This window comes from Tauraco erythrolophus, chromosome 3 (genome assembly GCF_009769465.1).
Source record: "Tauraco erythrolophus isolate bTauEry1 chromosome 3, bTauEry1.pri, whole genome shotgun sequence".
Taxonomy (NCBI): Eukaryota; Metazoa; Chordata; class Aves; order Musophagiformes; family Musophagidae; genus Tauraco; species Tauraco erythrolophus.
This window is the reverse complement of record NC_141467.1, coordinates 97,588,066-97,732,244: the sequence shown is the minus strand read 5'-3', so window position 1 is coordinate 97,732,244 and position 144,179 is coordinate 97,588,066. Positions and strand designations below refer to the sequence as shown.

The following is a 144,179-nucleotide window of genomic DNA, read 5'->3' as shown; positions in this document are numbered from 1 at the left end:
ATTTACATGTTAGAGCAAAAGGAGGTTGTGGAGAGTTTGTTCTCTCTAGGCAGGTGACATTGTAGTAACCTTCATTATTCCTTAAGAAGTAAGTGTTAAAGGAAAGCAGTGTCAGAAATGGTTCGTTGCAACTTAATGCTCAGCAGCTTAATTAGTGGAATACCATGTGCCTACCTCTGCATGAAATAGCCTATTTCTTTGCAATGTAAAATAGGAATTTTCAGTTTTGGAACAGCCTGAAGAGGCCTTTGTTGCAAATGACCACTGGCTTTTTAACTATTTATTCTCAAAAATAATGGGAGGTCAGCATGGTATCCATAGTGATTGCATGCAGCTTCCTCGTTAATCTTCATGCTGCTGTAATGATGCCGTTCACTTACTGCTAACAAGTTTTCACATTTCAGGAGAAGTTTATTTGAAAACTGGATGTGATTGGGTTTCTGTAACAGAAATCTTGATTATTGTAGTTTTTCTTCACTTTTAAACTCCTTGTCAGAGTTTCTTGAGTTATGGCCACCTGAACAGAACCCCTTAGAACAAGGAACCTTAAATTGCTGAAGTCTGCGTATAACCTGGCAGTAGAAATCTTTACTTGCAAAATTCTTTTCTTTCTGAAGGGATAGAGACTGCTAAATGGGAATATATCGGTCTGCCTCTAGGTTTGTTAGTAAAAGGAAGGCATTTCACTATAAACTACTAAATTAAGGTATATGAATATTACATTAATATGATCAAGCCAGAATTATATGGTTAAAAGAATAAAAAATTGCTGATAGCAGTTTCAGACCTTCCACATCTGTTGCGAAAACTTTCACAACAGCAGGAACACCACAGGAGTCCTTTGAATTTTGATTTTTGGATTACTTCTGTACTTCACAGTGTTAGGAGAACATGCAATGCACTTAAATTATTTTGGTTTAAATTAAATTATTTCCTCTTTAAGTGTTATGCATTGTAAATATTAATTTTCAATATTATAAAAGTTTTTCTAACTTAAAGGAAATTGATTGTTGCAGAACAGAATGCAGTCTTGTGAGAGTTCTGGTAATAACTTGTTGAAGATGGGAAGTAAAATAATTCCATCCTGAGGCTGTTACTGTTTTCCCTTCCACCATACCCTTCTCCTTTACTCAGTTGTAATAGAGCTTTAAACTGATCAGGTGGGATTCTGACACTGAAAGTAAATATGTTCAGAATCCTGTCAAGTTTCTGTTTCTGATATTTTCTTTATTATGAACATGACTTATTTTGCTTCTGTCTTTAATTTTGCATACAGCTTATTTAAAAATATAATTACAAAAGGATAGCTATTTTCAAAATTCATTGGATGCTCAAAGTGGAAGTCTCTACTTTTGAGAGCTCCAAGAATGAGGGTATAGACAAGTAAAGTCAATGATCTTTAAGAAAGAAATATGCTGTTTTATTTATATGTATTTTAAATATATAAATGAAGTATATATAAAAATAAATATAAAATAAAAATAAAAAAATACATTTTAACCTAAAGAAGTCTTAAATTGAGAATTTTTAATATATATTTTTTATTTTAATACATTGCATTTAGAAACTTTGTTAATTTAACGTAAGTTGAGAATCTGGAACTGTATTTTTGTTACTGAATGTGAAAATAAGGTTTTCTTCAGAATTAGTTGAACAGTAATTGGTTGGAATGTTATAGAAGCATGTCTTAAATCTTTTCTTTTTTTATTTCCCCTCTTCTAAAGGTGACCAGCTGCTTTGCTCTGTTGGACAGTTGTAGTGGTGTGTAGTAGTCTGTTGCTGTAAACATCCCCGACTGGAAGCTGTACCACTTCTAGCTTTCAGTCAGATGTTTGCTGCACCAGGCTATTCTTGGACAACATCAGAAGGAAAAGCTGTCACAAATACACGTGAGCGTGTGTGTGTCTCTAAGACTGTTTCTATAGACAGAGTTGAACTGCCTTCGAAAGGATTAACCTGATTGTTATGAATGGTGTAGGGTAGGATTTCCTGCAATCCAGTCTGAAATGGAGATACAAAGCTATTGCACATGCATCACTGGGAACAGAGTTTGTTGCTGCTTTGTGGTGCGAGCCACGGAATTATGCTTCGCTGGAACCTAGTGGCAAGCAGTGGTTAATTTCTTGTGCAATTATCCATAAACCAGACTTCCTGTATGAATTGTCTGGTTTAGCAACTTCTGTTACTTTTGACTTTTAGGAAAACTTATTATAAATGCTGCCAAATACTTAGCAGGCATTTTATCTGATGTGCCTTGCTTTTTGTTGTTTGTTTTCTGAAATTCCACATTCTGAGTCTCCTATGAGTGGGTGGTGGCTCTCATTGTTTGTAAGCTGGATATAACCCAAGGCCAAAATAAAGGTTAAAAAAATACAACAGAGGATGTATTTTTGTGCTAACAATGCATAGCATATACAGTTGTTTGTGGTATGGTCATCCTGGTTTGTGCTACTCCTCACCATGGCACTAAAAGTTTATTTTTCATGTAAATAACAGCTTTTGAAAGTACTTCTTCAGGATTAACTCTTCACGGATTCAGTTCTGAAACGACTTAACACAGCCATGTCAACAGGAACAGCTTCTGCTAAAAAGCTTCAGCGCTTCCCACTTTTCTCCGAGTGGGATCTGCACGTGCTGTTGCCTGGATCTTGTCTGGGATTTCTTTTGGCCTTTGTTTCTCCCTGGTCTTCGATTTTTAAAGGAGTGGCTTATGTGAGTAACTTCAGCTGCTAAAACAGAAAATATTCTTGCACTGCCTTAACTCTCCACTCTTCCCTATCCCAAAATGTAATCTTTTTACTCCCTGAACACTTAAAAGAAAGACTGTTCAATTTATTTGATAGTAAACCGAGGTCTGTCTTGTTCAACTTTGCTGTAGTGATTTTGTAAAAGAAGATTATGTCCACAGGTACAAATACTTCCAGAAGAGAAATATTTTCTCTTTAATTTATCAGAGCTAAAACTATTAGGATTTCTTCGTCCTGGGAAAGCTAGACTAATAAGCATTAGAAAGGAAATGATTTTTCAAGCAGGCAGTGAATGACTGAGCATGAACCAAGGACAGCCATTCTTCTGTGATGGTCCCGTGACCGTGACTGTTTTGTCCCTTACCCAAGTGTTCTGTCTGGTGACATAGGAACACGTGTGGTGATAGAGGGTAGTGAATTTACTGATCTAATTCATTACTAGCAGCTCTACAAAGATTTGTTTTTAAAACAACTTGTACACGTAGTAAAAATCATGTTTTTTAAATATTATCTGTTTTGCTTCAAAATTCATGTAGGTGTATTTGTAGAAAGGACTTTGGAGCAGAATCTACAGATCTTGATTTTTTTTTTTTTTTTTAAAAGTGCTGGTAGTGGTTTTCCAAGCTTTCTCTGCTGTAAATATTTAGCATTTCTTAGTTCTATATAGTATTTGGACTTACAAGAAAAGAAGTGTTCTCTGTTAACAAACTTCAGTGAATGATCAAAGTAAGCAGATTATCTCATAATTAATGTAGTAGACATTTTGCTTAGTGCTGTCTTGGCCTTTCCACGTGCCAGGTAACAGCAGTGCTTTTTTTAATAAGCTGTGTGTCATCCAGTCTTGTGGAATTTTACTCATGTGGACGTTTGTATTGTATCTGATGTGTGTACTCAGACACAGCTGTCGTATGTCTTCACGTGAAAACAAACCACAGTGGCTTGTAACTGCAGGAAATAAATATATTTTAAAAACCACACTGTGTTTTTGTTTGTTTGACCTTTTTTTTTTTGCCAAGTGTTTGAAATACGAGGATCTCCTTTTCCTATACATGAATTACAAAGTACTGAACATCTTAACATATCTCAGACATGGCTGTTGTTTGCAACTGAAGAAGGTGGAGTCTCTTAAAAGTGTCTGTATATTTATGCAGTCATTCCAGGTGAATTCACGGTACTGGGATTGCTGGGAAGGGACGATGGGAGTCGGGCATGCTAGCTGTGCAGTTCTGCTGGGAGGGAGGAGGAGCTGAAGCAAATTGTTGTGGAATTAGGTGGCACAGGATCACAACTGTAACAATGAATTTCAGGGAGGGAAGAGACAGATTTGACATGTTGGTCTGTTGGTCAACAAGCAAGATACCCCACCTTGTTAACGTGGAACCCGGGACTAGTGCTGATATTACAGGGAGTCATGGATCACCTTCTGATGTTTTGCAGTGTGCTAATTTTGAAATGGAGGAAAATACCTGAATGAAAACCAGGTTGGTGGTCCAGAGGCCAGCAGTGGAATTGTGGATACACAGCCAGTAATTCTGGGTGGCTGTCGTACACTATATATGCAGATGCAACATATGGTGGTTACCTTTGGAGATGGCAGCTGGGAGGAATACAAAGGTCCTTGCTTGCTGAGCAAGGGGAGTGCTTATGAAGACTCGTGTTTGGGGTTTGGATTAGTTGCCTCTGATTTTCCTCTGGGTGGTTTTTTGATTGCTTAAAAGCAATACATCAAAGTCCTTGGTGACTTTAGCCTGGCCTCCATGAAGCGCCGTCTTCCCTTGCTGTGAACTCACAGCTGCATTCAGCAGAAATGCTTGAGCTCATGGGTTTTTTCATACAAAGAATAACTGCTGAATATGTGGAGGGCTTCCCCTGCCTCCTCTATGTATGAAATAACCTGTATCTGTGATTCCTTCCCAATAAATCTGCAAAATATTTGTTTGGACAGGAGCTTTGAGAAAACTGAGGCTTGGCCTCTTGGCTAATTGAGTTTATTGAAGTATTCTTTTCCTAGACTGCTGAGATCTTTGAGACTGTAGACATTAAATTAAACATACCCGTAAAATGTAAGATAAGATGTTCAAGCTAAAATAAGAGCATTCTGCTATCTTGTTGTTACACTGACTTCTGAGTAACTAAATCCATGGGGAAGAAAATAAGAATGAAAAAGATTGAAGTAATAGGAGTACCTAATTAGTTTAAGGAAATACCATACAAACAGGAAGACGTACAAATGTAGTAACAAAAGCTGTAAAATTTAGGACACTAAGGAAACTGTTGAAATGTTCAACGCCACAAAGGTTTGTTTTTGCATAAACAGTTTGAAACAGATATCTTTGAGAACTGTTACCCAGTTTGTACCATCCTGTTAATCTCCCATATATGTATTTTGGTATTGAGTTTTGGTTTTGAAAATTATTTGAATTTGAGATTTCTGGAAGGTGTCTGCTCTGAGCATCAAGGGCCTTGGCAGGTGAGTGCAACAGATCTCCACAGGCTGTGAGAAACTTCTCTTTTCCTTCTTGTACTTCTACAGCATCAGGGACTGTACATGTATGTTACTGTGTTCTGATATTTAGAAGATTAAATGTTAAAAATAGGTGTTCCACCTTCATAATGTTAGTAAGGCTTAATAGGTGTCGTGTGTGCCTTAGGAGTTGCGCAAATCATAGCTCACACCATATATTGAAGTATGTCTGTGCAGATTAATTTCTTGGTATCTTGAAAGCCAGTGCTGTATTTATATTGTTAAGCTAATTTTTAGTTCCTGTAAACATCCTACACTCAGCTATAACAAGTGGTGGGGCTGGGAGGTGGATGTTTGCTTCAACTGACTTGGAAAGGCAGCTTTCCTCAATGATCAAGGGACGTATTGGCAAGAACAGAATACTATTTTTCAGTAGTATTCAAATAATTTTATTGTGTTGTAAATACTCTAATTTCTGTGGAAATAGTGTGTATTTCTATAAATATCGTGATACTCAAATTATGATTTATATTGACTGTGTAAAGGCATACGTGTTTATCGTGAAGCACCTTCTAATTGCTGAACTCTGTATCTTTTTCTAATTGCAAATAAACTGATTATTTATCTTTGTCTTGAAAAGTAACTTCTGATGTCCTTAGTTCAGCTAAGATACCTTGATGATAGAGAAATAATCTAAAATCTTATAGTGAATATTCAGTTCTCAATTGCATCAGTGATTTATTGCTTGTTACTTACTTGCTCATTGTCAGAGGAGAAATAGATATATTGGGTAATGCTAAAAAAAAAAAAACAACAAAACCCAACCCAAATAAAACAAAACAAAACAAAAACCCACAAGAACAACAAAAAAAAAAAACCAACAGATCCTACTAAGATTTAATCATTTCTGTTGCCCTTTAAGAAAATAAGAAACATCTCATTTTGACAAGGAAAATCTGGATAGGAGAACATGGAAGGAGATAAGCATCTTTTGCTTGCTGTATAATGCTTTTACATCATATCTTGCCTCCTGGAGTCCTATTCCTGCTCGTGATGGATGCATTGCTAAATGAAGTATGACTCCAGTGTTTGGAGAAAATATTAAGTACAAAATCTAACTGTTCAAAAGGAGCTCAAAGTTATTTTTATTCAAATGGAAGAATGAAAAACACAGGATTCATCATCATTGTGAAGCATAGCCTGGTTTCTTGAGGATCTTTTTTACGATTTTGTATCCCCATGAATATTTGAAAGGCTCAGGCTCTGAGATGTAACATTTCTTACACGTTACAAAAATTATCAGGAGGATTTTTCCTCATTTAAATTCGTGTACATGAGCATTTTTTTGGTATAGTTAAGCTTTTTGTCATGGTTTTTGCTTCCAAACTGAAGACGTTGTCTTAAGTTTGCGGAAGTGCTTTTGGACAAGTTATATGCAATATATGGCACTGGAAACAATTGCATGCAAGAAAACACATCAAATTCTGTATTTATGCATAATTCTAGTGTGTGAACACTGCAGTGCAACCATGTACTCACTGTGTGTACGTGTCTATGTATATAAAAAGTTGTAATGGATTTTGATTTAGTGCATCTGTTTAATGCCTTGACTTTTCCAGTTGGGGTGAACTAAGGAAGTATGAGGGATGTGGGTTGTTCTCTTCAGGAGAAACCATGTAATTAAAAAAAGCTTGCCTCCAGGAAAGAATCTGCACATCTTTCTATTCTGTTCCCCGGAGTTAGGTGCCTCATGGCATCCGTAACTATGTCTGAGGAACACTAGCAACTTGGAGTGATCTCTCCGTCCTGAAAAACTGTCCTGTCATGGGTTGCCATGCTCTGGGAACACCAGATTTTGACAGCAGGACAGAAGCACGGAGAAGGCAGTGGGAGGCAGGAGGATAGACCTGCGAAGCCGTTGTGTGTTGCAGCTTTGCTGACGCACGTTGTTAATGTTTCACTGATGATGTCCACCCTTGCTTGTATGAAGGAACGTGCAGCGTGTGTACATCTGTGTTACATCACTGAGCGGGCAGTGAAATGCACTTGCTGTTCTTTCTCAGTCTGGATCGGTGCCCTCACTGGGTGTATTGTGTGGGTGCCACACACTGGCGTAGCTGCAGGTCAGAAAAGGGTTTGATGGCAAGAAGGAATTTCAGACCAACATTACCACCAACCGAAAGGTGTGAACATTCATCTTCTCAGCGAGTGCCTCTATCTGGAATTAATGGGTAGCATGGATAATGAGAAAACACTCTGGGCAGATCAGATGTGGATGTATATCTGGTGTTTCAGGTGGTTTCTTTTAAATGCACTTGAAATCTAGAATTCACGTTGCAGAATATAAATATGACCCAAACTAGAGTCTTACTATTTGGTTGTTTGGGGTTTTTTTAATAGAGCAGTTGTGACTGTTTTTGGTGGGACACTTAAAAATTAAGTAGGAGTAAAATGTTGAAATGAGTAAAAACAAAGAGCCTATTGAAGCCTGAAATTTAATTAACATATTTTGAATAGTTGAGGTTTGCAGGAGTTTGAGTTCTAAAGTGGTTTCAGGTGTGAGGGGTTAAGTTTTGTTTAGCTACTCCTTCCATAAATGGGCAGTAGAGTAGGTTATAATGATACTCTTGTCAAAAAATTTCAAGCAGTTTGGCTTCTCTTAAGGGAGACAACACACACTGAAAAGTGTCAGGACTAGGATCTAGATGAAATTTCTAAAGATAAGCCAAACTGTTGGAGTTTTTTGTTTTGGTAGGGTGTTTGTGGTGTGGTTTTGGGTTGGGTTTTTTTGTTGTTTTTTTTTTTTCTGAGGATTTGATAGGAGAATGAGTATTTTGCCTGTGTGCTTCCTTCCGTGTGCTTGGCTGCACATGCAGGACTTGTAAAAGTGTAAACTGCTAACTTGCTCTACTTTCTGTGAAAATCTTTGAGAATTAAATAGACTGATTCTCATACTGTTTCTCCTCAGGCCGTCTTTACTGGGTAGTGTTTGTCATTCTAGTTTGTGCTAAAGTAAACCAAAAAGCTAAAACTTCTGACCTAGAATATGTTTCAAAGATTCCAAGCATAAAATAACACTGCAGAATTTGAAGCTCTGTTTTAAATCACATAGTTCACTTTTTTCTTCCATTGTGTTGGTGCTTTTTAAACAGATAAGTCATAATCCCATGGTGCCAGTGACAGCATAAAACAAAATTGGATAAATAGCTGGGAAAAGGATACAGTGTGAATGACTTATAAGGTTGTCTGGAAGTTTTACGTAGTTACTGCAGCAATGGTAAGTCACTTGACATTTGTCAAAAATTAAATTTCTCTTGAAAAACACATAGATACAGTTAATGTATTTTTTTCATGGCAATTTTGAAAATGTGTATTTACTTTTCTTTTTAATTCCTCCTGGTTTTATCTTACACTAAAAATCCAAATGCTTAAGGTACGTTGATACCCACCTTCCTTGTCTGTTGTGATGTTCACTAAGATTGTTCTTCCTGTAATTCAGTGCACTGCCTCTTAACCAGCTATGCCAGTTCTAACCAGCTTAGTTTCATGTTCTATAGGAGTTCTGGGTGCGTGTGGCAAGGAAGGGCATAGGTAGAACTACTTAAAACTTCCACATAATACTCTCGAATCACTACTGAATCCACATAATTCTATAGTAGTTGAGTATGAGTACTAAGAATCTTAACTGAGGCCCTGAGCAACCTGATCTAGTTGGAGATATCCCTGTTCCTTGCAGGGGGGTTGGACTAGATGACCTTTGAAGGTCCCTTCCAGCCCTAACCATTCTATGATTCTATGATTCTATGAACTAGGAGCTTTCCTGAAGCGTCTGAACAGACGTCAGCATCAAAGTTGTTGGTTTGGTTTTTTTTTCCTCTGTTAAGGAATAGCAGACTTCTAATGTGTGCATCTTTAAAAGAGGGGAAAGCCTAACCCAGGAAACAAGGCATGGGCCCTGTAAGCAGAAAGAAGGAAATGTAGTTTGTCAGTCTGGATCATTTGTTGTTTGATAACATCGCTTTCTCAGTAGAGAAATAATTTCCTGTAAACAATATGGCTTTATCTATCATCAAAATCTGCCATTTTAATAAAGTGATAGATTATTTTTCCAAACTTTACACAAGCCTTATCTTCGTCTGACAGGAAAAAAAGGGAGGTGGCAGGGGTGAAAGATGCTTTGTGAACTGAACTCTGTTTACTTAAGGTTATGGAAAACATGCTGAAAATGTATACATTAAATACATAGCTTAATTCATTTTTTTTTATAAACACATTTCCCCAAATATTAACAAATTAGTTGAATTTACTAGCTACCAAATAGTAAAAAACACGATCGATGCATAATCTTTTTTGGAGATGCTTTACACTCAAATGAATTTGTAAGCTAGAAAATTTCTCCTTAACCTGAATTCCAGTTTAGTATTAGCAGTCAACAGAAATGATAGCATGGTTTGGCTTGGAAAGGACCTGAAAGATCATCTAGTTCCACCAACGCCCTGCCACGGGCAGGGACACCTTCCACTACACCAGGTAGTGGTGTAGTGCTCAAGGCCCCATCCAACCTGGCCTTGTGGATGGGACATCCACACCTTCTCTGGGCAACCTGTTCCAGTATTTCACCACCCTCACTGCAAAAAATTCTTTCATTGCCTGTAATTGAAATCTCCCCTCTTTCAGTTTAAAGCCATTACCCCTTGTCCTATCACTACACGCCCTTGTAAAAAGTCCCTCTCCGGCTTTCTTGTAGGCCCCCTTTAGGTACTGGAAGCCTGCTAAAAGGTCTTCCCAGAGCCTTCTCCAGGCTGAACAGCCCCAACTCTCTCTGCCTATCTTCACAGGAGAACTGCTCCAGCCCTCGGACCATCTTTGTGACCCTCCTCTGGACCTACTTCAACAGGTCCGTGTCCTCCTTCTGTTCTTGGCCCCAGAGCTGGAAGTAGTATTCCAGGTGGGGTCTCGCGAGAGCAGAGTAGAGGGGCAGAGTCACCTCCCTCGACCTGAAATGTTACAGTTGAGTGTGATTTCATGAAATACGATCTCTTTTGAGCCCACTACACATGAAGTCTCATCTATCCTTTTAAACTGTCTGCTGTAGCTATTGCAGGTTGCTTCCTGCCTCCTGCTTGCAATGGAGACAGAACATACATCCTGTATTTTCACTTTCAGAGCTACTCTAGGTCTCCAGGTGTAGGCACTTCTCAGTTCAATCAGCTGCCGAGCGTGTTACTGGTGTAGCTCAGGCAGATGGAGACAGAAATTTCATGGAGACACCTCCTGAGATGCGTTAGTGAAATCTTTCTTCTGCTATTAAACAAAGAAACACCCCCTGCCCCTTCTTGCATAAATTACAGTCCTATAAAAAAACTGGTGTTACAGGATAGAGGCAGGAAAACAAGAAGCCAACTGGGTCTTATTAGGAGGAGGAATCTTCATGGGTGCTGGGAGGTGGGAAACGTACCTTAATGCAGAGTTTTCAGATCAGAGACACTAGTGTACGCGTGGTGTGGGTGCTGGAGGGCAAAGAACATCTGTTGGTTTCTGCTTCAAGACACTGAATTAAGTGAAGTGAAAGCTGCAGGTATGGCTGAGATATAAACTCTAAATCACTTCATAACTTTTCTTTGAAAAGATGAAAAAGGGAGAAAAACATCCAAAAAGGGCTCTTAACTGAAGTAACCTGTTCTCTTTCAGAGAATTGAGGTATTCTCCTTTGTGTCTTAAATTTACTGCTGCTTCCCATTTTTATTTGCTAAAGCTGATTAAAAATCAAAGAACACATAGAAACAAAGAAATCATAGAATTCTATGATTCTAACACCACACACAAAAAAAAACAGCCAACCAAACCTAAAAACAACCTTTCAATGTGTTGAGACTTGTTTTCTGGAAAAGTTACATCCAAATAAGAAACCTAGGGAAGGGCAGGAGAAGTGCTAAAAATTTGGAACTAAATTTTTTGAGAAGATTGTATATACGGTATCAGTTTCAATTCAGAGGACGCTTTCAGTCAACTGTTTAACTCTTTGAGTAATTTTTAAGACAGGTATTTGCAGAATATATACTCGTAGCAGAAGCCCTGCTTTGCATAAACTGTTTCATACGGGACTGTTTGCCACTGCACCTATGTAGTTAGACAGCATCATTTGGAAGTTCTAATGGTCAGTCCTTAAAATGCTGGATTTGCATTAGGGATGACAAAATTTTTATGCTCATTTTGGTGGGTGTTAATAAACTTCGAATATTTAATAACAAAATAGGTTGTTTATAATTCCAATCAAGGAGTGTTCAGAAGATCCTTAATTTTAGTTATTATATCTGCTCTGTATTTTCAATCATGTGAGAAATTCTTGTTTTCTACAAGGGAGTTTAGCATAAGTGGGATTTATACATACAATATTAATATATTACATATGTAAACCAAGCTGTTGAAGCCAGTTTAAACACCAGAGAGATCAGGGTTAGACTTCTGGTTTTATCTTAACTTCTTGGGATGACATTAAAATGCAGAGACGTCTTCAGTTTTGCTGGATTTTGCCACATAAACTTTCTTTTCCATTCTCAGTGCCTAAATACCACAGTATGTGCCATGTGTGCTGCTAGAGAATAAGTGGGCGGCAGAATGATAAGAATATTTTCCATTATTTTACATGTACATCATGCTTTATATTGAACTTTGGGTCCAAAAATTACTCCAGATTAATTTAATATGCATTTATGCCAGAACAAATGAAAGTGTTTTAAGCTAAATGGAAATAAGATGCTCATTTTCTCATGTGAAGTTAATCAGGAACAGCTAAGTTGTTGGTTTTTTTCAACTAATAGAATATACGCTTTCAGATGCTACTACTGATTTTCATGTTCTTGCATTATTTATTTGCAATGAACTGAATTTTTCAAACTCTGCTTCATATTCTGCTGCTTGGTATTGAATTTCTGGAAGTGTGGACTGGTTAGTTTTTGAGCTGCAGGGGAGTGGTGGTGCCATTAGTCCATCGCATCTGTTTGACCTCTTCTGGGCTGATGTCGTTACCTCTTGCCTTCACAACTCCGTCAGACTGGGCAGGGAGCTTCGGAGCAGCACCAAGCCTCTCAGTACCGGTTACCTCTTCAGCAGGGGACACAATGATTTCGTTCAACTGCTTGCCTGCATTGTAAAATACATCGTATTTTAAAGACATGTTTCAATTCAAATTGCAATGTTGAAGAGGAACTTCCACTTCCAAGGACCTGATTACATTTATCTAAGAAAGTGACAGTACTTACTGACATGTTCTGCATTTCAGTGAAGTGCTCCGTTGGAGTCTTCCTTTTTTCTGTCAAGTAGTCCAGGATCCTACAGAGCTTTGGGTCCAAAATTTAAATTCTAATGAGGAGACATATCTTCCCCTACCCTAAACTATTTTGATTCGGTTAATATAAATGCTATTTAAAGCAAGGTTACTTAAATGAAGGAACTGATTATAGAAGGGTGACTTCCTTCCTCCATTCTCATGGTAGGATGTTCTAGCAGCATTGTAGGGTCCTACCAGGCTGTTGTTGTGTTTGTCTCAGTTCACGCAGAACAATAAAGTCTGAAGCTTCACCCACTTGTACAAAAATACTCAATGTGTTGTCCAGAGTGTTGTTGGTGCTCAGGAATATACCAGGTAGCTGTGTGGTTGGAACAAAGAACTGCTTTGATGAAACCATCACTGATGTCCCTTCTTGAAGATTACCCCTGGAGCCACAAGGGCTAGTTGTTTTCTAAAGAACAATTAAAAAAAAAAAAAAACAAAAACAAACACCAAACACAAACAAACAAAAAACCAAACCAAAACACACCAAAAGGGGAGCAAGCGGAACACATTTTAGTGTGGTCCCAATCACAAAATCATGTTCCCCACAGCTTGAGATTACTGTGCAGTGAATTCACATGCAGGAATTTAGTATTGCTATTTCTGTCACAAAGTTTTATGGACTCTCATAAAGACTGATTAATAAAGCCTGCAGTGTCAAGCCATGTTATCAGAGAGACAGGCACGTATAGATCTGCCCATCTATCTGTACAGGAAATATTGGCACATCACTACTTCCAATGTGTTTTTTTCCTTTTTCTGAAGCATGTGGTCCCTACTGTGTGCACCTGAGTGTCAGAAAATGAAAATTACTAGGCTTTTGAATTTTTTGGTGGTGTTGGGGTGATGTAGGATTTTTAGATGGACCTTGTCAATTTTTGTTTGTTTGGTTTTTTTTTTCCCCTAGGAATAAAAACACTTTGGCACTTACAATGTTACAAACAAATGTTTTGGGAATTCTTAAATTGCAATGTTTAAAAGACACTTTTAAAGCAAGTAGAAAACATGTTCATGGGAAATTTATATTTATTTTGTTAGGTGTAGTATTGGTCCTCAAGATTTTATTTTTTTTTAATCTACTCACACAATTAACATTAAGAACTTTGTCCAAACTTAGAAATTATAGTGTTCCAGTTGGTTCTTTTCAGACAAAAAGAAAGAGAGAATTGCAATAAAGGAATTATTTGTCTTACACTCCTGTTTGTCTCCTCAGAAGTAAAGGAAGAGTTCTCCCTCCCAAGGAAAGAAGAGGGAAGCAAGTGCAGTAAGGCAAAATGAGAAGCAGTGTCTTTGGTGGCCTCAGTCTGAGAATACAGGAAAGGGAGGAGTGAATCCTCCAAGTTTAACAAAGACAGAGGTATGAAAGACCTTGTTTTGGGCAGAGATTTTCATAGGACAGAAACCTTATTTAAAGACAGTAAACAGAAGAAAGGATTATCCAGTGAACTGGGTCCAGAAATATTTACAAAGATCTCTCTTCTTTTTTTTTTATTTGTTTTATAGGAGGTGGCTTTTTGCTTTTTAGTTACATTTCTTAGATGCACCCATCTAACGAGGGAAGGTTGACGAGGGAAGGGCTGTGGATGTAGTTTTCCTTGACCTTAAAAAAGCCTTTGATACAGTCTCTCATGGTGTTCTGATTGCGAAACTGGTAACTGCTGGCCTGGATAGGCACACCCTCCTTTGGGTTAAAAACTGGCTGGATGGCCGGGCCCAAAGAGTGGTGGTAAATGGGACTAAATCCGGCTGGAGGCCGGTCACCAGTGGGGTTCCCCAGGGCTCAGTGCTGGGTCCGGTTCTGTTTAACATCTTTATCAATGACCTGGATGAGGGGATTGAATGGACCCTCAGTAAATTTGTGGACGACACCAAGCTGGGAGGCTGTGTCGATCTGCTCGAGGGTAGGGAGGCCCTTCAGAGGGATTTGAACAGACTGGATCGTTGGGCTGAGGCCAATGGCATGAGCTTTAATAAGGCCAAGTGCAGAGTCCTTCACTCGGGGTATAAAAACCCCAAGCATCGCTATAGGCTCGGGGAAGAGTGGCTGGAGAGCTGCCTGGCGGAGAAGGACTTGGGGGTCTTGGTTGAGTACCTGTCGGAGAAGTCTTCTGGCTGCTGTGCGGGTTGGATAGAAGACACCTGTGGCTTGTTGAAACAGGTGCTGTGAATTACGCTGGGAAGCCGGAAGCCACTTGACCCGTGGCTGGTTAAAGGTGGGGCACTCCCCCCTGGGAGTGGGGCATTTCCCTCCTGGATATTGGAGAGGTTAGAGCAGTGGCTGAAGCTCCCTTGTGTTATCCAAAAGCCTTCTGACTGAGTGAAATACGTCGTGATAGCATTATGCAGAACAAATTTCCTAGATTTCTTGATTTTTTCCTCCTTTCTGAACCCTTTTGAATTTTTTCTACTGAAGTTAAAAGCTCCTATTTTTAATTAGTGAATTCAGGAAATGGAAACTTTGGCCATTTCACATGTTTAGTAGCAGACAATAAATACATTTGAATAATCTTAGATGTTGTTTCATGGTATAAAGTAAAGTTTTGGACATAGTTTTTCATCCATTTTTTTAAGACTAGAAAAATTTATTGCGTGTCAAACAATAAGAAATCATTTTCATATAGACCTTCATCTTTTTTTCTTTATTTATTTTGACTGCTTAAAGGGCAAATTTAAGGTATTATACCATAAAGATATTGTACAATAACAACTGTATATATAGTAGTGGTAAGAAAAATCAAGATTTAGTGAAGTTTTTTCTAGGGCTATGCTGATAAGAACATTAACTTATCACTACCTCAGCAATGAAGCAGTAGTTAGTGTTGGATGCACAACAAAGCCTGCAATACCTTATTAAAACAGCCCCTTTTGATGTAGAAGCATTTTAATTAAACCACATACCTCTTTTTTTTTTTTTTATAAATACCTTTTTTATTTCACAAGCAGGCAAGTACATTCCATGCATCTGTGAACTATTGTGGTAGAGTACCGAACTTCCCTGAATTTTTGTTTGAGCTGCAGCATTTCTGCTAGAAAAACAGGCAAGTGAGGTCACACTAAACTAATGGCTTCCAGTACCTTGATCTCAGTAATAGCTCACATCTATTAATTAGATTTGATGATTGTTTTTACAGCAGAATAGTAGTGCTGACTTAAGAGCATTTAATCAATCTGTAATTGTGACCTAAGGCCAGATTCTGCCTCCATTAAATTCCATTACATGTGGGTGACTTCATTGACTTCTAAGGTATTTTTTTCTGGCTTTCATTAATATGAATGAAATTATAATTGGGCTTCACTTATAGTTCCAAATATATCTGGAGATGCTAAATATGAGCAAAAGTAAACCGTCATGTAAAGCACCTGAAGTGTACACAACACTTCAGTGGGTTTAATCACAAACACGTTTTGCACAATTGACAGCTGAGATATGACCGAGGTGACTCATTTATTAGCATAGCTTCCCTGTAGGAACATGAAAACTCAACTTGTGTATTTTTATTAGATGTTCAAGTGATGGAGTCTGTGTTACAAAAATAAAACCCAGAACCCTAAAACCCTTGACGTGATGTGCTAATGAAAGTAGGCTGAGCAGATGGTTTTTAGGGACTGTACTTCACATATTATGCAACCGTGCTGTTCTTTCAGAGAAAGACAAGTGAGGCAGAAAGAAATATAGCTAAAGCTTTATAGCTTAATTTTTCACTCGTTGTTAAAATAAAACAGAAAATGACCTGAAGAACACTCCAAAAATAGGGTAAATATTCAGGTGTGCAAGCTACAAAACTTATTTTCTTTTACCTTCCAATTTCAGCAGTTATGTCATTAGAGCACTGGAGTTGAAAACTTGTTGAATGTGTTTAATTTGTGTCAGAGAGGAAGGGGAAAAAAAAAAAATCATTCTTAGACCAGGAAAACCTGGTAGCACGGCCAAGAGAACAATCCCAGATAGAACATACAGTTGCTTAATTTTGAGATATTGCAGAATAAAACCTGAAGATACTAGCTTAAACTGAAGGAGTAATAAAAAAGGAAATTCAAACAGCTTATACCAGTTCAGGAGTTTAACTGGAGCCTCCGTCAGCCCTAGTAGGTGGGGTTTAGTGAAATGAAGTCATCTTCTCTTACGCGGACTTCCTGTAGACTATCCAATTCAGTGTTGTTATCATCACATTTTAGTAGCTGGAGTATTCAAACCATGAGCAATATTTGTGTTTTTAGGAAAACTGTAAAACTGCAAATTTTCCTTCAAAACATTTTGTGGTGTAATTTCTATACTACCTTCAAAATTTAGCTGTAAGACAGATGGAGGGTGTTTGGTTAAAATACCCATATATTCTCTGCAGTGCATGTGTTTTCCTCCTTGTAAGGAGCAAAGAATGAATAGATGGTGATAGGGCTTTTTGCCAGTCAAGCAATAAAAAGGACTTATTTGCAGCTTTTCCCTTCTTTAATTTCAGCATCTTGACTTAAAACGCTAGTGAAAGTGGGTTGGGAGTTGCCTGTGAGCTGAGGACACTGAAAGGTGCCATCTCCAGTCTCCAAGAATGGGAAATACTTCACTTAATTACCATCTTATGTAAAAATTATAGTTAAAAGAATAGGGATAGTGAATGTTACGCTTTCAGACTGCCTGAATTCTGTGGTGATTTTGTATGAGAAGGAGCAATGGACTTCTAGTTTTAAAACATTTTTGCATATATTTGATAGACAACCATCAGAGTTGGTAACAGTGGTATTTTTTTACCACATTTTTATAACTAACAGTGGTATTTTTAACCAGACAAAGAGAGCTTTCAGTAAACAGAAGAAACAAACTACCTTTTATTTGCTTGTAAGGAAATGCCCATTACTTTTCCTTTCTCCTTCTCTGGGTGAAAGTCCTAGGGATACAGTAATGTATGTGTACTGTCTCTTGTAATTTTAAAACATTTTTAGTAATGAAGCAATGAGTACTGAACGGACTTCTGGTTGCCTTACCCGTTGAGCTTGATGGATAGATGAAGATGTATCATATTCTATTTAAGCTTATTGGGGAAAAAAAAAATAATACCAGCAGTAAATAAAGCCTGAGACACGCATTTTAGTAGCACAAATAAAGTCTTTGTGGAAAACAGAACGTGGGTAATTGAGTGTACATGTAATATATATATATGTATTATTAAACTGGAGAAACTACAATTATTTAGATGAGTAGTGGTGGTGTTTCTCACTTTCCTAGGAGGGAACTTAAGGTATGAAGTATTTAATGACATGCTAATCTTGCAGAAAATTTATGAAGATTAAGAATAGAACAGTAATCTGCTGAAGCCAAACATACGATGCGGTGTCTAATCAAATCAAAATCATGCAAATCGTGTAGGAACTGTCAGATTTGTATAGTTTGCAGTTTGGGTATATCATGGTTGTCAACTTCCTACTGTAGAGTTAATAAATCAAAACCAGCATGATTGGGGCTGTTCTTCCTCTCTGCTCTACTGTCCTATAAATAGCTCACTGCTCAGTGAGAGCTGTGGCAACTTTCCCAGCAGGAATACGATAACAAAGATGTCTGTCTTCTACACCTGTCTTTGTGCCTCTTTCAACACCACTATCTCTTAGTGGCATTGAGGATGTGCTATTCATACCATGAATATACTTCATCTGTTTGAAGGCACATATATATTTCCTCTTTCCCTGAATTACAGGAAAGATGAAGAGAATGAAATCAGTGTGCTGTTTGGATGTTGCACTGTATTTTTTTATACATCATCACGAATATAAATAATCTTCTATTTTGACAGTGCTGCATTTTGAAAAGCTTCTGGCAAAGTTTGCTTTCTCACGTGCATTTCTATCTCAGTCCAGCTGTGTGGTGTTCCTTTTGTACTAGACTGAAGGAACAGCACATAATAACGTTTGTTCTTAACTTTCATTTCTTTAATATATTTCTTGTCTCATAGGAGCCTGTGTAAGAAAGCAACCTCCAATCAAAAAGTCCTTCAAAGAACAAGGAAAAACACTATTTAAATCTGCACAGTGTTCCAGCTGTGCTGCTGTCTCCAGATAGTCTGACATCACCTAGTAAAGGAAAAAACATGCTGTACAGTTGTAATAGGATTAAACAGTATAAACCTGCAAGCAGAAATGTGATTAATACGGGGTATTTCCAAGTCCTGCAGTGACTCTATTGCTACACTGAGAAAACTAGAATCTGTTTATTAGAAGCATTTTCAGTATGCATATATTGTTTTCTGAAGTTATTTATAATTGTTGCCTTTCTCTCAGGCCTGCAGGAGATAATTTTTAAATTAACTGTGCAGTGTAATCAGTATCAGTAGACTATACAACCCTGAGATGGCAAGAATTATGATAAGCCTCATGCTAAGCTCTGGAGAGATTTATAAATGTGCAGTTTGCACTGCCCCATTTTTATTAGCATTTTCATTATAAAGTTGTTACTGGATGCATAAAGTTAATGTTCTGTAACAAGAAAAGAGCAATTATGCAGTCCTAAACACAGAACTCCACATTAAACATAGCAGATAAAAAAAACAAGCATATACAGTTACTCCAGACAGAAACTGTGGAAAAAAATGAAGAATTTACATTAAAGCAATAACAACTTTTCTTTCCAAAGCATAAAACTAGTTGCAAAACAACCTCCTATAATTTCTGAGTATTCTTCTCCCTTGCATTTTCAAGTAGGACTTCCAAAAGTGCACAGTATCAGCTTGAGTTATTTTCCCTTTGAAATCAGTGGGGAAATAAAAGTGAGGTAAAAAAAAATATGTGTTGAATAGCTCTGAAAATTCCTCTTAAGCCTGTGTAGTGGTGGACTGACTTTGCCATATAGATGATCAAACCGATTGAATAGGGGTAAGAGGAAATATTATTCACAAAAAGGTGAAGGTAAATTCACTTTAAACACCTAATATTTTAGTTTAATATAGTGTTTTGAGCTTCTTTTTCGAAGAATCCCATGGTTTTATTCTGGGGCTTTTTTGGTGTTTTTTTTTTTTTTTTTAAAAAAAAAAAAAGAAAACAAATTATATACTTTATATATCCTAAATTATATATTTAAAATACTTTGAGAATGCTCTCCTTCATGTCTTCTCCCAGAATCTATCTTAAACAGACACAGTTGAATACCTCTACAGCTGAAAGTATGGCTAGAGTTTTCCCTTGGTAGAGAAACAGTTTACAAAACCCAGGAAAAACTACTTAATTACTTAACTTTAGTATTTGCTCTCATTAAACAATGTTGCTTTTATTTAAAAAAAAAGAAACGTATTCCCTATCTGGTAACACATGTTCGCCCAGGTGTCTGAGCCGGAGGTGGAGGTGGTGGACTCAGGTGTCGCTACAGGGTAAACCGAAAGCTGATAGTTTAACTGATGGGCTTAAAACCTGTTTAATTGACTAAAATTAAAGAAAAGAGGTTATGGATCATGGTGGCACAACTCCTGTCCTCACTCTCTCCTGTCTGCTCAGTTGCTTCAGAGCAGTCACCTGTGGTCTGCTTGAGAGAACTAATCCAGGTTACAAATAACTCTTTTAAAAGAAGTTTTCTACATCTAGATTGTTTTGCAAACTGAATATAGAGCACTCAGCTGCACAGAGTTTAATAGGTACAGTGACATAGAATCATAGAATCATAGAATGGTTTGGGTTGGAAGGGACCTCAAAGATCATCTAGTTCCTACCCCCCTGCCATGGGCAGAGGAATCCTCCACTACACCAGGTTGCCCAAAGCCTCATCCAACCTGGCCTTGAACACTTCCACAGATGGGCATCCACAACTTGTCTGGGCAACCTGTTCCAGTGCCTCACCACCCTCAATGTAAAGAATTTCTTTCTTACATCTAACCTAAATCTCCCCTCTTTCAGTTTAAATCCATTGCCCCTTGTCCTATCACTACACACCCTTGTAAAAAGTCCCTCTCCAGCTTGGGACATGGCACCAAATTTACTGACAAGGAGGGCTGGACAGCTCTGGGGAGACAGGAGTGGGAGGAGCATCAAACTGGGAAACTCTAACACCCTGCGCTAAAGAAGTTAAGCCTGGAATTAAGCATCCGTCTCTTACGTGGCTAGACTCGTGGCTGAGGAACTGGAATGTCCACTTTCAGGACTGTAAAGTGGGCATTAATCCAGGGTATGTTCCGAGGGTGTAGTTTGAAAACTCGCTTCAGTGGTGATGCCGCTGGTGCTGGACCATCGCAGGCTAAAGAGGTTCTCAGCCCCTTTCACCACGTGGCTACTGAGGCGTGTAATGGTGCAACTGCACGGGCCAAGCTCTGGCTGAATCTCCGCAGTATTATGTCCTCAAAATGACCCACGGGAAGTCTAGAAATATGAACTGCATTGACACGTGGGGAATACAAAAATATTAGAATTTATGGAATGGTACCACTGGCAAACGGGGAAATATTTTTGTAAATATTTGTATTTTTGGTTCCAAGCATTCAGTGCTAGAGATGAGGAAACTTTTGCTCTATCAATTAAAAAAAAAAAAAATTCTTGAAGTTTTTGGTTTTAAAGTTCAGCGTTAGTGCAAAGTGGGAACCTGTAAAGGGGGCTTCAAGTAGTAAATACTCTTAATTAGTATTAATGTATCAGCTTGAAAGAACAATTCTATCAAAGCTCAGTTATGTTAAATTGAAATATTTTTAACTACACAAAAAGATAACAATTTTGTATATCAATGTTTTATTATTTAAATAACATCCGATAAAATACTTATCCCTAGAAAAAAACAATCCTAGTTCCTGATGTGCTAATCAAAAGGAGGAAAAAAAAGAAAAGTATAAAAGTAGTGCTGTTCATAAGACTTTTTTTCTGAGTTATCTGATTTAGTTCACAACTGTCCCATGCTGCCATGCCCTTCGTCATGAAAGAAGGAGGAGAATCTCCACGTGAGTTTGTGAAGTGATCTCATCTGTTTTAAGAATATGCCTACCATGTTTATCAAAAGTGCTTTTTTGGTCAATCTGCTCTTCTAAAAATCACGAAGTCAGAGAACAACACTGTGAGTTTAGTGAGAATTTTGTGCTTCCCCAAAAAACTGTTTGCAAGCAAGTGCAGTAAAGTCACATGCAGTGAAGTGCACAGGTGCTGTAGGATTCCTTGTAACATTTAAGAACCACAACAGGCATTTTGGGTTAGTTTTTTCGCAAGCATACAAGTTGATTCCAAGATTATTATTTTTTTTTTTACAATATTCCTTACAATATTTAGTTTGTCATATGTCTGAGTTCTGCACTTCTGTTAGAACACTCTACGCGTTCTACCTCACAAAATGCTACAGGATTTTTGTCTTAAAAATACTAGTGTTATAATAAAAGCCAGTAAGGTTGGAAAGTGAAGCACTGGAAGTTCATTATTTTCAAAGCCACAACTGTCAGCATACTTCCCTTTTATCCTCTTGCTGATATTTTTAGTTGCAGATCCTTAGGTCTGTGATCACATAATTTAATGTTTTCTCTCACAGGACTACTGCTTCATTTAGGCAATTAAATATCTCTTGGTTTGTGTCCTATACAGAGCTTTGCGTCCTCCCTGTGGCTTAATTAATTTTCTCGTGGGTGCTTACAGGGCATTTTTATTGATTTGCTTCTTCAACAGAAAAAACTTTTCACAAAATGCTTGTGGGGAAAAAAGGGGAAAGTGATGCATTGAGGTTTAGGGTTAAAAGTCTCCCTAACTTTATATGTTCAATTTAAGACATCTAGGATGAGGGTTTTTAAAAGCAATTATCACATTCCAGCACAGATGCTAAAATTTTCAGCTGTAGAAATACATGATACTTTTCAAAGCACATTGCAAGATGCTGTGGTGTGCAACCAGAAAAGGAGGAAGGCATAATTAATGAATACTGTTTCTGTATCATAAAGGAACTCTTTGAGAAAAGTAGTATCCTCCAGAAAAATCTATTCCTAATTTCCCTTTTTAAAACCCCATGTTTACTTCTCAGTATTTTCCAGCTTCTGTAAGGAGTGAGGCAGCGTCTTGTTTTGCAAACCCCTTTTGCTGTGTAGCCCTAATTCGTATCTAGGTCAGGTCCATGAGTCAGGGATCCTGCACAATGCAGTATATGACTGTGATGTTAAAGATTCCCAGAAACAGCTTATGCAAAACCAAATGGAAATGAAAGCTGTTAAAGGCAGCACTAATTCTAACTTTTTATTAATTTGGCTACTTCGATTCTGTGGGACCACTCGTACTGAACAGCTGAGCAAAGTGCGTTCCGGTTCCACACCTGTGAAAACACACTTTCAGTGAAGTGCTTTTCCCATTGCTTGTGGCTAAAGCAAAACCACGTAACTGGGAAAGGGAGGAGTCGGTATCTGCTGTGCCCTCAGTAAGGACGTCGACCCTGTCTTCATGGATTCCAGCTCCAGAAGCAGGCTGAAGCCCTGTTCAACACTTGACTTGCTCTGTATGTGAACTTTGCATTCCCTAGTGCTCCGTAGGGGTTTTTGTTATGATTATAAGAGAACTGGTTAAGAAGTCAACCAATACTGGCGAGATGTGAAGGGTAGAACAAGGAACTATTCAGTGGGATGAAGAGAAGGACCCAGTAGCTGTATTTGATGAACACTTGTGTGTGCGGGAGCTTATCTGCGAGTGGCTAGACAGAAGTTGAGGTGAGAGAGTAACTGCAGGAAGCACCTGGAAAGAGTCTTCCTTAAAGGAAGATTGGAAAGATGCACCTGCAAATGAGAACTGGGACTGGGAGCTGAAAGGTAGTAAAAGAGGTCAGACAAGGAGATACGCAGGAGAGACGGGGAATACATGGGAGGAGTGGACCTTGAGTTTAGTCAATAAGGAAACTAGGATAGAATGAGGTGAATAAACAGACCAGGATGAGATTCCCTGGTGAGCTGAGGGCTGTTGTCTCTTTGAGAGGCCCCTCACAATTGATGCTGGTTATCCTCTTGGCTGGATCAGCGGTTGCGTGTGGTGCATCTGAACTCATGCTGGTGCTGAGTTACGTGGGGTTTAGCATGATGGCACATGGTGGAATTTCTGAAAGAACTTTATATTTTTTTTATTTTTGTTATATTTTCGTTTAAGCTGTGGAAATTGTACGTCAGAGTTGCAAAGATTTTGCTTTAATCTGGCTCTGTGACCTGGCTGGGCACCCCAGCAATGATGGCTTTTCTCTCCTGACATCTGACAGAGCTCCCAAAACATTTTAGTTAGGCCAGATACCAAAGCACAGAGATTCCAGCTCTGATTTTGCATCTTTGGTAAAGAACAAGCCTTTATTAATGTGGCTGGTGAGTGTGCAAAGCAGAACTGTACGAAATAACTGTATGTGAAAAGTAACAAACCATGTGTCACACGGATGCTCAACTAGTGGTTCTAGCTCTGCAAAAGGTTTGGGACAAGCACTTTGCTTGGCAGGAGAGTCCACCCTACTTGCTGTAGTGCAGCTTGGTTGCTCAAGGACCAGAGAATGTTCTTTCAATTCCAAGGTGAGGATGAATATTACTCATGTCCTAAAAAGAGCGCAATCCCTTCCTTTCGTGGGTGGTGAGTGCCTGAGCGTGCACGTGCTTTCATCTTCATTGCTCCTAGTAGAAAACGTTCTGCAGAAGATGGTACAGTAGTGAGCAGGAATGGGAAGAGGGGCAAAACGGGGCCCTAGAAGTAAGAGTCCAGAAGGTGAAGAGGGTGAGTGAAGGCAGCAAGCTAAAGACAAAGGCAGACTCCTAAATGCTGATTCTCATCAGGTCGGAATATCCATGCACGACTCTGCCATAATACTGCTCTGTCGTCCAGGTCAGCGGAGACAAATGGAGTAATCTGGCAGAGGAGTGTGACCACAGCCTCTGAAAAGCTCTGGTCCCCCTCCCCTACTGCCCTATGTTGGGGTCCCTGACATAAATTCTAAAGGACACGTTTCTGTGTGAGCTCTCTCATTCTGAGCAGGAGGAATACTGGTGTGGTGAACATTGCTGGGGTACAGCTGCTCAATCACAGTCTTTCTGCTCGGGCCCAAGACTCCGTTTGGGACTGTGGCCAAGACCTCCTGCATCTGTAGCCACTGAAGTAGCAAAACTCAACAGAAGACTGTTTAATGCTGCACGTAGTGTAACAGGACAGAACTTGACACCAGCTAGGAGAAGTGACTGTTTTATAGAATCATAGAATCACCAAGAATGGTTTGGGTTGGAAGGGACTTCAAAGATCATCTAGTTCCAACTCCCGTGCCATGGGCAGGGAAACCCTCCACTACACCAGGTTGCCCAAAGCCTCATCCAACCTGGCCTTGAGCACTTCCAGGGATGAGGCAGCCACAACTTCTCTGGGCAACCTGTTCCAGTGCCTCACCACCCTCAGAGTGAAAAATTTCTTCCTTATCTTTAATCTAAATCTGCCCTCTTTCAGTTTAAATCCATTGCCCCTTGTCCTATCACTACATGCCCTTGGAAAAAGTCCCTCTCCAGCTTTCCTGTAGGCCTCCTTTAAATACTGGAAGGCTGCAATAAGATCACCCCGGAGCCTTCTCTTGTCCAGGCTGAACAGCCCCAACTCTCTCAGCCTGTCTTCGTAGCATAGGTGCTCCAGCCCTCAGATCATCTTCGTGGCCTCCTCTGGACCTGCTCCAGTAGCTCCATGTCCTTCTTGTGTACTCATCCTAACGTTTCTGTTACAAATCTCCGCACTCCCACTCCTGCTAGACCCTTGGCCGCTGCTTCCCATGTGTTCCATGTCAGTTAAATAACACGGACCTTCCTTCCTTTTGGCTACAGGCCTGCAGTTTGTTCTCTGTTTTCTCTTGTATCTAATCCAAGGGCATTTGCTTCAATGAACACTACGTGATGGATTTTCCTGTCCAGGCCAAAAGACCCTTCCAAGAATAAAGCATGAAGTAAAACTGTGATGCTGGCTGTTAGGATAACAATCCTAATTATTTCAGCATCCGGGGGTGAAGGCTAGGAAAAACTAAAATATAGAAGAGGAAAATTGCAGACGTTATCCCCCACCATTTTTTGAAAAAGGGTGGTGGCAGAGACGCTGCTTCCACCACGGCAAGAGGATCATGGAGATTGCACTGAGGACGTTGCAGTTGGGACACAGCGGGAACGCTCAGAAAATGCCCGAGCGGTGGCAGAGATGGCTCTGTCCGAGCTGTGGTGAATCAGGTTTGGGCACAGGCGTCAGTATTTATGATGTGGATCATCATATAGGTATTTTCTAGGTCAGAAACACTTTTGTCAGACTAAGAAATATACAAGTTTTGTGGCCTTCTGCCTGTGGCTGAATTTTACTTGTCACAAGGAGATATAAGCAGCAATGTAGAAAAAATACTTGTGTAAGTTATTTCTCCATTAATATGCATGCATATTTCTCTTACAACAGGAATTTGTTTTTGTTTATTACTGTAATTAATACTGAAATGAATTCCTGTTTTCACAATTGTTAGTCTTTACATTTAATTGAGTACATCTGCAGTATGACAAAAAAATAATAAAATAGTGTTAATGTTTAGGAAGGATAATGAGATTCCAACTACACAGTCATTTGTACAGAAATTAACTACAGTAACAGACATTATGGAATTGCACACAAAATTCATTAATATTGAATACATACAGCATTTATGATGATTTAAGAGTGAAAGTGATAAAACTGGTGGTTATTGCAGAAAGAAAACAGAAAAGCAACAAAACAGAAAAACATGAGGCAGAAGTGGGTGTCTACGAGTATTCTAGTGGCATCAGTTGTGCTGCATAATGGAAGTACCTGTCTTCAAGCTCCCATTAAAAAAATAATCCTAAAGAAATAATTTAATAATAATGCATAACTTAGGAGCTGAATAAAAAAAATTAGGTTGATTCACCAGACTGTTGATGCACGTGGATAAATGGCTCGCTGAGGCAAATGTAAATTTCTGAAGTGTGCTCAGATAAAAATACACTTGCAGAACAGCCACGGTGTTGGGCATTAGGCTAAAAACCCATCTGAACTAAAAATCACACAACCGTTTGAGTTGGAAGGGACCTCAAAGATCATCCAGTTCCAACCCCCCTGCCATGGGCAGAGGAATCCTCCACTACACCAGGTTGCCCAAAGCCTCATCCAACCTGGCCTTGAGCACTCCCAGGGATGGGGCAGCCACAACTCCTCTGAATGTTTGTTCACAGACTTTCTAATACGGTGGAAATTGTATTTTCCTCCACGCTTGCCCAACTATCTCGCAGCAAATATGCAGCCATACCAAGTTCATGAAGACAGACGTTTGTAATCACTGATGGTAAATCAAACCGACCGATGGCAAATTAAACCGACTCTGGGATCGCAGGGCTGTGTCACCACGAACCGTACAGCTCCCCTCCCCTCAGGGCCCGGGGTCGGGACGCGGCGGCTCCGGGCCCGGGCGGTGCAGACGGGCCCGGGGCATTCACCCCGGGGAACGGAGCGGCGGCCAGCCCCGGCTGGGGCGGTGACCGGAGGCGCACCCCTTGTCTCCACGCACCGACACCTCGTACCCCGGACCCTCAGCCCCCAGCGGCCCGCGATGGCGGCGGCGGCCCGGCGGCGCGAGCCACTGCGCAGGCGCGGCCCCACGGCCGCGGCTCGGCCCTTGGGCGGCGCGTGCGCCCCCTCGCGCCCCGCCCCGCTCCCCCCTTCCCCCCCCTCCGCGCTCTCCGCGCCGCGGCTCCGAGGAAGGAGCCGCCGTGTCGGGCGCGGCAGATTCGCCATAATCCGCCGCCCGCCCCGCCTTGCCCCCGCCGCCCCCACCGATTAAATTTTTTTTTTATTTTTTTTTTTTTTTTTACCGAAAGGGGAGGCCCGCGTGGGCCCGGCCCGCTGGCGCGAAAGTGATTTCTGTTTTTCCCTCTCCCCCCCCCGCCCGCAACCTCTTTTCTTTTTAAACCAGGCCGCGCCGCTCGGCCTCCGACCCGCTCCCCCGCTGCCCCCCGCCCCTTCCCCGCCGCGGTTATGGAAGCTGCGGCTGCAGGTGAGCGAGGCCAGGCCGGGGCGGGCGGGGGAGGGCGTCCGGGCCCCCTCACAGCGGGGCCGCCGCGGACTCGGCGAATGGGGGGGGGGGGAAGAGGGAGAGAGAAAGTAGTTCCGGCGGGCGGCTGCGGCCGCGCTCCATCCGCGCGACAACGAGTTCCCTCATGGGCGGGCCGGCCGCTGCGCCCCCCGCCCCGCCCGGCACCGCGCCGGCCTTGTGGCGGCGGGAGAGCGGGCGCAGCGCTGCCAGCCGCCCCCGGCGGCTGTGGAGCCGCGTCAGCCGGGGGCGGGGGGAGCCGCACAGTGCGGTTGCGGAGGCCCGCGGGTGGCCGTGAGCGGGTGGGCGGGCGCCGGGGCCACCTCAGCGCGGCCTCGCGGTGGAGCAGGCCGCCGCGGTGCGGCGGACCGCGGTCGGAGGGCTCCGGGTGGTGCCTGCGGGGGGCCGCGGCAGCCCGAGCCGCGGAGTCCCGAGGAGCCCCGGCTGCCCCTCCCGTCGCTCCTGCGGAGGAGCGTGTCGGGGAACGCTCAGGAAAGAGCAGCTGCCGGGCTGCCTGCTGTTCGTGTGGATCTAGTGCACACCTGGATTTAAAACACTCGTGCTTCCCTTTGACAGCTTGTGTAAATAATCCTAGCTCGAGCCTGCGGCTCCGGCTGCAGAAGGGAGATCAAGTTCGGTGCTTCCCTGCGTTGTGGTTTCGGTCCTTCCCGTGTCTCCCGTTGGGCTGGCGCGCCCGGGGGTGGTGTGTGTAGGTGAAGTCACGCAGACGCGATGGCCATTGTGGTGTTACCTATGTGCTGTCTGCGTTTCACAATCCTCCTCAGTCTGTTGCAGTACGAGTTTGTGAAGTGATGTTGCAATAATTTAGCGCTAGTTAATTACCCTGCTGCATACTCAAATTCGGCTTTTGGTTGTAATTCGCTGAAATGACATGTTAATTTTTAGAATCCTAAGTTATTTCTAGCTGTCCTATGGAGCGTTTACAGATGATTCGTTTACAACTTAAACAGGATTTTATGCCAAAGAGAACAGTGCTATCAGGAGAAAGCTTGTATTTAAACAGCAAAATATCTGACACATGCTGTATTATTTAAATACTGTTGTAAAAGCATCTCGGGACTGCTTTAAATTCTCTGATCCAACTTTAGATGAGTAATTAATTCTCTTACTATTCGTACTACTACTGCCGCTAATAAATCTGTATTTATTCGAGCACGTTTATCTTAATAAAAAGTATTCTGAGGGTAGTTGGACCCAGAACTGTCGTAGGTGTCCAGTATGTTTGATGTTGCAGCTGCAGAACTGTATCTGACTAGGGATGCATTTCCGTTAAATGTGCTTCCAAAAATGAGGTTCAGAGCATTTCAGCCAGGGCATCCCCATGCCGATGGCCGATCGTGTAGTTCGTGCTTATTCTCTGAGAGGTGCCACATGTTTTCGGTGTGGATACTGGGCGGCGGTGTGTTTTAGTGGCCACTTCAGTATTGCATTTAGCCACCGGAGGGCGAGCTTAGAACATTAAAAAATCCTCAGTCTTACTGTAGGTGTATATTTTAAGGCGTGGTTTTTTTTTTTTTTTAATAATGGAAAGTTACTTTGTTTATATATTTGATAAACTGATTATTCTAAACTGCTGCAGATAAATTAATTTCGTACTTACTAGAACATCCTTTTTCATCCAGCTCTGAGTTTTATGTATTCTAGCTGAGATAAGGGTGTGTAGGAATTTTCTTCTTTTGAAGAATTTTATTTAACTTTTTCCAGGAACGTTTGTAAAGCTGATGTGTGTGAAAGAAAAAAAAAAACACAAAACATATGCTTTTATTTGCTTTCATTAACTAAATCTCAGTAGTTTTAAACTCAAGTTTCTTTTGACAAATCTAGTAACAGAGTAGTTAACTGCAGTATGCTTGATTATGATGAGAGGGTACTCTGCCTTTTCTCTACCCCTCAGCTCCATCCTTCCCAGGCAGAAAAATTTGTTTAACTGCTTTTCATTTGGAATTGTGCTGCGTTGCCGATTGTCCTTATCTTTGTACCTTTTGAGTGTTGTTTTAAAATAATAATAATAATAATATAGCTTTTCAGATTAGAGGGATGCTATCCAAAGATGCAAGCCCAGTATGGACTTCTGCAGCAGTAATCTAATTTTCTGGTTTTCATAGGTCTATATGTTACAGGACCATCTATTTTATAGGGCTGTCTGTTATAACTGTGAGGTTTTGGTTTTGAGCAGTGCAGGTCTTGGCTTCGTTTTGAGGCTGTCTTTAAAGTGTTTGCCAGAATTAAGAGATCTTTTATAGAAAACCTCTCCCCACCCTTATAGAGCAGCAGCAAATTGAAACACCAGTTTTGCTACAGGCTCAGTTTCTTTCAAGGGGCTTTTCATACCAGATTGCTTTTTATTGCATGGGCTCTCAGGCCTGTTTCTGTTGAGATATTTTAAAAAAAATGCTACATTCTGCTTTTTATTTTTCAAGTTGGTAACATTATCCTTATTGACCTGCCTTGCTGTGTTTTTACATTTAATTTGCCACAATTTCCAATCTTTTCTTTATTTTCCTCATTTGACAAAACTTTAACTTTTATAGGGATGTTTTCTTCTGCTAGAGCTTCCTTTCAGAGCTATTTAGCTGTGCCGGATTTTTTTCTTCCCCTTTCTAAAATCTTCTTTGATGATTAGCATCAAATATGAGGCTTTTAAATAGCCTTCATGCTGCTTTCAAGGATTTAACTCTTCTTGGAACCTTTTTAGTCCTTTTAGTGCTTTGTTTTTGTTTTGTTCAAGATGCTTTTTGTCTTTGTATAGTTCACATTGTTCAAGTTAAACACACATATTTGGCTCTTTACCACACTTTTAAAGGATTTTTGAGTACTTCTTTAATCGTGGTTACAGAGTAGCTCTCAAGTAGTGTCACTTGGAATTCGGTCCTCTGTTCTACATCTGATAAAGTCAAGAACCGTTTCTCCTCTTGTGGTTTCCTTGACTGCCCGGTGGGTGAAGCAGTCATTAAGGATGTCTAAGCATTTAATCTTGGCATCCTGTTCTGACCTGACATGTAATCAGTCTGCATAAGGGTAATCAAAGCCTGCAATGTACCGTTGTTTCTGTCTTTGTAACCTCTTTTATCCCCTCAGTGTGTCAGTCATTCTTACCATTGTGGTCAGGCTGTTACTTATGTAGACCTAACACTGTGCTTTTCTGTACAATGTGAGTATTTCAGTCCTCAGGGATTCTGCTACGTGTTAAAAAAGCCTATTAATCAGGTTTGACCCTCAGCTGCTTCAACAGATGGCATTGATTTGCACAAACAATACATCCTGCTTTCTGCCCGTGGTATTTTGAGGCAGTAGCAAGTGTCCCACTGGCATTACAACAGTATTTTTCAGAAACTTGTTTGAGTGCGTGTCTGCCAATAGTCCTGTCTACAGCTAGACATTCTGCTTTTGACACCTTGTTAGGCTTCGTGCATTATTGTGGTAGTATGTAGATTTATCTTTCTAGAAGCAACTACAAAGAAATGGAAAACAAACCCAGCAATTCGTTTCAACTGTTCTTTGTTGTTTGCTGTTAAAATTTGACTAACTTCGGTGTCATCCTTGGTTTGAAAATAGTCTTCATGAATCACCTTGATCTTTGTGGTCTTTTGCACTTGTCACCTACCCTTCAATCTCTAATTTAAAAATATTTTCATAATCTCTTAAACTTTAGGTTGGATGAAGCCTGTTGCTCCTCTACTTTTTCCCAACTTGTCGTGTTCCCTTGGCTATATATGAACCTGCCAACTTAGTTCTGCCCACAACAGCACTGTCACGCATTCGTGTCCCATGCACCTCAACTAATGCTTTTTTTTTCTGTTTTCGTTCTAGCACATTTGTATTGTATAGATTTTTAAATGCAGTTTGTTTCTTAATCAGAAACATTCACAAACTCCAGTGTAATTTAATCTTGCATACTGTGTGCCTCTCTGTAATGTCTGAGAGCCTCTACACGCGTGGTTTACCTTGTGAATGAAACTGTGGCCTCGTTAGAAAAAACAATGAATGTGCTTGATTAAGTTTTCCATAAAATCGTGTTAAGTGGTATTGATTTTAGTATCATCTTTGAGTGTTTGCAGGAATGCAGCCTATGTCAACATTGCCATAACTTTCTTTCTTAATGTTAAAATAAAAAAATGTTTGTGGCATTTAACTAATGATAATTAAATTGTCCTGATTTTAGTTAGCAGCCCAAAGTGAGAGCAGACATGGTCAGGTTCTCCTTGACCGTGCTTGAGTGTGTTCTGTATGGTGGGTTTTCTCTCAGTAGTAATCTTATGCTGGTGAATTAAAAAATAGTTGCTTGCTCTTCCTTCACCTGAATAGTTGAAATTCAGGTGAAGGAAGCTCTGAAATCTCTGGCCTTCTGCTTTTAGTGCAGTTAATTTGTTGATTTTGAAAATGGGATGCTTGTGATGAGGTTTTATATACTTTTTTAAAATGCTTAATGAGGATGATGCTTTTGATTTGGAGATATGTCATATAATCCTGCATATTAATTTCTTGATAAATCAAAACTACAGAAAATAGCAGGGAACAAAAATTTGTTTATTTCACTCTAGCAAATGAAGAGAAATAAAATTGGTTTGTACCAGCATCTTTATTAAAATGATAACTAGGATGTTATAAGGTCGAGGAAGGGGTCTAGGGAATAAATTCATGGCTAAATACAGCCTTCTGAAGTTAAAGTACATATAATCAAAACTTGCATTCATTTAAAGACCCTTTTTTGTAAGAGAGAAAAATGCAGCAGACAATTACTTACATTTTAATGAAATTATGAAATAGTACTCCTTACTCATGGGTATTAAAAACACGTAATCATACATTTAACAGTATTTTAAAAATATTTTGATTTATTTTTTAAACAGATTAAAGTAGATTTTAAGTAAAAAACCCAACAAAAAAGTGTCCCTCCAGTAAAGCAATAAAAATCAGCTATACATTATAACCTGTTTTTGAAAATTCCGTATATTTGAAATAAAATTGAAATCCAAAAGAATCTCTAACACGCACAGAGGAATAAGATCTGATGTTGAAGAAAAATATTTTTAATGTATTTGACATTAGTGCAGGATATCATAGTTCATTGTACTGTGTGTGCCGGTTCTTTCATGTTCAGCTCAGTCCATTTCTTACTGAGAAATAGTGTTGCTTGTATTAAATTATCAGCTTTTTACACGTTGCTCTCATATTAACTGTTGTCTCGTGATTTCAATACTTGGACCTGAAGAAGCTATCAAGGGAGTCTTGTTTATTGTTCTCAGACACTTGAGTATCTTACCTACTCAGCATTTGTGTGTGAAAAGTTCTTTAATAAAAACAGTACTGGAAGAATCGTGCCCACTTTTTATTGCACTTGAGATTTGAACAGAAACCCTTGTGTTTTCTCAGTAATTCTCACGTGAGTGTATTATTATCATGTTTGGTATTATAATGGAAAATTTAACTCCATTGAAGAAAGACAGCTTATATTTAATAGGGCTGTGATCTTATAGTTGGAGATTTCGAGATAACAGTGCAGGGGAGAGCAGTGGCAAGACAGTAAGGAAGTCAGGTGCTGAAGTAACATCATAATTTTTTTTCATTTTTATAAGCTTGTTGGACAGCAGTGCAGTCTTAGGCTTTGCTGGTAGATGAAACTGCAATTTATTTCTGATTGTACTGTAACATTTGTGTTAACTACTTATGGACATTGTTAAAGTGTTAGATACCTGGAGTTTTTATAAGAGTAATTATTTTGGGAATGTTTCGAAATTAGTGCTGGGTGTTAGGCAGTTATCTCTGAAAATAATACAATGCTGAGATGCATTTAGGTGGGACTGTAGGATTTGTTTTTCTTGATCCTCAACCATAGCTGTTTTTATAGGTGTGAGCTTGGAGATTTGAGAGTAGCACATCTTAAGGAAGTAAAACTTGGTGAAAGATCAGAGAAAACATTCTGGGAGGTGTCCTGGGGGAGTCCCTGTCGCAGGCTGATGGATGTGGCTGCTGCTTTCCCACTTGCAGGTTCAGCCAGCAGCAAAGCTGAGTATGTATCCCTGAGACACATCCTGCACACACCACGGGCACGAGACACCAACACGAGACTGAGACACGTCCTGCACACACCGCACACACGAGACACCAACACGAGACCGAGACATGTCCTGTGCACACCACAGACACAAGACACGTTCTGCACGCACCACACACACGAGACACCAACACGGGAGGCACTGCCTTCAGCAGCACCTATGTATAGGACTCACATAAAATCCAAATAGAGACAGCCAGGTCCTCCTCTTTGGCAGGTAGAGATTGGAAGTCACTAGTGGAACCACACACAGTACTTTCTAGATTCACAAGTATCTGCACATTCACGGATCCCCCAGGTAGTGGCGTGGCCCTTCTGTCCATTTGATACGACACCCACGCCCCAGGTTTGGGGAAGATGCAGACACTTGTCCCCCCTGCCCAGCAGCTGGTACCAGGCACACAGGTTGTGACCCGTGATCCTGCTCCAGCTGCTGTGCCCCTTACTCGCTTCGCTCACCCCAGTCCTCCCAGTATCTGCGCCTGGGACATGCAGCGGTCCCATATCAGTGCCTGGAGGTGGGGACAGTGAGTGGAGGTTGTGGTCAGCTCATAACGCTTTGTCTCTGCTGCTCCTTCCTCTTCACGCTTCTCACTTGCTCCAGCATGGGGTCCCTCCCACAGGAGACAGTTCTTCATGAACTGCTGCAGTGTGGGCCCTTTCCACAGAGAGCAGGTCCTTCAGGAATGGACTGTTCCAGTGTGGGTTCCCTCTGGGGCCACAGGTCCTGCCAGAAAACATGCTCCTGCATGGGCTCCCCTCCATGAGCCACAGCTCCTGCTGGGAGCCTGCTTCAGTGTGGGCTCCTCTCTGCATGTTGCAGCTTCCTTCAGGGCACATCTGCTTGTTCTGGCGTAGCGTCCTCCATGGGCTGCAGGTGGATATCTGCTCCACTGTGGACCTTCATGGGTTGCAGGAGGACATCCTGCATCACCATGGTCTTCACCACGAGCTGCAAGGGAATCTCTGCTCCAGTGCCTGGAGCACCTCCTGCCCCTCCTTCTTCACTGAGCTTGGTGTCTGCAGGGATGTTTCTCTCATATTCTCACTCCTCTCTCCTATCTGTCACACAACATTTCTTACCCTTTCTTAAATACGTTATCACAGGGACACTACCAGCACCACTGATGGGCTCAGCTTTGGGCAGTGCGGGGTCCATCTTGGAGCCGTCTGGAACTGGCTCTGTCTGACATGGGAGTAGCTCCTGGTGTCTTCTCACAGAAGCCACCCCTGCCCTCCCACCCCTCCTCACTACCAAAACGTTGTCATGTAAACCGAATACACGTAGTCCCACAGACACTCCTAAGGTATCCCAAATCTTCATGTTCCTTGTGTTTCCCTTTTCTCATGAGTTACAAAGTCCAGGTGGCCTTCTCCAAAGCTGTGCCTGCAAATTCTTGGTGTCATGTCGATTAGTAACTGGAGACTTTTGGTCCTTGGCATTGTCTGTTACCTCATCTGCCAGGTTTGTGTCTCTGTGTATTCTTGTTCATCGTTTATCCCATTAACTTACTGACCTCCTTTGCATTGAAAATATCCTTGATCAGACAGACTTAACGAAGCAGACAGTCGCCTTCTGCATACCCTTGTGAATGATAAGCCTAAAATCTTATTTAAGAAGTTGATGTTTCTCATCTCAGTCTTGGCTTGTTTCCTGGCTGTATCCTTGGATGCACAACTGAGGAAGGACTTTCATACAGTTGTTTTTAAGAGCTTTCATACTGAGAATGTTAAAAAAACAACACAAACTTTTCACCTAACAATTGAGTTTGCAACAAGTGGTGTGTGCTATGGCATGACTTACTCCAGGTTTGGCAAACAGTGGTTTTCCAGGTGGACCTGCACACGAGGTGAAGTGACGGAGCGTCCGGGCTGCTGTGTGCTCCCTGCTGTGCTGCTGCCTGTCGGCTCTCGCTGAGCTGCCCAGTGATCTGGAGCAGGCAGTGAAGTGACTCGCAGCAAATTGGAATTGCAGCCAGACACTGGGGAAGGAGCCGGTGTTGTGGAACTGAGAGAAGGAGGATAGACCTGAGGACGTGATTCTGAGCTCAAGCCATGTGTTCATGTGTCTAATAATTCTAGCAGGTTCTGTAAAGAAACAAACACCACCACAAGGCCTTTCTTTGCAAATGTTGATGTGCTTGTAAATAGGCAGATAGAAGCCAAGGGCGTTTAGGATCAAGTGTGTGAGGAACCGTGTCTATGGCTGAGTACATGGAGATCCTCTGTTTGCTGGGGTAAAATATGGCAAATTAGTGGTGTAAATTGTGTCTTTACTGGAAGAAGTACTGCTTCAAAAGAGACATGGTTTTCTCTGTGATCTAACTGGAGCGTTAACCCTGGAAATAAAGAAATAGTTTCTTAATTGGAGTTAAGAATACCTGAGTCTTCTGACAGGGTTCAGTAAGTGAGTTCAGAGGAGGGCCATGAAGATGAGCCGGGGGCTGGGGCATCTCTCCTACGAAGACAGGCTGAGAGAGTTGGGGCTGTTTGGCCTGGAGAAGAGAAGGCTCCGGGGAGACCTTTGAGAAGCCTTTCAGTTCATAAAGGGGGCCTTCAAGAAAGCTGGAGAGGGACTTTTTGCAAGGGCATGTAGTGATAGGACAAGAGTCAATGGATTTAAACTGAAAGAAGGTAGATTTCGATCGTATCTAAGGAAGAAATTCTTCCCTCTCAGGCTGGTGAGGCGCTGGAACAGGTTGCCCAGAGAAGTTGTGGATGCCCCATCCATGGAAGTGTTCAAGGCCAGGTTGAATGAGGCTTTGAGCAACCTGATCTAGTTGACAGCCTAGACAGCCTAGTTGACAGACACCTGAAGGTGTCTCTGCCCGTGGCAGAGGGATTGGAACTAGACGATCTTCAAGGTCCCTTCCAACCCAAACCATTCTGTGATTCTAAGCCAGTGTCTGGTAGCCATATGGTGTAATATGCTCGATGAAGACTGTAGTAGTTTCGATATGACCCGTCTACATCTCGCGAAACCTGGAAGCTGCGTTTACCTTTAAGGTTTTCAGCTAAGAGCGAGTACACTTGGATTCCAACCAGGCCTCAACAGAGCCAGGCAAAGTTATTGTATCTGCAAGAAGAAGGAAGGTTGGAAACAGAAGTACAGTTTAACGTGAGTAGTTATGTTGAAAGCTTGGAAGTGCATAGTGAGGAACAGGGAGAGAGAAGAAGGAGTCTGGTAGAGAGCATGGTGTAAGAGATGCAGGAGATGGAAAGGTTAAAACTGTGTGATATAAAGTGGGGAAAAAAAAAGAATTGGAACCAAACAGTAGTATAACTTGGAAGATAAAAGAGTTACTAAACTGAGAATAAAGATTATATTACATATGCTGAAGATGGGAGGAAATCTTGTAGATTTAATATACTTTTAATTTTTTTTCACTTACACCATTAACATAATTAATTGTCTGGAATACAATCACAAATACTTAATTGTCATTTAAAAAAAGAAAAACTAAGAGAAAAACCCAACAAAGCGAAGTCTTAGACTAAGAATGACATGTAAGATTTTTGATTGCAGAAAGTTCTTGTTAAGGATTTAATGGACGTGAGGCAGCAAGGCTTGTTTCAGCTCTGCTGTAAGTTTCGAAGGAAATAACTAGCCTTTCATATGCTGAAGTTTGTTGCTGTGTTTCGTGGGAAGATTGATCAGGTGCGTAAATATGTGTGCTATCAACTTTGTTATTCCACAGGCCAGTAGGTACCTGATGAATTTTTATTTTTGTATTTGACTCCGGAGTTCTCGTTCCTTTAAACTGTTGCAGAATTTCAAAGGCTATTACAGAAGCTTTTAACTATTGCCTGCATTGAAAAGGGTGGTGAAAAGTTTTGGATACATTAGAATGCTTTATGGCATATAAATACAGATTTGTTTCCTTGCTCTATGTTTCTTATGATAATAGTTATTTAAAAATAAAACTAAACAATACCCAACCTCTAGCCTACCTTTTATGCAAAATGGAAGTTTTTGGTTAGTTAAAATTAACTTTGGACTAGGTTTTGTCATACAATGATTGAAATTCTACATGATGATAATATATTACCTGATTCCCTTAAATACTGTTTATTTAAATTATTTTTTCTAAGTGCTTCCATCTTCTCCCTTCTCTCTTTCCCACTCCAACTTTAAAGCAAAACAGCACGGGTACTGTTTTATGCTCTATGAAGGGGATTGGGAATAAGAGAATTTGCTTCCTAGTCTGCAAGTTGCTGTTTGTCTTTAGTAGGCCATTGGTTAATCTCCCTTCGTTGTTCACATGCTCAATATAATGAAAAAAATTGGCTAATTAAGAGATATGCTGAGATCTTTGGAAGAATTAAAAAAATATTGAAATGGCTTCACTTACATTATAGCTTAATTTTCCACTTTTCCATTTAAGAAGAAAATAACTGGTATTATTTATTTCAATATACGCTTAGCACAGTTTATGCGGGCAAACTGATGATAATGAATTGACACAAAGCATGTTTAGCGAACGGAATGTTCCAATTTGGTTTTGGATGAAATTCCTGTTGTGTGTTTACCTGCACACTTGATTACTGTTCCTTTCTTTGCATATTTAATTGCTGTCTAATTAATTGCTCTGTTGATTTCCTACATAATTAATTATTCACTAATTAATCATTGGTTCCCTGCATAGTTAATTAACTTATTGCTTATTTGATTTTTACACTTAATTGACTATAATTCACTGCTCTATTGCTACACCACCTAATTAGCAACTGGTTAATCAATTATCATTTGTTTACTCCTAATCTAGTAGTTTAGGCCCATGATCAGCATAGTTTATCCACTGCTTTACGACCTCCTTTTCCAGTCATTCTTCCTAAAACAATTTCTTTTCTCAGTTTTGTTTCCGTCTCACCTCTGAGCAAAGCACATGGATCTTCTGCACAGTCCCCTGATGCTTTCTGCACCTTCATTGACACTCAAGCTCTTCTCTGCCACCTGCACTGTTCACTTCTGTTTGATGGTTTCACATGCTTTTATTACTTTGTGTGAATCCTGAAACTCCTCGGAAAAACCTTAAGCAAGAATTTTTGCAATCAGGCAATTTGAACAAGCAAACAGACTTTTGAGGACTCTTCTTGCTCTTCTGCCCCTGTCCAAGTCCTCACTGGGAGGAGTGGGAGACAAAGTGGTGTATGAATACTGGTTACAGCTGTTGAAGGAGGAGACAGGAGGCACAAAGCACTGAACCTGAACCTTTAGGGAAAACATGTAGCAGGTCAGGAAGCAGAAACAGTGGCAAATGAAACCTCAAACTGGAAGTGTGAGCTAAATCATGGAGTTTCAATGTTCAGTGTTAGTTAAACCTTCAGGTAAATGCTCACGTTTTGTAGTGTGGATCTTAAATGTGCATTTACCTTTAGAGAGAACAGTTGTCATCTGCTGGGTCAGTAACAGGCTTCATTCACCTTTTAAAAAAAACCTAAAAGAATAATACTAACTAGAGCAGAATTAGTTCAAAGGAACATTTCCATTATAAACATACTGCAGCCTAAATAGAAACTTGTGTGTGCTCAAGACGGCAGAATGCCTGAGAAGGAGCTCCTGATGCATTGTACATTTTGGATAGCTGCTTGTGTGTGTAACGTAGAGTATGTGTCCAACAACCAGAAAAGTGATTGAGTTGTTTTTCAGAGATGTTTTAAAAGAGATAAAAGCATGCTTTGCCTTTTAGTTTTAAGATAGTCGTATTATTCCTGAATACGAGGATGCTTTTATTATAATTTCAGGAGCAAATAAGCGTAAAAGAGAGCCAACTCTGCTGTTCTTAACATTCAGAACACCTTCAAGATGGATTTTTCCTGAGTGGGGTGAACCGTATAATTAATGTGTCATGAAGGGAGGGGGAATAATGTTGAATACGAGTAGCGATCTTTGCGTGACATTGTTTTGAAAAAGGTCCCAAAATACAGCTTTCCTGTTCTCTTACCCCCAGATTCATCCCAAAGTTCACAAAATATCACTTTATCTCTGTACTTATCCAGCTAATCTGTGGTTTGCTTTGTACCTCAAATAGCATTGGTTGTTCCAGTTTGATTTCGGTGAGTGTATGTCCCTAATTTTCCTTGAGGAGTTGAAATCAGTCTCTGGGCCAAGAGTTTATATGATATAAACGTTGAAGAACAAGCATTTGATAAAATTGGTTCCTAGTTGTTAGGTTTCATTGGACACTGAAGGGAGCAGGGACTGTTGAAAAATCAAACCATTAAAACAAGTGACAGCAGTTTTAGAAAGCAAAGTCCTCTGAATTAACTCCCTTCTAAAAGGTCGTGAGCTTTGTTTGAGCTGAATTTTTCTGAATTATTAACTTTTATTAACCCTTCTTTATTGCTATTTACTTTATTGCAGCTTTGCTTTCACATCACACCTCTAGTACCTGCAAATTAAAAAAAAACCCACGTGAAGTTTTGCGTATCAAATGCTGTAAAATTTCTGCTTAAAGAGTTGACCACAGAAAGTTTTAATGAAATTCTTCATTTACTGCTGCTTTGAAGGTTTTCAGTTTGCTGGTGGTTTTTCTGAATCAAGAGACATTTTTCGTAGAACTTGTATGTCAAAGCATATGAAATACTAGATGTTTTTCTCAATGTCAAATGTTCATGCTGCCTCTGAGGCCAATACGACATGTTTTATTTTGTGAGCAAAACCTTTTTTCTCCTCCTTAAATTTTCGTCATATTCCTGCCCGTTTTTGTCCATGTAGATGAGTCAAGATGAGGCCTGGTATTTTTGTCAAATATTGGGATAGAAGAGGAGGAAACTTTGTGCTTGTACAGCTCTGAAATGGATGGCCAGAAGGAGAAAGGAAGATGATGTACTGCATAGCTGTGGCTGTCATGTGATGCAACGTTTTGTGGTCTACAGCACTGCAGCTGTTTTGACCTTCCTCCTCATTCATTAGTGGCAGAGCCACATCCTGGGATAATGACCCCTGAAACCAAGCACTTAACGTTTTTAACTCACAGTGAAGGCTCTTGGTAACGTGCTGAGGCAAAAATGACACATGTTGTGGTTTAGCCCAGTCAGCAACTAAAGCTTCACCCTCCCCACCCCTGGGGAACGGGGAGGAGGATTAAAGAGGAGAAGGGAAGAAGGCCCGTGGGTTGAGAGAAGAACAATGTAATAATAATAATAATAAAAACAATAATAAACCCAATAATATATGAATGAATATATATATAAAAATAATATATCCAAAAAGTGATGCACAATATAATTGCTCACCACCCAGAGACCAATGTCTGCCCAGGTACACAATCTTGAAACAGATAAGTCCCGACACCACAGTCCAGACGAGTGAAAAATAGCACTGCAGGAGTGAGAGCCCCCAGAAAAAGAAAAGCCCTTCTTTCTGGTCAGCCCTCATCTATAGACTGGGCATGACATTGCATGGTATGGAGTACTTCGTTGGCCAATTTAACCCTCAATCTTAAGTCTAAGTTCAAATCATAAGAGGAGTTGGTGACCCTTTTTCCCAGCCATGCTCCTCCCCAGCCTGTTGTGCTCCTGAAAACTCCTTGATGTCTCAGTGCCAACTCTAAACATCAGTGCGCTGTCAACATGCTTCTCATAACGAGTCCCAGACTAAAACCAAAACACAGAGCTCTTCTAGCTGCTGAAAAGAACTAACTCTGTCCCAGCTGAAGCCAGGACAACACATCAAAGCATACATTTATTATAAAATATATTTATTTTCCAACAAATGTTACTATAGTGAAGGAACAGTTTCCTTTTATCTTTTGTGATATGTAATTCTTTCTGACCTTTTTTTGTTTTCAGCACTTAAACAGGTAGTTAGAGACTTAGACTTGCTTAGGTGAGGTAAGTAGAAGAGTTAAGTACACACAGAACAGCGAGGTCTGTGAACATAAATTAGGATTTGGAGTCCAGTTTCTCTGTCTTTCAGAGCTACTTTGTAAGGGATTGTACCAATGTGATACACAGCAAACCTGGACAATGACTTAATGTCTTATATCATTAGATGTTTGAAAAAAATATGAAATTGTAACATTATCTGAGGCTGGAAAGAAAAAAAAAAAAGATTTTAATCTATCCTGCTTCGTTGGGTCTTGTTATTTCTGAGGTTTGAGCCTGAGTAAATTTTTTCCCTTGCGAGGATCTGGGTAGAAGTTTAACCATTTCTTAAATGCATTCTTTTTGGGATTTATTATGAATGTATTCATTTAATGGTGTAACATTCTTTGTTTCAGCTTGTAACTATCTGTTAAGTTTAAGTTAACTCATAGTTACTGTGTTAGCTGAGCTGAGATCTCAGTAACCAGTGGTAATATAAATATACAGCTTAAATTTGGAAATATTAACTCCTCTTTTTGAACTTTTTTTCAGGGATCAATTCCATCTTCATGTGCAAGCTTTGTAACTTATTTTCACCGAATCAGTCCGAACTATTGTCTCATGTATCTGAGAAGCATACAGAAGAAGGGATAAGTGTGGATGACATCATTATTCCGCTCCAACCTCTAACAGTACCCACAAACATAAACAAAGACGGAGAAGGTACATTCATAAATTGAGAGGAATGTAATTTTCAAAGTAATTTAGTTTTTTAATAACACCTGTGGTGTGATGATTCTGCATTGTGTATAGAACAATTTACGTAGCTTATTTTTATAATGGTCGCTGTAGAACTGCCAGCCTGAATTTCATTCAGTGCAGAATAGATCAAAGGACAGATGTGGATAAACTCAGTGTGTGATAGGGGATGATGACATTGGTCTCTTACTTTTAAATGTCAAGTATAGCGAAGTCTGCTTCCTACAGCTTTAATTTGAGCTGTATAATAGCAGTGGGAAGGTTGTGTAATAGCAGTGGAAAGCAAGCAGGGCACCATGAATGGAGATCTTGAGGCTTAGGAATGGTGGGTGGTGTGCTTTGAATTGTCTAGCTTGTTGTGTTTCAGATAATATTAGTAGTTCGATTCCAAAAAGGAAATGGTGTGATTCATAATTTATAACTGTGCTTTGATATTGGCACTGGTAAATAAGGCAATCTGGTAGTAAAAGTTGAATTAGTTATACAGAACAATTTTACTCTGTAATGGAAGAAGTTACATTCATTCAACTTTAAACTGATTGTAGTTGGAATTCTTTGCAATGTTTGCAATGAGTTCTAAATAATTTGTAGTTGTATTTTCTTTTAGAACTTTAATAAGCAATGGTTTTATATTGTTGGCAATCCTCTTACTTAACACAACTACTAGGATTTTCCAATCATTTTGATTTCTGGATTTTAAAAAGTATGTGCTTATGAATAAAAACCACTCTAATATCATGCTAAAAGATTTTTTTTCTTTTTAACATATGCATGTGATATTTCTTCATCTCTCTACCAGCAGTAACTCAGCAGTTATATTAACTTCATCGACATACTAAGATATTTCTAATAATGGTCATACAGTATTCAACTGTAGCTGCTATCTCCTCAGATGGTTGGTGAGGAAAAATTGCACTGGATTATTATTTCACACAATAACTGAAATAAACAGGGCATCAGAAGAAGATGAATAAATATCAGATCTACGTCAAGTTTCAAAATGCAATCCTAATTCTGTTTTAATCGTACAGAGTGAATTTCTCTGACATGCAGAATGCATCTTCCTTTCTTAACTCTTTGTTATCCTGCATTTCTGAGCCCAGTGAGACTGGTACTACATGAGATTCTTATTCCTTTTGGTAAAGCGGCTCTTCTGTAAGAGAGTGTTGCACTTCCTGTGTTGTATGTTGTTGAGCATGCATTGTACATTTGTGATAACAGCGTGTAATTACCGCTGTGATCTGAAGCAGCAGAAATTAGACACATGCAGCTTTAAGGAAAATAACGTTGCAAATGTAATTATGTGAAATATAACAATCATAGGTTAAGTTACGTATTCATAAGTTACCTTTTTCATTATTCTTGGCGAATACTTTTCGTCATTTGGTTTGATCATATGGTGCCGCCGTTTTCAGATTATGTAGCCCAAACTCTTTGCCATCTGCTGTCAGTAAGAATGTCAAGGTAAATTACTTCCACGTAGATTTCAACTTGTATTACAGACATACTTTAATATTTCTTCTTTCCCATCACACAGATTGATTTTAGAAGAGAGTAGTCTGTTCTGAAGTCATATTCAATTATTTCCTGTGTTCTGTTTAAAAAAAAATAGGGTATTTCATAGTTGAATATAGGAATTTGAAAAGTTCTGCTTTCAAGGCATCAATTTTTTCCCTCCCATTATGGAATCTGCAGCAGATAAAACTTTAGAAGTTTATTATATATGATTTTTTCTCAGTGGGCCCTTCTTTGCAGTAATTCAGTATTGTCACTAAAAGGAGAGGTGATTGATGAATGACAGTCTTAGAAATTACAGCTTCCTTTTAGTACTCGTTGGCTGATAGATGAACATCTTTTTGTCCTTTGAAAGCATAGTTTTTCTTCCAAGTGCTGCTAAACACTGTAGGTTCTCCAGAATTGGTATAGACGAGTGAATGCTGAGTTGTTAATGGAGCTCTGTGTTTTGCCTGAGTAATAAATTAATGATTTTGTAGGTACTGCGAACAAGTAGAACACTAGGCAAGTAACACGTGTTTATTACTCTGATGCTGTTTTATTGGCAGTGCTCTCTGCTGAATTTTGTTTAGTCACGCTGCTTTCCTGTAGTTAGGTCACGATATATTTAAAGTTGAGTTGTCCTAACCATTTTGGTAGGATAATGTTGGAATTTTTTTAAAAAGTGGAACCAAGGGTACTGGACAGATGTCACTGTTACACAAATTATGCATAAGTCACGTTTTGTCCAGCGTTTGGGAAATGACAGTTTGCTGGTAAACCGTAGTGACTCGTACTCCACTTTTGCGTAGTTACACAGTAACAATAAAAGACTGTGGATGAGATTTGTGTGCATAAATTTGTATGGCACCTTGTGAAGAAGATTCTGAATACAGCCATATAAAATTGTAATTGGTAAATAAAATGTAATTAATGGGAACGATGACAGACTTCAGTAGAGTCTGATTGAGATGCATATATATATTGCTTAGCTAGACTTCAGGGGATTAATGAAATGCAATTCTGCTGTGCAATAACATAAAGGCCTCATAAATGGAAATATTCTGTGTTACTCATGTTCTAAGTATTTTTGAGACAACTGATTATTAAATGAACTGATTTGGAGAGACTTATGTGAACAATTCCTATGAAGGAACAGTATGAAAATGGACATATAGTTATTTCATTATTCTCTTTTTGAAGAGCCTTTTCCAGGTCTTTGAGTACATGATTATATAGCATGGCACAGAATGTCTTCCCTAAGTATTGCCATTGCGTATCCACTACCAGTCAATGTGAAGATTGGTTTCAGTGTGTCTGTGATGAGTGTGAAATCCCCCAAAACAACTAAGATGTTCTTGAGCGAAAAGGATCTTACTTTTAAAATCTTTTTAATGACCAGTTTAGAACTTCTACTTCTGACTAAGCATCCTTGAAAGAAGTGTTATGTTTGTTGTTTCTTTTTTTCCTATTTTTTTTAATATACTACTTTATTTTTATAAACAGTTGAGCGGATTCTTTTTTCCTAGCAAGTGATGATGTTTCTGATTGACACAAAGGAATGACAATGTACTACTACTATTCAATGACTATGTTTTCTTACTCCTAGGTGATGCTTTGAACTGTGGTTAGTACAATGAAGAGTGAATGGCTAGCTGGTGGCAAGCTGGGTAGAGAGAGATAGCTGGAATTTTATGATCACGTGCATTGTTAAAAACTGAATTCTAGCATTGCTCATTCAAAGCAGCTAGCAATATGTTCTTACCTAGAAAGAGGTAAACACGCAGCAAGGAAACGAAAGGACCATCTAAGCCTCGGAAGTTCTGGTGATATATCAGTTGACCATATGAGTCCTCCAGTTCCTACATATGTTGCTCTACCTAGTGCTTGCCACCAAGCCTTTTTAAATGTCTGAGAACTACTGCCAATTGTCCTACTGGTAGGCTCGATTACAAACGGATGTAGAATTTAAACATTCTTTGTATGCTTGCCACACCATTAGTAGTCCTAGTGACAAAAACTACAATTCTGTAGGCCGTAGAAGAGGATCTACCACCAGAGTTCTAAAGGAGCAGTTTTCACATTTCAATTTGAAAACAAGAGTTTATTTCAATTTCTGTCTTAATGTGAAAATGTTCTGGTTTTGGTTAAGTTTACATTAAAACAGTCAAGAAGCAGCACACCTCTTTTACCTGGTTCTGCTTAATTTCTTTTTTGGATAACATTTTGGGTAATCTGGTGATTGCATTGTAAAACTGCAAAAAAGAATATCATATACAGAGAATATGGTGGTTGCATTCACCCTTCAAATTCTGGGATTTAATTATTTTATAGTAACCTGAGCACGTGTGTTCCTTGTATTTTGTTGACACATTGGCAAACTGTGACCTTTTTGTAAGTTGACATGAAGATAAATGTTGGTTGATTGTTTGCTTGTTTTAATTGCATATTAATTTCTCTAACTCAAGGCACCAAATACTGATTGCTGTGATTGTTGTCTATCAAAATAACATGAATCCAAGGGCTGGAACACCTCTGCTATGAAGACAGGCTGAGAGAGTTGGGGTTGTTCAGCCTGGAGAAGAGAAGGCTCCAGGGTGATCTTATTGCAGCCTTCCAGTACTTAAAGGGGGCCTACAGGAAAGCTGGAGAGGGACTTTTTACAAGGGCGTGTAGTGACAGGACAAGGGGCAATGGATTTAAACTGAAAGAGGGCAGATTTAGATTAGATATAAGGAAGAAATTTTTCACTCAGAGGTTGGTGAGGCACTGGAACAGGTTGCCCAGAGAAGTTGTGGATGCCCCATCCCTGGAAGTGTTCAAGGTCAGGTTGGATGAGGCTTTGGGCAACCTGGTGTAGTGGAGGGTTTCTCTGCCCATGGCAGGGGGATTGGAACTAGATGATCTTTGAGGTCCCTTCCAACCCAAACCGTTCTATGATTCTATGAATGGTAGCAAAGAGAAGTTTTAAGTGGGTTGATGTCACCGCTCTCTCTTTGGCTGATAATCGACAAAACTACTTTAACTGGAGTGCAGTAGCATAGAAGTTCAGAATGCTCCTGATGGAGGGTTGCAAAACCTTATGTGAAAGGGTTGTTTTCTGCCTGTTCATGATAAGGCTTTTGGTGTTATTATGTTATATTTAAGCAGACAGGTACTCCATCCTCCTATAATGAGACAGAAGGCTTTTTGTTTTGCTTGGTATCAATTACATGGTTAACTCAAAGCTATAGTCTCTGTTTGTGGGTGTTTGTTTGTCTGGAATACTTACGGGAAGTGTTGAACAGATTTTGAATATGATGCTGCCACCACCTCCCCTTCTCTTACATCATCCATCATCTTCTCTTGAGGTTCCTTGAGGTCATTTCTTTTTCCATATGCTCTAAGTCAACCAATTTAGTAAGATTTTTTTGGCACGTGTACTTGAAAATTATTTGGGATTTTTTTAATTTTTTTTTAATATCCTCTCTTTTTATGATTTTTCAGACTTTTACACTGTTATTCTCAATTTATCGAGCAGAAGGTAGACTATTGGCTTGATGAATACTTGATTAAAAGCTTTAGAGAGTTCTTAATCTTTGTTCTTGATATACACTGGTTTTGATGAAGGTTTCTGGAATAAGAGCAGGAGAAATGTAAATTTCTCATAAGAGACACAATTTATGTGTAGTACTACCAGTCTGTTTTAGCTTGAATAATCTGAAGATATTTTCAAGTCTTTAGAACTGCAGCAGTTGCTTAATTACAGGGCATTTAATCAAAAGACATATTGCTTATTTCTACCATCTGTGCTGTGCAAAAAACCCCAAACCAACAGTAAAAGTATGAAATTCTGAGGAGAATATTTTTATTTCTGCACAAATCTCAAGGTTTGGAAATATTTTAGTGCAAGAAAACTTCTAGGAACTCTTTGTTGTGACTACCATAAGCTGAAACAAGCACGAGATTTAAATTTGCTTTTTTTTTTCTGAGCGCTAAAACCAGAGTTCTTGGCAAAATTTTAGTGTGTGCCCGTCCTTTGTCTCTATAAGTTTATAAAGATGGTGGCTGACAGGTGCTTCATACCTGTTCTGTTTCACTTAGCACATTATACTCTGTTTTTTTTTTCAGTTATGACAACCATATCAAGCTCTCTTAATTCTCAAAATTGGAATTTACTGCGTGTAATGGAAGGTTCTTAAACTGGGAGCTTGGTCATCGTGGGATGCAGAGACAATTCAGACCTTATGTGATCTGAACTGCACTCTGGAGAGTAGTTTCTCTGTTCCTTCAGTATAGAAGACAAATATTAACTAATTTCAGAGCTCAGGTGTGTAATAGATAAAATGAATCCTAAAAGCCTGGAATAAGCCTGTCTGTGTCCTATTTCTCCATACACCATCAGGCAAGCTCTTCTAGATACACCCTAATTTTTGCTTTTCAGAACGATGTATCTTTATGCAGGTACACAGAGTAGATCTGGTACTTCACCAGATGTCTGCTCAGACTTTAAAAGAGCATTTGACCGCTGCCATGCTTTGCTGTTTGTGAACTGCCAGTTTCTTGCAGAAGAGCAAGTTCAAAGTAAATAACTAAAATCTATACAATAACAGTTGGATAATTCCTCACAAAGCACAGTATGAAGAGGCAAAAAAAACGAGCAAGCAACCCCCGAGATTAACGTGAAAGATGGGACTGACAGAGGCTGATTCTTTTCATTGTATTAAACTGTTAGATAGAAATATCTTATAGCTGGGATGAAATCTCCTAAAATAACTTGGTCACTATGCAGAAAACGTCCCCCTTCCCTCTGAGTATCTGCTTTTGTTGACTGAAAGTTTGCTTGGGATCTGGTTGGTTTGGTCAGTGAAGTCAGCAGTTCCATCTGTGGGCGAATGGTAGCAGGTGGGTTTTGAAGTCCCTGCAGCAGTGACGAGAGAAATCTTAAGCAGGAAATACGAGTGTCAGGTTTTTTCTGGTGTTCTGTATTTCTGTGTTCACTACATCTCCTTGATTTTATCAGTGTTTCCTCTACAGAAATAAGAAACGTCAAGTTGTGTTGCATTTATAAAGATTTGTGAATGACTTCTGATTTTAATTATTTGAAACGCTCGTTGAGGAGATATTTTTTGCATGACTTCTGGAATTTATTTGTTGCCAACAATCTTTTATACCAACTTTTGGCTTGAAAGTGCTGACAGTAAAGGACCATAAGAATTATTAGAGAATAATTGTTCAATTTCTTAAAAGGAAAATGAGCTTTTGGTTTTAAAAGATAAACTGTTTTTCTCTGACTACATCTCAATTCTCAAGCAATTTCTTTGAGTTGCTTTAATTAAAAGGGTTTTTTTTTGCAGTGTCAGAACACAGCAGAGCAACTTTGTAGAATATGCATGCTGATACAGTTATACAATATAAAAGGGTGCTTGCAGTGTAATTTCTGTAAAACTGTGGCACTCTGACATCTGTGGGTCTCAATAACACAAATGTTATTGCTCTGCAGCTAACTGAAATGCCAACAAATGACATTGCATAAAAATAAATTTGTGTGAAGCTAACCCTTTTTTAAGCTTTACGGATAGAGGCTCTCAAACTTCATTTAATACTCCTATTTTTCAAAGATCAGATGGATATTAGCTAATTAGCTGTGGAATTTAATTATAGCTTCTTTTTAACTTGAACTTTCTTTTCTAGAGCTTCTTGTAGGGAAGAGGAAAAGAGGCAGACCAAAAGGGTCTACTAAGAAGTTCTGTGCGGATGAAGATGTGGCAGAAAATAATGCTGTTCCAAGTGAAGAAACTCCACCTGGGACAGAAGAAGGACTGGAACTGTCTGAAGTCTCACCAGGCAGCTTGGAGTGTAGGAAATGCAATCGGAAGTTCTCCAACACACGTCAGCTGAGGAAACATATCTGCATTATTGTTTTAAATGAAGGAGAGGAAGAAGGAGATGGAGGTAAGAAAATATCCAACAAAAATTCATGAAACTTGTTTTAAAACAGTGTGTTTCCATCCTGTAACCTGATTGGTAACAACTCGTAATCCCCCGTGTTAGTTTTAAATGGAATTGCATAGTCTGTTTCTTTTTACATAAAAAGCATGTTGAAGCAAAACTGAGAATAAAGTTAGACAAGGTATTTTATTTTTTTTCAAAAAGGTCAAAATGCTTATTGCACTGATGATTGTCTTAAACTCTCTGAAATGCCTCTTTTACATAAGAAGCTGTTCCGTTTCTCACAAAGGATTACAATTTTCCAGTGAGAAGTGGTATGGGCCACACAGGTAAGTATCACACATAGGTGAAGATGAAGGATCCTGGAGAGGTGTTTCTGTCATGTGGCTTGGGAAACCTAAATTCTGTCCTCTTCTTTTGTTAAATTTAAAGACTGCTTTTCTGGATGACTTGTTTTATTTTATAAAAAAATAATGCCAAACTTATCTCTTGTATTTTACAAAACTTACATGAATAACTGTCTTTAGAGTATGAGAATTCATTGTTTAAATTAGGTTTAAGACTGATTTGAATATATTCAGCCTCTCAAATAATACATTAGAATATTTTCAGTTGAAATAGACCTGCAACGATCATCTAGTCCAACTTCCTGACCACTTCAGGGATCACTAAAAGCTAAAGCATATTACTAAGGGCATTGTCCAAACACCTCTTAAACACTGACAGGTATGGGGCATTGACCACCCCTCTGGGAAGGCTGTTTAAAAAGATAACAGTGAATATTCAAGGATGGTATATAGTGATAGGACAAGGGGCAATGGCTTTAAACTGAAAGAGGGCAGATTTAGATTGGATATAGGAAGAAATTTTTCCCTCTGAGGGTGTTGAGGCACTGGAACAGGTTGCCCAGAGAAGTTGAGGATGCCCCGTCCCTGGAAGTATTCAAGGCCAGGATGGATGAGGCTTTGGGCAACCTGGTGTAGTGGAGGGTGTTCCTGCCCATGGCAGGGGGGTTGGAACTAGATGATCTTTGAGGTCCCTTCCAACCCAAACCATTCTATGATTCCATGATTCTTTGATTACAGCAGAAGGGTCGGAAGGGACTTGAAACAATCATCTAGTCCAACTGCCTGTTTATCTTTGCTCAAAAATGAATGTCACGTGCATACAAATACATTTGTCCAAATTATCTAATTTTAATGAAAACACAAAACTCACATCAAATTAGGTTTTTGCTTTTATTATAATTGCTTAGCATAATTCCCTGTTGATTCTACTTGTAGACAAAACTTGCCATTGATTTTCCTTAAGTTTTCTATTACCCTTTTGTGTCCAGTGTGTCGCTATTGTACACATCTAGTATGACTGTTTTACTTTTAGTGACATGTAGAATTTAACTTCTAAGGCAAAGAATAATTAAAATGGGCTTGGAATATTTTGACAGAGCACAGAAACTCTTGCATTGATATGGTACCTGATTATTTATTTCTATCATTAGTGGGAGGATTTTTCAACTACGTTTAGTGACCCTCACGCCAGCTGTCTTACCTCTGACGTCCCAAGTGGCTGTGCCCTTTGCTGTTTGTATGTGCTAGGTAGGATGTTAACATTTGCATTATTTTGGCAATGTTGCCTTTTCTAATGTCCCTTTAAAATAAAATCTCAGATCAGAGTATAAACTGGAATTAACTGTTCTTCACCTGTTAGCTCATTAGACCTCCTAAATCCGATCTGGATCTGGTTTGCTACGAAACACACCAGCAGATTTTTCAAAGTAAATTGCTCAGCCTTTTCCTTCTTTAAAAAGAAAATAGCCTCAATTGTGGATGAATGGAACATTTTTTATTTATTCTCTGGCAAAAGCAAAGCAATCAAGTGAAATAAGCCATTCCTGAGCAGCAAATAACAAGGGCTTCCAGTCGTTGATGACTAGTGCAGCTAGAATGTCTCCAGCTCAAAGCTTCCCACCTTGACTACAAACTGTGAAGGTATTGGGGGTTGTTTTATCCTGAAGGGATAATTCTTCCTTGGATTACATCTGGAAAATTCAGTCTTCAGCCATCTACTGATTACTATCCCATTGCAGGAAATCCTGTATGAATCTTAAGTAACAGACTAATTAGACTGTATGGAAATTAGTTATGCGTCTGGTCAGTATTACTCTTCCCAGCAACTCTCATGTAACTGTTTTGAGATGTGGGACCACAACTACAAGTGGTGTTCAAGACACAAGAGCATCTCTGGTTTACACCATGGCATAAATTTTTTATTTTTCTTTTATTTTCTACTCTTAATGGTTCCTCAGATTAAGTTTGCTTTTCTGACTACTGCCGAATATTGAATTTATGTTTCCAGGGAACTGTTTAGAAAGACAGCCAAATCTTTCCTACGTTATAAGAGTCAATTTAGAGCCTATCGATTGATCAGTAAAGTTTTTTTCTGTGTATGCTTTGCTTTGCATTTATTGTCACAGTAAGTGAGAGTCTGTTCCAAACTAGCACCTGTCTGCATATATGTGTTTATGCACTAGGTTTTCTAAGCTGCAATTATACTCTGCAAAGATCAAGTTAGTACTTTAGGAGAGCCTGTGGAGCGACATAGGGTTAGCCAAATTGCTCATAGGCTCTGTTGACTGTGTTAACTAGAGCTCTGTCATAATGGCAATTTAGAAATGTAGCTTGTGGGTGCCTTAATCTGATTTAATTCCAGGTTTTTCTGTCACCAGTTACAGATTACTGAGAGATCTTTCTGTAGCTTCATTGTTGTCAAATTATGGTGACTCTAAATATATCATACACAGATAGTGATGTAGCTGTCTCAACACATAGTACTGCGAGTGTTACACCAGATATTTATTTTGTGTGTGTGTTTTTGTTTATGTACAATGTCCAACAAATATTTGAGTTACTTGAGCAGATGTGTTTGATACCAACATTTTCTAGAGGAAATAATCCCTGAGACAAAAACTTCTTGAAATCACATTTATTTTGATATGTATGAGAAAAGGAGTACTGAAACTTCTAATTTGATGAGATTTCTCTGTTGCTGAAGTTCCTAGAGCTGGAGGGAGAATTTTATAGAGTGTCTTTGAACCTTCCGAAGTTACGGTATCTTCTCTCGCGTTTCAGACACAGTATTTCAGAGTAGTTGGCTAAAAATCATAAGGAGCTTTAACTACAAGTTCTTCTCCCTTAGCCTTTGACCTCTTCACAGAATCACAGAATGTTAGGGATTGGAAGGAACCTCAAAGGATCATATAGTCCAATCCCCCTGCCGGAGCAGGACCACCTAGATCAGATCACACAAGAACATGTCCAGGCGGGTTTTGAACATCTCCAGAGAAGGAGACTCCACAACCTCTCTGGGCGGCCTGTTCCAGTGTTCTGTTACCCTTACTGGGAAGAAGTTCTTCCTCATGTTTAAGCGGAACCTCCTGTGTTCCAGCTTATATCCATTTCCCCTTGTCCTATCATTGGATGCCACTGAGAAGAGCCCGGCTCCATCCTCATGACAGTCACCCTTTACATATTTATAAACATTAATGAGGTCCCTCCTCAGTCTCCTCTTCTCCAAGCTAAAGAGACCCAACTCCCTCAGCCTTTCCTCATGAGGGAGATGCTCCACTCCCTTAATCATCTTTGTGGCCTGGCGCTGGACTCTCTCCAGCAGTTCCTTGTCCTTCCTGAACTGAGGGGCCCAGAACTGGACACAATATTCCAGATGCAGCCTCACCAGGGCAGAGCAGAGGGGGAGGAGAACCTCTCTCGACCTACTAACCACACCGCTTCTAATACACCCCAGGATGCCATTGGCCTTATTGGCCACAAGGGCACATTGCTGGCTCAAGGTCATCCTGCTGTCCACCAGGACCCCCGGGTCCCTTTCCCCTGTGCTGTTCTCCAGCAGTTCAGTCCCCAACTTGTACTGGTACATGGGGTTGTTCTTACCCAGGTGCAAGACTCTACACTTGCCCTTGTTGTATTTCATTAAATTTCTCCCCGCCCAACTCTCCAGCCTGTCCAGGTCTCTCTGAATGGCAGCACAGCCTTCAGGTGTGTCAGCCACTCCTCACAGTTTAGTGTCAGCAAACTTGCTGACCATGCACTCTATTCCCTCATCCAAGTCATTGATGAACAATACTGGTCCCAGTACCGACCCTTGAGGGACTCCACTACATACAGGCCTCCAACTGGACTCTGTCCCATTGACCACTACTCTCTGGCTTCTATCCTTCAGCCAGTTCACAATCCACCTTGCTATCCGATCATCCAGACCACACTTCCTCAGTTTAGCTGTGAGGATGCCATGGGAGACTGTGCCAAATGCTTTGCTGAAGTCAAGATAGACCACATCCACTGCTCTACCATCGTCCACCCACTGGGTGATGTCCTCATAAAAGGCTATCAGGTTTGTCAAGCACAACTTCCCCTTAGTGAAGCCATGTTGACTGCCCCTAATGACCCTCTTATCCTTGATATGGCTAGAGTCAGTACCAAGGATAAGTTGTTCCATTATCTTTCCAGGGATGGAGGTGAGGCTGACCAGTCTATAGTTACCTGGGTCTTCCTTCTTGCCCTTTTTGGAGATCGGAGTGACATTTGCTTTCCTCCAGTCCTCAGCCACCTCTCCCATTCCCCATGATTTAGTAAAGATGATGGCGAGTGGTCTGGCAATGACATCTGCCAGCTCCCTCAGCACCCGTGTGTGCATCCCATCAGGACCCATGGACTTATGGATGGCCAGGTTGCTTAACTGGTCCCTAACCAAGTCCTCATCAACCAGGGTAGACTCCTCCTCTATCCTGACTTCCTCAGGAGCCTCAGGGTTCCAGGGCTCATCAGGATTGGCCTCCAGCAGTATAGACTGAGGCAAAGAAGGCGTTCAGTAACTCTGCCTTCTTCTTATCCTCTGTCACCAGGGCACCCTCCTCATTCACCAGTGGGCCTACATTGCCTCTAGTGTTAGTTTTGTCTGCAATGTATTTGAAGAAGCCCTTTCTGTTGTCCTTGACCTTTCTAGCAAGGTTTAATTCCAAGGAGGTTTTAGCTTTCCTAGTTGCCTCCCTACATCCTCTGGCAGCAGACCTATATTCCTCCCAAGTGGCCTGCCCCTCCTTCCATGATCTGTACACTCTCTTTTTCCACTTGAGTTTGCCCAACAGTTTAAACGCGGCGTTTAACCATGCAGGTCTCTTGGTGCCCTTTCTTGACTTCCTACCTGTTGGGATGCACCGGTCTTGAGCTCGGAAGAAGAGGTCCTTGAAGGCTAACCAACTATCTTGGGCCCCTTTACCTTCCACTACTCTGTCCCATGGGATTTCTCCTAGCAATTGTTTGAAAAGATCAAAGTTGGCCCTACTGGAGTCCAGGGTTCTAGTTCTGCTAGGTATTCTTTTCCTGCCACATGAGATCCTGAACTTAACCATTTCATGGTCACTACAACCAAGGCTACCCTCGACCTTCAGCGCTTCAACCAGACCCTCCTTATTAGTGAGAATAAGATCCAGCAGCGCTCCTCTCCTAGTAGGCTCATCCACCATTTGCATCAGGAAGTTATCATCAATGCACTGAAGGAACCTCCTGGACTGTGGATGACTGGCTGAGTAGGCCTTCCAGCAGATATCAGGATAGTTGAAGTCCCCCATGACAACCAGGGCCTGCATTTGCGAGACCGCTGTCAGCTGCCTGTAGAAGGCCTCATCAACCTCCTCATCCTGATCCGGTGGTCTGTAATAGACACCAATAACAGTATCACACGTGCCAGATTGTCCTTTAATTCGCACTCACAAGCTCTCAACTCTTACCTAGTTCATACAGGTTCCCCCATTTTTCATAGAATCATAGAATGGTTAGGGCTGGAAGGGACCTTCAAAGGTCATCTAGTCCAACCCCCCTGCAAGGAACAGGGATATCTCCAACTAGATCAGGTTGCTCAGGGCCTCGTCCAACCTGGCCTTGAACGTCTCCAGGGATGGAGCATCCACCACCTCTCTGGGCAACCTCTTCCAGTGTTCTATAACTCTCATGGTAAAAAATTTTTTCCTAATATCCAACCTGAGTCTACCTCCCTCTATTTTAAAACCATTACCCCTTGTCCTATCACAACAGGCCCTCCTGAACAGCCTCTCCCCATCTTTCTTGTAGGCCCCCTTGAGGTACTGGAAGACCGCTGTAAGGTCACCCCGGAGCCTCCTCTTCTCCAGGCTGAACAGCCCCAACTCTTTCAGCCTGTCCTTATAGGAAAGGTGCTCCAGCCCTCTTATCATCTTCGTGGCCCTCCTCTGGACCCTCTCCAACTGGTCCATGTCCTTATGTTGGGGACTCCGGAACTGGACGCAATACTCCAAGTGAGGTCTTACGAGGGCAGAGTAGAGGGGGAGAATCACCTCCCTCGACCTGCTGGCCACGCTCCTCTTGATGCAGCCCAGGACGCGGTTGGCCTTCTGGGCCGCAAGAGCACATTGCTGGCTCGTATTACTGCTTCTCGTCCACCAGTACTCCTAAGTCCTTCTCCTCAGGGCTGCTCTCGATCCATTCTCCGCCCAGTCTGTAATTGTGCCTGGGATTGCCATGACCCAGATGTAGGACCTTGCACTTGGCCTGGTTGAACTTCATGAGGTTGGCACGGGCCCACCTCTCCAGCCTGTCGAGGTCCCTCTGGATGGCATCCCTCCCTTCCAGCGTGTCGACGGCACCACACAGCTTGGTGTCATCGGCGAACTTGCTGAGGGTGCACTCCATGCCACTGTCCACGTCACCGACAAAGATGTTGAAGAGGGCCGGGCCCAACACGGACCCCTGAGGGACGCCACTCGTGACCGGTCTCCACTTGGACATCGAGCTGTTGACCACATGACATTTTTATTCATGTCTTTCCAACTTGAAATTACTTTTATCTGTTTTTCTAATGCTTCTGAGATTTTTCTGTAGAATTTTTTTACTACTTTCTCATGTTTTTAATTTCTTGCAAAGTTTAGCACTGTATGATTAATAATCAAGTCTGTTTTCCCTTTGGGTCTGACTGGAACGGAGTTAATTTTCTTCGTAGCAGCTCATAGGATGTGATGTTTTAGATTCGTGACCAAATTAATGCTGATAACACACTAATGTTTTAGCTATTGCTAAAATACGCTAAACGTATAAATATTGAAAAGGTGTGTGATATTGATACTGTGTGATATTGATACTTTGTGCGATATTCTTTATTAAAACATAATATATGTATTGAGCTGCAGTTGAAATATTAGAAAAGGTTTCCAAGTAACAAAATGTTATACTGTCTTTTATAGATCCGCAAGGGAAGTGTTGAAATCCTTGTCATATTGGACATTTAAAATTACAGTCAATAAATCACTATAAACCTGTATTGAAACGGCAGTATGAATTGGTCAGAGGAATAATTGGTGGAGGCAATAGGCCTCTGCTGTTCTTTGCTTCTGTGATTAGTGATCCTCGCTGATCACTTGGACATCAGCGTCTCATCATTAGTTCTTCCACTTCTGCAGAAGTCACCAAGCCTGACTGGTTACTGACACCCTCTGTGCATCTAATTTAATATTTTGATGTATAATGGTTGCCTTCACTTTGTGGACCCATTCACTAAAACAGCAGGAAAAAAGTGTGTTAGTTTTTTTCATAAAAATAAAAAATGTCCCTATTTACATGCTTAGTAGATTTTTTTTTTATTTGGTTTAATAAAGGACTTATTTGCCTAAGAAAGCTGCTGTGGTTTAAGCAGAGCTATGTGTGCACCTATTTCTGTTTTTATTTGGTTAAACCAAATTGAAGGTTTTGGCTAATGGATGGAATCCGGCTGGCTGGAAGAACTGCCATCCATTCTTTTTGACTAACACAGAACTGGAAGAGTCGGGAATCTTCCTGAACAGCCCTGTTGTCTTCATTGCGTCTGCTCCCAGCCAGAAAACGGGGCTGCTTCAGCCCCTGCTGTGGGGATGGTGTGGGTTGGGGATTTTGTCTGTTGCTGGATTGGATCAGTTCCGCAGCAGCTGCCTCTAAACTCGCTTGTTTTGAGAGACAGACAACAGGTAATGATTTTAATCACCATCCCTCTCCCACACTGCAGCATACCTGGATCGCCGGCAGCTATCAGAGAGGGCATTTGGTGGCTGGGGAATAGGGTTTGGGTGAAGATGCATTACAGCAGTGAGCAGCTCAGATTCTCTTCTTTGGCATGAACCTTTCATTCCTACTGAATTAGGAGCCTGCACAATTCTTAAAGACAGCACTTCTAGCCTTAGCTTAAAATGGGTTTTCCATCAACTGGATTCTAATTTAAATGAATTCTTTATGCGAGCAGTATGTCTCTGCAGGAGAAGCAATGGCCTGTGTTTGCCTTGAATGGCCAGTTTACTTTTTTATTCCAAGCTGCTCTCTTGCTACTGTGAAATACCAGCATCTTTTAGGGGATAAAAAAAAATAATAACTTGAATGAAGAGTAGTTTAAAATCACGCCAGTTAGGGATGTGTAGTTTAACTGTGCCGGCAAAATGTCCTCCATCTCATTCTGAGTGCATGGAGCAGTGTCTTCAGTTAACGGCTCAAACAGAATCATGGGACAGGGGTACAGTCTAGTTCCACGGGACTCTGAAAGCAGGGATTCATTCAGAGGTGGCAGTAGCTTTACTGGTCAACATAGACGCGAGCATTTCTTGAACACCTTAGAAGGCACCTGCAGGGCGTTGCATTTCTTGCATAAAGAGAATCAGCTTTTAAAGTGCCCGTTGCTAGAGAGGGGAGGTCAGTTCATTCCTCTCTTGAATCCAAGTGCTAAGCTGACTGCTTGGCAAGGGAGGTGCAAAGTGAGGCAGAACGTCTAAATAAATCTGGTAAGGAGCAAACAAAGACCCTTACTGCTTGGAAACACACTATTTTCTCATAAATCATCTTAAAATCACTATGGGTGTTCCTTTATAATACAAGAATGGTAGTGGTAGTATACAGGTGAATTGTCCTAGTTGCCAGAGAAAAAACACTTATTTTTAAGACTCTCTATTCCACAATGATAACACTGAAGTGATTTTTTTTCCAGGAAAACAACTAAATTCTGTTCTAATGCCTGCTAGGAATTCAATGTTTGGTCCCAAGTAAAATGAGGAAAATTCTCTTGTCCTAGTCACAGCTTCCCCTTCAGTCTATGGTTCTGGATTTGTGTTACCTAAAACATGCAAAAAGTGGCTTAGAGTTTTATCTACAGGTATATAAAATCTTTTTTTTCCCCCTAAAACTATCACTAACTCTTACTGTCCACTGAGCGCAAGCAGTGTAATTAATTCCAATTAATTTCCGTCGTTGTTGTTTAACAGTATGTGAAGTATCCTCAGGGAAATACAATTTAATAAGCAGCTCACATTCTTTGTGTATTCTGATTCTTTATGAGAAGATTTTCTTTTGTTGGTGGCCTGGTCCTGCTGTGAAATTTGTGAAGATGCATTTATTGTTGACACTAAACTAATGGAGGCTGTTTCATGAAGGAAATGTGTATAAATGTGTTTGTTTCCTCCCACCCTCCGTTCATCCCGCCAAAATAAAACACTGCACAAGCCGATTCTGGTCGAAGGGGATATTTCTTTATATTCAAATATCCCTTTGAAGTATTGCAGGGAAATGTCGGTGTTAGAATTACGTGGTTTCAGTATCAATAATTTACAACTATATTAAGGAGTTAGACGGGGACATAATGAGACCCTTTATGCTTATAAAGCAGCAATATTTTCCAAAATCATAGAAATCTACAGAGAAAAAGGTAGTTGAGAAGAGGCATGTATCAAGGAGTTTGTCTAATGAAATTGAAGAAATCATTAGCAGGCACTGAAAAGCAGGGGACTCTCAAGGCAGAGCATAATTTTCCATAATCTAGAAACTGGAAGCTGGGGCAAAAACATTACTAATGTGACTCCATAGAAAAATGGCTTGCTAAATGTGTTTGAATTCAGTTGGCTATGGGGTTGTTGCTCCTTCTAGGTATTGTAAATACGAATTTCAGATTTACAGATAAGTGTCAGGTCGTTAACAGTTGTCAGTTTACACCTTTCTGCCTCAGTATGCCTGAGAAATCCAAACTAATTCCTACATACTTCCTATCTAGTACAGAGCTTGCAGTTTATCCAGGTGGTAGTGACATGATCAGTCTGAAAGTATCATACTTTAGTTTGTGCTGGTGTGCTTGATTTTTCTAAGAAATAGCCAGCACTCTTTAACCCTTTATTCCATTAATGTAAGACCATGGGAGACAGGCTTGTTTGAATCTCAGCTGAATATTAACGAAATATTACTGAAATGAAACCACAGCCATTTCCATGTAGCATATATTTTTGCTGCTTTTGCTATTTGCATGCCATAAACAGCTCTAGACACATTACACCTTTGCTGTTACTGGTTTTTATTTATACGTTGTTTCCCTATCTCAGTACAGCAGCTACAGCACATTATGAATATACATTGAATGACTTTTTCTGGAGATTGTGTTAGCTGCTTTGTATTCAGAAATAAAAAATGCAAAATTCACTGGGTTCATTTGTAATTTTCTTTCTTCGGTCAGTTTTTGTTTTCCTTATTCATTACCTCTGGAAAGTTTACATACTACCTTACTTTGCTAAGAATGTTTTCTCTAGCCTGCATTTTCTACCACTTCATCTAATATAAAGAAATTTTGTTGGTATAAACTTGCAACCTTCTGTTGTTATACTTTATGCTGCTAATTCTTTATATATAAGCGGGTTTTATTTTTTTTTCTTTTTTTAGAATTTCAGTAAGGAATTCCTCATTTACTTTAAGGAAGAAATAGCTTCAAGGAACAACTTATGTGATTACTGATTATTCATTCTTACTTCAGATGAGCGTTTTGAATGCAGCTATTGTGTTGCTTTCTAGTTAACAGGTCCAAAAGTTATCCAATTTAAAGGGCTAGAGAAATTCTGAAAAGCAACAGATAGGGATGATTTAGAAGTGCAAGTCTTCAAAATGGAGAGTTACAGGTCAGGAGTTAGGTTGAACCAAGTAACTGTTTTGAACCTTAAATCTTCTTGAATCTACATAGAAAAAGAAAAATATGTTTCTGACTATTGGTTCAGACTAATAATGGGGAAAAAAAGCCTAATCCAGAGAGACTGTTGGAGGACTTTCCATTAAATAACAACGATAATGAATCTAGTACTAGGAGAAATAATCCTGAAATCATCAGAACAGTTACATACAGAAAGGAGAAAAATAATTTGTTCTTTAATGGTGAAATTGTAAGAAATTCTACAAATGTTGTCTACAACATTTGTAGAATTTCCAGAAAAATCCACAAGAATGTTAAGATAATTTAGAAACATAAAATGTTTCTGAGATTCCATTTTTCAAATTTTGAATTTTTCTTTGTGTATTTTTCTATTTGTATAAGAATCACACTGTTTTTATTAAATAGAGGAAAGAAGTTCCCCTTTAGGGACTCATGCAGCATGCCTTGTTTTGATAACATGTATTTTATTGTACAGTAGCATTAATTTTCACCTAATTCTTTCTTACAGTGTTAGTGACTGTGTTACCTAATTTCTTTTGTACATAGTTACGTTCTTTTTGATGTTTGCTCTTTAGGTAATGATTCTGACGTTGACCTTGACAGGAAGGAAGATGAGCGAGAAAAAACTCCAAAGAGGCCCAGAGTTCAGAAAACAGAGAAAACTCCATCAACTAAGGAGGCTGAACAGGTTTCGGGAGCTAAAAATCCCATTATAAGTGTGGTTTTGACAGCCCATGAAGCTATTCCAGGTAACGAGGATCACTGATTATATAATCAAATTCATTTTTGTCCGTGGTGACATTGTATAAAATAGTCGTTCATCTAAGACTGAACTGTTTAAGATATTTGTTATTGAAAAATATTTAGTAGTATTTGATTGTCTTGATACAGAATCTCTGTGTCTGGCAGCTGCATCATTTTAGAACTACCATCACATTTCTCCATAGGTGTGACAAATGCTGGACCTGAGTGTAGTTATCTACATTAACATCAGTAATGTTTAGTCTGTGAATGGTTTTAAAGAAGAAACTGAAAAAATCAGTGACCAAGGAAAAGGAAAGTATTTTTTCCTCCTGATATCTTTATTTCAGCTTTGATGTATGTGTATGTTTATGATAACTGTAAATTTGATTATGAAAACACAAACAGCTTCTATATATATAACTTAGTATTTCTGCATACAAATAGTTTGACAGAGAATATGTGTATGTATTTGACAATCAAGTAAAGTTCCTATGTAATGATTAAAGGGTTCTTCATCTATAAATTTCTATAATGCCTTTTCATCAAAGGATTTTGGAATCATTTCAAAGTATTTATTTTAAAACTAGACTTCCATTTGCCTGTTCATATAAACCAGTCACTCACTTGACTGACAGAATCCCTTTTTAATAGTTTCGTGCAGTATTTTCAGCCTTGTAGCTTTATTTTCTCCTTCTCATTATTGCTAATATTTCTGAGTATTTGTTGTGCTTATACCACTCAGAACAACTAGAACGTATTTATTTATTTAATGTTGTAGGTTGGAAGCTGGCTGGATTTTCTTGTATTGTTCTTTAACATTTTTCGATTTTGAGATCTGTGATATGCTTGGACTTTGCATTTCTGATTGCAATGGTAGAGGGAGCTGGAGGATTCCACCTATGGATATCCTGTACTGAGAAGGGAAGTAAAGAACACCTTCAAAGTCATTGTTTGAGCAACATCACTCAGGGTTTTGGGCTTACACTGAGCTGTTAAAAATTTGTTCTTGCAATATTGTAAATACGGGAGAAGGTGACACGGGACTGGTGAGCACTGGAAGTGTGGAAACTGGGCTTCCTGGTGTTTTGAGGTCTGCACCGTTTCGTTTCACTAACCGCCAGCCCCTTTCTCTCATGCGGTGTAACCTCGGGCTCTTTCCTAGCTGTTGCTAAACACTCATTTTCCCACTGTATCTCTCACCTTTTTTGCCTCGTTTGCCCTGCCTGTAGCTTCTCCCTGATCCTGGTGCCCATTCCTCTCACTGCCACATGCAAGGCTCACTTCATGCCCTTTACTCCTTCGTCTGGACGAAGGGGAACATGTGATGGCTGGTTAAGGGGCTCGTGTAGGCGATAGTAAATGGGTTCATATAGATGTTAGTTTATGGATTTATATGCACATCCCCCCTTCCTCAGGACTTTTGGGAAGAGCTGGAATTAGGATCTTCTCTCTCCAGGTGCTAAATTTTATGAACCTCAGAAGACTTTTCATCTTTGAGATCTTTACTTTTGTGGCAAGGACTAGAACAATTTTCAAGAGGGGAAGGGAAGAAATGGTAGACATTGAAATCAAAGAAAATCCTGTTTTCTGAGGAAATTAGCCTAATGAGGTCCAGAGGGACCTTGTAGCTGCCTTCCAGTACCTTAAGGGGGCCTACAGGAAGGATGGTAAGGAACTCTTTATCGAGAAATGTAGTGATAGGACAAGGAGGAGCAGTTTTAAACTGAAAGAGGGGAGCTTTCAATTAGATCTGAAGAAGAAATTCTTCACTCTGAGGGTGGTGAGGCACTGACACAGGTTACCCAGAGAAGTTGTGGATATCCCCTCCTTGGAAGTGTTCAAGGCCAGGTTGGATGAGTCTTTGAGCAACCTTGTCTAGTGGAAGGTGTCCCTGCCCATGGTAACGGGGTTGGATGATCTTTAAAGTCCTTTCCAACCCAAACTATTCTGTGGTTCTGTAATCGGAGGGACTCTCAGACCTTGAAGAGAGGGAGCACTGTGTTCAAGAACATGCACATCTTGTATCAGATTAAATGGAATACAGTTTTTCGTAAGCATCACAGTTAAGAATGAGAGTGAATAACTAGTTATATGCACATCTAAAAATATTTTGTTTTGAATGGCAGATACTTCTATTCATAGCCTATTTTTAAGAACCAGTGAGTAAACTCTGCCAAAGAGTCAATCTTTGGGTTTTTTTTAATTTATTTTATTTTCCACATTCAAATTCTATAATATTATCTTGGCTTCTAAAACAAATTTATTGTTAAAGTTGGATTCGGGAGAGATTCTACTTTTAACATTGAATTTATTGTTGTGTGAGTCCTGTAATATTTTAAAGACTCAGCTTATTACTAGGAGAGTTGTTTTAAGTTCCTGTAAAGATGTTCAGTGGTAGAATTCTTGGGTTTTTTTGGTAAAGCTCAAGAAACACAAAAATAACATAAAGTATTTAAATGCTTGATGCTAATTTTTTTATTTCTAAAGGAGTTGATTTTTTTCCTACTAGAAACTCTCAGTACAAGGCTGCACAGGTTTTTCTCTCCTCAATTGCCGCTGAGGAACCACTCTCCATGAAAGGTCAGCTGCGTTCTCCTACTATGTGCTGGGACTTGTGAACTCTTGATTCCTTCTCCCATCGAGATTTTGTGAAGCAGAGAAGAAGTGGAAGAAAGTAATTTTGCTTAATATTTTGGGCCTAAGTGACTTAGTTTAACTGATGACAGTCTTTTCCGTTAAATTGATAATAGTCTTTTATGCTGAAGATTACTTTTCTTTTTGTAGCTCAAGGAAAGATGGTAGTGGGTTTACAACATATCTGAATGGATTTAATGTCAGACTGTAGCCAAGGGAGTTTTCCTGCTTGTCTCTTATTTCCCAGTTCACTTCCCCTTTCTTGCACTGACCCTGGCCCTAGTGTGTTGCTCACCAGCCCAGGCTGCGGCTTTAAGGATGTGGTCACTTCTCCCGCAGCCAGGAGGAAATGGCCTGCCTTTTGTAGGCAGGGTCTAAACCTTAATTAGGAAATCAATCAGTTCAATCCAGCTGGGCAATCTGGGCAACAGCCACAGTTGCAATAGCCATACTAGTGCTTGTGTCAGCCTGTGGTAAGCTGAATCAAAGAAGTGGCAAAATACGTGTGCACCTGCACATGCACAAACTCATTTTCTCTCTCAGATAATTTTTTGTTCTACCAGGTTTGCTTACTGAACTGTCTCACACTGGGGCTGCACAAATTTGGAAAGTTGGAAAGGGGTGACAAAATGAGTCTTTTAGGGGAAAGGAAGAGAACTAAGACTACCCCTTTTCAAAGCAACTGAGTAGCTGCTTTAACAAATATACAAAATATTATAGACAAAATAACAAATCATACAAAATAGAATAGACAAAATAACAAATCGTTATGCTCAGTATGTATAGACTGCTGTCCCAGGGGCAGTGCTGTGCTGTCCTCCCACCCTACCTCTTGGCCACAAATTACTGTCCTTTGGAGCATTGTACATGTTCCTGCAGCTGTGTGTTAAAACACTAGAAAACTAATTATATATTTTCAGAAAGAGACACATGATGTAGATTTTGGCAAATCCCTTCTCTGATGGTCTTCATCTTCATAAACTCCTGTGCTGGCACTTTGAAGGCATCATGAGTGGAGGGCTAAAGAAAAGAAGCTAACCTTGTGCTGATTTAAAGCAAATGTGGAATTAAGCCAGTTTAGGAAAATGAAAGCTTTCCCTTCTGAATGTGAGCACGTATCTATATTACCGTAGTATTAGAGTGATTTAGCTCAGCCAATCTAATGTCCTGCTCTGTTGAAGGGTGTAGTAATCTTTATCACACCATACACAGGTCTGTGTCTCTGTTTTGTTGCCTGAGTTAAAATGTGTTTAACCTCATGGTGAGCTAACCTATCAAAGTATTAAAAGGTTCTTCTGGGGTTTTTTTAAGCTTTAATTTGGGGATGAGGGGTAGGTTTGCATGGGGAACATTGAGGGCTACGGGTAGTTTCTGTTGGTTTTGCTTTCAGAACTGTCTTACGTCCTATGGATTTGGAGAATCATAGAATTGTCTGGTTGGAAGAGACCTTCAAGATCATCGAGTCCAACCATTCACCCTGCACTGTCAGGGTCCCTAAACCATATTGCTCAACACCAAATCTACATGGTTTTTAAACACCTCCAGGGGTGGGGACTCCACCACCTCCCTGGGCAGCCTGTTCCAATACTTCACAACCCTCTCTGTAAAGAAATTTTTCCTGATATCTAACCTAAATTTCCCCTGGCGCAACTTGAGGCCATTCCCTCTCATCCTGTCATTCATAACATGGGAGAAGAGACCAACCTCCATCTCCCTACAACTTCCTTTCAGGTAATTTTAGAGATCGATAAGGTCCCCCCTGAGCCTCCTCTTCTCCAGACTGACCAGTCCCAGCTCCCTCATTTGCTCCTCATAGGACAAGTTCTCTAAACCCTTCACTAGTTTTGTTGCTCTTCTCTGAACCCACTCCAGCACCTCAACGTCCTTCTTGAAGTGAGGGGCCCAAAACTGGACACAGTACTCCAGGTGTGGCCTCACCAGTGCTGAGTACAGGGGGACAATCACTTCCCTGCTCCTGCTGGCCACACTGTTTCTGATACATGCCAGGATTCCGTTGGCTTTCTTGGCTGCTTGGGCACACTGCTGGCTCATGTTCAATCGGATGTCGACCAGCACCCCCAGGTCCTTCTCTGCTGTGCAGCTTTCCATACGTAGAACATTCCATACGATATTGTAGAAGCTGACAAAATAACATTCCTTCAAAAAGAGATTGCAGGAAACAAATATTCACTTCATACCTACAAACAAATTATTTCACCTACACAGACCAAGGTACCTACATTGTGAAGGTTTTTTTAAACTTAAAAAAAAAAAAAAAGAAAAGAAATGCACTGTAGCTTAAAGATTGATGTAGTTGGCTCAGTCGTTGTCTCTAAAGGCAGCTTGCAAAATCCCTATAGGAAGGAAGTAAGAAATGTATTATGTAAAGCCTCCCAGCTTATGACAGCCATCGAGCTGGTGGTTGCATCTGGGTTGTCATATTTAATACAAATCTATTAATTTGTCTAAATCCCTCCTTGAATACATCTGTATTTTCACTCTCTGTAATATTGTGCAGTAATTGTTCTGTAAATTACTTACAGGATGAAAGTGTACATTCTTCTGTTTTAACCTTGCTGACTGCCTGTTTCTTCAAACTGCTCTTTGTTCGTGATTTATGAGATAGAGAATGATTATTCACACTTTTTTCACAGTATTGCTAATTTGAGAGGTCTTTCTGATATTTCTCTTTCATTTTTCTCTCTTCCAAGCTGAAGGTCCCTGAGATATGTATCCCTTTTCCAAAGAAAATCCTTCTTATTTTACCTTTGCTACTGTTTTGTCGTTCTTCTGTATCCTTTTTGTTGTCCATACTTGAAGTTGTGGGAAGTTTAATGAATTTAGTTGGGTTTTAGTAGGAATTTGGTTGATGATGTCTCCTGTTTTATTTCTGATCTATTACTACTAATTCCTTCCGTTGTGATTACCTTTTAGACTGTTGATAAATATTGGAGAGCTCTATAGTGAAGGACAAGCTACTTTTCTGAGGGACAGACTAAGAGATTAGAGGCCGTCACTGAGTTTGAGCCAGAGATAAGGCACGCCGAGTAATACTTATCTGTAGAATTTGCTGTCGGAATGTCATGAGGAACTCAAATCTTATTACTTTTAAAGCAGATTTACTTAAAACAGATGATATTGACTGCAAAAAGGAAAGCAAAAAGCATAGATAAAATCTAGTAAACTAAAGTCCATTCTGCATTTAAAATACAGGCATAATAGTGCTAGAGGAAGGATTTTTTTTAAAGAAATGATCAGTACAGTGAACCTCATTTTTTCCCCTGGTATGTGTATGCTCTGACTTCTTGAAATGATTATCCAGGGAAACAGTCAGGAAAACTTTTATCTTCCTTATCGGCATATGATATTTTTAATGGAAAAACAGACCTTGTATCTGTTTGCCTTGTTCTCACACTTTTCCCTGGCCTGTGGCTGCTTTTAGAGACAGGAATATTGAGGGCATTCTCTTGGGACATGGTACATGTGGGTTCACTACCTACTAGGTTGAGTAGAGCCTAGAAACCAAGTTTTTTATAGCTGTGTGTCCATTAATAGCCTATACTTAGGCAGCATCCCAAGTGGATGGAGGCATCTAATGTTTCTTAATGCTTCTGTATCTTCTAAGGGTAGAAAGTAACTACCTAGTGTGAGGGGACGGGATTGCCTACTGAGAGCAAGTACTCTGTCAGCATGTTCAAAGAATTGGATCTTCATCTATAGGTTTTTACGGGTGTTTACCTTTCTATTAACTGCATGGGGAATGTCAGTGGTAGTGTTAGGGTGACATGGAGCCTTCTGTCCACTTCAAGCGTGCGAAATACTGGTGAGTTAGCACTTACCTAGTCCACCTAATTTAGGTAATTAAAATTTTACACTGATAACACAAAAGTCTATTAAACAGTTCAACAGTCTTTTCAGAAAGAGCTTAAACATCCTGAAAGGCAGAAGGGCACGGAGGAGGTTTAGTGCAGAGCATTTAATGAGGATCTTTGTCTCACATTCAGGAAATGGGAGGCTTGAAAGAGGTAGCCATGCATATAGAGCAGTTCCAGATCTATTTTAACGGAGTCATTCTAAATATGGAAGAATTTTCTTCTATTTTAAAAAATATTGAAGTATGGGAACACTGGTCTAGTGTCTAATGTCTGTTTTATTATCTTTATACTGAACCCACTGATTGAACCACGTCTCCTGTACTGTAGTGACAAGCTCCCATCTCACTGGCCTACTGCAGTGTAATTTAGGAGATGCAGTCCTGCTGGGCAACCCGGCATTTGTGGGAGTTGGAGTGACAGGAAGAATAGAAGTTACAATGTTCTGGTAACATTTAGGTTGAAAACTTGGAAAATTGGCAAAATCTTTAGTACAGAACTGAAAGCATTATTAAAAAAACAGTAGTCAAAAAAAGCCATTTTTAGATCCAGCCAGTTCAGTGAGCAGTAGAGCTATTACTGTCTATTTATTTACAGAGTTGGCTGATGTCCCATCTGATACAAAAAGCTTCAATAGCCTTACATACTCCCAAATGGCCTCTTCTGAAAATATCTCAATTTCCCACTTTAAATCACTTCAAAGGACACAGAGGATCTCCATCTTTCTCTTTCCTCTTGTCTATGGCACCGCTTCCTTCAACTTAATGTCTCTTTCACACTTGTTGTTGGGTAACCACCACGTATTACTGATTTTTTCCATATACTTTACCTGATTTTTTTTTCCTGATGCTTTTACTAGTCTATAGGCTAAAAGTGTTTAAGGAAACTAGATTTAGTAATTTGCTAACCAGCTAGTTTTCTTTGGACACTGTCCTCTCTGTGGTTAAGTTTTGTTGTTCTTATAATTGTTGTTTCGGAGACTTTATGTTAATACTGCATGTATTTTGTAAACATAAGCAGTAAAAGATCTGTTTAAGGGAAAGATGTGCAGACTTTTAAATATGGACTAAACTGTGTCTTTTCCCCAGCCTTGTGAGGAAAAGTTCATTGTTTGTGGAACTGATGAAACAGTTTGACTGAAGTTTTCAAAGGATGTAGTATAAGGCAGAAACAGAAAAAGGTGGAAATACTTGGATATAGGATCTTGTAATAGAAGGCATCAAGCACCATGAATAACCCTCAGAACCAGCAGTCCTGGCGTGTAATTTGAGCAGATCTGTGGTGTAAGAACTAATGTCTTCTGGAAGTGTATCCATCATTTTATGCACATGAATTTAACAACAGAAACTAAAATAGTTGAGCTAATAATTACAGAGTTTAATGTCTTGTTTATATTCATATATTATGAACAATGCAGGTTTTAATGTGACATTTTTAATTAACATTTTTTAGTTTTGCTTTTAGGAGCCACAAAAATTGTTCCCGTTGAGGCTGCTCCCCAAGAAAGTGAACCCACAAGTCCAGAGACAACAGTTCAAGAGCCATCACAACGACGAGGATATCAAGAATATGCCATTCAGCAAACCCCGTATGAACAGGCAATGAAATCTAGCAGGTAATTTTTAAGTACTTATATTTATTTTCATGTAAAATGTCATTAAAATGCTTCCCTATCCATTTTCGTGAAACTGAAATATTTTCTGAGCCTTTTAAATAAAGGAACAGCTGAAAATAATCTGTGCGTAAGTTGTAGAGTTTAAAAAGATTCTCTCTGTGGAGAATTCCTTTCTAAAATAAACGAAAGTAAACATTTCTGTCCATTATGAATATCTAGGGAAATTTTGACATATTATGTCAGTAAGTTTCAATACTGTAAACTGGTTTGTTTCAAACTGGTTTGGTTTCTTTCTAGGTTGGGTCCAACTCAGCTGAAGATTTTTACGTGTGAATACTGCAACAAGGTGTTCAAATTTAAGCACTCCCTCCAAGCACATTTGAGGATTCATACAAACGAAAAGCCTTACAAGTGTTCGTGCTGCAGTTACGCCAGCGCAATCAAAGCCAACCTGAATGTTCACATGCGGAAGCACACAGGGGAGAAGTTCAGCTGCGATTATTGCACGTTCACTTGCCTCAGCAAAGGCCATCTCAAAGTCCATATTGAAAGAGTTCATAAGAAAATCAAGCAACATTGTCGCTTCTGCAAAAAGAAATACTCGGATGTTAAAAATTTGATCAAGCACATCAAGGAAACACATGACCTTCAAGATAAGAAAGTGAAAGATGTTTTCGATGAGCTTCGCTTGATGACACGAGAGGGCAAAAGACAACTTCTTTATGACTGCCATATTTGTGAGCGCAAATTCAAAAATGAACTCGATCGAGACCGTCATATGCTTGTTCATGGTGATGAAAGGCCTTTTGCTTGTGAGCTCTGTGGTCACGGAGCCACTAAGTACCAAGCCCTTGAGCTTCATGTGCGAAAACACCCGTTTGTTTACGTGTGTTCTGTGTGCCTGAAGAAATTTGTCAGTTCTGTAAGACTCCGTGCTCACATCAAAGATGTGCACGCAGATTTGCACGAAACGTCTGTTTTTAACAGTTCTATCAATCAGAGTTTCTGCCTTCTTGAGCCAGGAGGTGATATCCAGCCAGAAGCCCTTGGTGAACAGCTAACACAAAGTGCAGATGAGTTGACTGTCACGAGTACTGATGCTATTAACACGCCACAACCACCTGCTTGTAAAGGTGAATCAACAGCTGCAGATGTAAACCATAACGGTCAACATAATGGTGACTTAAAAATTGATGCGGTCCCTTTGTTAGAATTTGAAAATCCACCGGTGGAAAATGTAACAGAGACGCTGTGTCAGACAACAGACACAGCAGTCCCAAACGTTCCATCCTGTGCAGCATCAGATTGCTTTCTGCTGAAAAATGGTACTTCTGGTTCTGATGAGTTAAAAGTTTCTCCTGCAAATGGAGAGGAAGTTAATCACTGCAGTTCTGTAAATGAGCAGAGTGAAGAAATTCAGCTTTTGCTGTCTGAAGACAAAAGTTCAAATCCGAGTCAGAACAATGCAAGGACTGAGAACCTTTCCGTCTCTGAAGAGAGAAGTCAGTCTGTTCCTTCTCGTGAATCCGAAACAAGCAATCCACCAATTCAAAACTCAGCGGAAACCACAAGCCCTTTGCCAGCACCAGGAGCTGATGCAGCCATCAGCCCACAGGCAGCCTCTTCCAATGCAGTTACATCCGACAGTGGGAGTGGAGCTGTTGCCTTCATGCAGATCTTGGATAGCTTGCAGAAGAGGCAAATGAACACAGAGTTGTGTGAGAGGATAAGGAAAGTTTATGGAGACTTGGAATGCGAGTATTGTGGTAAGGTGTAGTAGAATTACGGGGTTTGTTGTTTTTTGGTTTTGTTTTCATGTTATATAGTGGGCTGTCTTTTTCCTGCTCCACTGGTTCCATTTTTGATGTGTTTGTGTATCTTTGTAGCAGTATTAATTTTGTAGTTCATTAGGGATTCTGGGGTCCAACAAGATTTACTTTGGGCTGTATAAATGGTGTGAAATTAACCAAATCTCCTCAAAAAACCTCTACCGGAACATACCATAGCAATACTGTGCCAGGCCCTATTTTCTGTTGATGTGAAATTTGATAGATTATTTCCGTCCATGTGCCTCTCCCCACCTCTTAACTTTCACTAGGGCCAAACACAGCAGATTTAGGCAGATGATCAGCATTAGTCAGCACGTGCTTTAATGCTTAATCTTCATTATCAGCTTAGTATAAAATCCAGAGTCTTTTTCATATAGTATGGAAGGATGTATGATAATATACATTCTGTACAATACATAGGTATACTGACTTTTTTTTGTGGCTTGTTTTGAACCAGTTTTTTGAGATGAAAACGTTCATTACATAGTATCAGATAAAGACTGTTCCAATTGGTTTTTTTTCAGTTTATGGAAGTGGGAAGAATACACTGTTCTCATTTATTCTAACTGAAAAATTTTGTGTTTGCAAAGATGGAAAGGAAACAATTTGGGGTTTATTTTGTAGGCTTTGTCCTTGAGAAGGGAAAGGAATCAAAGTTCGAAAAAAAAATTTTGGAACGCTGTAATGTTGTACGTTAGATGACTTGCTGTGCACTTTTTCATTTTGATGCCATTATGTCAGAAAAGCTTTTAGGAAGGAATAACATGAAAGGAAGTAAATAAGATTTTGACAGTCTCTTTTAGTGTATAGTTGCATTCAGATCCTTTGTATAGGAGAACAGATTTAAAGGACTTCCTCATTAGGAAAAAGATCATTGGTTGCCCTCGTTAGTCTGTTTCAGGGCATGTAACACAATCTTTATAGACACATAAGTGGTTTTATAAACATATTTTCAGTAGTGAAGAGTCTTTAGGACAAGTTTTCATTAAAGACAAAAGGGACAGAATTCAAACTGTGTTTTTCCCAAAAAGAAAACTGAGTATGTGTTGGAATTTTTACTCACAATTGTTTAGAAATGACTTTCTTCGTGTCTAATTTTATTTTCAGGCAAGTTGTTTTGGTACCAAGTGCATTATGACATGCATGTTCGCACGCACACTCGAGAACACTTATATTACTGCTCCCAGTGCAATTATTCTTCCATCACGAAAAACTGCCTTAAGCGTCACGTCATTCAGAAGCACAGTAATATTTTGCTGAAATGTCCCACAGAACATTGTGATTACTCTACTCCAGATAAATACAAGCTCCAGGCACATCTTAAAGTTCACACAGAGCTGGTAAGTAACAAACAAAAGATTTTGTTTGTCTAAATTCCGTGTCATTGCCATAATATTTGGAATCGTGTGGCAGTATTTGAAGACATAGGTAAGAGTTGTTACCTGAGCGCTCTCTGCCTACGTCTGTACAGGGAATACATGAGTTACAGTGACTGGATATTTGGTCCCTCTAGTAGTAGTTTCCAGTAGACTATGCCTGTATCCATTTTCTCCCTTTGATTTTCCCAGTATTCTCAGATTCTTTGAATCCTAAGAGAGTAAAATGAAGTCTGATACTGTTGTGACTTTACTTCATTCCTTGGAGCTGAATTCCCTTCCTTCACGAATAGATGATTGTGGTAAAATTAAAATATGTTCCTCTCTTAATTACCATAGACAAATGAAGTTTAAGTTGTTGAAAAGAATTCTTTTTTTTCCAAATAGCTCCAGCTAGTTGCAGCCAATCTCTTTGAACATCTATCATTTTCTGTTGTAGTTAGAAAGATGAAGAGGTCATGTTGTAAAGACTCCTATCTTATTCAGTAAACTTTCCAGCTCTGAATTCCATTGTGTTAAAAACAGGTCTGGTCTGCTTCTTCAACATGTCCTGTTACATGTTTTCTTTGAGACTATGCAAGAGCCTGACTGGAAGCCCTCTTTGTGCAAGACACCACTTGTGGTCTTGCTGTGATCCAACATTATCACGAATAATCTTTTGAGGAAAAATGTTTTCTCTCTGCTTCCATTTGTTTCAAAAGCATGTTTTTAAAAATATATTATGGTATTCAGAATATGAAATATTTTAAAACTAAGGAATAAGATATTAGTCTTCATTGTTGATTAAGATGCTTTTTTTTAGAGGTGAAATTATTTACATGCTTTACTTGGAAGACTAAGAAAAAACAAGTATTGCCTTCTTTTTCTACCATATGGCAGGACCCTTTCTGCTTGCAAGGTATAGTTGATCTGGGATGTTCTAGACTTGTGTATACCCAGAGAGGTTATAATGTGCATACAGTCACAACAGTATATGAACACAGGTAAGTTCCTTCCCATTAAAAATCGACCTCTAGGAAAGGATATTTGAAAAGTGCCTGCTTTCCTGAAATAATGCATTTAGTCCACTTTTGACTGTAGTCTTTCCTGAAGGCCATCTGGAGTGCTTAGGTGGAACGTGTAACCTCATATGATTTTATATGAAGATACTGGTGTTGAATAAAGTACAGTTTAGGATTTCATAAAATGTTTGACAAGCTTGCCATTTGTAATTAAATTTTCTTGACTGATAGTGCCAGAAAATTGACATGAACTACATCCTTGCAATTTGTGTTTTTAATAATTTATGCAGTAAAATACTTCGCAGGGCTCACTGTTGGGGCCTGTTCTCTTTAACATCTTTAGCAATGATCTGGATGAGGGGATCGAGTGCACCCTGAGCGAGTTTGCAGATGACACTAAATTGGGAGGTAGTGTTGATCTGCCTGAGGGTCAGGAGGCTGTGCAGAGGGACCTGGTCAGACTGGATCGATGGGCTGAGACCAACTGTATGAAGTTCAACAAGACCAAGTGCCGGGTCCTGCACTTGGGCCGCAACAACCCCCTGCAGCGTTACAGGCTTGGGGAAGTGTGCCTGGAAAGCTGCAGAGCAGAGAAGGACCTGGGGGTGCTGGTCGACATCCGATTGAACATGAGCCAGCAGTGTGCCCAAGCAGCCAAGAAAGCCAACGGAATCCTGGCATGTATCAGAAACAGTGTGGCCAGCAGGAGCAGGGAAGTGATTGTCCCCCAGTACTCAGCACTGCTGAGGCCACACCTGGAGTACTGTGTGCAGTTTTGGGCCCCTTGCTTCAAGAAGGACGTTGAGGTGCTGGAGCAGGTTCAGAGAAGGGCAACAAAACTAGTGAAGGGTTTAGAGAACTTGTCCTATGAGGAGCAGCTGAGGGAGGTGGGACTGGTCAGTCTGGAGAAGAGGAGGCTCAGGGGGGACCTTATCGCTCTCTACAATTACCTGAAAGGGTGTTGTAGGGAGATGGGGGTCGGTGTCTTCTCCCACCTTATGAATGACAGGACGAGAGGGAATGGCCTCAAGTTGCGCCAGGGGAAATTTAGGTTGGATATCAGGAAAAATTTCTTTACAGAGAGGGTTGTGAAGTATTGGAACAGGCTGCCTAGGAAGGTGGTGGAGTCCTCATCCCTGGAGGTGTTTAAAACCGTGTAGATTTTGTGTTGAGCAACACGGTTTAGGGACCCTGATAGTGCAGGGTGAATGGTTGGACTCGATGATCTTGAAGGTCTCTTCCAACCAGACAATTCTACGAAAGGTGATTTACCCTTCTCCTGAATTTGTTTTTATTCTCATTCCAGCAGAGGAGAAAATACCAGTTGGTTAATTGCAGCACTCACTCTTCTATTCTTTAAGAAAAGGAAACATTCACACAGATGGGCCTTTCTTCATTCTTTACACAGCATTATGGTTTTCGCTGGCATTGTCTGGTAACTAGATCCTAGGAACCCTGGGTGGGATGCACCACGTATGACACATCCCTCCTCATCGCATGAGAAAGCAACGTCACAACTCACTTAGTCCCGTGATGAATATTGTTGTTACACTTCCTTTTACTAATGAAACCAATGCTTAAATTAAGGATTTATGTTAATTTCTTCCCAAATGTGGACAATTTCTGCATAACTACTTAAAAAAAGCTGTTAACATACAGTGCTTAGAGGTTTCAGGACATCTTCTGCAGTCAGCAGGTGGACTCTTGGCCAGTATTTCCAACAGCTGAAGTTACCTTAAAGGTGCTTGTAACAGAACAGAACACTTCTCCTACTGTTGTTAAATACTCATCTTTTGTAACTGCAGGACAGCTTTAAAACACAGAACAAAACAGGTGACACAGAAGGGAACGTTTTTTCCTCCTTTTGTCCCTTGATTCTGTAGTATTTTACACAGAGTCTGTATTTGTTATGAAATGTGCAGGAAGCTGACATAATAGATGTTCTCTTAGGCTGCTTTTGAATTTAGTATGTTTATGATGTCCATCTGATGGCAAAAGTCTGTGTAAATGATATCTGAGGCTACTTAAGAAAAAAAATTCTAAAATTAGATATCCTATATCCTTACATAAGTACATTGTTTTTCAAGCATGATGGATGTCCGACAGCTCCCACCAGGAGGATCCTTTTCATGATAGAACCGAGAAAATACATTTCCTAATTAAAACAGTGTGACAGCGAGATCTTTCACAAGTATGCTTACTGGTGATTACTGTCAAATATATTGGAGTATTTAAATGGACTGAGAAATTCATGGATTAGAATTTACTCAGTACCTAAACTTTGCAGTTCTCATATCAGCCTTTGTGCCTGCTGCTTGGTGTTTTTACTTAATGCATACCTCACTGAAGAGGACCACTCATTCCAAAATGTAGCATTTTAGCAAACTATGCACAATTAAGTGTGGAAAGCTACTGCAATGTTAATTTTAGTTTGCAAAATCAATTCCTAATAAATATTAAAATGAAAGCTTCCCTGGAGATAGAAGATCTCAAACTCTCAGTTGAGTTCCTGGTATGAATGCATATCTTTGGTTACCTTGTTGCTGGCTGCATTTCAACTGGATACTTGTATTGTTTGGTGAACAGGATAAATACTGGTTATCAAAAAGCAGTTCATCCTTGTTGTCACTCCATGTGTAGCCACCCATCCTATTCTCTCTGTGCTGTCCAAGTCTTGCACTGAATTTGGGATTGTTTATTCCCTGGGGGATGATGATGGGGAGTGTGTATGTTCTGCCTCTTGCTTTTGCATTTGCTACACATCATTGTTACAGGGAAGACTTTTACTTTTGAAGTCTGGGAATTGAAGCTTGGATTGATTTAAAACCAAAATACTGTGTATATTCTCTGATTTTCTCTAAGGCTTGCATAGTGGTTTTTGACAGTTCTTGGCATTTATGGAGCTCCTTAGAAGTTCAAACCATGACATGTGTGAATTACTTCAATGTCATAGTACCTAGGAAAGGAGCGGGCAGTTTATAATGACTTTTGAATAATATATAGTTAAGAGTGAACTAGTGGTGAAAATAAGGAACCAGTTGTGGAACTAAACAATGGTGATGTAGGTACCAGAGTTTGTTCACAACCTCCTGTGGGTTTTACAATAGTCAATATTCTGAGCAAATAAATGTCACAGAGAGGTTTGTGTCTGAAATTGTTTTAAATCTATGTACATAACTGATACTCCAAGATAAGCATCTCTGTAAAACTGGAGTTCAGACCCAGAAACACCACTTGTTTTTAGGTGCCTACGTCTGCATTCATGTACATTTCTGGATGTAAATTATTCTTGTCTTTGGATGGGCGCTTAGAAATTTGATTATGCTTCTGACCTTTCATCTAAGAGAGTAGTTGGAGCTTTCAGTAGGAAGTGAGATGCTTGAGCTGCAATTGCTTATTTGCCCCCCTGAAGAGTGTTTGTTTTCAGACTGTTACTGATCTGGCTGTGATACTTTGGCCTCTGGAGAATTGCCACTATGTAGGCAAGAGTGCCAGGTACTGGAATGGTGTCATGGGTTAGGCCGGCCAACGCTACACAGCCACTCGCTCACCCTCCCTCACTCCGAGGGGATGGGGAAGAGAATTAAAGAACTGCTTCTAATATATGAATATATAGATGTACAATGATAATAATCTATACAAACAAGTGATGCACAGTGTAATCGCTCACCACCCAGTAACCAAGGCCCATCCCATCCCAGACTAGCGATCCCGAAACACGTAAGTCCTGACACCACAATCCTGGATGAGTGAGAGGCCCGAAAAGAGGGCAAGAGAGACAGAGCACTCCGAGAGTGAGAGCCCCGGAAGAGCAAAAGCCCTTCTTTCTGACTGACCTTCACTTCTATACTGGGCATGATGCTGCATGATATTGGTCATTCATTGGTCAACGTAGCCGTTAATCTTAAGTCTAAATTCAAATCATAAGGGGAGTTGTGGCCCCTTGTCCTGGCCATGCTTCTGCCAGCCAGTTGTGCTCCTGCACACTGGCAAGAACATGGGGAGCTGAAAAGTCCTTGAGATCTCAGTGCCAACTACAAACATCGGTGCGCTGTCAGCGTCCTTCTCATAATGAGTCTCAGACTAAAACCAAAACAGAGCTCTTCCAGCTGCTGAAAAGAAGAACTAACTCTGTCCCAGCTGAAACCAGGACAAAAGGGAATTAACCAAAAAATCTATGGTCCAATGATTGGGCATTCAGTTGGATAACAGCTTTTGTTCTTGGTCCTTGGTTCCATAATGAATGTCAGCTAGCCATTCATTTTTACTAGTGTTTTTTTGGTTTTTGGTTTTGTTTTTTTTTTTCCCCCAGAAAAACGCTTAAGCTTAAGCAATACGGTATGCAGGTGCTTGTCATTTTGTGAGCTGTGATTTCTGCTGCTTGCCAGGCTTCATAAAAATCTGTCTAACCATTCGCAAATTTTTCTGTAGCCTCCTTCACACATATGCATAGCTGCCTCCTGGGTACATCAGATCTGTTTAGCTAAGTTGCATTTTAATGGGACATTAGCTTAATTTGGGAATCTTCCATGAAAATTTTGATTTGAACATCATGACAACTGTGGTGAAGATATCTGGACATCTTCACTCCTCAGAAATGTAACTCAGGGGCCTAATTCTGTTCCCACAGGCATTAGAGATTAAGTTTCTGTTGATCTGAGTAGGTACAGGAGCAGGCTTTGGCTCTCTATTCCTCTGCAGAATTACACAACCAAATGTGTTAATTTTGAGTTGTGGGAACTTTTGCTGGAAATGCTCTCAGAATACCAATATTTAGTAGAGCTTTGTTTTATTTCCTGCTCATAAATCATATCACTACTACTAAAAGGAGAGGAAACGAATGGATTGTTGATTTCTGGAACATATTTGCCTGATTTGAACTTAAACTTTTTATTATGGCCACAGTCTTAATTTTATACTATTAATGAGATTGATAACAAAGCAGTCAGGAGTTCACACAGTCTCTTTTGAAATTAGTGGCAGAATTGCCATATAGATTGTATCATATATGATCATATTTATTCTGTGTATGTTCATAAGAGGAGATGTTTCTATCATCAGAATGTCTCTTTACTGGTGATTGCAATAGAATAGCTGCTAATGTTTCTGATGTTTTGCAGTGTAGTGTTTGATTCATTAAATAAACTTCATAGTGATTGGTTTAAATACTACATACACAGAGGCTTTTCATTTTTCTTTTTGTAACTGTATACTCACCTACCCCTTGAATTATCTTGAAACACATGCCTTAGAGAAATAAAATTCTCTTCAGAGAGCTATAAATTGGTAATGCAATAGAGCTGATGCTTTCTTAGCACAATTTTGATTCACTTCTATAAAGGCATTGTGATGCCTGTGTAAGTAGTCTTATTTTGTAATGAAGCATAGCATAAACGGGAGAATTCTGTGATAGTAGTAGACTAATTTTTTCACTAAGTTTAAGAATATTTATGGACCTAATTAATTCCTGATTTGTGGAATGTGAACAGTACTTTCCACCAGAAAGCTAACTTTATCTTGGAATTATTTAAAATTTCTTATATTTTCTCAAGTTGGCTAACAGGGGGATTAAGCAAGTCTCAGAAAGTGTGGAAGTGACTTTGAAATTTAAGTAGCTGATTGTACTATGCAGCTGATCTCTAACAAGGGTAGATCCTGCTCTCTTGATACTTAGCTTCTGTTTGTGTCCTTCAAAAAAACCTCAAAAGTATTTAAAAGGCAGGCACTCTGATAAGGCATAGGATGAATAACCTTTATTCTTACCAGAGGAGGACTTGCACGCTGAGAATGTGATGAAGGTATTCTGACAACCTCAGTCGAACTCCTCCTTCCACGTGTCTCCGTCATTGCCTGTGACAAGGGCACTCTGAAGAGCTAAAGCTGTGGTGGGGGAGACCTTGTTTGAGGCTTTATGTTGTTCCTGGGTGCTCTGAAATACATCGTTTGCAACAGAGGGTTTCTTAAAGGCTGATTTTGAGAACGATGGGATTACACTGAAGGACTAGCGCTGTCACAGACTCTCAGGGCAACGACAGAAGTACTCTTGAACATTCAAAACTAATAACGTAAACTCTAAAAGTCTGTGGCACTGATAAACAACTGAGAAAAGTTTGGCTTCAACTGGATACTCTCTGTGAGACTGCAGCCTGACAGATACGTTTTGAAGGGACTGTGTGCTCGGAAGCACAGTCTGTTACGCTACAAAGGATGCCCCTTTTGAAAATCATTTACTGCAGAATTTGGTATAGATAACTTTCTAACTGCTTGAAGCAGGCCATTGGTATTATTTTGTTACCATCATCATGTGGCAAAATGTGTTCTTGGTGCCTGTACTGTCGTGTTGCTCTATTGCTCTTGATGCATTTACTGGTGAATTTGTTTTTTTTCTCACAGGCATAGGCTTATAGCCTTGCTTTCTGAATAGTAATCACAAGAATGTAAAGTCACAATTACAGCGTTTTACTTAAAGTAGTATGTGTGGAGTGGAGGTTTGGTTTTTTTTTTTTTAATGTAACTTTATGAAACAGCAAGGCGTATTTGTCGTAGTGTTCTGGGCAGCTGAGAAATACTTAATGCAACGAATGAGTATCAAAGACCAGCAACACATAACTGTACATTAAATGTATACTGATTTCCTCCCCCCCTTCATTGTATATTTTGAAAACAGTTTCATAGCAAGTTTGAGGAACAGACTGAGATCAGTCAACACATCTCAGCTGGCCCCTCAACAGCCCCGAAATAACACTGTGCATATGTTTTTTGTACATGTGCCTAATTATGAATGTGATCATGCAACACAGTCTTTGAAAAGGTGAAACTATTGCTTTGAGCTTTATTACAGTTAATCTGCCAGTTTTCATTTGAGCAAATTGTTTGTGTAGAAGTCCAAAATCATCAGTAGCACGTTTAGGGATAATAGATTGTATCATTTGAGAAACCCTAATTCTGCAAATTAACAGTTCTTTCTTGAGAAGATTTTGTCATCATTGTAGCCTTCTTGAATCCCTTCTTCCAAAAACCAGCTAGTGTTCTCTGCTATTCCTTCTTCACTTGGGATTCTCAGGGCTCAAAATGGTAACTGCCCCAACTCCATTATAGCAAGATGCTCTCCTTACTCTACTCAGGCTGGTAGTCCTTTAGAAGCTGCCTTCCTCAGTCCCTGGTGTGCAGGTTTTCTTGCAAGAGCAAATGACTTTGTAACCATTTAGGCAGAATTCTCCTTGTGCCATTGCCATATTAATGGCAATGAGAGTTTCATATCCCATATCCTACTGTCATGAAATTATTTATTGCTATTTCAGCCCATGAATTCTGGGGCTACTTCTGCTTTTTAACTTGTAGGTACTTCAACATAGGGCTTGCTTTCTGTGAGGTACATGATGCTGAATGCAAACACCTGCATCATATTCCAGAACCCGTTGGAGACGAAAACCCATCAATTTTTGCTTTTGTTTTAAGAGAGATGTCAATTTATAGATGTATGACTGCAGCATATAGAAAATAACAACCTTGTACATGTTACCTTGCTATTCAGAGATGCAGTTTGGTCTCAGAAACTGGTAGAGTCCAGGACCCTTATTCTCGTGTTATCTCCAAATTTCTCTTTCATAACACAGGAGTCTCCCTCTTTTTGATACACTAATCTTCCTTCCCTTCTCTTCAAGAAGTTTTCTGTCCTCCTGAAATAACTAGTGAAATATCTATTCTGTAGCTTCACTTAGCCTTTTACAGCCATCTCTTGTTAGTTTGGTAGGTACACATATCCCACCAGGTAACATGTTACCTGATTATCTACCTAGTTGTCAGGACTAGCCAGACTTCACTCCATCTGTTGTTAATCTACTCAGTGCAGAGGTGACTAAATGACTTACTCATTTGGTTAAGCATCCAGTCTTTTTTATCAACAGGTGCTTCTGGAAAGAACCACCTCTTCAATTTATATAATAAGCATCAAAGATTATTTTAAATTGGGTAATTTAACAATTAATGAAGAAAAGTCCTATATTTTTATGTGGAGTTAAATGTGTTTGCGAAAACATTAAAATTACGATTGCACTAAAATTGCATATAGGAAGAAATTGCATCAAAACACTCCAGTTCAACTTGTTTAATGGTGTTAAACCTTTTATAACACCAGTGATGCTGATAAAAGCCAGAGTAGTCTGTAAGTTTTAAATCAAAATAGTAGAATAATACTCTATCGATAATACATAAAATGCTGAATATTTATAAAGTAGTTAGAAACATAGACACTGAATAAGTAATGACATCTGTCGTTAACTCTTCTGCTCAGTTTCAGGCCATTCAATAGTATGATAAATACACAAACTGGTGGATGTCTTCAGAATAATGAGACCTGATCCTTAGGCTTCAGAAGGATGGACTTGTGAAAAACTGAAAAAAAAAAACGTGAATCTTACTGCTTATATCAAATATGTTTTCTTCTGTTATGTGATTTGATCTTTCAACTCTTGATTCTCTAAAGAGTCAATCAGAAGATAATACTTACATTTATTGTGCATATTCTCATGTGCTGTAACTTGGAGCCCCTCATTAATGAGGATTAATGATGTGCTTAGAATATTTTAATATTTCTCCTTCACTTATTTCACTATTAATATCTTCATTATTTCCTTAAAAACTGAACCTTCAATTACAACTTTGTTGAGAACCATGTATTACTGGATAATGATTATGGTGATTACACCAGTGGACTGATAATGCAGTCTTTTTTTCTTTCTTTCTTTCTTTCTTTCTTGCTTAAGGATAAAAAGAGTTATTCCTGTCCTGTGTGTGAGAAGTCATTTTCTGAAGATCGACTTATAAAATCGCACATCAAGACAAATCACCCTGGTAAGGAAAAATCAAGGAAAATTTCCCGGTCTATTGCAATAAATGGATAAAGGTTTAGAGTGGGGAGTGTAATGTAATTATGTTCCAAAGAAAGAGAAGAGTCTTATGTCTAATTTAACTGGTTTAGAGTAAGAATCGTATTGGGTTTGCAGATGTTAAGATTTGAAGGGAAAAAAGTTACTGTTCTGGTTTGTGTGTTGTGGAGTATATCAAGTAATTGTGCTAAGAAATCTGTCTTCATCTGGCAAAGAACTAATTCCCAAAAGAGGACTTAGCTGAACTCACATTAAGCATTGGCGAGTTTGGTATTAGGCATATAGACATCCTGTAATAACCCATGAGACAGAAAGTTCCTGTTGGCCATACATAAGCTGACGGAAATGCATTTGTTGCCCGTTATTTTGTCTGTCGGTAATTCAGGTGAATGCAGAGGTCCCTGAGCTGACTCTGCGTGCTCAGATAGGGCGTGGATGGGCTTGACCTCCAGGGCCAACTAGACACTGCAGCAGGGCTCTTACTTGGAGCAGCTGTTACATCGGTATGGCCGGTGTTTAGCTGGAGCTGACAAGCCTGGCTGGATCCGAGCTCACCACTACAGTCCGTTCATAGAATCATAGAATGGTTAAGGTTGGAAGGGACCTCAAAGATCATCTAGTTCCAACCCCCCTGCCATGGGCAGGGAAACCCTCCACTACACCAGGTTGCCCAAAGCCTCATCCAGCCTGACCTTGAACACCTCCAGGGATGGGACATCCACAACTTCTCTGGGCAACCTGTTCCAATACCTCACCACCCTCAATGTAAAGAATTTCTTTCTTATATCTAACCTAAATCTGCCCTCTTTCAGTTTAAAGCCATTGCCCCTCGTCCTATCACGACACACCCTTGTAAAAAGTCCCTCTCCAGCTTTCCTGTAGGCCCCCTTTAGGTACTGGTAAGCTGCTATAAGATCACCCCGGAGCCTTCTCTTCTCCAGGCTGAACAGCCTGTCTTCATAGCAGAAGTGCTCCAGCCCTCGAATCATCTTCGTGGCCCTCCTCTGGACTTGTTCCAGTAGCTCCATGTCCTTCTTGTGTTGGAGACTCCAGAGCTGAACACAGTATTCCAGGTGGGGTCTCACGAGAGCTGAGTAGAGGGGCAGAATCACTTCCCTCGACCTGCTGGCCACACTCCTTTTGATACAGCCCAGGATATGGTTGGTTTTGTGGGCTGCCAGTGCACATTGCCGGCTCATGTTGAGCTTCTCATCCACCAGCACTCCCAAGTCCTTTTCCTCAGGGCTGCTCTCAATCCATTCTCCGCCCAGCCTGTACTTGTGCATGGGATTGCCCCGAACCACATGCAGGACCTTGCACTTGGCCTTGTTGAACTTCATGGGGTTCTCACAGGCCCATCTCTCCAGCCTGTCAAGGTCCCTCTGGATGGCATCCCTTCCTTCCAGCGTGTCCACAACACCACACAACTTGGTGTCATCTGCAAACTTGCTGAGGGTGCACTCAATCCCACTGTCCATGTCTCCAACAAAGATGTTAAATAGCACTGGTCCCATAAATAATTCAAACTCTGTCAATCCCTTGCATTCTGGTACCCTGACTTACAAGTGCCAGCACAACAGAAAATGAACGTGTTAAGTCAGCGTGCTGTGCCTGAGTAAACAATCCGTTCTTAAACCTTGGCAACTCGGTGTGAATGTTCCCAAGTGACTGGTGGAGGGACTGATTTACATCTGACCGATAGGAACTTGGCGGAGCCGCATGGTTGTGTCCATGCTGTCCTCCTCAGCATCTGTATTATGCTGGCTAGAAAGGCTGACTGCTACTGTGGGTGAAGGAGAGTTGACTGCATTGTCCAACCTACTTTAATTAACTCATCTACGTAATTTAATACTAAGAAAGAAAATACTGGCCACGTTCCAACAGAGTTTTGCGAAGGAAAAATCCGTTTAAAATTATGTAACTTTTCTTGTCTTTGTCAGAAATATAGCATAATAGTTGTAAAGCAGTAGTTTTTTATCTTCCTACTGCCACTAGGTAGTGCTAGGCCCGTGTTTTAAACAATTTCCTTCGCTTTAATTTCAGACTGACTCTCACTTTAGCTCTTCAGTTACCAAACCTCTTTATTTGCAGACCGCTCTACAACAGTGTTGTTGGAGGGCTTGTCATACATCAGGGGACACGTCTGATGCAGCAGATTGAGAGGAGGAAAGGCTCTATGCTATACTGTAATCAGGACATATGTCACCCAGTAAGCACAGAAATTGAATCTCAAGAGCTGGACCGATAAAGCCTTTGTGTTATCTCAGCCAGAGAGTCTAGGAAGCTTCCCTAAATAATGTGATCTGTGAGCGAGCAGTACGTTATGTACTGTGCCCTTACAGGTTGCCATTGGTCTGTATTGTCCACTGACTGCTGAATTATTAGTGTGTGCTGTGTCTGGGGTCCAGTAATACCATTTAACTCTGGCGCCCTGACATGCTAAACTCATGCATTTAAATACTTTTGAACAATTTGTTTGGTATCTGAATCCCTCTAAAAATATAGCCTAATTTTTTTGGTCTAGGAAAGTGGATTCTTTTAAACTCTGGGTTATAACAGAAGTAAGATTAAAAAAGAAAATCTGCACAGCCTGTTATTTTGTATCCTCATTTTTAATTCATGTGTAGAACTTAGAAGAAAAATGCTAGATTTATTAGATATATCTCCATGGTACTAAAGCAAACTACATCTAAGGTAGGCCTGTGCAGTAGTTATGCAAGAACACTCTTGTAATATATGGAGGAGAATTAATGAACAAATCTTTTTCCTGCGCATGCTGTCCTGGTAATTAGGAGGAAGTCCTTTATTTGTACAACATACTTAATTACAGGCCAAATAAATGTAAGGGGTCTGATGGTACGAACTACCAAGTACAGCAGTGGAATGAGTGTAGTTGTTTTTAAAAATGTAAATGGAAAGGAGTAAAGATGAAGAAAAATGGATACTGTTAAAAAGAATTGGATTTTAAAACGACATATCAAAAATTAATTTAAACTGAAGCCCTTTCATATTTATCATTAAAATGCTATTTCAGGAGCTCTTTTCTCCTTCCTTTCTTAATATCATTCAGCATGACTCTTGTCTCTATTTCATCAAATAGAAAATATGAAATAGAACAGTACTACTTCCACTTCTGGGTTTGCAGAGAATAGGAGTTGAATTCTGGTCCCATGAAGGCAGTGGGACAAAAAACTCTGTAGGCTTCAGTAGAGCAGTATTTCAAACCAAAGAGATGAGAGAGCTCGGCTTTATTCCCAAATGATTTGGGTACTCAGCAGTGAAGGAGTTGTCTTGGATTCTGGGCCCATTTCTTAGAATTATCTACATTTCCATTCACTGGCTGATTTAATATGAAATTTGTTAATAGTTCTGAGACATGAGAGGCATCAGCTTTCATAGGTCCCTACTGCGCAGACATACTAGTCTGCAGTCATGAGTGAAGGATCTAAGCCGTAGAAGGCAGATGAGGGTTCAGACTTGTGTCTATATTTTTCTTTTTTGGGTACTTTAGAACATACCTCTACTCAGTTCATGGGCTTTTATATTTCCCTTTTGAGGTTGTTTTCCTTGTGCATAGGAGTTCAGGCAGGATTTTGAATCCACTCTGGGATGGATCATCAGGAGACTAGGTATGACAGTTCATCTTTGGTAAAACTTAGACTATAACTTTCAAATTTTACAAAATTTTGGGTATAATAAGTCATCAGCTTTTATGTCTTAATGTTTAGATTGCATGAGTGCTGTACTTCCGTTGAGTCAAGTGATAGCATTTTACTCAAATGAAATGCATTGAGTAATTGGATTTATTTTTTAAAAGCATTTGGCAATGTTTTCTTTGTTTGTGTTTGGCACATTTTAACTTAAACTTCAGTATTTTGAGCTTTTTCACTGTGACAACCAAAACATTAGATCGTATGAAGGAAAAACTTAGAGAGTTGAGTGTATTTAGCCTGAATAAGCAAAGGCTAGGAGAGGAATCTTAAATGCTATCTTCAGCTAGCTACAAGGAGATTAAAGAGAAGACAGAGCCAGAATCTTCTTGGAACTGTACAGTGAAGGGACATGAGTTGAAGCAAGAAGATTCTGATTAGAAATTAGGAGAACAATGTTGACTGTAAAGGTGGTCTAACACTGGAATGGGCCAAGAGAAGTTGTAGAATCTCCGTCCTTGGATATGTTCAGAACAGGACTGGGTATGACCCTGAGAAACTTGATGCAACTTTGAAGTTGGAACTTCAAAGTTGTCCCTGCTTGGAGCAGGTGACCTTACAGGTACCTTCCAATCACATCTGTTCTGTTAGTCTGTTTTTAACTTTAAAGTTTGTGATATCAGGCATTTTGATGATTATAGCTGTCACTGAAGTGAACTGTCTTCAGACAGGCAGTGGGGGCATTGAGTACACAGATCAGGAGAGGAAGGACAGAACATCTTAGAAACTCTAAAGGAAAAAAAGTCCTTATGTTCTTTGCTCAGGTCTTATCTAAGTGGCAGTTGGGGAAGTAGAGCTTTTAAAAAAGTTGGAGTGACTCAGGATCTAGCTCTTCAATATTACTTATATAACATAGAACAAATTCCCTCATGTCCTTCTGGTTTTTATTACCTTTAACTTTTCTCTCAGAGGTTTCAATGTCTACTATTTCTGAGATTCTTGGCAGAAGAGTTCAGCTGAAAGGACTTATTGGAAAACGAGCTGTGAAATGTCCCTACTGTGATTTTTATTTTATGAAGAATGGATCAGACCTCCAGCGTCATATTTGGGCTCATGAAGGTAAAACTCTGGTTTTAAGCTTTTGGGCATATAATCAGTCTCATATTCCGCACAAGCTTTGCTGAACAAAAAAAAAAAGGAATTCAAAGTTATCGAAATAGCTGAATCAAAAACTTTAGGCTACAGTAGAGGTTAAATAATTAGTTTGATAGGTTCTGGATCACATATGGAACTGCATGCTCATACCATGAATAGACAGCTTAGATATTAAATAATAAGTTTACGATTCCATTTTTTTCCCCAAAACTCTTTCATAATTGTCTGTAAAGTATTCTATAATAAATGCAAGTGTGGAGGAGTGAATTAAAAACATGCTCAGTCTTTTAAAACAACTAATTTTCTATAACTTCTCATGAATAACTGCTGCTCTTTTCACATTTGTCCAAAAATACATGATCTGGAAATCTATTAGTAAAACAATTGAAATCCAGTTGCTTTCATCTATGTATATAAATTCTGTATATATTTTAATTAAATCATACTGAGTGTGGCAGCTAGCTGACATGGACATAAATAGTGATGAAAAACCTGTAAGATGCTGCTGATCACGTCTTTTTGGGGAGAAATTCCAGTCATATAGCAACACAGAGGTTAAAAATACCTTGGAATTAAAATCTGTGCACAGTAAAATCTTGAGTCTACTCAATCTGTCTGTTTTTATAACAGGTGGAAGACCACTCCTTTGCTCTTTAGTCGGTTAACAGTTTATGGAACAGATTGCCTATGGGATTTGAGCATTATTTTGGATTCTGTAGCTGTCACTACATAAAGGGGATAATGAGATTTGGTGCTGTCAATCATAGAATGGTTAGAGTTGGAAGGGACCTCAAAGATCATCTAGTTCCAGCCCCCCTGCCATGGGCAGGGAAACCCTCCACTACACCAGGTTGCCCAAAGCCTCATCTAACCCGGCCTTGAACACTTCCAGGGATGGGGCATCTACAACTTCTCTGGGCAACCTGTTCCAGTGCCTCACTACCCTCTGAGTGAAAAATTTCTTCCTTATATCTAATCTAAATCTGCCCTGATACTTTGGTTCCAAAGTGTTTGTGCCTGTGCAGGTAGTTCAGACTTTATACTAGTACTGCATATTTGTTTGAATGCTTTAACAATGATCTTACCTGCCACTGTACTTTAGCAGTGGTCCTCTCCAGTAGCTTTTACTCCATTAGGAGTTTACGTAATGCAAAATTGTAGGCTTAGAGCTGTTACTTGCATATTCCATAGATACAGTTTGTTTATTCTGCCAAGAAAGCTTGGAACCCGTCTCATCTAACTAGCAGGAGAAAGAAGTGAATGGAAATTCATCCCAAAATCAAAGTATGCAATCAAGTCTGCTTAAAGTAGGCTATAATTCCTCATGCTTGTAAATCTAATTTTAAGGTCATGAATATCAATCTAAAACTGCCAGAGCCTCATGAAACTGTTGAACTACTCTGCCAGGTCAGATTTATTCAACTTTGAAGGATTTACTTTGTTCCTGTAGACCTTCTGCTAGATGATGTACTCTCTATTACATCCTTTGGATGGTTTGAGAGAAGTGAAATTGTAAGTGCTTGCATCCTACCAAGGTGGGGGGGAGGAAATACTACTGCATGAGCCATTAGCAAATCTGATGCTAATCAGCAATAAAACACAGCTTTGCACATTTAACTTGTGCTTACTTATTAAGTACTTAATGAACCAGTCCTCCTAAAACAGGTTTCTTCAGTCTTTATTTTAGTGAATAGAGAATGATAGTTGTCTGAACACTTTTAGAGGGAGACTTGGTAGGTACACCAGCTAGGCACCAACGTAGGCACTCTGGATTCTACTTTAGGTGAAGGATGGGCATACCTAGACCAACACATCTACCAACACATCTGTATATGCTTGGTTAAGCTCAGTACCTGGCTTCAGTGGGGAAGTATTTAATTCTAAAAGAACTCTTCCTTTCTCTTAGTAAGTTAAATGATGCTGTCAAGAGCTTGGTATCATTTAGACAGAAGCTAAAGATGAAATTTTTTTAAATGTAATATCCAAATTTTAAAATTTTGACCTTTTTGTCTATGTTACTCACATGATCTGAAATTTCTTTCAAGCAAGTGTCCACGCTCTTATCAAAAGGTACAGCTTGTTTGTTTCATAGTGTATTTGTTTTATTTTTAGGTGTCAAACCCTTCAAATGTTCTGTCTGTGAGTATGCCACTCGCAGCAAGAGTAACTTGAAAGCCCATATGAATCGTCACAGCACTGAGAAAACACACCTTTGTGATATGTGTGGGAAAAAGTTCAAATCAAAAGGCACTTTGAAGAGCCATAAGCTCCTTCATACTGCTGATGGTAAGTGCATGTTTATGAAATCCGGGTTGATTTTAGGGCAATAAATACTGACTGTATTGTAGGACCTTATTAATAATCATTTTTAGGTTGAACAGCACGTGCTGCTTAGAAATTTTGTTTATTCCTAGGAGATACTGATTGTGAAATAATTCAAAACTTGCAAAATCGAGACAGCTGTCTCTGGAATACTTTATTTTTCTGGAATTTTGAGTTGGCTTTATAACTCTCTTCCAGAGAACTGTTGATCTCAATAGAAATTTGCAAATACAAATAGTTCCATGTTTAAATCTCTTACTGCTTTCTTCTGTGAGAATACTGTTAGGAGTTACTGAATCCCACTTGAGGCAAGGTTGCTTGCTGCACCTCTGTGTCCCAAGGTCTACGTAGTCCGTAGACCTGCATGAGCAGGTCATTAAGTACTTAATAAGTAAGCACAAGTTAAATGTGCAAAGCTGTGTTTTGCCTGAGCACATATTCCCTGTAGGCACACATGCAGCACGTGCATTTGCTCTGAGATTTTAATATTTCTGTGAGGATAACAGAAAAAAGTGACATTCAAATCCAGAAAAAATAATCTTTCCTTTCAGAATCTGGGACACAGGGATACTTTCTACCTCTATGATGAGTAAAGTGAAGTAAATGGTTTAGCAGGATAAGTTGTACAGACTTTCATTGTGACTTAGGAGCTTCATCTTTGTTACTCATTCCCGTCTTTATTGACCATTTCATTTAAATTCTTTTTAAAAAAATTTTGCATATTCATTAGCATTGTTCTTTCACAGAAAGTGCACATCTTCAGCTACATCTCTAGAATATACATAAAGATTTTGTCAGATATTTGTTTTTATGTATGCTTATATCTGTGTGTATAATATTAGTGAAAGAGATGATCCCTTTTACATTGATATGATACATATTATAGGAAGCATATAGTTACTGAAGTGTTACCAAAATTACTGTAGTATTACCATGAGTCAGTAAATCACTCATTATTCAAAAAATATTTTCCAATATTTTGAAATAACTTGTTCAATAACAAGCAGATGTTGCACATATATCTGAACTTCCTATGTGAGAATCAACATACTATCTACTTATCAAATGCAATCCTCAGCTGATTCCTGGCTGGCAGAAGGACGCAGGTTGTATTTGAATTAAAAGGAAATTTGGAGCACTATCAGACTATAAAAAAAAAAAATACCTCTTTCTATGGTGCTGTAAAAGATCTCTGCATGAGGTTTCATTTCAAAACCCTTCTGTTTTGTTTTCACCGTCTGGCATGTCCAAATAGTGAAATTCAGCCATGGAATTTGAATTTGTTTTTACCTGTGAGTTAGTTTTATTTCTTGAACGAAATACGTGTGTGTGTAAGTAATGAGTGCCATTCAGCTGAGGCTGCTTCGAAGCCAAGAATAGAACTGTGCTGGTGCAGGAGCTCGCCTGGGCTGGGTTTGGTTTGAAGGTGGGAAGTTGGCTTTAAACATTTAATTGCATGCGGAGAGCTGTATTCTCTTACCATTTACTGCTAGGTCAGGCTGGCACCTTGGCTCTCAAGGCAGCATTATTACCAGGAGCCTTTTTTATCTGGCTCAGACTGTCCTTGTCTTCTGCAATAACTGAGGTGACTCCATGTTCCTTTTTCCTGCACCTCCGTTTTTCACAGGTCCAAACAAATAAACATTTCTGCTCTTTTGCCTTGCATTTTACTCTTCCAGAAGTGTTCCAGGAAATTCTTTGTACCTTTGGAAAATGCTTTTTGCCATTGGCTTCAGTGGGAACAGAATCTTACTATCTGTGGAGTCTTACGTAATTTTCCTCACTAAGTGCCCCCCAATAAACTCTTCTTGCATTTCAGACATTTGTGAAAAATAACTTTTGTCACCAGGAATGTAGTGCATGATTTGTCAAGGGACTTTCAGCCTCTTGAATGCTGACGGTTTCTCTTTGCCCAGTGTCCCTTTCTGTAGTGACAGCACTTCAGAAGTTCTTACTAGTGCACATCTAGCGTTCTTCAGTTATTTCACAAATAAATGAATTTGAAAGATGTTTCGCTGTTTATGAGTTTTGTCTTCCTGACTTACAAATCCAGGCAATTTTTGTTCAAATATCAGCCCTGCAAGGTCAATTTAACCAGTGGAATATAAAGTAGTTTTCTGTCTGCTTTACTCTTCTCCAAAAGACAGACTTCTCAAGAGTGGCATGATAGAAAACAGTTCCGTGATCCAGGCTTGTTACAGTTTGTGATTAGAAATAAACCAGCAAACCTGGTTTTCATTATTTTAAACAGATATCAGAAATTGTCTTAAGCTTTTTCTTAGCTGTGTTTTATGGAAACTTTCACACTCAGTATAAAATGCTTGTAACTTTTTTGAGCAAGATCCAGAATCTAAATCTGGACAAATATCTCATACAGAATATTTTGTATTGTACTTCTCCGTTCTTCCTTTGGTTCTTTTGCTGTTGGAGTAGTTTTTAGCACATACCTGTTCCACATCAGTTGAACACAGTTTGCCAGCCGTGGGCATTTAATACAGGAATGCAGTCTTTCTGTATTTAATGCACCTTGTAATTTGGCTGGAGGTAGCAGGACTAATAGAATCTTAAAGTTGAAATATGGAGAAAAGGAGTATGAAAACCAGAGAAAAAAAAGGAAGGAAATTGTGTTATTTTAAATCATATGGGGAAAAAAAAAAAAAAAAAAAAGATTTGGGAGAGAGAATGCTTTGAAGGAAAAGTAAGAGAAACCTACAGAATGATGATGTGTATGGGAGTTTCAGTCTTTGCAAAGCCACAAACAGCAACAGATGTTTCTTGAAAATGTCAGAGAGAATTAATTTCTATTAGAGGATCCTGAAAATATATCATGGCAAAATCTGACCATCTTGCCTTAAGAAAGACTCAGACTAATGATTTCAGGGCCAAAAGCAGACTCTTACCATCATGAAGTCTGATCTCTTGCAGAGTGCAGGCTATAATCTAATAATTTTGCATCACATTTCTGCTGGATGGCAGTGTATCGTTTTAGGAAGGGCTAAGCAGACTTGATTTAAAGACTTCGTATGACAGGACATCCATCTGAGTTCTAAGTAAATTGTCATAGTTATTAATCATACCCTCTGTTAAAAATATTGGCTTTATTTTAGACTGAATGTTCTGAGCGTCAGCTTTCATTAGTTGAAATTCCAGTTCTTGTTCTTTGATTTTATTGTTGCTATTTCTAGTTGGAGGGTTAGTACCTTCAGTGTTAATGCCTGACTACACATCTCACAGACGTGTAAAGAAATTTCAAATACAATGTCTTGTCTGTAGAACTTAAAGTAACACCTTTCTTTGGATGACACTTCTGAACTGAAGTAATGGCTTTTTTGCAAAGCAATATATATATAAATTTCGTTGACTCTTTTCAATTGTGTTATATTGTGTAGAAGACCTGCTTCCGATGCAGACTTTCAGACAGAGACTGTCTCAAATCTTTCAATGACTTTTTAGGTTGGTTTCTGAAGGAGCAATGTTTATGCAAATATGCACCCAGTGTCTTTGCTCCTCTTCTGGTCCGCTCTATGGTTTTTGAATCAGCGCTCTTCAAGAACAGATCACAGAACCTACTACTCACTATCCCTAGTGTTTGGTAGCCACCAGTGTGTAAGTCACCACATACAAAGTGTAAACTAATCCTAGTATGTGCTTTCTCTTGCCTGTATGTGAGATGTAGGGTTACTGCAGAGATTTAGGTGAGAGAGGACAAAATGTCATGGTGAACAAGACAAGCAGGCATCATTCAGTCTGATGTTGATGGAGCAACTCGCTCCCATTCTTTTAAAATTGTGTAGGCAGAAGAGGAAGGTCGAAACTCAAAACGTCTATATTATTTGCCATTCTAATCTTATCTATAACGTTTTATTTCTTCCTGTATTCAGGGTTAAGACAGTGTAGAAAACCCTTTTATGATAGTTCGAGTCATTATTGGAAGAGTAGTGCTAAACACATAACCAAATCTTGTGTGAAAAACAATAGGTCGTGTCACACCCTGTCAGAAATACATCAAGAAAATGTAAAGTGGAAAAACCAAGAAAATTTAGATGTGTTTGAATCATAAGAATTCAGTGCTTGGGACAGAAGTAGGTAAAAACGTGAATATGATCAAATATCTGTGTTTTACGGATTTCCAGGTCTGTTTTACAAATAGCAAAATAACTGTTGTAAATAATTGATTTCCTCCTTCCATTTAGGTTACGCTCTAACAGTTCTTTTTCTTCTTTCCCAAGTGACTATCCCAGGAGCATCTGGACTGTTTAATTTTTGTAATTTAAAGATGACACTCGAGCCTTTTTTCTTCCTTACTGCTCTTAGCTCTATGTAACCAAAATTTGGCAGAGCAAATACCAGATTTTCTAGTATTGTTCATTCTTAGTGTTTTGGAAAGCATCTTTATGAGGAAATATAATCAGTGGTTTTCTGAACTTAAACAGAAAAAAGTTATTCCATTTTCTATTCCCGTTTCAGGAAAGCAGTTTAAATGTACGGTGTGTGACTATACAGCTGCCCAAAAACCACAGCTCCTACGTCATATGGAACAACATGTCTCTTTCAAGGTAAGGAAACATCTAAATCATGTTATTGACAAGTCGTTTAGAACTACATGGAATTTCAGACAACAGTTTTAACAGTGAAACGTTTTGCTCTTTGGTGACAATTATGGCATCTTAACGTTTTAGTATATGGGGAATTTTGATTTTGTATTCACACTTTTGAGATAGGGTTGTTTTGTTTGTGAACGATTTGTAATTAGCATCTTTCTTTGCCAAAAGTATATGTACGTTGCAATATAAAACAAACATCATTGGGTTTTTTGACAGTCAGTCCTGCAGAGAACTAATCTAATATTTACCTTAAAATGTCTTAGGGGAGTAGGAAAGCGAATGCCATACATCACTCTTCATTGCTCACCTTAATTTGCTCTGAAAGTTTGCCAGTCTAATGTACTATAGATGAGTTCATATACTTGAAGAAAATTGAAGAGAATTAATTTTAAAACAACCCATTTATCTGAAACGAGTCTTGGAAAGAGTTTTGAAGATGGTTAATGATTCTATGAAGTGTTTAGATTAGAGGTATGGATTATTTTAATAAACTGTAGTATGGTTTTATACTTAAATTTCACATTGGTTCTCAGCATGATAGGTCTTCATGTAATGAATTGTGAAATGTTACATTCAGGAAATGGATTTTTTTTTTTCCAGAAAAATCCAGTATTTTGTATGTATGAAAATGTTAATTTTAACGTAACACTTTATCTTGGCAAAAAGCATATTTCTTATTGAAAACATCATACTATTTTCATATACAACATCTTTCATTATCTAACAAATTGGTTTGCTTCCATAAAGAGTACACTTCGGCCATTCTTAATAAGTAACTCCGTAAAGACAGTCTTTTGATTCATGGTTTAAATTTTGGAAGACAAGGCATATAAGAAAATGAAACAAGTCATCTAAAGAGATGAGGCATTTTGAACAAATAATTTTTCTTTCTTAAGTATGTAGTTTTGATGTGAACTTACATTTTTTGTAAATGAAAATACATCATTTTCCTTTTTCAATGGCTAACAGGATCAATGTACTCATAATGCAGTTCTTGAAATATAGCTGGTTCTGACCTCAGGATTAGCTTTAGAACTGCTGACTCAGCACCTCTTTTGGGTTCTCTGTCAGCCTGCACATAAGCGTGGCTGTTCAGTGCATTACCAAGAGAACTGCAAAACACTGAATTAGATCAATCAGGATGATTTGTCAAAATGAGTTCAAAAACTGTCTGTTAATAACATGTTGACTTCTTCTGGGATAGTTGTTTGCACGCATATCAAATGCAGAGGAAAGTCAGTAGTTATGCGACCTAATGATAATTTAATCCATGATATTTCCAAGCTCCATGACTTTGCAATCCTGCTTCCGATAGCGGATAACATGCAAGTATGTAAAGAGTGGTACAAGAACACAGCAGTCTGCCTGGATTATTTTCTTGAAAAAAAATAGTTTGAGCACTAGAAAAGGAGAGCACCCCTCTCTGAAAAATTGAATAGCTGAATATTACAGTACTTGCTGAATTTCTGTAAGGTTAAGGAAGAAAAGTGGTGTTCAGATTCCCTTAGTTTTACTATTTGGAGCCTGAAGGAAGGTCATGAGAAACAAGCTTAGGGGAGCTGGTCAATGGGCCCTGACTGCAGACATTTCCCTGCTTTAAGTTCAGCTTCTTAATAAACATTTCGGTGCCAGCCATTTTCTGCTGACTGTCTTTAGGTGGGCCTGGTTGCTGGGCATGAAGCATTTTGCATCCTGTTCTGAGGTACTTGGCTTTTCCTCAGTTACTTTGGTCAATGTCCACATTCTTTTCCAGGACCCTAATGGTGTGTCAAGCTTCCTGTAATGTGACATAGCTCAGTCAGAAGGTTATTTTCAAAGGCCAACTTCAGGCACAAAAGCTTATTTTTTGAGCTTTTTTCTTTAGAAATGTCTCTCCTTGTCAGTTGAAGGGAGATGTATGTTCTTTAATTAATTTAGTTTCCAAAACTTAGCTCACCAAATGGTCAGATGAATGCAAGTGCTAGTGAAAGAGAAGCATTTGGGATCATGTTGGAGAGAGAAGGAAAGGAAAGGGAAGAGATCAACCCTGTCAGGTACGGTTATCTGTTAAATTAGGTTGGCTGTACAATCATGTTGTACCTTCAGTTATTTTAGCTCTCTTACTCCCCCTTTTCAGACCAAAGCTTATGGCAGCTGAGTCATTTCCTTGTAGTAGAAAGTCTCCACGTGGTCAGACCTGTGATCATCCGTTATGAAAACACACAGTTTACTGAATTACAAAAAGTAGGTAATAATCTTATAATGTTGAGAATACTTGGTGTCTTGCACATAGTAAAAAGTACTAAATTTTAGGTAACATTTAGTTAGAACTTCCATTTATATTGAATTTTGGAAGGTCTCCTTGGAAGATACCTAAATCAAAAATGAACACGATTTCTCGGAATCAAAGCCTTGCAGCTTAGACCTGTATCCTGAAGAGGTCAGGAAATACGTTCTAACATTTTCCTCTTTGCTCCTAGCCTTTCCGTTGTGCACATTGCCACTACTCCTGCAACATATCTGGTTCCCTGAAGAGACATTACAACAGAAAGCATCCTAATGAAGAGTATGTAAACGTAGGTTCTGGGGAGCCTGCAGCAGAAGCCCTTATCCAGCAAGGTACATCCCCACCATATAAAATTTGTTAATTTTTTTGCTGAAGCCAAGTTGGTGTGAAGGTATACTTTTGTGCAGTATGCGTTCCTCAGTGTGTTGAGTGTTATGTGATAAATCATTACTACTTTTTAGTGAAAATGGCCACCTTTTACCCTTCATTCAGTGTCCTTTGTTCTTGGTTTCGAAGGGTGGGTGAACCAAAGTCTTGACTGGCCTTGCATGTGCTATTCGTTGTTGCATACATTTATCATTTTCACTCGTTTGTCTCCTTTTGTAAGCCCAGCATCACTATCTGTTGAAATGAATGATAAATTTCTATCATTCTACTGATAAATTTCTATGACAATTTTGCAAGGTTGAACTAAAGGTAAACTTGAGCAAATATGAGGAAGGAGACTGAAGAGTAAATGGCAACAATTCCCCCACTAGAAAAGCAGGGGGATGGGGGTGTGGAGAAAGTATGCGTAAAACAGGTCACAAATTGTTAATGCTCAGAATCTTGTTTATGTGCAAAGAAAGCACGCCTTATCTGTGTAAGTAAAGTCAAGAATTTATTGTTAGTACAATGGAAATCTTAACAGTCGAGTTCAGGAATCACCGATAGTCTAGATCTAATTATTTATTTCCAACCTAAGTCATTCTATGATTCCATGATCTTCCTCTTCTCTTCCATTTGTGGCCATTGTTACATGTTTGCTTACACACATTTATACTTTTCTTTTTCATTGGTCTGTAGCTGCAGATGAAATACAAATTTATTGTTTATGGTGCTCTTCATGTATGTTAAATACTACTTTTTGTTGCCTCTAAATCCAGTTTTATCCAGCTCCGGATTTACATGTTTCTAACTGATCATTTGAGTTGTTCATAGCTGTGAGTTCTTCAGTGCCAAACTTGTGCCTCATTTCTTATCACCCCATTCCTGCCCTCTTCTGTACTGCATCCTGAGTCTCTGCTTCTCCAGGCTGTCATACCAGGCCTGCATTTCTCTACGTCACATCTTTGTGTTAGATACCTTGATTCTGCCTAGAAGAACTGCTTGTTACTGCTGTCTGTGTAAAACTATAGTTGTAACAAAGATAAAGACAAATAAAACTAATTAGATACAGACACCTGGTCACGTAGAGAAATTGCTGTCACAGATAAACTAAGTAAAGGCAACCAGGATTTTGGGGAGGATCGAAAATTCAAGATTAAGTATAAGAGCTAATGGAATGCCAGAAGGAAGAGAAAAACAGATTGTAGTAGTTTTTACCACATTTACATAGTAGCATAAACAATCACGTTCCTGGCTGTTGTTGGTTTTGTTTATAAATTTCATCCCAGCTGAAGGCCTGTATCCTTCTAAAAAGATGGTTGACGCCACTATTTGCTTTATTTCTGCTATTCCTGCTTGATGCAGGTGTCACAAATTGTAACTTATTCCTTGCAATGTCTGGGTGCTAGCAAAGGAGACATGTACAAGTTGTGGATTCCCGTAAGTAGTTTTGGTCTTGCACACTGGGCAGGTGAACTAAAGCAAACAATTGTCTGTGCAGTCAGGTACCTTTTTTGGATGTAAAAAGCACTTAGACATTCAGGAAGCACAAAGCTCCTTCACTTCTAGTGCTCGGTGTGGGGGAAGTGGGGAAGAAGAAAGCCAAATTAAATATAAAATTGTGTTGAAAACATTTTAATGCTTGGTCAGGTTGAGTTTCTCACTTTGTTTCTGATAATTTTTGAAAGCGTTTTCCCTTTTTTTTTAATAGAAACTGCCAGCCTTTTTACAATATTTCTTTGGATCTGCAAAATTTCTGGTTTTGTTGAAGAAGAATAGATCAAAATATTGCTGTTGTATTAGATAATGAATTAAATATAATTCTTCTAAGATGACATTATTTCTAAATAGTATTTCCAAAGTGTTCATCTAAGGCAGAACTTTTATCTATTGAAGGTATTAATCCGTGTTAAAATAATACTGAAATAATGACTCAGATAAGGACAGTCAAATTAAAGGCCAAGACTCTCCCGTTAAACTTAGAATCATACAATGGTTTGGGTTGGAATAGGGCCATAAAGATCATTCAGTTCCAATCCCCCTGCCATGGGCAGGGACACCTTCCACTAGATCAGGCTGCTCAAAGCCTCATCTAGCCTGGCCTTCAACACTTCCAGGGATGGGGCATCCACAGGTTCTCTGAGCAACCTGTTCCAGTGTTTCACCACACTCATGGTAAAAAATTTCTTCCTTATATTTAATCTAAATCCACCTTCTTTCAGTTTAAATCCATTGCCCCTTGTCCTATCACTACATGCCCTTGTAAAAAGTCCCTCTCCAGCTTTCCCGTAGGCCCCCTTTAAGTACTGGAAGGCTGCAATAAGATCACCCTGGAGCCTTCTCTTCTCCAGGCTGAACAGCCCCAGCTCTCTCAGCCTGTCTTCATAGCAGAGGTGCTCCAGCTCTCTGATCATCTTCGTGGCCCTCCTCTGGACCCGCTCCAGCAGCTCCATGTCCTTCTTGTGCTGGGGACTCCAGAGCTGAACGCAGTATTCCAGGCGGAGTCTCACAAGAGCAGAGTAAAGGGGCAGAATCACCTCCCTCCACCTGCTGGCTATGCTTCTTTGGATGCAGCCCAGGATACGGTTGGCTTTCTGCACTGCAAGCGCACATTACTGGCTCATGTTGAGCTTCTCATCCACCAGTACTCCCAAGTCCTTTTCCTCAGGGCTCCTCCCAATCCATTCTCCGCCCAGCCTGTACTCGTGCTTGGGATTGCCCTGACCCACGTGCAGGGCTTTGCACTTGGCCTTGTAGAACTTCATGAGGTTCTCTCATAGGCCCACCTCTCCAGCCTGTCAAGGTCCCTCTGAATGGCATCCCTTCCCTCCAGCGTGTCCACAACACCACACAACTTGGTGTCATCTGCACACTTTCTGAGGGTGCACTCGATCCCACTGTCCATGTCGCCAACAAAGATGTTAAGCAGCACCAGCCCCAGTACTGACCCCTGAGGAACACCATTTGTCACTGGCCTCCCACTGAACATTGAGTCATTGACTGCAACTCTTTGAAGCTGTGTTACTAGGTGCACTTTTCCCACGTGCAACCTCCTTTGCCAGCTCCATGAATCTTACATGTGGGCTCAAAATAAAACCAGGAGAGCTGCAGATTTCTTCTCACACTATAGAAACATCAGTTTTTCTCAATTTTTTCAGAATCTCGTTGGTGGGGGAAAAAAAAAGTTCCTTGTGGGAGACTTGAGTTTATTAGGATTTGCATTTGGAGTCGATATACATGAGTCCTATTGAATTGAATAAAAATCTTCCTGATTTTGAAATCAGAAGATCTTCTGTATCTAGGTCACACAGCGCAAACAGATCGTTGTGGCCATCCTGTGCCATCTGACAAGGTGCGCATTTCTGAGCTGCTTGGGCCTGCGGTTGCAACTTGCTGCCTGACTAACCTCTGTCAAGTTTCAATTTACCGTATTCATAGATCTGAAAAGCAATTTTGGAAAATTATTCATGTATTCATATAAGGCAAGAAGACCCTTCAGACTTGATATTAAACAAGTCCTTTGAAATTAAAGGACTAGACAAAAAGGTAAAGGTGGGAGAAGCAGCAAGTGAAAGGGTTTTGGGAAAAAGTGAGAAGGGAGACTAACAAAGATTAACGTCTAATAAAAGCTGTCTATATCTATTCGTGGTTTTGTATTCTGCTTCTTCTAAGTTACCCGCTGAGCCCGGAGCCAATCGCCTCATACTGGCTCATCTTTTCTTCTCTACTCTCAATTGGTTTTTGACTGCATTGCAGAAATTGCAAATAATCTTAATTGGAAATATTTATATGAATGTAGACTGCTGGACTCAAGATTCCTAGAATGAGTTTATAAATAAATGAATGATTCATAGAACAGAAGAGGGAACATGCTCATTTGAGCAACTGTGTTGCCAGAGACAGAAAGTAGTATTTAATTTCTGGGCTTATATTAGAAATTAGGATCAGCCAGGATCAGAGAAATGCTTCGGGTTTTTTCAGGGTTTTTTTGTTTGTTTGTTTAAATAGAAGTTTATGATCTGACATTTATTTTAGTATTTTAAAGTAATAAAGGAAAATAAATACTATAAGAATTTGATATGTTCTACACAGGGGACAAGAGTATTGTATATGCATTACCCACTAGGTTGTTTGCAAGACGCTGCCTACTTGCTCATTTGATAGCTTGCTTTTTAGTTTAATTTGCTTTGTGCTGGGCAAGTCATGTAAAATTTTTCCCAAAATCATTTCTTTTCACTTCACTGATGATCCCTGCCATCCATTGTTTTGTTTACGTATTTCTTCACTCTCTGGGAGACAGATTTTCTATTTGTGTTTGTGCAGCAACTTGTGCAGTACATACATGATGATTCAGTTGTGACCTCTAAGTTCTGTTATGCAACTATCATCACGTGCTTTCTTTTAACATAAATAATAGTTGTCTTACGGAGATTTTACACCAATAAAAAAATTGATTGGAGAGCACGTGTGAATGCCATGATGGAAAAAAGTTGCGGAGCTGTGTAGTATTGGTGTGCATCATTTTGCTGCAAACATCAGTTTTGGTATTGAAAAAGATAGGTGTGTGATTCGTTGACTTTCTCTGTATGTTATCCATTACTTTAAAGAATCATTTAGAAAGTAATTTTCATGAGCTTTCATATCAAGTCACTGACAGGGAGTTATATATCACCAGTTTAATTCTATGCTTCCATTATTTGTTCTTTCATTGAAGTCATAATGACAAAAGTTACAGCTTGTATTTATCTTGTGTATTGTTATAATAGTTTCAATATAAAAGTAATGCAGAAAAGTGTCCTCTCTTTCACAACAGCAGTTTTGTTCCTAATACTATGGATCGATGTGAAATTAATATTTCATTTCATTTTCTGTAACTGATTGTATCTTTGTCCTAATCTGAACAAAGGTATTTTGCTTTTGTGAACTTTTGAGTTTCCTTAATAGAGAAACTATTTCAATTTTGTGTAGAGATGGGAGTATTGAGCATCTGCTGTAATAGTGAAGTTTGGTGAAGACTTAAAATAGATTGAGAGCAAAGAGAAGTAGTTGTATAGGAGTAATAACTGTCAGTGAAAGACCCTAGCGACTGGCTGTAGTTATGTTGTCTTTTATCAAAATAAAAAGTTTATTTCTTTTCACCTGGTAGAATACCATATGGTAAGTTTCCATTACTGTAAAATGGAATGCTTTTTCTAATCACCATATTCATAAAAGACGATATGCAACAAGGACTTGGCTTATAACCAGCTTATGAAAGTGTATTTGAAGCATTTGAGCATGATGGGTAAAAGTCATCATTTGCCATGATAATGTGGAGACAACCATCTGGTGGCATAGTTCCTAAAGTGGTATAACGCCCTTCCCGAGCCATTAGATTTGTTATAGTGAGTTCTGGTCACCTAAGGCAACAATTTATCACATGCAGATTGTTTCTGTTCTGTTTTAGTCAATAGGGGGAAAAAAGAGAACTACTTATTTGCATAATTACAAGCAACTGAGATCTGACATTTGACCAAATTACTTTCATAAGAAAAAGAAGTAAAAACTGTTTAATCTATTGTAGAAAATTGGATGCTTATGATTTCATCATGCTTGGTATTTTACCTGTAATGCTGTATGCTCAGTAAACACTCTGCTAAATCATAGAATCATAGAATGGTTTGGATTGGAAGGGACCTCAGAGATCATCTAGTTCCAACCCCCCTGCCGTGGGCAGGGACACCTTCCACTACACCAGGTTGCTCAAAGCCCCATCCAACCTGGCCTTGAACACTTCCAAGGATGGGACATCCACAACTTCTCTGGGCAACCTCTTCCAGTGCCTCACCACCCTCAGATGGAAGAATTTCTTCCATAGATCTAATCTAAATCTCCCCTCTTTCAGTTTAAAGCCATTTCCCCTAGCATTATTTTGTAGATAGATGGAAAACTTAGGTTTACAGTTTCGTATGTTAACATAAACAGTAGAAACTCTCAAAAGCAAAAATAGTTGGGTGATGACATTACATTGTTAACTCTTCCTGGTTTGCTTTGATAATGGGCCAAAAAATGTTTGTTTGAAGCTTGATTAAACTAGAACAGCTGTCTTAGAGAAGATACACTTTTTTTTTAATATAGTATGCCACTACAATATATGTTAAGTATTAAGATCTCCGTGTTGTTCATAAGCACTTAAAAAAATCCCAGCACTTAATGAAAGAGTACACTATGGTTTTACTTGTGCACTATGGTTTTAGTTGTGTCCTGAAAGCCAGGACACCAGGGCTTTGTAAGACAACAGGGAACCAGTATTTAAAGCTGAAACTTGTCAGAGACCTCAGTCTTGTAGATTTTTGGACTACACATACAATTTACATTTGAATCTGAAGGATATGTAATGGAGTAGGCATTAAAAATAGTCCTTAAGGAACTCTGTGAACAGTATTTACAGGGCAAAAGCATTAGTTCAGAATTATTTAAAACACGTGCTAGGCTTTGTTTTTGATGGGTCTAAAGCAGAACATAAGTCATAGACACCTGCAGACTTGAAAAAAAATGTAAAGTGGAAACCAGGACTGTTCTCCACTGGTGCTGCTTAACTTGAATTTCAACCGGAGTCATGACTGTGGGAAGGATTCTGCACTGGCTTAAGCATCCCCTGGGTTTGCAGTATTTTTTTGTGGCCAAGCAAAACAATGGGGTGGGATTGGTCACACTTAGTGTGTTGTCATTCCTTGAAAACACTTCTCCCTTTCTAATGCATGTGCTACTTCTAGAATGGCTTTTGTTAGCAGAGCGAGCACAAGCTCTCACCTGGTAAATTAGGTATTATTTCTCAATTTATGTTCTCTCTGTTGTAGTCTGACTGTCTCCATTAATGTCTAGCTCCTGAGAGATGAAACCAGGACTTCTTACGTGGACCTAATTGCAGAAACGAGGCAGTATCTGAGACTAATGCAGAGAGTTTTCTGTTCCTGCTCTTTCCAATTGGACTGTGGTAGCGGTTCCCCAGGGGGAGAACTGTGGAGGGAGGAAAGATGGGAACAGCATTCCTGCAACTTCACATCCGTCGCAGGGGGAGGCATGCAGGCAGGGAAGCAGGATTGCTGTACCTTCCCAGATATATGAGTTTTCCCAGACTCATTCCATGACCATCATCCAAAATTGCCTTTTAAGCATTGTAAGAGTTCAACAACTGTTTTTTTTTCCTTCTGTTTCTTCATGTTGGACACATGGCAAAAGGAAATGTTTTTGAATTACAGTTATATGGCTTGACAGATGGGATCAAATTAAACAGGTCTTTGCTGCCTTGAAAAAGAATTTATATAAAAATAACTCAAAGAATTTATTTATGTTTCCTTGTAGGTGGCATCAAGTGTCCCGTTTGCAGCTTTGTGTACGGTACAAAATGGGAGTTCAACAGACATCTTAAAAACAAGCATGGAATGAAGCTAGTGGAACATGATGGGGAGACCAAGTGGGAGGTAAACCAAAGTTGCCATGGCTTTAGCTCTAAGATTTAAAAAATTTCTAGGGATAAAAGAAAAAATAAGAGTAAGAAGTATTGGAAAATGTGTTCTTGACTTTATATAGATCAGGAGGTCATATGATATCTCATCTCCATTTTGAATACATAGATTGCTACGACTATTGAGCCTGACTGCTTAAGAAGTGATTATTTCTACATTTTAGGGCTCTAGTCCTCTATTTGCAGCAGAAAGGGTAAAAGTTTTAGCAAAAAATAGTGAAATTAAAAAACTTACTGCATTTTGTTATGTGCCAAATATTCTCTGGTGTTAACTGCAAGATGCGCGAAGCTGCAAACTCATATTGAGTTAATGAAAAAAGCTTATGTATTGGTCCAGAAAAGGTTAGAAGCTAGAAAACTAGAAAAAAAATCAGCTAAAAAAATAGTACTGTCGTACAGATTAAGTCTTCTATCATTTGTTCTGTGTTTCCAGCTTCGATCCAAAGTATGTAGGAATCACAGTATCATTAAGATCAGACTTCAAAAAATTTAAGTTAGACCTAGGAAGTTGGTTTAGGAAAACAGAAACCAATAACCTGAATTTTCTCAATTTGGGATGGGGTAGGGCAGCTACCTTGAGAGGGCTTACCCTTTCAATCTTTCCTCTGCTGTCATGTGCGTACCAGTTTGGAAACTGTTAATGCTACAGAGCAGAGCTGACTGTAGATGCAGAAACTATGGGAAAACCACAGAACTATCCAGGCACTTTTATTTAAAAAATCACATTTGGCAAGCTGAGTCTTTTCCACTGCCTGAGTAGGCTGTTATTGGTGTCCAATGAGAGGAAGTAGCCACAAGTTAAATGCAGCTGGCTGACCTCTGCAGTTGGAGCCCTGTTCTGCTAAATTTTAGGCAGTCTAGCCCCATTATAAACTAGTCCTTGATGTGGAAGAGACATCCTGCAGTTCTTGTTCAGCAGTTTTTGAGTACCCACAGGCAGAATGCTAAGCCCTTGAAAATATCAAAGTAGGTTCTATACTGTCAGTTATTCAAAGGCAGGGAAAGTGTTTTAAGATTTAGTCTTTCAAAGTCTTGTTTCCACATGCATTTCACAAACAGTTCTTTGGCCACTCTCCCAGTAAATACCCAGTCTTGGAAAAAAAAAACAGGACATCCAGGATGCAAACGTGTCTCTGCTGTTGAGACGGCTATAAATAAGTCCCACCAGAGCAGGAATACATGTTGACACCTTTTCTTGAAAAAGCATGGCTATGAAAAGGATAATTTTTCTAAAACAAATGCCATTTTCAAAGTTCAGGAGCATTTTACCAGATCTGCAAGAACATGCATTATAAACTAATTTTGCCTAAAAGGTCTTTACTAGACCCTGATACAATAGAATACTAAATTAGTTCTAAAATAACTGTGCAACACAAATGAAGTCAAGATAAGTTAGCATGCTTAAAACAACTTTTGAAGTAGAATCTAGAAAAAAACTGTGGGATGATATCCTGACTCCCATGTAACGTTATTCTTGAATTCTGTTTCACCCAGTATTTCTATAACTCTTGTTACAATATTTGTTGTTCAAAACTCATTGCTTGAAACTCAGAACTGTCATTGTTCTCTAAATTGCTAAAATGAGAGTGAATTTATTCATGCGTTGGCTGGGTTTTGTTTTCAAGTTAACTGCTGAAGTTTCTGAAGAAGCATCCACTCAGTATCTCCATATCACAGAGGCTGGAGAAGATGTTCAAGGCACTCAAGCTGCGGTAGCTGCATTACAGAACCTTAGATACACTTCTGAGAATGGTAAGTTACCTTATTTAAGTTAGAACATGAAGGAGATCTTTTTTGATAAATATCTAACTCTTTTGAGTATACTGGGCATTATATGATCCCTTGTGAAACTATTAAAATTGGTGAAATTGTTCATGCAGAACTGACTTCTGGGGGGTTATATTTTTCTTTGAGGATTAATAATGAGAAATGACTATTCCTTATGAATTTCTGTATCCTTGAGTCATTAATACTTATCACACTCTGTTTTGCACATTATTATTCGATGTACACAATTTCTTGCCTGTATTATTAAATATATTGTGAAATCAGCTATCTTGGCAGAATAGATTGTGTGTATCTAATGGCAATTCTCTAGCTATAATTTTTCTTCCTGCTGAAGTCAGCCAGACTGCAGAACTGACACGGTGGAACAGCTCACTTACCATGTTCCCAAGACAGTACTGACAAACTTAAGTCTGACGATACACAAAACAGAGTAAATTATTCTGTATCAGAGTGAGGAAGAACAAGAGTGAAATTAGATAATGATTGCTAGGTGGGAAATAACAAAAACTGGAAGAAAAGAAAAAATGTTCGTATTTCTGAGTGTTAAAACATCAGAGACTAGAGAAGGTATTAAATAATGTGTTTTAGTTTTATGTATAAAAATAAATGTGTTGGTTATCAGAAGATAGCATTTTACAGTTGTTTACCGTTGTTGTCTTTATAGTTCATATAATACATACACATTTCAGAAACTCCTGGTTTTAATTGAATTTCCAGTTGTGTTGCAATTAAATTACATTACTGAAATTTTCTGTATATTATTTTAATGACTGGGAATTCTGAATAAGTAAAAACTTCTTGAGAACTTTTCTTAAGCTTTTATATATTTAAATTAAAATGATCATGAGGTATGCTAGTACATAACAGCTTTGGTTTTAAGCATGAGGCTGTCGTTTTCAAAGTAGAATGATTTACTTTAGTGCATCCAACTTCAGACACTCTTCCCATGTGTTCCCTCTAGGTATGAAAAACAATAGTATTTTGTCTAAAGGCAGTTATATATATAAAAAAACAAAACTAAAGCAAGCACACGTTTTTCAGGGCTCAGATAAACTTGTTTCTTACTTATATAATAAAATATAACTACTTTCTGTTTGAAATGAAATTATCTGATCTAGATCCACGTCACAGTATCATCCTCAGTCTGAAAAATTTTGGGATTAAGAGATGAGCTTTATTCTATTTACTTTCTCTTTCCTAGTTCCAGCAGTGGTTACAGCAAATATGAGGCAGCTTTAACATGACCCCGAGAGTTTCTTTCCCTTTCTGACATATCTCTCCTGCTGACAGTGGGCGTGTGGGAGTGGTGGGCCACAGGAGGAGAATTCATATTCCTGCATAACAAAAACATTTTCCAGCGTACGAATCTTTCCTTTTCACACTTTGGGAGAAGTGAGAGTACAACTATGTATGAGGGTTTTTTTTTGTAAACGTGCTTTTCCTTCGGCAGGGCTATACACATCAAGAGAATTTTTTTAAAAAGGGAAAACGTGTTCTGATCCCACATTTATAAAATGATAGACATGATCTCTCTCAAGCAATTAACTTTTCCCTTCAGCATGTCAGTGATAACAGCACTGCTTTTAGGTTGAGGGGTGTTGCAGATGGCCAGACAGGTGGTCAACACAGGTTTGTAATACACCAAATAGCTGTTGTGGTTATAGGTATAGAGCTCAGGTTCTGGTTAAGCTGAATGCCTGACAAGTACACATTTGGACCTGTAAAGTCTTGCAGCTTCCTAATTTATAGTTACTGCTATGAATTGTACCTGTTGTGTGTCTATTCAATGCATTCTTTTAGATCTCTTTCAAATAGGCATAAACATGATCAGTGCTGATCATTTTCACTTGCTGATTCGTGCATTCCTCAGGCAAATTTTGTGAATACTGTCTTGTCATAGATCTATTATTAAAGTGTCATGTCACTGAGCTGTGTGAAATTTTTAAACAGTGCTGTGAGTCAGCGTTAAGGCAGGAGGGGAAAGAGCATCTGTAGCACTTAGATTCACATACCCTTAGAGCTGTTTTATGGTAATGGTCTTACGGTTACTGTCTTTCTGATAAGGTGAAAGACTTGATCCAACAGCTGTAAACATCCTGCAGCAAATCATTGAGTTGGGTTCGGAAACCCATGATGCCACTGCAGTTGCTTCTGTAGTTACCATGGCACCCGGCACTGTGACAGTGGTGAAACAGGTAAGAGCTCTTTTCTTCTCTAAAAAAGCTATATTTCATTTTCCTATATTTATTGTGAAATGAGTATTGTTTTGCAAGGGTTAAATTTTGAATCACTGTGCAAGATATACAGAATTATTCCTAAACTAATTTTTGACCACATGTTGTGTATAGGTATGTTTATATGTATACCCACCTACATGCTTATGCATATATACACATATATGTTTATATGTATAAAAATGCCAATGTTTTTGCAGGTATATAAAATATGAGTGACCAAATACACACATATATGTTCGTGTATGTGTGTATACGTGTGAGAAAACAGAGCTTTTCTCTAGCAGATGTTTTCAGGCTTTTTAAAATAGCCTGCCTGCATTGTGGGTGGGCACTTAGTCCCATTCTCATCTAAAAGAGTCAGGAGGTCCTTGGCACAGCACTCATGCACATGCAGAAGAGTTTGAAAGGGTAGTGTTTGTGCACGACTATGCATGCTCTGCAACCATAGTACTGTAGGACCATACCCAAAGATGAATCATTGTCATTAGTCTTTGCAGTGCTGTCCTGTGGCTGAAGTTAGAAGGACTTGCAGAGTCATAGAATCATAGAATGGTTAGAGTTGGAAGGGACCTCAAAGATCATCTAGTTCCAACCCCCCTGCCATGGGCAGGGAAACCCTCCGCTACACCAGGTTGCCCAAAGCCTCATCCAACCTGGCTTTGAACACTTCCAGGAATGGGGCATCCACAACTTCTCTGGGCAACCTGTTCCTGTACCTCACCACCCTGAGAGTGAAGAATTTCTTCCTTAGATCTAATCTAAATCTCCCCTCTTTCAATTTAAAGCCATTGCCCCTTGTCCTATCACTACATGCCCTTGTAAAAAGTCCCTCTCCAGCTATCCTGTAGGCCCCCTTTAGGTACTGGAAGGCTGCAATATGATCACCCCGGAGCCTTCTCTTCTCCAGGCTGAACAGCTCCAATTCTCTCAGCCTGTCTTCATAGCAGAGGTGCTCCAGCCCTCGGATCATCTTCGTGGCCCTCCTCTGGACCCGCTCCAGCAGCTCCATGTCCTTCTTGTGCTGGAGACTCCAGAGCTGAACACAGTATTCCAGGTGGAGTCTCACGAGAGCTGAGTAGAGGGGCAGAATCACCTCCCTCAACCTGCTGGCCACACTTCTTTGGATGTAGCCCGGGATACGGTTGGCTTTGTGGGCTGCCAGTGCACATTGCTGGCTCATGTTGAGCTTCTCATCCACCAGCACTCCCAAGTCCTTTTCCTCAGGGCTGCTCTCAATCCATTCTTCGCCCAGCCTGTACTTGTGCTTGGGATTGCCCTGACCCACGTGCAGGACCTTGCACTTGGCCTTGTTGAACTTCATGAGGTTCTCACAGGCCCACCTCTCCAGCCTGTCAAGGTCCCTCTGAATGGCATCCCTTCCCTCCAGCGTGTCCACAACACCACACAACTTGGTGTCATCTGCACACTTTCTGAGGGTGCACTCGATCCCACTGTCCATGTCACCAACAAAGATGTTAAATAGCACTGGTCCCAGTACTGACCCCTGAGGAACACCACTCGTCACAGGCTTCCACTTGGACATCGAATCATTGACCACAACTCTTTGAGTGCGGCCATCCAGCCAATTCCTTATCCACCAAGTGGTCCATCTGTCAAATCCATGTCTCTCTAATTTAGAAAGAATGATGTCATGCAGGACAGTGTCAAATGTTTTGGACAAGTCCTGGAAGATGGTGTCACTTGCTTTTCCCTTGTCCACCTATGCTGTAACAGAAAGAGTTGCCAGGCATTGGAACAGGCTCCCCAGGGAAGTGGTGGTGTCACCATCCCTGAGGGTGTTTAAAAGACGTGTAGATGTAGTGTTAGGGACATGGTTTAGTGGTGGACTTGGCAGTGTTAGGTTAACAGTTGGACTTGATCTTAAAGGTCTTTTCCAACCTAAACTATTCTATGATTCTATGATGATGAATATTATTATTCCTCTTTTGATTTTCTATACAAATCAATGTTTTATCAAAGTCTGTTTGATCTGTCATATACCTTTAGTTTCCAGTTCTTGTCTTCCCACCAGAAAATTGCTTCAGAATTACAGCCACACCCGTTTTTAATTTGAGGGGAAGAAGTTTTTAAATGTTATTAACGAGTCTGTAATCCTCTCCTATTCAGAACTGACACCATTTCTTTCTGCTTCAGTACTGAGTTGGTTTTTGTGAGATATCACTCATTTCTCCTTACGACTTTATCAGGTTTTAATTATGTTGAGTTCCTAATTGTTAACCTTGAAGTGATCTTAAGACATGTTCATATTTCACTTTTCTACTGGAAAATTTATTCCACGCTTTCTTCTGTGACCTTCAGCTTCTTTTGTGGATTGTGAGACAAAAAATTCAGTCAGGGTGTCAGCAATATATCAGCATCATCTGTCACTGAATTTCCACTCTTGTTCTTTAATGGCCTTACTGAGTCCTTGCTTAGCAGCTTGGTTCCATTTTTTTTCCTTATCAACGTTTATTGTAGTTGTTCTGATTTTTACACCATTATGTTGTTTTCTTTCTTTTTCTCTGAGGATATACATTATCCACTTTTTTTATCAGTTCTTACCTTCATATCTCATTTTTAGCTAGCCCTTGCAAGTTGCCTTCGTATTTCTGTATTTGCACCAAGAAATTTGTTCTAAATTATTAGAATTTTTTAAAAGTATTTTTTTGCTGTAAATGTTACGCTGTATTGTTGTGATCTTTGTCGCTCCTTTCCTCACTGGAACTTTCTCCCACACCTGTCCTCTTCCTTACTTTTCACCCATAAAAGTAACATTTACACTTGAGCCTTAAAATTCTGTGTGAATCTAGATGTATCTGTTGGTAATGCTGCCATCTTTACCCTTCAGCAGTTCCCCTGCTCTGTGTGCCCAGGTACCTTCAGCGTGCAGTATCTGTAGTGGTTTAGGTTGATGTAACTCTTTTGCCTGCAGAAACAAACTTTGTCTTCATCCTTAAGTCCTTTGCAGCATATGGCAAAACATCCAATGTATTAGCTAGATCTGACTGGTATATTTTTAAAATTGTTTTCTACTAAGTCACAAGACAGAAAAGTTACCATGTTTGAATGTTGTTCTATTAAATTATTGCTCTGGGTTGTATGCAGTCTCACTGCATGTATCTTAAATCATGAGTACACGTTATAGTGGAGGTGAAATCAAGATCAGATAGCCTATTCAAAGCCCCCAGCTCCTGAATTGGGGATTGAGAAATAAAAAAAAATCAGTTCTCACTTTAGAAACTTGATATTTTTTGTTCACAGGAATGATTTTATAAGAGAGAACACTTTGACAACATAGCAGTAACCAATGCCAGCCTGAATCGGGATTCAGCTTATGATTTAAAAAAATCGGGATTCAGCTTATGATTTGCACTTAAACCCAAAAAGTGCAAAGTTAGCCCTATTTAGCTTGAATTAGGACTGAGAAATAGGAATCATTGTTGGCTCCAGTATCATCATGAGTATGAGGCTTTTCAAAGGTTGTGTCTAGAGCCCGAAATCACTTTCATTCTTCCCTGAGAGCCAGTACACTAACCTGTTAAAAGTTAAACTTTTTCTGGTATCTAATTTGGGAGAAATCTTGTTGCGTGATAACTGTGAAAACATAGAGCTGCTAAGGAACGTAATACACACCAAATGCCCAAGAATAACACCTTAATAATGTGAAGTTTTACCAGTATGATCTGAGATTGGCAAAAATCCACACCGAAGCTTTGATCACAGCATGGCAGAAGTGTATCCTGGTCAGTCTGAGTCCTTTTTAGTTACTAGTGATCCACTCTGGATCTCTTTCTGACAGAGATAAGGAAGATATTTGTTTATGGCATGATGTTTAAGTTGTTCTGCACTGCCTAAAGACCAAAAAAAGTAACAAAGTGGGGAAAAGGTGAGAGTAAAGCGTGCTAAGTTTGAAGAATAGCTAGGAAAGAAGCTAAAAAATGCTTAGAAAAGGCAGGAAATAATGTTTGTAGTGAACAGTAAACACAGACAAGAAATTGGGGCGAGAGCAGTTTTGTGGGAGCAGCACATACCGAGGCGGAGGGACTGGAAACATAAAACAAGTGACTTCACTTTCTACGCGTTTGACTCTGTGTCCTATTACAGAAACACTTTTGTCCTCCTGTCTTAGAGTGGAGATGGATTCATTTGATTTGTTATTTATTTTACTGGCAGAGGCTGTTCAGTTCATTATTTATACAGGTGGACTATTTCACTAGCTCATGTGCTGAATATAAAGGCAGGACTGGAGGATGAGCCGTCATACCAGTATCACAGCCACCCTTCATTTACAGTTTCTGCAGGGCTGTGTTCAAAGACTTGTTTGTCCCACAATATATCTGTGTGTAGACTAGAACAGAGAGAGAGACTGTTGAACTACAAACTACCTCGATGTGTAGTTTTTTCTTTCAGTTAGCATAGGCATGAGATAAGGATATTAATTGATCCTGAAGAAGTTTGTTCCAAGTTAAACATTTGCTTGATTTAAATGCTGAGTTTCTTGTAAAGACGTGTCTCCCTCAGAAATGAGCACTTCTGTTACCTCATTTTTGACAGAGGAGACTCTTTCAGCATGTGGTATCTGTAAGGTATTCTCCAGAGAGACAAGATTCAAAGTGCATTTTCTTGGTTTCACAATATGAACATTCTTGAAAGCTTATTTCCTGAATCCCTCTCTGCATTGACCAGAACATTGGAACAGTTGTCTCTTCTCGGTCTGTGTCCATCAGCTCTAGTTTTTGTTACATTTGTTGTTCTTCCATTTCCAGCGCTTGTTAGCGGGATATGTAATAGTAGCAAGATACTTTCTGGTTTAATTCATTTATTTTTGTAAATACAGTGTGTTACTTATACCAAATATCTTTGAAACAAAAAGTAGAAACTATGTACGGTTCTTTGTCCAAATTTGAATTTTTCTTTTTGCCTCAAATCATTGAACCAGAGCAGTAGATTTTGGATTCCTAGTCTCAACTAAAGTTTTACATCAGCGTACTGTAGTAGCCAGTTAAATTTGGTTGCATGTCATCTGGTTTTCAGACCTTTTTCGTTTAGATGCTGCTAGACAAATCTGCTGCTCATTTGCCATGTTTACATCTGTGATGTTTTATGTGTCATACGGCACCAGAGATCATTGTCCTGGTTTGAGAAACTCATCAGCAGTTGACTGTGTAAAGTTTTATATCTTTTCCTCTTTATTATTTTTCTTGTCCGAACAAGCCACCGAGTTCCCTCTTCATTCAGAGCAAATCCTGACTGTCTTGTATCCGGAGAACTGCCAGAGAGCAGAGCTGTAGTCTTTCTTCTAACAAAACAGAACTAGCACCCCAAAAGCCAACTAACCTATGCCCATGGCTTTGTTCACCATGTCAACTCCCTGTTATTTTCCTTAATTTCTAATTCTTCTAAACAGTATATCTGGGTGAGCACTGCAAACAGACGTTTTTATGCCAGCTTACTTGTGGCATATGAGCATCTAAAAGCTTTAGTCAAAAATCCAGAGCTGCACATGGTAAGTAACACACAGACATTTGACTTGTGTTGTCTTTGTTCGCAAAACTACACTGCCACTCCAGACAAAGTTCTCCTGTCCCAAATAAAGATTGCATCTAAAGTTTTCCTGTTGCTCTAAAGCCATCACTTGGAGCTCACTCTGAAGATGGCCAAGAAGATTGTAGTAATCACTAATTATTATTAATCACTAAGATGATAATATCAGTCTTTCTGCACAAGTGTTCATCAGTAATTCACTTTCTTTTCCAACACTATGGGATGTAAGTCTTTCTTGTTATTAAAGCCAGAAAGCTGATGTCCTCTTCAGGTAGGATCCTTGGGCCTTGCATGCAGGTGATTAGCTAAACTGTGCTGACTTGTTCTGCATGACAACTTTTTATGGTCTCTTATTTCAACCACTTAGCTAAAATGGTTGTCTAAGCCACCATTATTTTATGCTACAATTAACTCTAATAGTCTTTTTTCTGACATTCACAGATTGTGTTTTGCCCCTTTTGTATTCTTTCAGAAAAATTCAAAGATTACTTTTCTCTGCCCCTCTTGACATCACCTTCTCTTGTTCTGTTCACTTGATGTTCCTTTTTTGCCACATCAAACAAAACCTTGTTTTCATTTCTAAGGGTTTTTACTCCTTTCTGACCTAGTATCCCATTTCTCATTATCTGTAAAGATTTTGACTCCTACCTTTGCTCAGTCCATGAAGATTTAATTGCTCATTACTTTTTTCAAACAAGTTTCTTAATGCCTTCTTTCATATTGTGCTTAGTTATGTGGATTTTTAATGAAGAGCAATTTGTACCTCATTGTCTTCTCTCAATTACTCTTCAAAAATATGATGACAGTAATTAGCTGTGGTTAGGCTATTGGTATATTGGTACTAATGCATGTCACACAAAACTACCACTGTCTCATTTACGTTGTACTCCCCTACCTCCCTTTTTCTGTGTCTGCTTACTGTCTCTTGTTTTATATTGAAATTATAAGGCCTTTGGGGCATGAAATACTTTTTGCATATAACATACCTGATAGAAGCCAGGTCCTGGTTCAAAGCACTATACTAAATTAACAGTAAAGAGCAGTAATTAGCTGCTGATTTTTTTTCTCTTTTTCCCCCATTCAGAAATAAGAGATAGAACTGATATTCCTACTACCCCTGTAGCTTAGAGTGTAGGGTCATCTCTATTCCTGAGAAGCATAATAACCTATTTTCAGCCTAGACCTCTACATAATTTGCTCTGAAGAGTAAGTATATCAAATGTTTCACTAACTAAGCAGATCTTTATCAAGCTTAAGAATTAACAGTGGATTTCCATGCATTTCACCCTTTATTTTAGTTCCTTTCATCCTTTTATTCTGTGATCTCTTCAGGCGCCAGTAAAATCCTACCATGGTAACAGTCACTTTCTTCAAAGCGAGAGCGGTAGCAATGCGCAGCAAAGATTGCACGTCAGCTTGAAGCTGATCACAGAACGGAATTTTAGAGTGTAACACATCTTCAAAAATAAATATCTAATAACATTAGGATGGCTGTCATGTCAGAGGCTACTGCGCACTGTACTACAGCAACACACGTTATATTTCAGCCTGGCTCTGATTTGTACTGACATGATGCTGGGGGCTGGAGTTCATCTAGAAAATGTGCCAATAATGTGGAGTTACATGTAAGTTGACTGTCAAGTTTGTGGTTGCTTTAGGACATGGTGCAAATTGATGCTTAACATGACAGTACCAGCAAAGGAAAGGTTTAACTAGGGCAGATTGCTCTGTTTTCTCAGCCTCTGTGGAGTTATTTTCATCTGTGTAACATATAGATAAAATCTTATATCAAGATTACTGTCCTGTTAGAGCTTTTGAAATGATAGCAGTGTAGCCATACTTCCTCAGAAGTAAATCTCGTGATACAGAATTTTGCCAGATGAGTCAAGTTACCAGTCACAGTCTCTCTGTCAGGATATTGTCAACAAGCCAAGGCTAAAACTTTTAAAAAATCTGGATCACCAGTATGAAGATTTGTTTGCCAACTTGCATTTTTTATTTTATGCAAAGCAAGTCTTTTGTATTCAAGTCTCTTACTATTCTGAAATTATTGTGTGCCAGATTGTCCTTGTTTCGTAGCTTATTATAGAGGTTCTTATGATCAAATTACATTGTTTTCTGTGTGTCTGCATGTGTTTTTCTCTCAATATATCTATATGTAGACTAGAACCGAGAGAGAGAGTTCAAATTATTCAAGTGGCACTGAACAAAATGATAGACAGTCCTGTAGGCACTGGCATATCACGTATCCAGGTGTTCTCTGTGACCTAGAATGCTTATATTCCCTTTTCCTTTTAATCCTTTTTGTAGCTGTTTTGTATATTTTCTTGCTGTGGAGTCTTATGATATAAATAGGAGCATCTGTGACCTAGCGTAAGGTTTTGAAATCCTGCAAGATCGTTGTGATTAACTTTTCTTCTTCATGGTAAACTGAAAGGCAAGGTTCAATCTGTAATCAGGGAGAAATTCTGTAGAGGATTTTGGGTCAAGACCAGCAAGACTGTTTTAAACACTATGGACCTGCACCTCCTGCTGACTTCAAAGAAAACTGAAGATACTCACTATTTCTCAAGATGAGCTCTAGAATAAGAAAGTCGCTTTAGCATCTTATTACAAATGGGTTTTTTTTACTCCATTTCAGGGAAAGGAAGAAGTCTATTTTCCTTAATGACTTGAATTAATTTCTCTCTGATTAAAAAAGACTTCTTTATTTTGAGAGGAAAAGATTCCTCAAAGAGATACCCATTTTTAATATCACATGTATTTGGATGGTCTTCAGATATTTAAATTAAGAACATTTATAATTTAGAGTTGTTGAGCTTCTTATGAAGACATGAGGGTGAAAATCTCATTGGCTTTTATGAGAGACACGTTTAGCTAGCAAAGAATATTTATGCAGGTACTGAATTGATTTAATATGCCAGCTGTGTGTGGCTTCAGCTTCGTGCTGTCATTCTTTAGCGAAGGATAAGCAGCCAGATGCTTTTCAGCTGGCTCTCAAACAGAAAAGAGGACTTGGATGCTACTCTTCAAAAGATTTCAGATGCCAATAAAAAGAATGGAGTGTAGTGGCTTCATTCATTCTGATGGCAGCTGTCCCACTGTTTCATCAATTTAGGGGATGTAAATTAACGTTTTGAGATTATTCCCTGTGGAACAATCTAATAGGAATGAAGCAGAAGCATGTAAACATTGAATTGATTTGAAATGTAAATATCCGAAATAATGCGGTGATTTGTCAAACTAAAAGAATCACAAATAACTGTCCAAAAAAGATACTGGAAGCCAGAAACACCAGAAATAAGGACGTAAGTCTTCTTTACCCTGCATGACAAGGGCAATAAAACCACATCGATAAAGTCAGGTAGGGAGGTTAAATTAACTTTCTTTATTGGCTATTTTCATTTCAAAAGCATATAAAACTGAATAAGTATTAGATTGTTGCTATTGAATTGAATGAGATTCTGGTTTCATTTCATTTTGGTGTCAACTGTGTTTTTATTTATTTTCCTTTCTTCCTTATTTATGTACACTTGCAAAACTATATTTAAAATTATTTATGGGCTTTGATTTAGAGTGACTAAAGTGAGACTGTATGAGATCCTTCTCAGACTGTGTTGTGCATTCTTGCAGCTCTTAGCAAATGTAGTGTAATTTTTCTGGCCTGAGTCATGTTGTCAGAGGACTATATATAGTGCACTAACACAGGAGAAGTTAGTGTATATTACTTAATTAAAGAACCACAGTTTAGACACCCCTATTTCTGTATTTGTTCGAGGATCTCTAGCATCAAGGGTTGTGAGCTGATTCATAACAAATGGTGAGATTTTAATTATCTAACATTTTTAACTGCAGCTTCCTATCTGAATTCACTAGTGACTAGACATAGAATCACAGAATGGTTAGGGTTGGAAGGGACCTCAAAGATCATCTAGTTCCAACTCCCCTGCTATGGGCAGGGACACTCTCCACTACACCAGGTTGCCCAAAGCCTCATCCAACCTGGCCTTGAACACTTCCAGGAATGAGGCATCCACAACTTCTCTGGGCAACCTGTTCCAGTGCCTCACCACTCTGAGAGTGAAGAAATTCTTCCTTAGATCTAATCTAAATCTGCCCTCTTTCAGTTTAAAGCCATTGCCCCTTGTCCTATCACTACATGCCCTTGTAAAAAGTCCCTCTCCAGCTTTCCTGTAGGCCCCCTTTAGGTACTGGAAAGCTGCTATAAGATCACCCCGGAGCCTTCTCTTCTTCAGGCTGAACAGCCCCAACTCTCTCAGCCCATCTTCGTAGGAGAGGTGCTTCAGCCCTTGGATCGTCTTTGTGACCTCCTCTGGACTCGCTCCAGTAGCTCCATGTCCTTTTGTTGGGGACTCCAGAGCTGAACACAGTATTCCGGGTGGGGTCTCATGAGAGCAGAGTAGAGGGGCAGGGGGCAGAATCATAGAATCATAGAATCATAGAATCATAGAATGGTTAGGGCTGGAAGGGACCTTCAAAGGTCATCTAGTCCAACCCCCCTGCAAGGAACAGGGACATCTCCAACTAGATCAGGTTGCTCAGGGCCTTGTCCAACCTGGCCTTGAACGTCTCCAGGGATGGAGCATCCACCACCTCTCTGGGCAACCTGTTCCAGTGTTCTACAACTCTCATAGTAAAAAATTTTTTCCTAATATCCAACCTGAACCTACCTCCCTCTATTTTAAAACCATTACCCCTTGTCCTATCGTAACTGGCCCTCCTGAACAGCCTCTCCCCATCTTTCCTGTAGGCCCCCTTGAGGTACTGGAAGACCGCTATCAGGTCACCCTGGAGCCTCCTCTTCTCCAGGCTGAACAGCCCCAACTCTTTCAGCCTGTCCTCATAGGAAAGGTGCTCCAGCCCTCTTATCATCTTTGTGGCCCTCCTCTGGACCCTCTCCAACTGGTCCATGTCCTTCTTATGTTGGGGACTCCAGAACTGGACGCAGTACTCCAAGTGAGGTCTCACGAGGGCAGAGTAGAGGGGGAGAATCACCTCCCTCGACCTGCTGGCCACGCTCCTCTTGATGCAGCCCAGGACGCGGTTGGCCTTCTGGGCCGCAAGAGCACATTGCCGGCTCATATTGAGCTTCTCGTCCACCAGTACTCCCAAGTCCTTCTCCTCAGGGCTGCTCTCGATCCAATCACCACCCAGTCTGTATTTATGCCTGGGATTGCCACGACCCAGATGTAGGACCTTGCATTTGGCCTGGTTAAACTTCATGAGGTTGGTACGGGCCCACCTCTCCAGCCTGTCAAGGTCCCTCTGGATGGCATCCCTCCCTTCCAGCGTGTCGACGGCACCACACAGCTTGGTGTCATCGGCGAACTTGCTGAGGGTGCACTCCATGCCACTGTCCACGTCACCGACAAAGATGTTGAAGAGGGCCGGGCCCAAAACGGACCCCTGAGGGACGCCACTTGTGACCGGTCTCCACTTGGACATTGAGCCGTTGACCACTACTCTCTGAGTGCGGCCATTGAGCCAATTCCTTATCCACCGAGTGGTCCATCCATCAAACCCATGACTCTCTAATTTAGAGAGAAGAATGTCGTGCGGGACAGTGTCAAAAGCTTTGCACAAGTCCAGGTAGATGACATCCATTGGTCGACCCTTGTCCACCGATGCTGTCACCCCATCGTAAAAGGCCACCAAGTTGGTCAGGCACGATCTGCCTTTGGTGAAGCCATGTTGGCTGTCACCCACCACCTCCTTGCTCTCCAGGTGCCTTAGCATGGTTCCCAGGAGAATCTGCTCCATGACCTTGCCAGGCACAGAGGTGAGGCTGACTGGTCTGTAGTTGCCCGGGTCCTCCTTGTTCCCCTTTTTAAAAATGGGGGTTATGTTCCCTCTCTTCCAGTCATCGGGGACCTCGCCAGACCGCCACGACTTCTCGAATACAATGGCCAGTGGCTTGGCAACTTCATCCGCCAGTTCCTTCAGGACCCGCGGATGGATCTCATCAGGTCCCATGGACTTGTGCACCTTCAAGTTCCTCAGATGTTCTCGAACCTGGTCTTCAAGTACAGTGGGCGGTGGTTCATCCTCACAGTCCCTGCTAGTTCTAAGGATTCTGAATCTAAGGATTCAGAATCCCTTGCTTGACCTGCTGCCCATGCTTCTTTTGATGCAGCCCAGGATATGGTTGGCTTTCTGCGCTGTAAGCGCACGTTGCCAGCTCATGTTGAGCTTCTCATCCACCAGCACTCCCAAGTCCTTTTCCTCAGGGCTGCTCTCAATCCATTCTTCGCCCAGCCTGTACTTGTGCTTGGGATTGCTCCGACCCACGTGCAGGACCTTGCACTTGGCCTTGTTGAACTTCATGAGGTTCTCTCATAGGCCCACCTCTCCAGCCTGTCAAGGTCCCTCTGGACGGCATCCCTTCCCTCCAGCGTGTCCACAACACCACAAAACTTGGTGTCATCTGCAAACTTGCTGAGGGTGCACTCGATCCCACTGTCCATGTCACCAACAAAGATGTTAAATAGCACTGGTCCCAGTACTGACCCCTGAGGAACACCACTTGTCACCGGCCTCCACTTGGACATTGAACCTTGAACGCAACTCTTTGATTGTGACCATCCAGCCAATTCCTTATCCGCTGAGTGGTCCATCCATCAAAACCATGTCTTTCCAGTTTAGAGACAAGGGTGTCGTGTGGGACAGTATCAAATGCTTTGGATAAGTCCACGTAGACGATGTCAGCTGCTCTTCCCCTATCCATCAATGCTGTAACCTCATCATAGGAGATCACCAAATTAGGCAGGATTTGCCCTTAGTGAAGCCATGTTGGCTGTCACCAATCACCTCCTTATTTTCCATGTGCCTTAGCATAGTCACCAGCAGGATCTGCTCCATGATCTTGCTGGGCACAGAGGTGAGACTGACTGGCCTGTAGTTCCCTGGGTCTTCTTTTTTTCCCTTTTTAAATATGGGGGCTATGTTTCCCCTTTTCCACTCGTTGGGAACTTCACCAGATTGCCACGAGTTTTCAAATATGATGGATAGTGGCTTAGCAACTTCATCTGCCAGCTCCCTCAGGCCCCGCGGATGCAACTCATCAGGTCCCATGCACTTGTCCACCTTAGGTTCCTGAGATGGACTCGAACCTGATCTTGTCCTCCAGTGGGTGGTTCTTCATTCTCCCAGTCCCTGCCTTTACCTTCTGTGTCTTGGGCTGTGTAGCTGGAGCACTTGCCAGTGAAGACTGAGGCAAAGAAATGACTGAGAACCTCAGCCTTCTCCATATCCTGGGCAGTCAGGTCCCCTGTTTCCTTCTGGAGAGGGCCTACGTTTTCCCTGGATCTCTTTTTATCACTGACATATCTATAGAAGTTTTTCTTGTTGCAAAGTTTTGTCTGCCTATTGTGGTCTTCATTAGTAGATCTTGTGTATGTCCTTTCCTTTCACATAGGAGCTGACACCGGAGCAGGTCGCCTCAGGAAATAGGAAAAGATAATTATGAAAAGAGAGTCCTGTGTATGAATTCAAAAAATTCCTATTGCTTTCAGTAGGGCTTAGGGTTTTTTAAATAATTTATTATTTTTTTTTTTAAAAGGAGCACATGGGGAGAAACAAGAGAAGAAAGTTAGCAGTACTACGTTTCATTTCATGATTTAGCTTGCTTTTCAAAGGGAGGCTCAAGCTTCCATTAGTAAAGGGTACTTTGGTGATACCCATGTTTTCTGACAACATAAATTACTTTTCTGAGGATGTTTGCAAATTTTATTGTGTCAACACAAGCATCCAACATCACCCACTTTTATAGAATGTTGACCATGAGCTTCAGCAGGAGCTGCTTAAAGTAACTTTCAATTAGAATGTTCAGATATGCTTGGTAAAAGAAACAGAATGTGGAAAGGACTTTAGCCCATTCCTGTAGTTTTATCCCTATAATCTGAATCCTGTGCAACAAAGCCAGACTCAGCATCAGTAGGTCCAATTGTGCTGTTGCATTAAGGTCAATAACAATGGCAAGATTCTCTTTAGATGTTCAATCTTTCACCAGATAAAATCCACATATATTTCATCAATATATTACAGGCATACTGACTCTGGGACCGCTGAGTAATTTAACATACTTGTTATTGTTCAAGAAAAAGCTTTGTACTGCCTGATGAATTGAAGGAAAGTTCAAAGTGATATGAGGTCCTAAAGGGTTTGTGCTTCTCTGAAATCTTGTTCATCTGACAAATATTTTAAACACAGAATAAAAAAGGTATAAGAAAAGTCAGTGTACAACAATGGGAATGGTTGCTTAAAGAAAAAAAATGAAGTTAGAAAAGAGCATCAGGAAAACAAACATATAGAACTTCTTTTTCTCCTTGCTGGTCTCTGAGGAGTCAAACACATGCTTGGAAGCTTCGCTGTAGTTCTTCCCTTCTTCTCACTCCCTTTTAAGCAACAATACTGATATTAATTATATTTTCTTGAACTTAATTGTGCTAATACTACTGTTTACAAAACAATGTCATATAAATAAGAATTGGAGAAAAAAATAGCCCCTTTCTAATTTGCATAATTTAGATTCCACCCTGTGGAATCTACCACGTTTGACCTGTTCCTTTCAGAATTGCTTATGAGTTCAGTGCTACCAAGAGCACACCATACACTGTTGTGAGATAGAAGAGTGCACTGAGATCCAGCAAACTGGTATCTATCAATCCTTTGTTCTCTTCTTATTACACTTTGTGTGGTCATTGGAAGTACGATGGAGTTTTGCTTTCCATCGTGAGATGTAGGTGAGCCAGCAATTCTGTCTTCGTTCCCTGTCGTTCGTGTAAGTGGACAATTTATAGATGTAATTGATATGAAAAAAGTATTTGTTGTAGAGAATGTGACCTCTTACAAATTCAATCAGCTACTTTCTTACAGTGAGAAATAAACATGATTCATCTCTGGAAGCTTACTTCATAAAACATTTGCTAAGCCTAAATGAAAAAGAAATAGGCCTTAACAAAAGCAACCTATTTTCTGAAAAGAGAAGGAAGAGAGGATTTGATTAACTGCATGTTGCAGTTGCAGGTGGGTTGGCATTTATGATCCAGTAAATAAAACAACTCTTTTGAATGAACACAGGGAGTGGTGTTGTACTGAAAATATCTAACAAATGTCTTTGCATATATCTTGCATACCAAAAAATTGCTATTCCATTCTCTCCTCAAAAGTATGTTATTACTAACATTTGAGAGAATGCATTTTCTCCCCATGGCTTACAGTTTTCTGATGTTTGTTACTGTCCTGGAGTACTGTGCATAGGAATTTTGTATGGATCTGTAAAGAATTAAGATTTGTTCTTGAATTCTAGTAAGTACAGGATTTTAATAATTGACAGACAGCCGTTTGAACTCTTTGAAATTTGTTACCAAATTGTATTGTGGTTTGGGGTTTTTTTTTGACAAGAAGCAAAATGTTCAGTAAAAATTTTGTTCTTTTCAATTGTTCCTGTCACTGTCTTTTCAATAATGTAAAAATTGCTGCCTCACAAACAGTAGGTCTTAGGGATCTATTTCAGTAACACTCACATTTCACAGTTTTCTAATGAAAGTCCATTATGGTTTACAATGAATTTATCACTTCCATGAGGAATCTGTTGGCTAGGAAGAAGAAAGAAATGGGTACAGTAGACGTTTTTTCATGCGGTTTTCAATGAATTCTTATCTCAGTGCTACTAGAGGAATCGTTTGACTTGAAATTTATTTAAATAAGGGTGCTTTTGAATGAATGACTACAAAGAGATTAAAGCTGTCTCCAAAGACCTGTATTCCTGGAACTTTGTGGCTCTCTGTGATGTAACTCAAGTGCTGTGTTACTGCTTTCAATATTATGTCTAGCAATACACTTATTAATCAACAATGCTCACTACAAATTTTGTGCAAAGCTGACGTTTTCTTTCAAAACTATCTGATTTCTCATTTCTCTGCTGTATTTCCATTAACCATCACAATACCCGGTACTTAGTGGAAAGATGAAATTTCTGTAACCTCTTCAATTTCTCCTTAGGTAAAAGAAGAGGAGCAATCAGCCAATCACACTTTGATGATTCAAGAGACACTGCAGCAGGCTTCAGTGGAGCTGTCTGAACAGCATCACCTGGTAGTCTCATCAGATGAAGTGGAGGGAATTGAGACAGTGACTGTCTATACGCAGGGTGGAGAGGCTTCAGAATTCATAGTTTATGTTCAGGAAGCTATGCAGCCTGTAGAAGAACAAACTGTGGAACAGTCGGTGCAGGAGCTCTAGAGAACAGTGTTCAAAGGAGATGGCTACTTGATTTGCCAAAGCCAGGAGTTTGTTTTTTTTTTCCTAAGACAGCCAAAGGCAAGCAAGCTGACAAATTTTCAGTTAATTTGTGAAGCAAGACCTTGTTACTAGACAGTGATCTGGCTGTTTGGAATGTATCAGTAACTTGGGCTTATTATACACAAAACCTCCTCAGACTCTTTTTTTTCTCTCCCTAAAAAATGTTTGTATTTTGAGGAAAAAGTATTCTTCCCCTTCTAAGAAGATCTCTCACTTGATTTGTGTAAATGCCAAAAAATATTGTCTGTTCAAAGCCATGTTATCCCACAATAATGAAACATCTATAATGGTAGCTAGAGTTTCCTACAAATATCCATACATCCCCCTTTATACATATTTAATATGTGCTCGACTTCACTGGAAGCACGGTTGTGTTGTGTTTTGGTTTGTGGTTTTTTCTTTTTAAATTAGAAGAGTTTCTTTTTTCTGAGTACATGCTTAGAATATGTTTGCAGAGTTATGGGTCTAACCCAAAGAAATTTGGGTGCCACAGTTTAATTATTTCGACACGTTCCACATAAGGACTGTAGTTTGTACTTGTGAGATGATCCTTAGAGTTTGGGAGTTATTTAAAGCCATATATGGTAATTCCGGGTACCAGTAGGATGACTGTTACTTAGAAAACCGAATAATAATAACTGGATATTTATCCCACCGTATAATTACCTGTCCAGTATTATATGATGAAACCAAATCTGTCAAATCAATGAAATATTCTTTTGTTTTTAAGAAAAAATTATATTCAAATGTTTTGTAAATGCTACAAAAGGTGTATGTTCATATGTTTTAAACAGACATGCTTGTAAATATGATTGTGTGAAAGAGCTTGTACAAAAAACTTCAGTAAATATTGACAAGAATCTAGATATTCTTAATTATGCATGTATATAGTTCCAGATTTTTCTTCATGAATCTTGAATTGTTTCTGATTTAATATTTTTAAATTTAAGCTATAAAAGTTATTAATTAGTAAGAAAATTGTCATGTTTTCTTCTAATGCTCTGATTTCTAAGTGTTGGGTTTCCTTTCACGGATAAGTAAAAATACTGTTTTGCATTGACTCTGTCAAATTATTCCGTCGGTTAGTAGACTCTAATCAAGGAAGCAGCATAACAAAGTCTAGGCGGACCTTTTTGTGTGATTCGACTTGTTTATGGGCATTCTGGATAGAAAAGAGGAAAAAAGCATTTTGACGAAGTTGATGTGATGTAGTGAGTTGGTTGTCTGCCTCTTCCAAGTCTGCCGAGTTCTATTAATGCTGATACAAAATCAGAATGCGAACATTTAGTGGCAGCTTCTCCCTTAGCCGTGATGACAGGAATTTATGTATTAATGGAAAAGAACTGAAAATCGTTCAACTTTGGTGGTATCTGTGTTTCCTCTGATTTCACCCTGAAAGTGCACAAGAAGCCCCGGGGATATTATATATAAATATCCCGGATTTGTAGGATGAAGACCTTTGTGCCATTTGTTGTAACTGGCTGGAGCTGGTCACAAATGTCAGTGTTGATTTCTTACGTGTTCAGTACGCTTGACTAGCATGAGCCACGAAGTGTTTAATAACATCTGCAACACAATAGAAACTGATTCAAAAAAATGCATCAACTTGACTAATCTGCTTGAGAAACTTTGTTTTTTGCAGTTACTGGTTAAAATTCAGTGTTAATTTGCAAGAATAATGCTTTCAATTATCTAAAAGAGAAGAAAACAGTCTCAGAAGGTTTTCTTAGAACTTATTGAAATATTCACACCCCACTTACTGTTAAAACTACATGTGGAAGAGCATCATGATCACGGGCAGTAACAGCTACGTTCTTAACGTAAAACCTTGCCGAATCAGTTCATCAAAGTGTTGTATTATTATCTGACTGGCAGGGGGAAAAGGGAAAAGTCTTTTGCAGTGCATCACTCCAGAAATCTTGAGTAAATTATTTCCAGATAGACATACTGAGTCTATGAGAGGTGTGTCTGTATTTGAGAAAGAGTTTTGGGTTTGGTTTTTTGTTTATTTTAATTCCAGTATATGTCACGGCCATGCATAACTACTGTAATTTTGTTCAGCGTTCAGTTCTGGGGCCCCCAACATAAGAACATGGAGCTGCTGGAGCAAGTCTAGAGGAGCGATTCTGCCCCTCTACTCTGCTCTCGTGAGACCCCACCTGGAATACTGCGTTCAGCTCTGGAGTCCCCAGCACAAGAAGGACATGGAGCTGTTGGAGCAGGTCCAGAGGAGGGCCACAAAGATGATCATCAGAGGACTGAAGCACCTCTCCTCTGAAGACAGAGGGTGGGGTTGGAACTAGATGATTTTTGAGGTCCCTTCCAACCCAAACCATTCTATGATAATTTAAGACTTGACTTGCTTTTTTTTTTAAACAGCAGTAGAAGTGCTGTACTTCCTGCTGATTTGAAGGAGGAAAGTCCACTTCATTTTACTAAATTTTATGAATTTTGCAACAGAGAAATTAAGGTGTGAATATATACAGTTTATATCACTATATTACTGTTCGTATACTGAAGCATAAATATTTGTGTGAATTTTCTATAACCTTTTTGCATTTTTTTAAAAATACTTTTTAATTCAGGTCTTTTCTTAAGTTCCAGGTTTTTTCCCAAGTCTGCTTGGAAATGCAGTAGTTGAAAAGACATGAGGAGTAAGTCAGGAGAGACCTTCAGCTGTGCTGAGTAATGCACATTGATTTCTTGACTCCATAATTCATAAATTCATAAATTTTCTTCTTTCTAGAGTATGCAATGTCTGTAATGCCATGACAAGTACTTGCTCTTTCATGTAAGCCATTGTACTTCACAAAGTGAACGTCCAAAGATTCACCTTTTTTCAGAAGCATAAAGAAAACAAAGCGAGCTTTATTTATACCAGCTGTTTGTTCTGAGAGGCCACAGCTGTTCCAGTGGTCTTTGCCTGGATTTGGAACCACCAAATAGGTAAGAATTGAATCTCTTGCTTGGCAAGCTCTGCTCCTGTTATCACCTAAATAGCACAGATTGTTTTCAGTGTAGATTCAGCCTTTTATTCAGTTTGCCTTTCCTGAGGGTTAGGTGACCTTTTCAGTTTAGAGCAGACAAACAGTTGTAGTTTTAAGTTAGTCAAGTAGCTCCTGTTTCTGAGGATTATACATTCTTCCCACACACTAGTCATTTCCATTAGCATTTACTACGCTATGTAATCTTCTGTTTTTTCCTCCTCCTTTGACACCTGAGGAGTATCCTGGCTTCAGGCTACCACTTGGCCAATATTGCTCTTCAAAAGCTTATGCATGCATAAATGGAGTAACTGATAGGCTGACTGATTTGCATGGCTCAGAACTCATCAAATGTTTCTGGGAAGGTGTTGAGCACAGAGGGGAGATAGGTCTTGCAATCATGCAAAGATTTTTAAAACGTGGAAGAAGGAAGCTTCAAATAATTATAGTGCCAGCAGAGGGTTTTTTTTAATGGAAGGTAGGATTGCGATGCTTGAAGCTGATGACTTCTTCAGAAAGGTCTCAGAAATTAACTAGGAACACTAGTTCTGGAAGGACCACATCCCACAGAATGGAGTATGCATCTGTACACAGGGGAAGATTTGAACCTTACAGGGCAAAAGGCACAGGAGAGGGTATGGGAAATGGAGGTTCCAAAAATTTTTTACCTCCCTTTCTAATTTATTATATCCTCGGAGAGTAGTTTATCTTTCCTGAGTAGAGAAGCAGATGGGATCTGCCTTTCCTTTGATGTGGTTTGGTTTTTGTGGTCAGTTGTGGGGTCTGCTGATCCCAGAACTATTTCTTGCTAGTAGTGATTTTATCCAGCTTTTGTAGCATCTTGGCTTATATGAAGATGCACTCATAGAGGCTTTATACTGGATCTGTGTCACTTATCCAGAAAGTCCGTGAGATGGAAAGAGAAAGGAACTGCATGCTTCTACTGTGCTGTTTTACCTCAAATTTTAGGTTGTATGAAATCACAGCTAAGATGAGAGTACTACAGCGATGATAGTGTTAGACTAATTGTTCCTACTGTAGTAAGGAATTACACTCCTTGAGTATATATACTTGAAATGAATGCTTTTAATGGCGTGTTTTCAGACAAGATTACAGAAGTGACATTTCGGCAAGTCTGAGGTTTTCAAAATGTTTTAATAAATTTCTTCTCAAGTTACAAAGTTCTTTCACATTCCAATAAATTTGCTCACAACATGGACATTTGCTTTGCAGACTTAAAACAACCCCAAACCAAATCAAAACCAAAACACACAGCACACACACACACCCCCCACCTCTCAAGAATAAGGAAGTGCTGGTAGAACAGTAGAGAAAGGAAGAAAGTAGCAGAAATAATGTTGCAAGATACTCAAATGTTCAAGTAAAAGTTTTAAGCTCCGAGTGGGCAGAGAGTTTGGCATATGAGAGAACCTTCTGGAACCGTGTTCAACTGCAGGATCCAGACTTGATTTTTGACTTGAACTCTTTGTGCCTGACTATGGAGGCATCTTACTGTTAGCTGCTCCAGATTGTTGAAGCTTCAGTAAAGTCAATGGAGTTGTGAAAATTCACCCAGTGAGGAAGTTTTAAGTACTGAGCCCTTCTGAAAATCAAACCCTTGGGATGAAAGAGTGCTGAATAACCAAGACTGACCACTTTGGGAGAACTTTTTTCCAAAGTCGCACCTAATTTTTTATGAAGGTAGGAGAATTATCAGCCAGTCTTATGCTTTAGAAGACTGCAAGCCTGTCTTTTCTTGTCTTGCTTAAATGAGGAGTTGTGTTTCTGTAAGAACAACAAGGCTCAACTGAGGACTGTTCAGCTAGTATTGAATTGAAAAGAATATTGATTTTTATTTTTTAATTCTTTTGATTTGAAAATAATGGTGACTTATCAGAGTGCACGCAGCAGAGCTGAGTGAAATAGATGGTGTACACAAAATTGTAGTATAGGAATTGTTTTAGTTTGTTTTGCATTTGGTTTGTTTGGGCTTTTTTACACCAGTTTACAATTTCTGCTTTTTGTAGCTATGTTTGAGCTGCATCTGAAACTTTAACCAGGGAAGACATGAGCTCATCTGCAGGCTGCATCGTTAGCAAAAGTGTTGTTTCTTTAGGTAATGCTAATAACACAGTCTTTGCTCATAACGTGTTAAACTGCAGATGTTCTTTTCCCTTTTGTTATCTGATCACAGTGAGGCTACTGAGTTGCACTGCACACAGCTCGACAGCTTCTCGATTTGCATTTCCAGCTTTCCCGTCATTAGCAGACATCAGTTCCATCAATAGCAGCACCACTCCATTTGTCTGTCTTTATTCCTTGAAATGAGGACAACTTTTCATCTTGGAAGACTTTCATGTTCACTCAGTCACAGAGATGTGTTTTGGCACATCCTGAGAGTATCAAACTTGGTATTATGACATTAACGTGTAGGATCGTATTCATCTCTGCTGTAATTCCACAAGGCACAGGTAATTGGTTAGGTGATCTTTCATGTGTTCCTGTCATCAACTTCCCTGTATTGGGCTTTAAGTGATTAAAAGCAGTGCCACACATTTCAAAGGACAGTGCAAATTAAGAGTCCTTGTTGTATCTTCCTAACAAAAAATTCTGTTCAAGTCTGTTGTGTTCCCCTCTGTCAATCTTTGAGATGGCTGAGGCAGAGAAAGGAAGCCATCGTGTGTTTCTTTGTTAATACTAATGGATAAAAATGCTCTGCTTATGTGTAAGCATAATTCCTTTCAGTCCTGTACAAAGCAGATCCCAGTGCAAACTCACCGTCCCAGAATGACTTTTTCTTTCTCAGAAGGAGTTGCCAATGACCAACCTGATTGTCTTTTCTCAGATTAACCAGCAAAATGTTATAGAGTACAGAGCATGTTGATGCTTACGGGAGTGACTTGCCACATTGATAGCCATCAGCTGTGATAGATGTTTGTCAAGGGGTACAGACTCAGCCCTTGGTTGCAGTGGAGCTGAAGTTCAGCGTAAGAATGCTACAAAGAGACTACTGCAGCAGCGCCTGGTTGGCACGTAACTCCAGCCAGGCAGCGTGTTCGGGCTGCGATAGCACTAGGTGCAGGGGGGCACTTCAGCTGAGGAGTTCGAGAGTCGCATGCTTGTTTTGGTGCAGCTACCTATTTTCCTCTCTCTGCTCTAGTTTAAGATGCCTAATAAATCTTCAACAAATTTGTAGGCTCTTTGGATGAAGGAAGGAAGTGGCGATAGTTATCCTAGTTTAAAAAAAGAAGATCTTTTACATGCACACATTGCTCCCACACCCCTGACTCTTCTCCTGCCAAGGGGCACAGGGGTAGGGATGGGGGTTTGGATTGTTCATCACAGCCCCTCTCAGCTGCTCCTGCCTGCTCACACATCTCCTGCTCCAGCACAGCCCTTCCCTGGGCTGCAGCCCTTCAGGGACACCCCACTATCCCTTGGGCTCTGCATGGGCCATAGTTTCTGCATGGTAGGGCTACACTTATTAGAGCTTGGTGTAACTGGATTAGCCTTTTTTTTTTTTCTGCTGAGTTCAACTGGATCCATATCAGCCTACAACTCCTCAGAAATTAAGACAGGAAGAAGTTAGAGCTAAGGATTTCTGAAAATGTTCTTTGACCTTCTCTTTCTCCCTTGAATTGAGTTTGCGTAAGTTGACCAGGTGATTGATGCCAACTGCCCATGTGTGTAGTGATCAACAATATTTAAGGATTTAACCAGAGGAGAATAGGCAGGGCTTCATGTGATAGAAAAACATGATGGGATGTCATTGAGCAAAAGAAATACCAAGCCACATAACAGTATTAATGTACTGTTGAGGTGAACTATTAGCTTGAAAGATAGTACCTGAAATAGTAGAAGCTCCTCTTCTTGAGTTGCTCTATTATTGCACTGAGGAAAATCCAGCCAGACATTAGGACTGAGACTGGTGGAAGAACAGGACAGCCGACCTCAAAGGATTCTCTTACACCTCAGATTTCTGGGCATTTAATAACAGCAAAGGAGAACAAAATTACATGAGACTTGTTTTGTATTCAGAGCCACACCTAACAAGGATCCTTGTCAGAGCCTACTCTGAAGGAATTGATGGGGTCAGCATTGATGGGATGTTAAATAAAAGCAAAATTTTCACTTATATTTTGTTATTCTTATGTCACTTACACTTCATGAAAACTCCAGTGCAAGACTTGAAGTGAATAGTGGTTGCCAGTAAAATACAAAACCACGAAATAAACATCTCTGACAGTGCTATAAATGACCTTTTTATGCCCTATAAAAAATATTTTTTACAGTCTTGTTTGTTAAAAGTAGATGAAGAGGGAAATTACAGTCAATACATTGCCCAGAGCTCTGCCTGATTTTTTAAATGCTGTAAATTTTTCTGAAAAGCTGGAAATAACTTTATCAGCCTAGGTAAATTAAAAGGGATCAAAAGATCTTCAGTGTTTTGAAATAAAATCATACAGTTAATGGGAATTTATATAACAAGCTTTGTTGTGGTTTTTTTTCTTCAATTCAAGTAATGTTATCTTCCAGAAAATAAGGGATCATTTTATGTCGTGCACCTAAATGAAGTACACTGTAAGTGTATTTCTCATATCTTTCTCATAAGATATATGAAAATGAGACCACAGGAGCTGCCTCATTTGTGATATTCTTTATGGGCTAGCAATGTAATAAAGGACAAAATATCACGGAGGATTACAGAGCTAGTCAATGTTTTTACGATATGTTTTGGAAATGGTTCCTCTTTTTGATTAGCCTTGATAGTGTTTGCTTTGCTGCTAGTGGTAGAGTGAAAATACTTTCTGCAAACTGAAAGCTGGATGGTCTTGGGATATTAAAAGTAGAGTACAGAAATTTTTGATGCTAGGTACCTTGTTCAAATCCATATTCAAATGGCGGTAATCAAGTATTTCCTTTGTCTAATGGTAGTTGAATGAGTTAAAGAGTTCAAATCCAAGATATGATAGAAAAGGTCCAAGTGAAAAAATCACCATGTAAGTGGGAAATAAAGTAGCATGTCAGTTTTTACTGAAATAACATCACGTCAAACAGCCATATGGAGCCTGAATTTAGATCTTCCTCAGAGTAGTTGAAAGACACTAGTAGATCAGTGGGAAAGTTTCTGTGGCTGTTTTGATGCCAGTTCAGTGACACATCTTTTTTTCTTTAAATGTTGTGATTTACAGTTTTGGTGATGATACAAGTGTCAGGTAGTTGGCTTTTTAGATTATTCTGTCTGAAAGCTAACATCCAGTACAGAGGTATTTTGTGTTAGAAACAACTGGTCCAAGCTGCCAGAATTGGAATTAAAAAAAAAAAAAAAAGAAGAAGATTTAAGATTTAACAACAACATGTTACTGATAAAAAAATTCTTCACCAGTGGGACCGGAGTCAGAGCAGGATGTAAATAATCATAGGGCAACTGTAGGAACTTCAGACCAGAAAAATAATCATAGAATCATAGAATGGTTTGGGTTGGAAGGGACCTCAAAGATCATCTAGTTCCAACCCCACCCTCTGTCTTCAGAGGAGAGATGCTTCAGTCCTCTGATGATCATCTTCGTGGCCCTCCTCTGGACCTGCTCCAACAGCTCCATATCCTTCTTGTGTTGGGGACTCCAGAGCTGAACGCAGTATTCCAGGTGGGGTCTCATGAGAGCAGAGTAGAGGGGCAGAATCACCTCCCTCAACCTGCTGGCCACGCTCCTTTTGATGCAGCCCAGGATACAGTTGGCTTTCTGGGCTGTCAGCGCACATTGCCGGCTCGTGTTGACCCAGCAATGCCTAAGAATGGAAGACAAATTAAGAAACACTATTTTTTGTAATCATGTTCTCTGTTTTCATAATGTAACAAGCTCAGAACTTGTAATACACACCTGAATTTCAAGAAAAATATTCATTACTGATTTCACCCTGTGTCTTGTGTTGTCTCATCACAACAGGTGCCTGTTCATGGCTCAACAGAAACCGCGTACGTGAGTGATGCTCAGGGATTTTACTTTTCCCGAAGATGCACCAGAACTTCCAGCTTTCCATGCAATGCATTTAACTAAAGAGCCTTTTCAAAACCTTGTCTGAAGTGAAGAAAAGAAGGGAATCAGGCTGTTAAACTTTTGTGTGAAGATGCAAGATGTTACTTTTGTGTAAACTTAACATTTATTTAGTCATACTTAAAACAGGGAGTCAGGGTGAAATCTGCTCCTGATATTCCATACTGAGAAGATGCACTATGTGCAAAGTTTACTAGGTTTTCGGGAGGAGGGGGTGGTGTTTTGATTTGTGGGTTTTTTTTAACCATCACCTTAAAAACTATTACAGCAGCAAGCAAAGTGCAGCAGAAGATCTGTCAAGAATTGATTAAATGGAAATATATTACTATGTTTTTTATTCTGAGGTTAATGTAGACCTTTTATTTTGCTCTTATTTTGTATCAGAGTAGAATTCATTCACCGGTTGATCTTGTGGTAGATGCTGTAAAAATCACACAGAAAATCCTTGCCCCAAACATAGAATCATGGAATCATAGAATGGTTTGGGTTGGAAGGGACCTCAAAGATCATCTAGTTCCAAACCCCCTGCCATGGGCAGGGAAACCCTCCACTACACCAGGTTGCCCAAAGCCTCATCCAACCTGGCCTTGAACACTTCCAGGGGTGGGGCATCTACAACTTCCTTACTCTTTAAGTAGGAAGGATTAATTTGTGTTCTTAAAATACAGTTTTTCCATATCTGTAAATGGAGAATTAGAATAGGGGATAGCTGTAACTCTGGCAGAGCCAAAAGAAGCCAGATATTGTTGTGTTATCTTTCCTCTTGAGATACTAAACATAAGGAAGTTGCAGAAAAGCCTACGGGCAGGTAGAGGGAAGCATATGTGGAACCTCTACTGAAAGAAAGGTTTTCTCACAGCCAAAAGGGATCTTACCTGACATTCCTCTCTACTTTGTCTTTGTAAAGTGCAGTGTCTTTATGCAATGAAGCGTGGCAACAGTGCCATGCACAGTTGGATGGGTCTGTAGCTCTGTGACCAAGTGAGAGCCTGGAGCTTCTTGAATTCTAATAACTGGTATTTCCATGGCAGGAGGAGTTGAAGCATGAAAGGACAGAGACCGGATGCATGATGGAAGCATGCTTTCAGTTGTTATACTGGGGTCATTTTGATACTCAATGACTTTTTCCCTCAGTCTTCACTGGCAAGTGCTCTGCCCAAGTCACAGAAGGCAAAGGCAGGGACTGGGAGAATGACGATCAGGTTTGAGACCATCTAAAGAACCTGAAGGTGCACAAGTCCATGGGACCTGATGAAACACATCTGTGGGTCCTGAGGGAACTGGCGGATGAAGTTGCTAAACCATTATCCATCATATTTCAGAAGTCATGGCAGTCTGGTGAAGTTTCCACCGAATGGAAAAGGGGCAACATAGTTCCCATTTTTAAAAAGGGAAGAAAGAAAGATCCCGGGAACTACAGGCCAGTCAGTCTCACCTCTGTGCCCGGCAAGATCATGAAGCAGGTACTATGCTAAGGCACATGGAAGAAAAGGAGGTGATTGGTGACAGTCAACATGGCTTCACTAAGGGCAAATCATGCCTGACTAATTTGGTGGCCTTCTATGATGAGGATACAGCATTGGCGGATAAGGGAAGAACAACCAATATCATCCACTTGGACTTGTCTAAAGCATTTGATATTGTCCCACACGACATCCTTGTCTCTAAACTGGAGAGACATGGATTTGATGGATGGACCACTCAGTGGATAAGGAATTGGCTGGATGGTCGCACTCAAAGAGTTACAGTCAACGGTTCAATGTTCACGTGGAGGCCAGTGACGAGTGGTGTTCCTCAGGGGTCAGTACTGGGGCCAGTAATATTTAACGACATGGACAGTGGGATCGAGTGCACCCTCAGCAAGTTTGCAGATGACACCAAGCTGTGTGGTGTGGTGGACATGCTGGAGGGAAGGGATGCCATCCAGAGGGACCTTGACAGGCTGGAGAGGTGGGCCTATGAGAGAATCTCATGAAGTTCAACAAGGTCAAGTACAAGGTTCTGCACATGGGTTGGGGCAATCCCAAGATGATTATCAGAGGGCTGGAGCACCTCTCCTCTGAAGACAGCTGAGAGAGTTGGGGCTGTTCAGCCTGGAGAAGAGAAGGCTCCGGGATGATCTTATTGCAGTCTTCCAGTGCTTAAAGGGAGCCTACAGGAAAGCTGGAGAGGGACTTTTTACAAGGACATGTAGTGATAGGACAAAGGGCAATGGTTTTAAACTGGAAGAGGGTAGATTTAGATTAGATCTAAGGAAGAAATTTTTTACCTTGAGGGTGGTGAGGTACTGGAACAGGTTGCCCAGAGAAGTTGTGGATGTCCCATCCCTGGAGGTGTTCAAGGCCTGGTTGGATGAGGCTTTGAGCAACCTGATCTAGTCAAAGGTGTCCTTGCCCGTGGCAGGGAGTTTGGAACTAGATGATCTTTAAGATCACCTTCCAACTCGAACCGTTCTGTGATTCTATGATTTTGTGGTGTTTTTCAAGCAGTTACATTTTTGGGTGGTGTTCTCGGCATGGGAATCTGGGTGGGACTAGCATTGAACATCTGTGGGTGCATACAATTAGTGTATTTTGTTGTATAGTTACTGTCTAGCCTCTAGTTTTAGATGTTAGTGTATACCAAGGTAGGACTGTAACACCAAGGCAAGTGTAAACACAGCTTGCAAAACCACATGTAAGGAATATTCTTGAAAAGCCCCAATTTGTAGTGTTGCAGGAGAGAAGTATGTCTGTGTTGATTTAACAGTATTAATGTGTTTAGAAGCAAAATCTGCATTTATACTATTTTATAGACAAGCCACCAGGACTTTTTTCCCCCTGCTTACCCCTCAAAGCGATGAGTGTGTTGTCTCAAGCTACAAACTTTGGTTTTTACTTTCATCTCTTTTTTCACTGGCTAGTTCACGAGCTGTTAGCATCTGTACTTTATGCTTAAGTTGGTTCACAAAGACTTCAGGGTACGGAGTGCTTTGAGGCATCTATAAGGTTTCTACGCTAGATGTCAGAATGTCCTACATGACAGCTCAGCATAAAGCCAGACTCTCATTTAATTGCAGATTTCCCAGTTGAGCCAAGATCCACCTGAACTGGACATTCATGCTGATTCCCTTGTGCTATGTATTCAGAAGAATATGACTTGCCCCTTTTGCTCTTTTTTCGGATCTCTTGATGCTCTTTTGTTACGCTGAATGCTTAGGTTCGTCCGTCTTTCAGCCTTTGTTCGAGACAGTTTGCTTTATCCACATACTCAGAAATGTAGAAGGATTCTGTGTATTAAAGGATTTTACTTGTTCTGAGACGATAGATCCTGCTTATAAAACAGAAGGCACTAAGACTTGGATACCGTGTGATTTACTGCGAACCCAAAGCGTTTCACTGAGGCTGCCACCACAAGGGTATAGGAAATGGTGTTTAAATCACCCTCCCAGTGATTTAGAAGGACTAGTTAAATGCCTGATTTAGAAACTAATAATCGAGCCTATATGAGCTGGCAATTATGCATGCAGTAATCGCGTGCGTTAGGAGCATGTATCATGAAAATGGGAACCAATGGGATTATACCACTTCTCAGGAGGTTTTAGAGATTGAGAGGAACAGCTAGCGTGGTTAAAAACAAAATTAGCTATGCATATGTAGAGATTATAAAGCATCAGCACGCAAACAACAGAACTAATTCTCCAATGCCGGTGAGCTTGGGAGCTCATCGCCGCTAAGGGAGCATCCAACTGCATGGCGGATGGAGGTGGGAGCTGGGTGGCAATTGGGGCGCTCCTGACACACAGGTGTCCGGGGGACTTTTGCACTATCTGGAATACGAGATGAAGCTGCTGTAAGAACAGGTGCAGAAGAGTTGCTCAGGACGTGCCCAAGAGCTGTGCCGTCAGTTTCTCAGCATCCAAAGATCAAGTTCTGTTCGCGTAGAACAGAGCGTTGCAACAGCCCTCTGCGCAGGTGGTGCCTTTGCCATGTTTTCTGTTTTCCTAGTGTTGTAGGCAGGGAGTGAGTGCCTAAGAAGTCAGTCCAGTGAAAGAGATGGTTGAAAACTTTCACCAGTAACATGTACATTATCCTAGCAGAAATGCACAACTAGTAATAACGCATTTCTCCCCAGAGGCAACTCTTACATTCAGCTACGCAAAACTTGGAAAGCTGTCTACAATAAGGTTGTCTACTGACTGTAAATAGTGTCACAGTCCTTCTGGGTTATTCTTGCCATTTTTCTTTGTCATTTTTAAGTTAAAAATAGTAGAGGTTAAAGCAGTATCATTCTTTAGCTAGTGACAGGTAGCTACAACTTAAATAAGGTTGCAATTCCTTTTTTGATCAAAGATGAATTTTTAGTAATCTTAAAAAGGAAATTCATAGGATGATGATCTTGAAGATTGCACAGAGCTAGATGGCCAAGGCTGGTCATCAGAGGTGAGGAGTACTTTGCATGCCCCTATAACATGAAATTGTTTAAAATCAAGCAGTATGTAACACAACCTGGGCTTCTAGTCTTAGGTTCGTTCTCCTTTCTTAACATGAGTAGCAAGAGTACTTGCCTGATTGGCATAACAGCATGCGTATTGAGTCTGCATGGCAGAAAACCAACAGAAAACAGAAGTATTTTGGAAGCTGGGATCAACGTTGAAAACGTTGTGAATATTTTGGAGGCACATCTGGCCTTGTTTTCTAAAAGCACTTTGGACCTTAGAATCATAGAATGGTTTGGGTTGGAAGGGACCTTAAAGATCTAAAGATCATCATTCCAACCCCCCTGCCATGGGCAGGGACACCTTCCACTAACACAGGTTGCTTAAAGCCTCATCTTGACTGTAGGTAACTTGTTTCCAGCCCTGCCTCTGCCCCTGGCTCCTGGGTGGGCCTCAGACCTACACTGTGGCTTTGTCTGCAGCTGTGCCTCCTGCTCAGTCTCCTACTGTTCCCCACTACATTCCCTAGGTGGATCCTGGACCTGATTCATCACGTTGCCTTATATGGGACTGCTGAGGGACCCTGCTACAACCACCTAGCTCTGCCCATGCTGTTTTAGGTCTGATTGACAGACTGAATAAAGCAGTTGGACACTAGTGTGTGATGGAATTGTGAGTGCTACTGCAATATGCATATTTGGGAATAATTAGCTTGATCATTGAAGCATGTCTAATGCTCTTTGTGGCCTTCACGTAGCTGCAAATCACAAATACAAGCCAGTGCAAGTACATCTATCCCAACTTCATTACCTATATTTGTAAGTAATTTGAACATTGTTTTGCTAAACACTTTCTAGCGTGAACTTGTAGTGTAAAACTAGAACTTCAATTCTAAACCCCAAATTAACTTGTTCAGCATTAAAAAGAAGCCTGGAAAATTAATCCATCTGTACGTTAAGAACTTTGAGCATTGGAAGACATCTTCCATGCTATCTAGCTATGCTAAGGCATGAGATGTCACTGAAATTTTGAAAGGAAATTAATGCAAAGTAAACTACTCTATTTAATTTTTTTTTCTAATCTGCATATTAATTACTGTCACATAGCTGACGCAGTGGGCTGCAGCCAGATTCATCCCATTTAAATCAGTTTAATCCTTTGCAAGCTTGCGAAAGCAATTATTCTGCATTTCCATCTAACACTGTGTAATAGAAACTTCAATCTGTTCAGCTCTGGCTCCTAAGCCTTGGTGACCTTTCTGCTCATACACCAGCAACACTGACTGCAATTAATTTCTTCTCTCATTGGGAACCTTCTTGCACTGATCTACTCTTCATAAAAGAGTAGTAAACTCTTACCTGCTGGATTACCCTTTAAATAATGAGTCTTTCTCATATTTTTTGTTTTTGTCAATGCAATGTTTGGGTCATGCGTTTCATGACATGGCTTTTTTGCTTAGCATGTAGACTATATTGCCATTAATTTCTGGTAGTGTTTCCATGCTTTGGCCAGCACAGCACTCCCCTGGAGTACAGCAGCTTCTCTGCATCTGCTCCATGTGTTGCATTTCTGCCTTGGCAACGATAAGTTCTGCGCTGCTTGGTTTGTCCTCTGGCTGAATTCATTTGCTTTATCAGCTTGATTTAACTGGCCATCCAGTGAACCTGAGGTGTGAGCCTTCTCATCCGACTGGGGGGCAGCATGTTACAGTGGGTAAAGACACTTTGTGCTGGTGATGCAGCAAACATATTAATGTCACAGAGATCTCTCTTAAAAGGCTTGAGTTCCATTTACTTTAGGATTATATAGTCCACAGAAAATTGCAGTAAATCACTTCTTCATGGATTTGGGTTTCAGATTCTCCCATTTATTCCTTACCTTTTTTTGCAACATTCATTTCCAATTCAGAGCTCATTGAGCCTGAGCCTTTCTTCTGTGACCATCATTAACACAATGATGGTAATCACTCTTTCCTGAGAGTGTGGCTATCATCTTGCCTGGTTTTCAGAAGTGGTAAGAGAAGACAGCAAAGACATTCTTTGACTTAATGTCAAACACATATATTTGCATGACATTCAGATGAACTTGCAGAGCTGGGACTGTTTCTAGCAAGAGGCCAGAATAACTGAAATTACCACTGCAACATTCTTGAAGCCTTTCTTCTGAGTACAGGTGACAGTTTATTGCAATCATTCTACATAGCTAAACAAGATGTAGAAAATATGCAGCTCTGTAAGACAGGGCAATTTCACAACTTTCCAGCCTTCACGAGTGATTCAGGCATTAGTCAGCCTACAATTTTTCTTACATTACTTACTATGTTACTTTCATGTGTATGTTTAATCCCTTTATATATCTCTGTTTCCTTGTTAATCTTTCAAGGACAGATAATTACAACTGTTAGAACTGATGTGGAATCTCAGCCATGTTGAGACTAGTGGAGACCCAACAGTAATGCAGAAAGGTGAGCAGGACAGAGTTTATTGCAAGTTCTGCATTTAGATATGTGCATATTATTAACAGATACCATTTTATTATTCATAATGAAATTACAGAGCAATGATAATAATTTATTTACCATTATTAAATATTACCATAGCTGTAGCAGTTGAAACCTCAGTTGGGCTCTTTCACAGTAGTTGCTTTCTGTGCACCTGAGAAATTACAGTCCCAGTCCAACCAGTTTGCAAGTTGAATTCTGAGGTACTTGCTTTGACCAGTAAAGTGCCTTACCTCTAACATTTTCTGCCAAAATTGCTCACACTGTTATTGCTCTGCAAATAAAGTACCTAGTGTCTTGGCAATTTCGGAATGACATAGAGATGATAATCCTCAGCTGCCCACCCTTTCACACTCTTCTCATGGTTTTTGTCTTGTGAAGCAGCTGCTGAGCTTCTCCTGATTTGCATTCTGATAACACAAGATAATCTCAGATCATATTACTGTTGTGTTCAGTACTTTTTTCAGGAGCAGCTGAGCTGTTCATACGGCAAGAGAGGGAACCCTTAATGGAGGGCAGTGTCAGCAGCTGCTGCAGCCATTGAGGCACTCTGTTCCCTGATCTGAGCCCTAGAGGTAGGAAAATGAAAAATTGTCCCCAAATGGTCAGGGAAATTGCAGGAGGAAAGGAAATTTTGATCTCCCAACATAGTGACTGTCGAACCAGTTTGTCACTCCCTGAGCTCAAGAGTTTTGTTGATAACTTCAGAGGCAAAACGCAGTGCACTTTTCCACCATGGGACTGGAATAGAGAGCAGTCGAGATGAATATGGAAAAACGTAACATAAAATCAAATTTTCGAACACTCAAGCAATAGGTTTCATTCTATATAAAGGAGAAACCCATCTGGCAGCTGCTGCTGATTCAAAATGTCAAAGATTACATGTTAATTGACTCTCTAGCTAGGAGCTGCTTATTACCTTTCGGTAAAGTCTGTGCACAAGACGAATTGAGCTTTGAGAAACACGTGGAACAGCCGTGAAAGTATCCTAATGGGAAAAAACATCATGTGCAAAGGACATCAAAAATCTGCCCATTTGCTGCTCTGCCTCATTCTTTCTCCCTTTCTAGTTTCTAATGGTTCCAGCCCTGCTGTGCAGCTTTTTAATTAACGTATCTTATTTTATAAAAATGGTGAGGGTAATGCTGCCCCAGCCTCCTGTCACTGGGTGTATAGATTGGAAAAACGGTTTCTAGTCGCAACCATGAGATGGTTAAGTAACAAAGGAATCAAAAAAACCCTGCTTTCTAAACCATCAGGTCTTTCTGAGTCTGATCCAAAACCCAATGAAAGGAAGGAGATCCTTTTTCCATCGGCTTCGGTGGGCTTTGGAGAGAGTGCTCTGGTCGCACAAGTGCCAGCAGTTCTCCTTTAGTGATTGTAATTGGTAGCAGCGCTGCTGTAGCTAAGGATAAAGGAAGCAGCATTCAATGTCTCCATGGGAAAAAAGAATGCCCTTGTAACATCTTGTACCCTGTGTTTATAATAGTGACATGTAGTGAACGTTTGCCGAGGGTATGTTGGTTGAATGCTGGATATGCCCCGTTAAGGCACTGCAGCCTGCTCCCAGGGCACGGCGGATTCGATAGCCTGGTTGGTGTTGGCATCTCTAGCTATGATGACTTAGTCCTTGATTTGCACTTGCCTGCATCCATTTATCTGGGAAGATCAAAGCACTGGAAATTAGGAAACTCATTAAGGCTCGCAGCCCCTTCCTGGAATCAGCATCTAGAACAGGTGCTTAGATGCTCTGTAATGGATATTGCACATCAAGCCCATAGAGCAATTTTGTCTGAATGCTTCAAGCTAGTGCCCCCCTGTGTCAGGCAGGGAGGGAGGAAGGGATGGGGGCTGCAAGTTGCTGTCAGAGTCAGAGCCCATCAAAAACAAACCCACCACTTCCGAGCACCAAAGAGAGCCTCTGCAAAACACTTTGTGATGCACGTGAGGAAGATACATGGTGTGTCCTGCAAGGACTGTCCTGCACAGGTTTTGGGAAGCCTCCAGTAGTGCTGAGGGTTACACCGTGCCTTGCCAGATCAGGCCCAAAAGCTCCTTAGCACTGATGGGAAATGTACAGTTCTTTCTATCTGCAGTCTTTTCTTATCTATCCTAAAATTTGCCATTGTCTCCTATTGCTTTTGCTAAAAAAAGAGAGCCTTTTTTCTTTTTTTTCCCCCTCTCTCAACCCCCTGGGGACACCATTACCATACAAGCTTTAGCTGGGTGCTGCTCCCAGAGCAGCATTTAAAGTCCGTGCTTTTTGAAGCGCGGTCAATCCAAATCTGTAAGCGGAGGAAAAGCAACCAGCAGCAGCAGACCTGCACGTCGCCAGGCGGCATTACCATACAGCTCCTTCTCGGAGCGACAAGAGCGCAGACCGCGCGTTGAAAAGTGGCAGATTCCTGTTATCGGAGGGTGAAGGGAATGACAGGGCTCGCCAGCGTTTGTCACCACGGTGTCAGGGATTGAATGGCGGAGGAAGGACAGCAACGCGTCTCTCCTGGCAGATAGTCAAAGATAGTAGCCCGGAGTCGGAGCCACCGTTGTCACTCAGCCATTGTGCAACGGGACAAAGAGCGAGGAGCAGCGAGCGGCTGCCCCGCCGTTTAGAAGCAGCATGAATTATTAATGGTGCACTTGTAAAAATAAGTTACCAGAAAAAAAAAGAAAAAAAAAAGTCAGTGTGCTATGCTGCAAATACAACGATAACAATTCCCTCCCCTCTTCTTTTCTCTTTTTAATCAGAAGATGGAGTTGGTTGTCTCTCTTTCCATTGAATAAGCCAGTGGGGCTGGAGTGACACAGCCTGGGTTCTGAACAGATTCTGCACAGATTCTGCACAGTTTTTTCCCAGTAAATGCTTTGGATCTCTTTCTCCCTTTACAAAACCCTGTATATAAAACCCTGAATGCAAACGATGAAGTTTCTCTCCCCCTCAGCCCTTTCCAATAACAGAAGTTCTCTTTTATTTTATTTTTTTTTCTGAAAAATTTATCACCTTGTGCAAATTGGTAAGATCGGGTCTGCTTTGTTGTCAAATTTTAAGTGGAATACCAATTTTTCTCTTCACAAAGTATTGTGCATTGTGGGGTGAAAGTAACGAGTTGGATTGTAAAGTTTAATCTCTGCTGGTCTGTTGTCCAGAGAAATTTCTCCTTGAGTGCTCAAACTGAAAGGCGACTGTGTAGGCAGGGAGTAAATAAAAAACTTGAGATGATTTGCATTAGTGTTTTTAAGGGAATCAAGGATTTATAACCTATTACTTTGTACCAATGCTTTTCTAAATCCCAGCTGCAGGATTTCTTTGAATTAGTGATGTGCTTGTGCTAGCCTTTAATTTTTTCTCAAGTGTTCTTAGGTCCCTTCCTTCTGTTTTGCCCTCACAAAGACACGCAACTTGGGTCTGACAGCCTGAAAACATTCTTAATGGGTTAAAATTAGCCACTTTTTTCACCTCCTTTGTGTCTCAGGTGCATTTGTAATGCTGGAGATGATTTGTAACCGTCTTGCCAGCAAAGCGTGGAGAAATGGAAGTTCTGAATCTTCATTTCTGTCAATGTGGTTTGTAGGTGTCGTGGGTTAGGCTGCTCCAGCAACCAAACCCTACACAGTCACTCACTCCCTCACTCCCAGGGAGGAGGGAGAGAATCAAAGAAGAAAAAGAAAAGAGGCCCGTGGGTTGAGATAAGAACAATTTACTACTACCACTACCAATAAATATATATGGATATGTACAAGGATAAATATATACAAACGAATGATGTACGGTGTAATTGCTCACCACCCCTTGACCGAGGCCCGTCTCTTCCCAAAGCTGCAATCCCGAAACAGATAAATCCCGATACCGCGATCCCAGATGAACAGGAGGCCCCGA

At 39.9% G+C, this 144,179-nt stretch overlaps 1 protein-coding gene across 4 annotated transcripts; it reads left to right on the top strand.

The window, feature by feature from the left end:
* Positions 1 to 41,972: 41,972 nt before the first annotated feature.
* Positions 41,973 to 124,661, top strand: ZFAT (zinc finger and AT-hook domain containing). 4 transcript variants are annotated; one of them, XM_086609576.1, is made up of 15 exons: positions 41,973 to 42,141; positions 49,357 to 49,605; positions 61,200 to 61,373; positions 69,339 to 69,489; positions 69,787 to 71,255; positions 72,426 to 72,658; positions 82,461 to 82,548; positions 87,203 to 87,352; positions 89,501 to 89,674; positions 94,178 to 94,266; positions 96,774 to 96,912; positions 104,291 to 104,409; positions 106,079 to 106,205; positions 108,306 to 108,436; positions 124,046 to 124,661. In XM_086609576.1, the coding sequence occupies exons 1-15, from the start codon at positions 41,988 to 41,990 to the stop codon at positions 124,283 to 124,285; spliced, it is 3,687 nt and encodes a 1,228-aa protein (XP_086465702.1). In that variant the 5' UTR covers positions 41,973 to 41,987; the 3' UTR covers positions 124,286 to 124,661. The 4 variants fall into 4 exon arrangements, with proteins under 4 accessions (XP_086465702.1, XP_086465700.1, XP_086465703.1 ...); XM_086609574.1 differs by having other exon boundaries at positions 41,978 to 42,141; positions 49,345 to 49,605; XM_086609577.1 differs by lacking the exon at positions 61,200 to 61,373 and having other exon boundaries at positions 41,978 to 42,141; positions 49,345 to 49,605.
* The last annotated feature ends 19,518 nt before the right edge of the window (positions 124,662 to 144,179 follow it).

Bases quoted from the DNA above. Each gene is read 5' to 3' on its own strand.
- ZFAT (XM_086609574.1), top strand. From the start codon at position 41,988: ATGTGCAAGCTTTGTAACTTATTTTCACCGAATCAGTCCGAACTATTG. The intron at 42,142-49,344 runs GTACATTCATAA...TTTCTTTTCTAG, and splicing joins CATAAACAAAGACGGAGAAG to AGCTTCTTGTAGGGAAGAGG. The intron at 87,353-89,500 runs GTAAAACTCTGG...TTTTATTTTTAG, and splicing joins TCATATTTGGGCTCATGAAG to GTGTCAAACCCTTCAAATGT.